The sequence below is a fragment of the Drosophila elegans genome, unplaced genomic scaffold (assembly GCF_018152505.1).
Source record: "Drosophila elegans isolate 14027-0461.03 unplaced genomic scaffold, ASM1815250v1 contig_149, whole genome shotgun sequence".
Classification (NCBI taxonomy): Eukaryota; Metazoa; Arthropoda; class Insecta; order Diptera; family Drosophilidae; genus Drosophila; species Drosophila elegans.
Genome location: NW_024545513.1, coordinates 11,337,270 through 11,481,035, shown reverse-complemented (window position 1 = coordinate 11,481,035; position 143,766 = coordinate 11,337,270). Strand labels below are relative to the sequence as shown.

The window sequence follows — 143,766 nt, the reverse complement described above, 5'->3', positions numbered from 1 at the left end:
TTCCTGCATTTTCTGTTTGTCATCTCTCTACTTTACAGACACAGACAAGGAAAAAAAGATGGTTGGAAGATTCGTAGCAAAAATGATAATAAATAAATATGCCGAAACACTAATAACACGCTTAAAAGATTGGCGCAAGTTGGCGCTTCCTGTCGACCATTCAACTCGGGCCTCCAACTTGCCTTCTTTTCCCTTTTTTTCCTCCGCCGATCGGTCAGTTAACCCGACTTGGCCATATCCGTCTGCTTCTGCTTTTCTGCTCTGGCCTTTTGCATTTTGTGCTCTTTGTGTCGGATGCGATTTTATACAATAAAATATCACAATAGTCCTCGGGTCATTTAGTTAGACTTGCAGCTTATCATGCCACACTCTACACTCGAGGAAAATTGCAATTCCTTAACTGCATATAATTCAATGGCATTAAGAATATTCTTTTCTTGTTTGTTGAAAGTAGAAACGATCTTTGAAAGAAGAGAGAATTTTCCCTTTTTGTTAATTTTTTTAAAACTAAAGAAATTTTATCGTTGGAATTTTTTAATAAGTGAAAATATGTTGTTTTCTTCATTGATGTTTAACATTTCCTTAAAAACACTTTTTGCATTCTGAATGCAAATAGTTTAAATTTTTGATCCAAAGCTTGCCACAAAATAACCATTTTTTTTTGAGTGCACACACACTTCGATGTGTGGGGATCCCCCTTTTGAGACCACGAATCTGATCTGCAAGATTGATGTTAACGGAAAGCGTCGTTTCTCTCCGTTTCTGTCGCTGCATCTGTATCTACTGGATGCAATCTGTGTATGCACTTTTCCAAGGGTGCACATTTGTTTGAATATATAGGAAATATACAACTATATTGATTATATTTTTTTAAACGGGATGGGAAAATTTCTAATTTTTTTAGTTTCCATTGAGTACCACAGAATCTATTCAATATAATTTTTTTAAGTTTTAATTTATTTCCTTAAGCAGCAATTCAAAGTCAAACAATAATAATCTTTATATCATTATGGTTAAACAAATAGATAATGATAAAATAATTTTAGAATTTTCTGTAATAATTTATAAATTTTTGAACTTATTCTTCATTTTAATTTTGCAAATTTTGTGTGGTGCACAAACTTTGGTCGACTGTCTGAAAGTTGTTGTTTTGGCCTTGTTGTTTATGCAATGTTCAAGTGCAGCGTAATTGCTGTTGTTGTTGTTGCTGGTGTTGCTAGTGTAAATTTTATTGCATTTCAATTTGGCAACCCAAGAGATTTCCCCTTTTCTTCAGATCTCACCGGAAAACGAACTCATTTTTGTGATTTCCGCAGGAAATTTCATAATAAACGGCACTGACGTCACAGCGTAAAGAAAGAGAAGGGGGATAAGCAAGATGAAAGAAAGGGGAGACCAATATAATTTTGGGGGACAATCGGATTCTGGGATTATACAAGTTATATAATTTTTGTATGTGATTCACAACAAAAAAAATATAATTCAAAGTTAATTTATAATATTTAATACTATAAAGTTAACTTTGAGAAGTATTTTGATGTTGTTAAATAATTGTTTTTAAATACATTTTAAACAACAATGTTGTACAATTAATGTGAATACAATGGATGTAAAAAGAACCGCAAGGTAATTAACCCTTTAAAAGTTTAATGATGCTGTAAAAAATAGGCCTTGTGATTAAAAATATATTTAAATTGTTAATACATATCATGTAAAATATATAACAGAAATAAATAGCCATGCAAAAAGTTATAATAAATGTAGAATGACTCACCTTCGCTTTTGCATTCCAATAAATCTGTACACATTTGCATGCATACATATATGTAGATGGATGTAGAATGAACGCACAAATACACTTGCGCTTGTCCGGAGGAGCACCTCTCGCATTAAATGACCGAAATTAGAAATTTAAAAGTGAAAACTCAAACGAAATTTATTATACGTTGCGAAAATCACTTGATATTGCAATAAATAATAGGTTTTTAACACTTTTTAAGCACAAACGAATCAGAAATTAAAGAAATGCTAAGCTTGTGGAAAGAAAACTGGAAGCTGAAGGCTTTCCAGATAAAAAAAAAATGGCAAGATGGCGGTGTTGGCAGGCAGAACACCGAAAATTAACATTTAATAGCGAACTAGTCAACTTAACTTATTTAGTAACACTGCAATCACTTGTAAACTTATTAAACATCGATATTTTAACACAATTTGGCAACGAAATAATAAAAATGTAATTTATTTCTAATTTGCGCAGAGGAGGCGTCATTCCGGGAGCGAGAACACAGAAAAGTGATTGGAGGGTGAGAGTGAGAGAGGGAAGAGCAAAGAGCAAGCTTTTGATCTATGTAAGAATAAGCTCATCTTTTCGGACATTTTTCTTCCTCTTCTTTGTGAGTAAGATTGTAGATGTAAAACGGAAAGCAAAGAAAAACCAGTAAATATTTAAATTGAAATTTAAGTTAAATACGAAACTGTAAATAGAAGAATAATTCAAGAGTTCTTGTTTTGTTAGGCCAAATAAATAAAACTATAAACATATTACGAAACTTTTATAAGTTCGTACCACAAACAATATGGGTATTTTACTTACTTTATTATTATTAACCCTTTAAAGCAAAACAAAAACATAAATCACTTAATTTTAAATTTAATTAAATAAAAAAAAAAATAAAAAAAAAATAGCCAAGGAACTCTAACCATACAATCAAATTGGTTTCCACGTTGCTTAAGATATTTAATAGCAAATAATTTCAAAAAGCTATTTTATTATATATTTGCGATTAGAATTTGTTAACTTATTGAGTAAATTACTTTTATGCAATTATTAATATTCATAATTTAGACCAACATATTTTTGGGAGATCTTGGGATCATTCGAGGATTATGTAAATTATAGATAGGACGATAAGCGTAGGGGCACACGCTCTCTTCTATCTCCCTTTCCCTTACTTTTCACCTGCAGTCCTCTCTTTTTGGCTCCTCTTTTGAATACATAGAGAAAAAAATCATATGTGGACTTTTTCCGTTTTAATTATTTTATATATTTTGAAGCCTTAACACCGCTGTCAATTATATAAAGTTGAAAATTTTAAATATTCAAAAGAATAAAATATACTACTTTCAAGAAGTAAAGTAAAAGATAATTAAATTCGAATCTCATTAAAACTATATGAACATTGCGAATAACTGAACCAATTTACATTCATTCGCGTCTTTTTCTTCCGTGTAGCCATGTCTTTTCCTCTTTCTTGGCACACGCGCACCTGTAGCAGGAAAAAAGGGAAAAGGAGCAGCTGCTCCGATCGAGAGGATGTACCAGGATATCGTCGCGCTCATGGGGCAGGTGCAACGTTTACCGTTTGCCCCGGCCGCAGGCCAAAAACCCTGGATCGGGGGAAAGGTGGATTGGTTTTTGGAGTACTAAGGTTGGGGCAACACAGGACTTCAGCAAGAGAATCCTTTCAAAGGGGTCCCCACGACTTGTTTGGATTTTAGTGGACTAGGGTCTTGCGGTAGTTAAAGTAAACATAATTAATTATATCTGGTACAAACCCATTTAAAGTATTTATTTTATTAGTAATTTAAAGTAATTTTATTTGGCCATTCTGTATTAATAAATCAATAAAATGTATGGAATTTTGCAGTTTTAAACCAAAATTAATCTGGCCAAGAAAACCCTTAAAATTAGAGTAAAACTAAAAGTCCATTAAATATATTGATTCTTTTCGTAACCTTTTAAGCTTAAAGGTCTTTCGATTAAATTTAGTTATTTCGTTAGTTTATTATTTAAAGTGTAATCAAGACAATAGGACATTTGTAAGCAAACTTCCAAATTTCCTAGTAAAAACATGTCAATACTCTTGTACATTTGTTAATAAAATAAAACGCTTTTCCCCTTTAAGACCCTTAATTTACTCATCACACGAACGGCTACAAAAGTTTCCACTCCATCAGTCGATAAAAAAAGAAGATTTGTAATTTATGTTACTAAATATTTTCATTAAGATTACAGAAGCTGAGATCCCCATAAAAGATCCATATTCCCGCTGTGACGATGACAATAATATAACATCGCCGAGCGACAACAAAGCGATGAATTTATGGGCCCAAAACCCGAGGACAATCTAGCTGGATTCTAATTAACCATTAACCCAAGGGTTCCAGATGCAGATATCGCTTGAGATACCAAACAGGTACAAGATCTCCCATATGATTTCATCCCGACAAAAAAAAAAAAGAAGAAAACTACTGTGCAGGTGCTGTCGTGGGGATAGGAATTCCAAACAGTAGGTGGGCATCGGATTGCGCCTCCTTCAGTTTCCTCTGATTTATAAGAGCAATACCGAGGGGTATTTTTGTTTATAGTTTAGTTTACTTGATAGAGTTGGAATCGGAGGCGTTTTATTGTGCAATCAGTAGCCAAAATAGATAGGATTTCGCTTTCGATGACATTTTCCAATGAACGAAACGAAATTGATATGTTGACATTGATAGTCCGAAGCGGGCGGGGCGGTTCGGGGCGGGGAAAACATTCCGGGAACAAGTAAGGAACCTCGAAATTCCCCTGACCCGTACACCTGTATACGTATGCCAGCCTCAACTGCCTTGCCTGATTAATTGAGCTGTGCTTGGTCATTGCGAAAAACCCAAGGAATTAGGGGAAATACTGAACAAGCCACAAGGTGGTCCTTTCATCGAGAGGAAGCCAAATCAATTAGCCTAACAAGACAGCCGACGAAATTGGAATCCCCGTCTCTGCTTCTAACCAGCTACCGAAAAAGCAAGAAATACAAAAAATAAAAAAAAAATAAATAAATAAAACTGAGGAATGAAGGATGATTTTCGTGTTCGGAAGCGGGAGCTTCCCTTTTTTTACCCGGACTAAATGTGTGGTCTATGCCAATCATGCACTTTACGCGCTGCCTTCATTAGCCGCCAACAATCTTGGCCAGTTTATCGCACTCCTTAGCCCCTCACTCCACTCGCACTTGGATTTAGCCCAAAAGGTTCTTCCGATAGCGCCGAGGGCACATCAAACGAGTGGAACCGAATGAATTCACGGATCCTCCGGCGGCGACCCATTATAAAACTGATTTGCGAACTCGAAACACGCTGCATTTGAATGCGGAATTTATGCTGTCTTTTTGAGTTTGTTTTTTTTTTCGACGTGCTCCTAGAGCATTCCTTAGCCACGCCCCCCGCCGCCAAGGGCACTTGAAAAAAAATGGGAAAATTCCTATACATTCGGAAATATAGATATATGTATTACCAATGTTATCTTATTTAAATTTAAATAATTAATTTAATTTGAATCGTTTTTATATGGTTATTATATTCTTTATAAAATAATGTAATTTTAAGAACTTCATGAATATTTAAAAAAAGTATATTTGTACCCTTAAAGTTCTGAAATCATTAGATTAGCAACTGTGTGTTTAAATAATTTCATTAAGTTTGATCGTTTTGTAAAATTAACTTAAAAACAAGTTAAGCTATACTTTTATTTATTTTTCAATTTAAAATTAGATAAATCATATTCTTAGTCTAGAAAACATTTTTTTCCATTTCAGATCCATGTATAATTTTAATACAATTGATACGTATTTAAATGAATGCATTAAGGAATATATAAATCATAATTTCAGTTTAGAAAAAATGTATTTTCCATGTATACATGTGTCCATGTATTATACTAATAATAATAATAATAATAATTCAAATTTTAAATGTAGTTTTATGTATGTAATATATGTGATACATATATTATGTTTTAACTTTTTTTTTCCTAGTGTGCTCCTGTTTTTTTCCCGCTGTCCATGTAACGAGCTGGCAAAATGACTTAATTAGTGGGCTGCTCGACTGGTTGGCTAAATGTTAACGAGTCGCTGGGCTCCAGCGGACAGGACAGAACATCTCACTCAGCATTAACAATTAAGATGGGATTGAGAAGATCAGCCCGCTGGGCAGAAGCGCAGATCGGATGCTCCAGACACAGAGAGAATATCCTTATCTAAATAGGCGCGTCCCGAAGTACAAATGGTCAAGTGGATAGATAGCCGGCCGTCCAGGGAGTCTAATTTGTGAACAGTTAAATAAACAAACATGCCAGCGAGGGCATCGGATTTGGGATTCGGGACTCAGGAGTCGGGATTTGGGTTACGGGAACTCACGACTACCGAAGGACACTTGTCGGCGAAAATTCCTCTGAAGCAGAATGTTCCTCCCTTTGTGAAACAAGCCGACGTTTTGATAAGGACTCGGGACTCAAGACTCAGGACTCTCAAGTGTCGAGTGTCGCCTTTTGCCCAGAGACACGCGACATCGAACACAAAATGTATATGTATATGGCTCGCAGATCGGAAGTGCTGTAATAATTCAAGCGATTCGGAAACGAAACTCTATGCTCTAGCAGATGTAGGGGCAAAAAAAAAAGTGTGGCTAAAATAATAAACAAATCTTTGAACGATAAAGTTTCTTCAGAGTTTACTAGCTCAGGTTTCTTTAACAAAAAGATCAGGGACCAGGATCTGAATTATCTATAAAGTATTTGTTTCAGAATTTAACAAAATTAAAGTGTTAAAGTGAGAAAGAAATTACTTTTAAATCATAGCTATGATTACAATTTAAACATAGCCAAAGAATTTTCTATTCAAAAGAATATTCCTACAAAATTAAAAGAAACGTTTGTTTCCAATATTTATATAGAATTATAGATAACCATCAGTGATGAATGCATAATCTTATCAATTTAAATTTCAAGAGGCTTAGGCCTAGTAATTTATTGAGCGAAAAACCATATAAAAATCTTATAAAGAACCAAAAATAGACCCTGAGAACGGATTTCGCAAAGGGTTTTTGGCCCCTACTGCCCTGGTTAATCCTTTCGCAGTTCTCAGAAGTGCTTTAGAGAAGGACACTAATCCTGCAAAGAAATTGCATAAAAAACGAATGGCAACAAAATCGCAACATTCGATCGAACATCACGAACACACCATACAAGTAAAAAAAAAAGTGTGGAAAACCTTTTTTCGCAGAGCAAACGTGAGAGAATCAAGAGGACCAAATGGATTCCCAGAAGCTGGCAATCCAGCCATTCGGGATTGTTCCATTTTTGTGGCTGGGCCCAATACAATGCCAAAGGGACGAAAACATCGATGATATATCTTATTGACACAGGCTGACACACGCTGAATGCAATAGTGCAATATTTGCGCAATATTCCTGAGCTGCTGCAGCTAAGAAAATGTTTTGGCTGCTGCTCAAAAAGGATTTGGCATCGTCTGAATAAAACAGAAGTCCTGTCCCAGAGCGAACATAAACATTATTCTGGGCGCAGTTTTCAAATGGGCCAACACACTGGGCATCACAAGAAACTGTCTTCATTTTTGGGTATTGTGGACTTGGGAATGCCCTGTACAGAATTTCAATTATTTTAATAACTTAATAGATTTAAAAAAAATTAATGTATATTAGAGTTAAAACAAAATGTTTGAAAAATCCCAAAAATAAATTCTTCCAAAACAAACATTTTTTAATAAATGCCTAATATGTATCCAAATAAAAAATTAGAAAACTCTCAAATATATCACACTGAGCCCAAATTATCGAATATTAATTTAGAAACCTTTAATTTATTTTTATAGTTTAATTGGCCTTAAGAATAAGATTTAAGAATTGATTGCAGGGTACCATTAAAAATTCGAACCAAAAATAATGCAAGAAGTGCGAATCAAGAACTGCGCAATCTTCTCTTCTATTTGCTACGAAATTTCCGTGAAATGCAGCATAATACCCAAGAATGCTAACCGAGGAAATTGTACAACAATGCACAATTTTTCACAATTTTCCACAGTGCTTGGATTTGGTCCTGTCCCACAGTGAAAAACACCCAGCATGTGGGCACATTCAACCGATCGGATCCCAAAGTCAACAGAAATTGAGTAAGGAAAAAGCAAATATCACGAACTACTGTGAATAAGCAATGATGGAACAATGGACCCGAACATCTAGAATGCGGGGGAACATTTTTAATTGATCAGAAATACAAACAAGTGCCAAAAAAAAAATATATATATATATATATGCAACAATGGTTGAGGAGATGGTTTTCTTGAATGGCCAAGGATGCGATTGTTTGCATGGGGCGTTCGTCCTGTTCCTTTTTATTTTCTGTTTTGTATTCCTGGCTATGTTTGGTCATGTTTTGTGTAAACACTGCCTCTACGATTCTTCGATTCGAATGTCCAGAGGACAGGGGAGTGATTCGATTCCAGGATCGGTGAATTCATAAAAAAAGACAAATAAAACAACTACCGAAATTCAATTCCATGAAATTGCAAAAGAACAGGACATTTCTGATCAATCATTGAGCGCAAAATAGGCAGTGAAGTAGCCAAAAAAACAAAAAAAAAAAAACTATTGTCATAAAATAAAAAGGAAGCTAAATCAATTTATCTATTTTATAAAAAAAACAATTTGTCAACTAGTTTCTAACTTGTAATTATTTAAAATGTAATGTAAAAGATAATGGCTTCAATTAAAATTTTTATTATCATATTTTCTATTATTATTATGTTTTATAACAACAAGCCACAGGTTTTCTTCCGATCGTTTGATTATACAAATATTTTATAAAAATATATAACAGAAAACATTTTCTAGCTATGGAACTACCTAAAAACCAATTTATAATAAACAGTTTATAAAATTTAGAGTATTAAATTTAACAGTGCCAATAGTCTTATAGTTAAAAGATTTTTTATTATAGGTCTTACAATTACATTATGTTAATTTTATTTAAGTTTTTCATTAGCATGAATTATTTGTAATGCATTTATCTAACAACTGTTTGAAAGTGAAAGAAAACTGGCTTCAGCTACAAAATGCATTAGTAAAGTATTGAAAACTATTTCTAAAATAAAGAAAACCAAATTTATGAGTAGCAGCTGCTGGGGAGTGTGTTCTTTTGGCTAATCTAATCAAGAGAGTCATAATTTGTCCCCAGAAAACGCAGGATCAACGAGGACAAGGTACGGTTATCTTATCAGCGGGGAGTTGTTCGGCCCGCAGGCTAAAATAAAGTCCTTATATAGTCCCTATATAGTCCTTATATAGTCCTTGTATGCCGCATGCCAAAAGTGCTACGACAGCAATTAATGGTTAATGTCGCCGGAATTTGGGAATTGCTCGGGTCGGCGGACATCAATCGCTTAATCCTCGAGCTGCAATTCACTTTTGACGCATTTCTCGAGTCCCTGCAGACAGGACCTACTTAAAGGCTCATTCAAGTGCATTTAAATCCTCATCGGAGCCAGATCCTTTTCGACCGTCTAACCGCAGCTTGCAAACCGAACACAATGCTATGGAAAATGCGGCTTCAAAACGAGAAAAATCAGCGGCGCGTAAATTTTCCCTTTTTTGCAAATTGCCTGAATGAAACTGAGCATGGAAAACTCAAAGAGTTTTTTTGAGAACAGGAAATCAACGCTTGACACAGAAATCAGGGAATCAATAAACCATCTCGGCAATCCCAATCATTATTTTGATAGACAAGCGGGGGTGTTTTCTTGGGTTTTTCCAAAAAAGGGTGAATAAATAATGGAGAGACTAAAAATACATCCTTCTTTGTTGCAAAAAACTCCAATTGATCTAGCTGATTTCGAAAAATTGTTTAGAAGAATGGATCTAAAACGGTTCTGGTTTAAAAAAAGACTGAGCTGGTAAATTCTTTGATTTGTTGTTAATTCACGGAAAAAATCTTAAGTACTTTTTTTGTTGAGGAACAAGCAGTTTTTTTAGTCTCTCAAAAGACCAAAAACTCTTTAGAACTTCTTTGTTAATATCCAAGAGCTTAAAAGATAATAATTGTAGTACATTTTTTAATCATATTTATTCAATTTTTATTTGACTTAATATACTTGAACATTAAATATATAATACAGTTTCGAAACTATTTAAAAGTAAGAAGCATGCCGGATTGTAAATTGATTTAATAAAGTTTTTAAATTATAAAAAGCTTCTCTAAATTATAAATAAAACAATTTGAAAGCTTTTATGTAAAGCATATTATTGCAATACATTTTTGTCAGTAATTCCCGGATATTTTCCATCGAAAAAAGAATCCCTTTTTTCTGTCCCTTTTTCGCGCTAATTAAGATCCATCAACGAAGTGTTGCTAGGGTCCAGGGGTCCGATCCCGATTCCGATTCCGATCCTGAGACTGAGTCCCCCGACTATCCAACTAGATGATATAAAGGGCGCAACGCAACCAGTTCATTCAACACCTGCGATCGGCGCGACTTTAAAACTTCAAAACTGGCAGCGCGTGCGATCAGTGGACTTCAAAGTTGGAGGGGATGGTTAATGGTATAGGGGCTACCTTCTATATAGAAAGATGAAGGGTTTCGAGGGGAACGAAGGAGGCATAGGGACACGCGCTCATTAATATGCCGGTTAAGCCCGACTGGGCAAGGTCACATGGTTCTCTAAATTAAAGTGGTGGAAACTGAAGGGCAGCCCCGAATGCCCTATAAAAATGTTATAAGAAGGTTTATTAGGAAAAGGAAATAAAATGTGTTCAAAGAAATTCTATCAAAGTCAAAGGAAGATTTTAAAAAACTTAACACTCACTTTTTATTTTATTTTGAGAGCTGGTTTAATATCGAATGATTTATAATGATGTTTAAAAATCGAATACCTTTTTAAGAAAGAAAAACTATTTTTCATTGATTTTTAAAATGGAAATAAATGGCAATATTGCATGTAATTAAAAATTATTTTTATTCTAGTGCTAAAATTATTTTTACCTAAAAAATAATGCACTTGTCACAATGGCATTCGAAATTAGATAAAACGTTTAGGGTTAAAAAAAGAGTACTTAGCCCGTCGACTCGTTGAAAAATTTGTTAACAAATTGTACCATATTTAATATTTTGTCAAGTTATTGCGGCATATTTTCGGTCCCCTTTTCGTTGGGTGAAAACATGCTGAGTTTTTGCTTTAATTACAGTGCGCAGGATCAACTTTTTGGCGGAGTGTGTGCAGAGGGTGAAATTTACGTAATTTGCATTTGCCGCCGGCAATTCGAATCCTTTATCAAGGACCCTCGCGCGTGCGCACCCCGCTGCCCCGCCCCCTTTTTCCCCTTTTGCACCCCCGGGCAACAAGTTCTTTGAAAAGCTTGTTTTTTTTTCTTACCCCCTCGCCATGTAATCGGTTATTCAAATAGATTTCTCATTTCATTCGCGATTGTTAGCGCATTAATTCGCCCATTGTTCGTCATTGTTTGTGCGGAATTCCGATTCCGATTTCTAGTCCTAGTCCTGCAATCCTGTTGCTCCTGATCCTTGGGCATTCACCCTCGAAAATCATCATCATCGGATTGCAAAAGTAACAGCTACCCATGCATAACTGTGGGTTGTAGTTGGAACTTTGATTTTTCTAGCGAGGGGGATGTTGTGTGGCACGTTTTGATCTCCACGACATTGCGATGCCCTACCAAGGCCAATGTTATTTTTATTATATTATAAATTTATTCTATTTTCAAGGAAAATGTTCTAGAACATGTTAAACAATTTTCTAAATATTTGCAGCATTTTTGAATAGGATTTGATAAATCAAATATCAAATATTAAGTTAATATTTATAAATATAAAATCACTTCTACTTTTTCATTTACAAATAAGTCTATGTTTTTATGGAATCGTCTAGCATCTAGCATTTAGCATTTGTTTCTATTCAGAACCATTAAGAAAAGGACACCCGAACAAATTTTATTAAATTACCAGCCAAGTCATTTTATCAATTTATAGAACCTTGGCGATCCCATAAACAATCCGTAACTAAAGAAACTAAAGAAAACAAACACCCCGGAAAAAAAAAACACGCAGAATGAAATATGACAGCATATAACGTATGAAAAGGACATTAAACCTTAAGAGCCGCGGATCGTAAAAAGGCAGTAAAAAAAAGTTGAGGTCCTATAGAATGATATATGAGCAACTCCCACCGAATTTCCGCATTTTGGGTAGCTTTTTTTCGCCGTTGCTGGTCGAAAGTTACCATGGACCGGAGTAGATCCCTAATGCAAACACCCCCTAATCCGGCAGGACCTTCCTATGGACATTCGTGATTGACACAGGGGTTGCAGAAAGAGACGGTAGAGGAGCTGTGGAAAGAGAGGGGGCGATTTGGATGTGTGCAGCAGGAGCAGATGTTTTTCGCGGCAGGATGACGATGCAGGATCGCCGGCGATCAGCGACCCCAGCACGGGACACGATAAACACGGCATATATATTCCATATAAAACGGAACAAAAGGGCATTAGAGTGGGACAGAGACGGTAGGAAGAGGGAGACCAAAATGCGAGGGAGATCCACGAGCCCAGTTTTCAAACCGGTCGATGTCCTGCGGCCAAAACTCCTGGCACCGCTAAAAAATGTATGCTATTGACTTAATTAAAATTAGTCCAAGAAAATCTTAAAATCTATACTTTAAAATAAAGCCACATAAAATCAAAATATAGGGGAAAATGGGGATTCGGTTTTAAATTTAGGAGATTAATTTTTTAAATTGCGCAATCTTATAAAATAAATGCTGTATAAAATAAATGTTATTTTTTGGTTAAGTAGCTGTTTTGAACCTTTAAAATAAATACTAAAATAAAATAAATTGTTTGCACGTACACCAAATAAAGCTGGTAATTAATGCTTTTAACATTTATTTTTCGAGTAATTTTAGAATGAGCCTAAAATTATTTGTGAATATGTAAATTAGAAAATATATGAAAGCTTAAGCTTATAAGTTTGAAAAATATTCTATTGGATTTTCTCCGCGTGTATTGCTTAATTTTCCGTGCCGCTTTTTATTTACATTTGCGCCTTGAGCGATATATGCCCAGGTTGGATCAGGATCGGGGCCAGGATCGGATAGGATCGGAACAGGATCTGGCCCAAAACAGAGGGAGCGGTTGAGGGAGAGAGTGAGCGGGTAGGGACGAGTGTAGAAAAGAGAGAGAGTGCAAGAGAGGGTGAGGATAATTTATGGTTCTTTGTCAACCCCCGAAAAGCGCGCCAAAGGACCCCGATACCATATACTCCCATATATACGCATGGTCATGGTGTTCCCTACACAGAAAGAAAAATGTACGATATTTCGTACACGTTATAAAAATATGTTTATGTATAACTTAACTAACCATATTCGAAATGGTTAAAACGATGCTTCAAGAAGTAAACATTTGATTAATTGATGCCAAAATAAGATTCATTTCAGTGTCATAAAAGCAATAGCAACAAAAAAACATATTTACATTAAACTCATATTGAATTGAAATAGAGCTGTAATTTTTTTCTGTGTATAGGGTCCCAGGTAGGGCACAATCTCAATACACATGCACGGTCACACAGACACTCACGCACACTTTTGTAGGGCAATGAGGCACGTGCGCGATCGCACAACAACAATTCAGCATTCCACTCAGCTGCGCTCGACTTTTTAGGGAAATTCACAATTTTCGCTTTTCATTGTTCTCGAAAAATGTTCACTGAAAACTGGACGGCAGTCGCACACTTTTGGCGCAAGCCATTTTCCGAAGTACATTGTATAAGTAAAATTAAAAGAATTTTGTTTATAAAAAAAAAGGTCATGAGTTTAACCTAGCTACAGCAAAAAATTATCAAATTTTTATACTCAGAAATCACAAAATTAAAAAAAAAAAATATTTTTTGTAAAGCGTTATACATTCCATTACTCATTCTATGTAACTTTTTAAGCTTATTAAGTTCTATCTTTTCCAAATCTAAAAGTATAAAAAAAGAGTTTTAAAACGTAATTTAAAATGTTAAACTCAAATATTTAATATTTAATTTGTAGGAAAACAAATGTCCAACTTTTAGAGGTGTAAAACAATAATTAAGGATATGACAACATAAGTTAAGTTGTGTGTTTATTTTTAGCTTGCTTCTCATATATTATATATTAGAAAGGTTTTAATTTTTATTTTTATTAATACCATTTGACAATCAGAAATGGATTGAGATCCCCCGCCGAGCGATCCTTTTGTTGAGTTCTTCGCCTGGGTCCTGTCACTTTTCCTTCTGGGCTGCTTGATCCCGAAGTTATTTCGAGGACTTCCACAGCGAGACTTCCGTTCCTTCAAGTTTCCGCCACTCATAAATCCAAAGACGAAATCATATGAAATCGTATGAAAAGGAAAACAGGAGGCAATGAGGCGATTTATGAACGCACAACTGCGCACAGATGCCGAATGAGCCGAGGATCCAGAAGGATCCACTTGAGCTGACGACAAGTACACATAGGACATGAGGACATGAAGACATGAGTCCTGGGGACTACTTATTCGTAGACCCATTCACTCGGCGCCTTCCTCCGGTTACAGAAATGGGAAAATAAAAGAGGGGGAAAAAATGAATAAGAATGGGAAAAGCCAAGCCAATTTGATCACTGGGAATCAAAGTCAAAGGGATTTGATTGCTTTGCCTGATTGATTTACGATTGCCGAGTGTGAAACCCAACAAAAAAGAACGTGTATGCATATTTTCCATCTGTTTGCTCACCGCTTTCACTCCCATTTCGAATTTCACTCATCATCTATATTCATATTTCCAATGCTCCCTTTTTTTTTTTTTCTTTTCCTTTCTTTTCCCATTCAAGAATTTTGTTCCCATTGAAATCGATGCGTTTTTCAAAATGCAAATAAACACGAAACCATCGGAGCGTTTGCCAATCCCAAGATCGAAATTAATTTTTGTTTGCCCAAATTGTTGTACTTTCTCAAGCCGCCAAAGATGAAAGTTAAAATGAAATGGAATTTCCTAAAAGACGAGAATGCCAGAGTTTTTGGACACAGGATGTTAGTTTTCTAGGGAGTGGGTGAAATTTAGAAGATTTATCTGACATCCTTGGGGGTTGAAAAAGCGTTGCAAGCTCAATTTTTAAATTTTATTTATTAAATTGATATACAAAGATCAACCATAAATTAAGGGATGAAAAACAACTTTCGAAAGACGACAACTTGTCGTTTTTACCTTAAGACTTGTTATTTACCCAAATTCCATTAGAGATCTTGTCAGATTTTACATTATAAATATATCCTTTCTGCGAGAGTGTAAGAAACGGAGAATTATAGGGAGAACCGAGCTGCATTAATGAGACTTTCCAACCCCGTTGAGAATCAGACAAATTATAATACCATCGGGGGTTGTTGTGAAAAGGCAACAAAATATATTCATTATTATTTATTTATGATTATTATTATTATTTTTATTACAAAGCTCAGCTGGGTACACTATAAAAAATGATTAATTCATGAATAAGATTTAAACTGAATAGAAAAAGTCTGTTTAACACTTTACTAAACGTGAAACGAATACAATTTTAAAGTTTTATGGCTTAAGGATATATTCTGGAAACTTTTGCCAATGTCTTAGGATATTTTCCTGTTTGTCCGTTAATTTTTTGGCAGTGCAGGAGGGGCGTGTCAGGGGGGCGGGGGGCAAGGGGGCGTGTCGTGTCGCGTCGTGTCGCGTCGCGTCGTCAAAGTGGGACGCAACCGAGTCAAAGCCTTGAAGGACAACAAAGGATACCGAGCAGCAAGGACTCCTCAGTACTTGAATAATACTCGTCAGTACGCACAACCATTGACGTTGACTCCTTTTTTTTTCTTTAGGCAACGAGCAACAAGGTTCGAGGATCGAGAATCGAGGATCGAGGATCGTCAAGATCCTGGATCAAAAACCGGTAGTCGGCGCAGTCGTTTCCTTGAACCTTTCAAGTGAACTCAAGTTTATAAATTGTGCAGCAAGTACCACACACATATACGTATGAATACTCCTCTATATACTCAGGTCTGTTCGAAACTACCTGAGGGCCACGACCGAAAAAAGTTTATTGTAGCACACACACTGGACCGAAAACTAGTTTCCACAGACAGACCTAAGCTTCCCTGAACAAAAAAACTAGACTACTGGTTAAATTTTATTTTCCCACCAGACTAATTGCCAGAGATTTTTCAGCTCAACACAACGAAAGGAAAAAAAAGTAAGTAGCTGGAGAAAGGATGGGTGTTTTTTCTCACCCCTCAAAGGATTCTCAGATCGGCTCTTCTCGCATCTTGTCAATTTTAATTAGGATTTATGGGCGAACAAATTCACCAGGATCTTGCCGCTCCTCTCGCCTTCTTTAATTTCCCTTAATTAGCCCCGACAATTGGCAAATGATTTCGCACAATGCCGATCGTGATTGGTTTTATTTTCCAGGATCTCTTTGGGAAATGCCACAAAAGATAGTCCTGCGCTAGCCTCTTGATTAAGTGGAAAGTTAAATGAAACTGACAAGTCGTTGATTCGATGATGTATGGCCTTTATGCTTTCAGTTTTCATTGATTGGAAATGTCTTTGCTTCATAGCTGAAAATTAGTTCTGGTTGCCTTGAAACTCTCAAATGATTTGGTGACACAACAGTAAAAATTTCTTAACTGTTTTACAAATAAATACTTAAGAAATTCAGGTATGAATGATACAACAAATTGCTTAAATGTTTAACAAATTAAAATCATCATTTTTTTATAACATCCATATCCTAAATATTATGTTTCTCAAATGATCTTTTCTGTTTCACGCATATTTACTTAAAAATTAAATTCACCAATTAAGATATAATATTTATTTAAATCCAAACAATAATTTTAGGAAACAGTACAAATGCTTGAACGTTTGCATCCAATCTAACATAACTTAATTGATTTACCCTAAATATTAAGTCTTATCAACTTTTTATACTCTTACTGTTAGTTATTTTTGTAAAACTTTTAAGAGATCGTTTTTTTTTTTATTTTTTTATTGAACCAATATGATCTATGACTAGTGTGTGTGTGTGTGTGTGTGTGTGGGAATCCAAGGTGCTGACTGCTCCGCTGGATTCTCAGGTACACTTACCTTCGCGACCAGGGCTGCCAAAGCTCCCCTTACTGACTATACAATATGTTTATGATCATACCTATATATGGTTATTATTATATGCATATATTTATATATATATATATAGTGGTACGTTGAGAGGGGCGGTATATAAACATGCTGTTCTTATGCCCGATAATAAATACAAAATAAAATGAAATGAGAGAGAGAACGGGGCGAAATCCACCCTTAGGCCAGGTGGAGTTTTTGGCTCGAGTCCCCTGTGATCAGATGTTAGTTTTCCCAAAAGCCGTACTCCATATGAAATACTATATATTTCAGTTATTTGTGTGTGCCTCTGTGTGTGTGTGCGATCGAAAGGTAAGGTAAGGACACCCCAGTGTAGGGGATGAAAAGTCAGGCTGAGGCCTTTTTACATAAGGGATACGCAGGACCTCAAATGCCTCGTCAGTCAACGAAGTCACTTCCGTTGAGTTTTTCGTTTTAGTTCGAGTTCGGAGTTTCGGGGCACGCGACACAGAACGCCACACAGCAGTAGCACAAGCAGCTGTCCCAAAAAAAAAAAAAAAAAAAAACACCGAAAGCCAAAACTAAACCAAACTAAACCACATTACAAGGCAGTCCATTTGAAACCATCAAGCTAGTAGGACACACAAGGATCGTTAACGCAATGGCTGCCTTGAGTTTCAGCCCACCGCCCAAGGAGGCCAAGGAAAACCCGCCCAAGGCCACCCTAAAACCCTTTGGCAAGATAACCGTACACAATGTCCTAAGTGAGAGTGGCGCCAATGCGCTGCAACAGCATATTGCCAATCAGAATACGATTATACGCAAAATTCGCGACTTTGGCATGCTGGGCGCTGTGCAAAGTGCCGTGGCCAATAGTGCCAGCACCACACCGATTCCCAGCCAAAGGAAGCGACCGCTGGGCGAGTCCAAACAGAATCAGCAAAATCAACAGAATCAGCAGCCCAGCAAAAGTTTGGCAGTGCCTGCAAAGCGAACCAAAGTCAGCAAGAAATCGGTTGGGGAAAAGTCGGGCCCGAAAACACCAAATATACCGCCAAACGCTGGCAAAAGCAACCCAAGCGAAGCCATTGTAGGCACTCCGGGTAGAAAGGGATTGCCGCTGCCGCAGGCTGTGGCCCGTCGGAATGCCCGGGAAAGGAATCGCGTGAAGCAGGTCAACAATGGGTTTGCCCTGCTGCGCGACAAGATTCCCGAGGAGGTTTCCGAGGCATTCGAGGCACAGGGCGCCGGACGCGGTGCCAGCAAGAAGCTGTCCAAGGTGGAGACCCTACGCATGGCCGTGGAGTACATCCGGAGTCTGGAGAAGCTGCTCGGTTTCGATTTCCCGCCACTCAACAGCCAGGGTGGCAATAGTTCGGGTTCCGGTGACGATAGCTTCATGTTCATCAAGGACGAGTTCGATGGACTGGACGAGCATTTCGATGATTCCCTGAGCAACTATGAAATGGAGGAGCAGCAGCAGGCCAGCATGACCAGTTTGCCCAGTTTACCCAGTTTGCCGATTGAAAATCCTAACCAGAATCAGAATCAACTTGCCACCGATCTCCTGCCCAGTTTGACTACCCTGAATGGGATGCAGTACATCAGGATACCGGGCACTAGTACCTATCAACTATTAACGGCTGAGTTATTGGGCGATTTAAGTAGTCAGCAGGAAGAAACAGCTGCTGCTGCTGCTGCTGCTGCCCCATCGCCCGTGCCACAAAAGGTGGCAAGTAGTAGTAGTCCCTGCTCCTCGCCAGTTTCACCTGTTGCCGCAAACGAGCTGCTCTTGCAGGCATGTGCCGCCCAGCTGCAACAGCAACTGATCAAACAGGAATACTCCAACAGCAGCAGCAACAACATCAACATCAACAGCAGCAGCAACATCAACATCAACAGCAGCAGCAACACATTGAGCTCACCGCAGCAACAGCAGGTCCAAATCCTTGGATCCTCGCCCATTTTACCCGCTTTCTATGACCAGGAACCCGTGAGCTTCTACGACAATGTGGTGTTGCCCGGTTTCAAGAAGGAATTCAGCGACATCCTGCAGCAGGAGCAGCCCAACAGCAACAACAACAACAACACCGCCGGTGGCTGCCTATCCGATGAGAGCATGATCGATGCCATCGATTGGTGGGAGGCGCACACGCCCAAATCCGATGGCACATCCACCAATCTGTCCATGTAGCCAAATCACTAATCTATCACAAGTCTCTAGAGTTTGCGAAAGCCCACAAAATAAAGGTGTCTAAACATTTTAAAGTCTACTTTTAGGCAGCATTTTTAAGGGATTTCAAAACTCTAGAGATTTCAATGGCACTTTACGCATAACAAAAGTGTTTTTTGTGCGTCGGTGCCACAGAAAGCTCTAGAGTTTTTCAAAACCCCTTTAAAATATGTGGTCTATTTTCTATTAAAACCCTACCTTAACCCATCTAACGGGTTGACTTTTTGAGATTTCAAAACTCTAAAGATTTTTATGTATATTTTGCAGTTTTTTTTTTTTAAACCAAGCCTTGACTGAGTCATTGTGTAAATAGCTAATAAAAATAAAAAAAAAGGAATCCAAGAACGAAAGCGAATATGAAAGTCATCTAGTGATAAAAAACCAAATCGAATCCGATACTAAGACACAAACACACAAAAATAGTTAACCTGATAAAGAGCTAAATGTTGAGCCAGTCCTAGTTTATAATCTCTTAACCACTTTAATGTATTTCTTTTTTTTTAATGTGCTTACTTAAGTAACCAATTTTTTTCATAGATTTAATTTGTACGAATGTTGTTTTGATAAGCGAGATAACTATTGCCTCTGAATATAAAGCGAAAATATATGAAAATTTGTGAAAATCAATTAATTGTTGTGATTTTTGGTTAAGCCAATGGGAATATGGTGAATTACATGTCACTTAAAACTCTTTTTCAGCTATTTTATTATTGTTTATAAACATAAATATAATATATAATCGTCAGCTATTTAAAGATATTAAATAACAAATATACCATCGTAGAAGAAGTAAAACTAATCCCCATGAGATCGAACTTAGTTCCCAGAGTCCTGATCCGATATCTAACGGTTTTGCCCACCATATAGGGTTTCAAAAATAATGCTTAATGACTGGCAAACATGCACGTTCATCGGATCAAAAAAAAAAAAAAAAAGAGGAATGGAATCGGAATATCATGTTCATTTTCATAAGCGTCCAAGCATGCAAAAAGGACTCGCCGCCTGATGGATAGATACAGAGCAAAACAAGGATACGGAGAATATTTGCATATGCACTCAAAAAATAAGTTTTTCTTATAAAAAACAAAAATACAGAAACATATTTATTCATAAATATATTATGTTATCAATTTAAATCCAAATTTAAGACAATAAAATACTATTTTTGTGAATAACGAAATTTAATTCTTTTTTAAGTCGGTTCATTTGTGTAACATACTTTCTATATTTGTTTTAAAAAGCGTTAGACATTATTTAAAAACAATTTTTTTAATGTGAAAATTATGTCCCGTTAAGATTGAATTTGAAGGGGATTTTTTTTGAGTGTGGCAAAGAGGGTAGCAGATCCTGCAAGGCACTGCGCTCCAGTGCCCCGATATTCAAATGAGCCTCATGTCCGCATGTCCTGATAAATGACAGTGGCATATGAGAGATATTTGAATTTCGAATTTCGTAACCCTGCAACGTGGGAATCAAAAATGGGAACTGGGAATTGGGAATTCGGAACTTAGTTGCAAGTGGTTGGGATTCGATTGTAACGGTTCGGTTTGAACATGTGCCCCGATCCTAATGACACAAGTAATTAAAAATGCACTACAAAAAAAGGGGTGGAGGAGGTGGAGAAATACTAGGGAGTTTCGGAAAAAGGGAGGAAAGTACTGCAGGGTAAGGACATCAGTGCATATTAATTAGGGATTTTACTTGGCAGCCGCAAACCCTAAAAAAAACAGGGTCTTAAATGTACTGATCTTGAAAATGTCGATCTTTAGATGGAATCTTTGATCGATTAGTTAATTTAAAAGCTTTCGAGTTGTTTTTTGGGATTTGCATAAATGAATGAAGGATCTGCTGTCAGAAAATGGTGAGAACAATCAATAAAAACGGAGTTTTGGTATATAAAAAATTGTTTATTTAGGTATATATTAATTTTGAGGAAGGTTAAGTTAAGTTTAGTTAAATAACAACTTGTAATAATTGAAATAGCGTGTTAAGAAGTCTAAGAAAAAATAGAGAAATGGATTATTTAGTAAGCAAAACAAAATCTTTTGAATATCAAAGTATAAGACCATTTGTTCGCACATTCTTCATTCACTTTCCTGAAAATATCTAGATATGTAATATGCAGGCATATACTTTTGGCATTTAAAGTAGCAAAATCTTGACTGCTCTCCTCATTATTTACACAATATTTTCTCACCCTCACGCTGACTTGGCGCTAGACTCTCCAGGCTAATTGTATGCAGGACCTCATTGTTCTGTGCCTACGTGTCCCTTTGCTCGCAGGACATCTGCCCAAACAGGACAAAAACGGGAGAATAAACAGAAAAAAGCAAAAACGCGCCAATCCAAAGGATATAGATGATGCAAAATTATCCAAGACGTCCCAAACAATGAGGAAAATCAATTGAAAATCGTTTGGCCATTAAGAAAAGATGGCCTGTGCCAAAGGATCTGCCGTTAAGAAGTGCATCTGCGGAGCCCGAAAAACCGTAAAACCCAATCCAATCCGAGTTATACACAGAAAAAAAGAAAGCAATACAAAGACAAAATAAAATAAAATATGTAAGCAAGGAAAAAATTGTAAAAAGACTGACGATAAATAAAATAAATTAAAAACACGAATGCGAAAAGTTCACTTAAGTTTAAATATAATAAAATGCACTTATTTAGTTGAATATTTTAACTTTTACTTTTTATTTATTGACTTGAAATGCCTTTACATTTTGTTTGTTAAACACGTTATACTTTAATAAAAACCAAATGCACCAATCATAAAATTATGAAATGTACTTTTGTAATTGAATATTTTAATTTTTTTTTTATTAATTGACTTAATTGCTAAAAAAAATGTTTATATTGGTAACAAAATGGTATAAGTCCATTATTATTGTTATATTGTTTGTAAAGGATTAAACAATAAAATAGAACTTTAAAGTTATTTTATATACAATGATATTTAAATAAAAGCAAATGTACCAATGTCCGAAATTTAATTCGGAACAGCAAGTCTAGAATTTTCTTCTTAAATGAAGATGTGACTTTCGCTCAGTGTAGAAGTGTATTTGTGTTGGCCCTATCCCGAATTTCTCGACATTCCGAGCTCCTGAGATCGCCTACAACCCCCTTTTTGTCGAGCAGTTTCCAGTTTCCCGATCCAGGTGCAAAGGTATTTTCCTACCTTTTCCAATTTTTCTGCGTATGTGTGTGTATGTGTGTGTGCGGTGGGTGCCCCGTTCACCGTTCACCGTTAGCAGTGAAAATCTTTTTCACGCACCGTTATAATTATTAAATATTGGTAATGCGACACGCCCGTTTACCGTACACCTTCGATTTTGGATCGAATTTCGCATATTTCCCGTTTTGAATTCGGAAATCATTGCCGTTAGTTTGGTTTACATTTAATTTGATTTTTTTTTTTCCTCTTTGGTGATTGCATGAAAGGCTTAAAGGACAGATGAAATCCCAAAAGGTATCCCTAAAACAGCTCGTGTCCTTCGATCGAAGGATTTGGTTTCATAGCTCCTTTGATTTTCCCCGTCGTTCTGCCTTTTTGGGGTCACGCCCCCACATGTCACCATTGAATATTCATAAATCATTGCGTGTGTAATAATGAGTTATTACTGTATTACTGGATACCCCTCTGTGTTTTTTTTTTCGGTTCATTTTAGCGTGTGCGCATGCTTATACCGTTGACTTGATCGATCCCCACAATCCTCCGATTTCGGGGCATATTGCATTACCATTATCCAGACAGCCAGGTGCTGATCTCTGACCCGATCGAACACGAGCTGGCTGGCTGGTGGTTAAAATTGTAAAGATTGTAATTGCGACAGATGACACAAGTTCAGACAAAGGTTTTGCTTCAGATTTTGGGGCTTAAATTTCTGGTAATAAACAGCATTCAGTAGAGTAGTTTCATAATTTTTATTCATATTATTTATATAAAAATGGGGTGCCAAATGAATAAGTCCAATGTATTTTAAAGTGTTTTTAATAGAGCAGTTTCACGAATATTATCATGTTATTTATATAACGTAACTAAGCTAAGGTCTTTAAAAGAAAACCGAATTAAATACAGCAGTTTCATAATTAATATTACTCATATATAATATTATAAATCAACTTTAGAAACAAAACGAAAAATGTTAGCAGCTACTTTATAACATCATATGTTTATTTTATAAAATTTAAAATTGGATCGAATACATTTTAAAAACTAAAAGTAAAGTTGATAAGCTATATGAGATGACTGTTTGAGTGGAAAATAAGAAGTTCCTTGGCCCATTCATACCCAGATTCATTCAGTTTTCTTTAGTTAAGTGCTTAGGCGATTTGACCACATTCCTGAGTACCTAATCCACTAATCCACGCTGATTCTTTGTGAACTAGTTTCATTCAAGGATTTCCTTTAACCGATTTCATTCATCTCTGATTTCTTAACCCAGTTTTCTCTGGGATATAGATATTTTCTTTTTGGCAATTATACTACTTGCTGTGGCTTACGAAATTAACCGCAGCATAAGCCGAGCTACTTAAACTTAAGCAGCTTTTTGTGGCCCTACTTGTTGTCCATAGTTTTCAATTGGTTCTATATCTTCGAGTGGACGTACTTCAACGCACAATGAGACACTTAAGTGTGCGCTTTGTGGCTAAAACCCTTAAGCGGTTAATCCAGCGATTTGTGAAACCAGGTCAAGAGGATAACGCTGGCCAACAGTCGGCAAAAAAGCAGGTTAACACTTTCTGGAATCGACTGTGGTTCACCTAAGTCCCCCTCCATTATTCATTTCCCATTTCCATTTTCCTATTTTCCACTTCAACCAAAGATGATCTTGCGTATGGCTGCGGCTGACAGATCCGAGTTAATTTCATTCATGACTCGCAACTTGGTTCCATATTGTAGTCATCCAAACTATGGAATGCGATGCACTTCAGAAAACATTTTCGAAATTTCACTTATAAATAAAACTGTTACACAATTATTGTTTATATATGAAAAGGCACATTAATATATACATTTTTAAAAGTATCGAATTAAATTCAGCAGTCTTATAATAAATATTATATCTATGATACATAAAGAAGTTCGAGAATTGGTCAAGAACACTAAATTAAAGTTTTAGCAGCTGTTTTATCAATATCAAAATATTTTATTAAATTTGAAATTGAAAGAGATGTTCATTTAACAATGTGAACTTACTCTTCCACATTTATATATTTACTTACAGAACCCTTAAAACTTTAAACAATTTAAATTCAATTTGTGAGCTTAGCTGGCACATTTTAATATATTGTTTTCCATATTTATATTTACTTATCGGCTAATATTTTCTAAATATGACTTAAATATATTTGCTGACTTTACAATTTTTCTGTGAGTGCAGCTCCAAAACGAGTGGCATAAGGACAACACATGTGGATTCCAGTTTTAGATGCATTAATTGAAACTGCTCCCCAGGCCTGGCTGCACATGTTTTCTTGGGACATTTTCCCGATGTCACCAGTCAGCAAACTCCACGTGGGTCTCGTACTTTGGTATTCCCTGTACAATACGGCCGTGTTTTGACACGGCTTGCACACAGGGTGGCCACTGTAGTTTATTCACTGGGATAATGTAGAGTACTCGGCATTGAGTCATCAGAGGAACGATTGTATGACAACACACAATTTTGACACTGTTTCTGTTGGCCAAATTCAATGGGCAGCGCACTCCACAGGAAGCGTTTTGCATTGCTATATTGTTGATTGAGATGTCCTTGCAAACAGGTCCTTGTTCGACAATTCCCCGAGCTCTTTACTCTCTATTCCCTTGAAGCCCTATTTTGAATGCAACTTGAAGACGACAATGCGTCAATGTGATTCAGGGACCCAAGAATATATGCCATCCTGGCTAGCTGTGGGGTCCTTCAAGGAAGGACCACACGAAGACATCCCGGAAGCAGCTCAATCAATGCAATTCCATTCCAAAACAGCTTCCATTCCAAACGATTTCCCCCAAAAACCAGAAGACTGTCTTTAACTTCCTTTATTGGTGATCACAGTGTATAAAAAAATAATAATCATATTTTTTATAAAAGATCTAGTTACAAAAAAAACATGAGTAAAATGCTTAAAACTATATTTAATTCGGAATTAATGAAATATAAATGAATCTTTAACTAAAATCGATATTTAACTCCGAATATTTTCGACATAATTGTCAATGGCATGAAAATATAACAAATTAATGTTTCTTTAAATTATAAATACTCCAAATAAAATAATCAAATCCTAATATTTAAAACTCAAAAGCAAAGAAACTAAAAGACGATTTCACTACCCATTTTTGTAGCACCTGGTCAGTGTGGACCGTGAAATGACAGCCTGAACATTCCGAAAACAATTTATAAAATATATTAACGATTTCCTTCTCAGCACATGCCAAAAGAATGAAATCGGGCTGAAAGGACCAATCCAACCATGCCAATCTCAAAGGAAAGAGTATAAAAACCTCAATTTTATGGTTACCACGTGGAAGGACATTAGAAAATCGGGCAAGTCGCTGTCATCAAAGGAAGGACATTTGTATGTTGGCGTTTCGAAAGGATTCCGCCATAAAAAACGCAATGAATGTGCACAAACATCCGGAGGCCGAGAAAAGCATTGGATTGGATTACCGAGTTTCCCGATTTACACAGGTAACGCCGCTATTTGCCTAGCAAAAAAACAAAAACAAAAAAAAGGACAACGACCAAATAGAATCGATGTGTATCGCTTGGTTGTATTTTTTTTTTGTCAGGGACCTGCTGCATGTCCTTTTTTCCGTTTTTTTTCGGATGCTGGAAGGAAGGGTTCCATTAATCAGGAAATGCGGAAGAAAACGAAAGGATTTCCGTTTCGTTCCGTATTTCGTAATGCGATGCTCGTTAATCGAACGAAAATCGAACGGAAAATTTGCCAAAGACCAAAAGTGAAAGCCGACTCCCAAGGCGGAATTCAGCTAATCGAAAAAAAAATATATCTCCTTACATTTTACCCCTTCCTATTTTTTTTTGCCTAAAAAAAAACCCGCGATAAACTGCTACCGATTTCGGCACAATAGCATTTGCATTTGTCAGCATCGCAAACTGCAACCGATTAATCGCATTACAAATCGCCAAGCGAATGAGGTGTCGACTTAAGATCAGCATAATGCTAACAAATTCGAACAGGTATTCCCGAAGATGTGAGCAAAAAGTGAAAAAAAAATAAACCCAAATAAATGGAAAATACCTGGCCAAGGACAGAAAGCCAAGAGCATAAATATTTTGACATTGCCAGCGGTTTTGCAAACTGCCGATTGCCTCGCATTAGCGCATTAACCCGATGATTGCAAAGGACCAACAACAAGGTCTTCCATGGCCAACACAATACAGCATGCACACAAAGAAAAGTGTATAAAATAGGATAATTCAGTAGCCAGCATATCGATTTCATATGCACAAAAATATAAAATCATAATTAGAGATACCAAACTAAATATATGTATAAGTCTTGCATAAAATGTAACCACTAAATTTCTAAAAAAAAAAATGATATATCAATCCAATTCAAATATAATGAAATTTAAATAATTTTGTTTGCATTAAATTAGGAAATTCATGTTTTCGATTTGACTAGCGCAGTAAATTTTAAGTGATATACTTGTACTTGTATACTAAGTCCAATATAATATTTTAAGAACTTCTTGTTCAAAATGATTTTAATTTTTTAATTTTATAATATAGCATAGAAATGTTCGAATTTGTTGTATAAGGGAATTACCTTATGACTTATTTTCAATCTATTTAGAAAATAAGCAGTCATCACTTAAAACTTTGTTTTAAAACCCCTTTCCATTTCCCCAAATATAAATGAAAACCAGAATGTGTGCAATTAAAACTTTTTTTGCAGCTCCATTGTCTGCTTGCTACGTTGTACATGTATTTTTCATATTTTTTGGGTTTCATTCAAACCATGTGACTTAATAAATACTAGAATAGAGGGGAAAAAAAAAATCACACTACATGGCTAAGGAAAAAAAAGAGTGATAGATAGAAAAATAGGTGAAGAGCACAAACAGTTGCGTTGAATAGTTGGTTTGAAAGAGAATATATAGAGTATATGGTATATAAACGTATATAGGGGCACCACCCGCTAAAGACCAACAAACAAAAAAAGTGAAGAAAAATTAAGGTAGGGTATTAAGTAGTATAGAAAGAAAGAAATAAAAAAAAATTGGTTGACTCTCTGGCTGGCTTGTGCGTTGGTTCGGTGTCGGGTATCTTCTATCTGAGTTCGTCATCGTGGTGTCCGTGGTGTTCGTGGTGTTCGGAATGTCTGGATTGCGGGACTGCCGGGTTTCATCATCTATGTACAGGGTATTTGCGGTGTCGTTTATTCCCCGCAAAAAGGATCACTTAGGCCACCGTGGCATACTGCCGCTTCTCCAGCGAGACATTGAAGCCATTCTCCAGCTTCAAGATGATGTCGGCCTGCAGCTTAAAGTCCGCCTCCGTATCGGTGGAGTGGACAATATAGTTCCTCACGATGGTCGAGAGCAGGACCTTCAGCTTCAGCATGGCATACTTGCGGCCCACACAACTCCTCGGTCCGGCACTGAACGGAATGAAGGAGTAGTAGTGCCTGTTGGCCATCCGCTCGGGCAGGAAGTTATCCGGATCGAATTTGGTGGGATTGGGATAGATGTCGGGACGACGATGCACACAGTACTGCAGCACAATGACCGTGGTGCCCTTGGGCACCGTATACGGGCCACTGGCCAACTTCAAGTCGTAGTCCAGACGTCTGGCGATCAGCGGTACTGGTGGATACAATCGCAGCGTCTCCAGGATCACACGCTCCAGATACTTCATCTCCATGGTGTCGGCAAAGGTGCAATCGCGCAGCATATTCTCACCAAAGATGGCCTTCTGTTCGGCAAAGACCTTGGCCTGAATGTCCTTGTGGATGCCCATCATGCAGAGGGCAAAACTGGAGCCGGCCGACGTGGTGTCATGACCCTCGAACATGATCGTGTTCACCTCGTCCATGATGTCCTTCTCGTTCCACTCGATGTCGGGATTCTTGGCCATCTCAACCATGGCATCGAGCAGAGCCAATCGCCTCTTGGCACCCACATCGTTCTCATCGATGTCATCCAGATCGTCGCGTAGACCCTCCTTTTTGGCAGCCGGCGAACCGGAAACCGGTGTGCTGATCTCCTCCACAATGGCACGTGACTCCTCCTGGAAGTTCTCCTTGCGATCCTTGACCACCTTACTGGTCATGCCCAAAATGATGTTCATCATGCGATCACCCTTCTCGCGCAGCTTGGTGAACTTGTAGATGGAATCGAGACGATAGAGTAGCTTCACCTGTCGCTTGTGGATGATGTCGCACATGTCGACGACGGCCTGGGCATACTCGAAACTCTTGTTGCCCTCCGGCAGCTTCTTCACACCCATGGCGGTGGACAGCAGGATGTCGACGGTGGTCTGCGACATGTAGTCATGGACATCAAACGATTTGCCCGCCTCCAGGCCCATCCTGGCCACCACCGACTTGGAATGATCCACGAATGTCGGCACGAACGACTTGAGGATGCTCTGATGGAAAGTGGGTGCAATCATCTTGCGATGATGACGCCAATGGTGTCCATTACTGATCAGCAGACCATTGCCGAACCATGGCTTAAAGTAGCGATACTCCTCGGCCTTGGTCAAGTGCTGGTGTCCACTGAGGATGAGTTCGATGTCGCTGGGATTGGTGAGGAAGACCAGCAGGACATTGCCCAGCCAGGCCTTCATCGTCTCACCGTACTTGTTCAGATAGCCCAGGCCGACGGCCAGGATTTCGGCATTGCTCAGGCCGGCGGCCACATGCGCCTGACCCAAAATGGGCAGCTCCGGCGGCGATGGGATGTTGGCCACCATCCGGTATTCGCGGCTATTCCGGCGCCAGTACTCGTACAAAGCCATGGCCACCAAAGTGCCCACCAGGGTGGTCAACATGGGGCTGAATCCCAAGACAGTCGATGACGACGACGATGACGCCTGTTGCAGCGTCTCCTGCACCGTTTCCAATGCCATGATTGATCCTGTTTCTCAGCTCCTTGCTCCTGATCCTTAACTCCTCGTTTTGGTGTTCTGTAGATGGCACTGTTGCTATTTCAGCCGCCAGCACTCAACTGTGAATCGACAACGATCCGTTCGAATGTTTTATACGGTTCCAAGGGCCTGAAGAGGTTACCACTTGGAGTCAAGCATATGCCCATAGCCATACCCATACCCATTCCCATTCCCATTCCCATATCCATTTGGATTAGCAAACCAAATCCAAGTCACGTACTCAACGGTCAACCTTTGGAAGCAAAGGCTGCACTGCGTCATTGCGGTCTTTCTGGTTCCATTTAGTCGGTCATTATAGCACAGTATATATGTAGTATAGTATAGTATAGTAGTCTGTAGTAGTCCCTTTGACATTGGCTCTTCCCGAAATGTATTCAATTATTCACCCTCATTGCAGTGCGTTTTCAAGAACTCTTTCTATTTGGTGGAAATCGAACATTCAAAGGTGTTTTAATTTTGTTAAGAGTGTTTTAAGCAGGAAACATATCAAACATAGTATTTCGTTATAACCTTAGACCAAATGTTTACATTAATCACATTAAGTACTCTGTGTTTTCAAAAGACTTTTAAAAAAAAAAGTTGTTTTCAAGTTTCTCTTTTACCAGGAACATATTTAAAGTAATATAGATTTGTACTCTTTACCTTTAATCTTTTTCATTTTTCATTTTTCATATTTATTTTATTTTATTTTATTTTTAAGAAGAAAAACCTTCAAAATAGTCTTAATTTTGGAAGAAGTTTATACTATAAAAGTGGTATATGCCATATGCAAATAAATCAAATATTCTGATTTTTTATTTCCAAAAAATTGTCTTCTTCACAAATCCATGAACGCTATATTAAAGGTATTTGTTAGATTAACATTTATCATACCACTAGTATTACTAAAATACCAAAAAAAAATTCATTACTTTTTTAAACAAATTTTCGTAGAGAAAAAGAGTTATTTCGTACCAGATTGATATTTGATATTATAAGAATGTAATTTTAAAAACTAGTTTTAAGCATTTCACTTTTAATATCACATATAGATTTCAACAATATTTGTAATTTTTAGGCGCATTAGACACTTTTTGCAGGGAAAGTGAATGGGTCTACTGTCCCTTTAACCATTTAATTCACACGCTTCCTGCGGAAGTGTGCAGGATGCCAGGATTTGGGACTCGGGATTCGGGGTTCGGGATCCGTCGATTGGGAATATGCAAAGCAGCTACCTGTAGGGCACTGGATTTACCTGCCGGCAAACGGAAGTGGGTGATCCTTGCCCCGCTTCCTCGTACTTTTATTTATTTTTTTTTTTTGCTATTCCTCCGTTTTGTTTTGCTTTCGCTTTTCATTAAATTCAATTTCGGCGCTTTTGTCCTCGACACCTGAGCACATGTATGCAGAAAAGGGAAAAGCGAGTGGGTAAACAATAAAATATGTAAGCCACTCACAATGGGAAGGAAGCTGTCGCTTTTATGATCCTCGTCCACCGCATCCTCCCGCTCATTCATCATCATCCTGGCCGGATTGTTAATTCAAGTGATCCCCATTTCTATTTATTTTCATTTGCAATTGGATTAATTGTGCGCGTGTTCAAAGCGTACACCGAAAAAAAGTAGTCATTAAGAGTAAAACTATTGTTACATGAATTTTATCGAGTTGGATGTGAAAAACTTCTTAGTAATTAACATGTTTCGAATTTGGATAATACTTTCAAAAGTATTTAAATGTTAACTTAGTAAGTTTAAAATGTGGGTTAAATTATAAATATATGTATGAAATCAAGAAACATTTGATTGACTTAGCATTTCTTTATTGGATACTTTTAAAACCAAAATAAATATGAGTTTAGTTTAATTTAATCAGTCTCAGTTAAAATGAAACTGTACCAAAAGTATCCTTTTGATTGCAAGAAATACATATGTCGGAATCGAAATAGAAAGAAATAATAAAAGTGATTGAGAAACAAATGAGGACATCGTAATAACTTAGTTGTTTTTAAATTTATATGTAGGAAGATCAATAAATATACATACATCAAAATATACAGAAAATCTGTTTTCAATTAAGGTTACATCAAAATTTTTATCAATTTAAAAACAACATTTCCAAATTCTCTCTCAAATCTATTACAAAGTATATTATTTAAGAAATAAGCAATTATGAATAGAAACTTTTGACTAAATTGTATTGACAAATACAAATATGACTAAATTTCTTTAAAACTTCAATGTTAGATGTTCCTTTTATGTTTTGAATTAAATTATCAATTTGTAACACTTGAAATGGGATTCCAATGCGTGGGTTAGCAAATGATCCTTAAGATTTGAACTATAGTTAAGTAATTTCGAGCTTTGGATACATTTGAATGGTCGTTTTTCTGTGTAAGTTCGCAAGTGTCTCTCAAGATTAGAAATCTGGGTAGAACTGGTCAAGCATTGGAAACAGTATGTGTGATTTTCAATATCTGAGCCCCTGCTTATTCTCTTCGGGCATAGGGAACATCTATATAGTCGATCTACTGCGTGGGTTTGAAAGTCTATTTGTAGATGAGAACTCGGGGTCAAACTCTTCAAGCATTGCGAAAAATTCAAAGGTCCTTTTTCGTGATTTCGTTGGATGAGTCTCCGGACTTTCGTCTATATCATCATCTATATCATCTCCAATCAAATTCTGTCCCCTCGATCCTTGCTTGGGAATCGGACTTATTTAAACTGCTGGGTTTTTTGGTGTCCATGTGATTTTTCCTTTTGCCGTAAATCTTTAATGGAGGAGAACGACTGGTGGATCCTTTTCGCAGGACAAGCAAATGGTTTCGGGGTGAGGGATCCTCCTCCTCAACTGAATGGCCAATGGATTCCGCAATATTGACTATCTTTACGTTTATCCTCCAGGCAAACACGAATTATTGACCAATCCATCTCTGAAATAGTACAATCAATACTGTAGGCACAAATTCAATTATTATTAAGCGGATAAATGCCGTGTTATCGTTTGTTCGCCCTCTCGTACATGCAAATGGCCTTTTTCTCGGTTGTTATCCAAATATTTTGTTATTTAAATTTCATCAAAACAATTATTAAATGGTAAACAATAGTGATACCATATTTTGTTTTAGAGCACTTATCCGCCGTGTAATCGGATACAAGTATCGATATAAAATATCGATTAAACAGCTGGGGACTGAAACCAATTGTGTTAAAGCAGCACCGCTATATCGACCACCTTTTATTTGTCCCCCTTACACACACAGACTGCGCAACAAAAACATCGGGCCCCAAAAAAAAAAGACGAGAACTTCGTCGTGAATTGTAAAATACAAAAAAAAAAACGCACTCAAACGCGCTGGTTTGTTTTTTTTTTCACGTGTAACTCACCGAAAAACAAAAAAAAAACAAAAAAAGCAAAGGAATTAAGCAGCAACACCAACACAGCATACATATATATGTATATGTACGTGCAAGTGCAAGGCAAACATAAACAACGGTGTGAGTGTGTGCGTGTGTGTGTACAACGAAAATATTGTATAAATCAAATTTATATATGTATAAAGTTTTTTTTTTTGCCCCAATGCGTGATCACTGAAAAGGCTTAAAAAAGTTGGTTAAAAAACCAGGCACCCGTTGCATTGTGTTTACAAAATATCAAAAAAAAATCCAAGAGCCAAACGTATAACAAATAGATAGCAACAAAACGAAAAGAAGAAGGAGCTGAATGCAAACCGGTAAAAATAGCGGTAAATTGCGAGGGAGAAGGACAACAACAACAATTACAGAGGGGGCAAACAACAACAACAACATCGAGGGACTTCCAGTGCATCTTCCTTCTCCTTCTCATCCTTCCCGAATTCTTCCCGAATTACGGTTATAATGGACACCATCTGTAGATTGTGCTTCCAAACGGCAACGGTAATAATATACATACAAAATATGATATATATTTAGGTGCATACATACCTATGTATCAGTTGTGTATTTTGTTATTTCTATTGATTTTTTTTTGTGAGGGCGGTGAGGGGAGTTTAAACAATTCAATTGGCGCTACTGTTTTTTTTTTCTAAAGGGGGTTGAAAAGCGCGCGCACTGTCCCCCTTTACCCCCCTAAATATATCATATACACACATATGCGACCCCAAAACTATTGCTGAACAATTTTTATTTTTAGCCAACTCAGCCCGAAAAGTTGTTCAAGCCGACAACTTGAAAAAATATTATTTTTACATTTTGCTTACGCTTGCCGCTCGCTTTTCACTTTGACTCCTTTTCAACCTTCCCCCTTTTCCCTTCTTCGCCCCCCATTGCCCCCTCCACCTATGAACCGCACAAAAAGAAATACATAATAAAACAAAATGACAGAAATTGCGCCAAGGCAGCCAAAAAACAGAGGCTGACCGAGGAACATGTTAATGGGGGTATTGTAGTAAAGGCTTTGATTTTAATTTAATTTTAAATGTACGTGATTTGAAATTGACAAATAATTTTAAGTGCTGCCTAAAATGATCACTGTATTGATTCTGACAACTTTTTGGGAATGCATTTTCAAACTTTGCAGGTCTCTTATCAGTAACATCTTTATCATGATAAATTATTTTTAAACATTGTATTATATTGCTTTTATTTTCGATATCGAATTCAATGCCCCACTATTTAAAGCTCGTTTTAATACAAATAATTTAATGATTAACAGTGTCCAGATTTTCCAGTTTCTTAACTTATTTTGCCAATTATCCATTCAATAATTTTATGCAATATAACTTACTTACATTTAACCCCTTTTTTTGGGGAAGCCTCTGCTTCGTGTGCTGGTAGAGCGGCGGTAAAAACAAAACAAAAAGCGAAAGAATAACAAAACGTTGTAGCAAAGAAAAAAAATAACATGAAATGAAAACAACAACAAGCTGTTTTTGTATTTTCTCTTCTTTCTTTTTTTTCATTCATCCATGTTAGTGTGTGCGTGTGTGTTTATCTTCATGGTTGTTATTTCTAGTTGGTGGAAAATAGAGGGGAGGAGATGAAATGAGGTTGCTACAATAAATAAAAAAACATTATTGTTTTGCTTTTGTTTTTCTTGATCAAAAACTCCAATTGGAAAACGGCATTTTATTCTGACTAAAGATTTATCAGTATAAAAAGGAATGTAATGCCGACCAAATTATCATGTTTTTTATCGTATCGTATAATATAGTAAAATAGTAATCTCGTAATCTTTAATATTATCGATAAAATATTAAACTTGTTTTTTTTTTTTTTTGGTTTATATTAAATATAAAAATATTTTAAATATTATATTTTTGCAATATATCAAAATTAATAAGGGAAGTATAATAAAATCGAGTATCAATAAAATATTAAAGCGGTTTAAAAATATTAAGATTTTTTTTATATAAAATTCACACTTATTTGGATTAGATATTTTTCTTTTAATATTTTTCATTTAAAAAAGTATCAAATAATGATGATGTTTAATAATCGTCCTGTTCTACAGTTATTCCAGGTGCCCGGCTATAGCATACCCACGTGCGTCCGCTGCTCGGAGCAGTTGACAAATAATTCCAACTTCCATCAGTCGGCAGCAGCGGCGGCCGCAGTCGCAGCCTCGGCCTCTGCCGCAGTTGCCGCCTCGGCTGCAGCGGCGGCCACCTCCTCCTCGACGGCCTCCTCCAGCGACAGTGATGCCGTCGCGCAGCAGCATCAGAATCCGCAGCAGCAGCAGCACTCACAGCAAGCGCAGCAGCAGCAGCAACAAATGCAATCCTCCAGTTCTTCCGAGAACCTCCAGTCGCAGGACGATTGCGAAGACGTAAGTGCAGTGATGCAAAAGTCAGAATTCCAAAGAAGGACAATTAATGTTAATTTGTATCTTCAAGTTTTTAATTTACATAATGAATACTTCTTTAAAATTTGCACTTGTAAAGTCTAACAGTGCCCTAAAAAGTAAATACAGAGTTGGAAAAATTACATTGTTTTTCTTTTTTTTAACACTGGTTTCTCTTAAAAACATTGTAACGGTTTTAATTCTATCATAACATATAACTTTACCATATTATTGGTAAAAAAAAAGGTTAAATTCTCAAAGAAAATCTTTTCAAAACCGATTTCCGAAGTTGGAAAGATATATTATAACAATACTTAATTTCTTTAAAAAAAATATTACTATTAAAAATAATAGCACTAACAGAGGTAGTCCCTATTTCAACTCAACTCAAATCTAGAAGCTAAACTTTTTTAAAAATCCAATTTATGAAATTACCTTGTAAAATATAAATGATGCCAAAAATGACCAATTTAAAACTAATTACTAGGTCCAGGCTTACTGTTGTAAGTCTCTTCGATTTATTCCAATTGGATTGGTTGCAGGGCTTTAGAGAACTTTCACCCCTTTTTTTTGGGAGGTACTTCCCTGGGAATTCGACTCCTGGGATCCTTCTGCTGCACTTGTTTATTATTGTTGTGCTATTTTTTCCTTTTTACTTTTTACTACTCCCCCACTTACACAAAGAACACATAAATACATACATACTGCACATTCATAGCTGCCCCTTCTTCTTCCACTTCTTATTTTGTCGTTTCTTTGCATGTTCTTGTTGCCTTTCTTTTTCCATCATGCAACAGAGAACTGCAAAAAAAGTATAAATAACATTAAGAAAAGGACTTGTCGACTATGGAAAATACCCTATTTATGTAAATTAAATATATTATTTGTTATTTGTTTAGTATTTCGAAAACGTAAAGTTGAAAACATAAAAAATTTGCAATGAGGGCTGTAACCATAAGGTGTAAGCAAAATGTTTAATAGTTTTGTATATACATAGATACATTGAAAAATATAAACGAAAATATTTAATATAAAAAATATATCTTTTGTATAACTTGAAAATTTAAAGATACAAAATTTTAAGATACAAAATTGTAGAGTATTTTCTATTCCGCTTGCAATTTTTCGCACTGCTCATTTTCTTGTTTTCCTTTATATTTATATATACATATGTATATATGTACACATATATTTTGTGCTTCTTTTTCCATTAATATCTGCTCTGTTGACGTCGACGTCGGCGCTTTTTGTGCGCTGTGTAAAGCGGAAAAAATTCATTTTCAGTTGACGCTTTTCGGTGTGTGGGTGTGCGTGGTACGCAAAAAACAAAAAAAAAAAAAAAAAAAAAACAAAACATAATAACAATAAGTAAAAATAGTTTAAAATATTAAGTGTAATCTGAGTGATTTCGAAATAAACAAACTGAATTCGCACGGGAATTTGCAATCCGTTCTTTTGGCCGCCAGCTTGTTGAGCGTGAGTGCTGTTCATTTGGCTATTTTGCCGCCATAATTCATGGATATTAATATGTACTTAAAAAGTTGAAGAGAAAAGTTTTTAAGTTACATTTTTAGGAAGATTTTTTTATTCTTTCAAGTATTTGTTATTATCAAAATAGACAAGAAAGATTTCCAGATCGCTTGATCAATGCCTCATATTACTATTAAATGAATCAATAATCTTATTTGATATTATATTTTTGTAATAAAAATGTACAAAATATTTTTCACAAAAATTCACGTATATAAATCGATATTTTATTTATTTATATTCAAGGTGGATCTGATATTCAACGAGGAGGGCTCCTGCCCGCTATGCAACAAAACTTTCTCGCGCAAATCCTCGCTCATGACGCACATACGAAATCACTCGGCGGAGCGTAAGTTTGTGTGCACCTACTGCCACAAAGGTGGGTTAATTACAAATACCACATATGCACCATATATGTATATATCTCTATCGCTAATTATCTGTGCGATTCCCTTGACTTTTAGGTTTCACGCAGGCGGCTAACTTGCGGAACCACGAGCGCATCCACACGAACGATCGGCCATATCAGTGCGTGGATTGCGGCAAGACCTTCACGCAGATCACCAACCTGAACAATCACCGCAGACTTCACACCGGCGAACGGCCCTTCGTCTGCAATGAACCGGAGTGTGGTCGCAGTTTCGCCCAGGTCAGGTTAATGGGTCACTGGTTAAGCAATAAGCTTTGTTTGATTGAAATCTCGGAAACCTATTTTATCATTTAAGAAAACTAAATCAAAGAAGCTACAGTGCTTAATTACTTTGTCTTCCCACAAAACTATTGGAAATATTTGCTTGGAAATAATTAAAAAAATCGAAATTAAAGATTTCAAGACTAGAAATTCCGGTATAACAATAGTGTGAGTCTTAAAATTTGAGCCTATTATTAAATAATAAAAAAAAGACAAGAATGTTCATAGAACAAGTTTCGTAAAGTGCTTGTTACTATAACTATTTTGTAGGCACCATATAATTTTAAAAGTCAATTAAATGAGTTTTAAAATATGTATCAACATCAATAGAAAACATCCTTTTTTGGTACTATTTGTCTGTATTCTGACCAAACATTTAATCTTCAATTAAAATCATATTTATTTGTAGATATTCATATCCAATATTCAAAATAATAATGTCTTTAAATTTGAAACAACAAAAATGGAAAATAAAACTTAATATTTAATGTATTCGGGCTTTGGCCATTCTAGGAAGATAACCTGCATTTAACAATTTAAATTAAAATTTAAAATTGAAAATCAACAAGTTGCTAAGGTTCTTCTTGTGTTAAATATTAAATATTTTGAATACTTAAGTATTGCATAAATGGCAAAATTAACGCAGAGCTCTTCAAATTGCAGGTGACGAATCTAAACAACCACATGAAGTCGCACCACAAGGTGCAGCAGTACTGCTGCAACGTGTGCAACAAGAAGTTCACGCAGGTGACCTCACTCAACCAGCACCTGCAGGCGCATGCCGGGGTCACCGGCTACTACTGCCCCCGCTGTCCGGAGAAGAACTTCAAGCTGCAGTCGCAGCTGCACACGCACATGAAGACCCATGGCCTGGCCTTTCCGTACGAGTGTGACAAGTGCGACGAGAAGTTCCTGCAGCAGGCGCATCTCGACCAGCATCTCAAGATGCACGACGAGTTCAAGTTCAAGTGCGACATCTGCCCGAGCAGCTTCAACCAGGAGTCGCTGCTCAAAAAGCACGTGCAGCGGCACGTCGAGGGACGCTACCTCTCCTGCCCGGTGGCCAACTGCGCCGAGTCGTTTGCGGTGCGCCAGCACCTCTCCAAGCACCTGCTCACCAACCACGCCCACCACGAGCTGCCGCCCCCGAAGCGCTCCAAAAAGACGACCGTCTCGCCGCAGACGGCACAACAACCGCTGGCGATGATCGGCCAGCCGTTGTCCCTGCAGCACACGACGGGGCAGCGTAAGTAGTCCTCTATTTCGACTGAATCTTGGAGCAATTTGCATTATCTTAGTGCCCAATATCACAATATTTAATATTTGAATAGGACACATTCAAGATTCAGCATTTACGAATCCTTTTTTTAAATACTTTTTAATACAAATCCATGCCTAACTCGAGTTATTGTTATAAATTTGTATATTCAGACATGGGTTTTTTAATGTAGGTGCTTTAAATTAATCAAATACCCAGTGCTAAATCCTCTGCTCATGAATTTCGCCTTCTTTTCAACTATGAAATGAATCTTCAATATCTAAATCAAGTTTTTTACATTTTAAATTTAATCCGGAAATATAGTTACCAAGTTATTTTACTGAGACTCATTATAATATAATTTCAATAACCAAAAATTAGTTAAATTAAATATCAAGTAATAGATGAAGATTTTATATATATTTATATATTATATAAATATTTTCATTATTAATATTATTTTAATAGTGCCTTTGTGGATTATTTAATCTATATTATTATATTATTTGGGAATGTTCAGGCATGTTTTTTAAATATGGTATTGAAATATTTAATCTCCATTGTCATATACCCAAATAAACTATTAAAACACTTTATTTCAATATAAAGTACTTAATAATTTGAATGTGGCATATCTTAATGGAGTTGTCTTTATTATAATGCTCAATTTGTATTATTAGGTATGGTTGTTATATGATAGATTGACATAGATTTAGTTAATAAGACTAGGCCAAAACCCTTTATCTCAATATCTAATGGTAACTGTTTTTTACTTTTGCAGGCGGACGACCGCCGAAGAACAAGAACAAGGCGGCGACGACGCTCTCCGCAACGGCCATCAAGATCGAGATCAACGAACCGCTCCACAGCAGTCAGCATATCAGCAGCGTGAGTGGCCTGTCCATCCAGCAGCAGATCAACCAGCACATGCAACAGCAGGCGGCGGCGCAACAGCAGCAGGCGCAACAGCAGCAGCAGCAACAGACGCAACAACAGCAACAGCAGCAGCAGCAGCAACAACAACAACTGCTTCACCTGCCGATGGGTCAGGCGCTCAAGGCGCGCTTCATACCCACTAAGTAGGATAGTTAAGGATGGAAAGGTCTCTCTAAGCTTAAGCGCCCCGTTCGATCAGCTGCTAAAGACCCTGATTAGCCTAGCCATAGCCAAAGTAGCATCACATCCAGCCCCCACACACTATAGATACCATCGCAAGATATATGATAAAGCGGATGGTTCTGAAATCTCTAGAGGTCTTCAAATAGTTTTGGGTGTTCGTAAAGCAAATTCGAAATATTTGGCCTTAAAAAACCATTGTTTATGGGACTTTTTTTTTATAAATTCTCGAAATTTTTAAACATTTGCCAGGCCTTTCAGGCCATAGTATCCTACAATAGGGATATTTTTTTCGCTCTTTGCATCTAAAGTTAAGACAAAATAGTTTTGGGTTTTCCTTTAGTGAAATTGTAATCATTTGTGCAGCTCAGCAATATTTTATTAGCTTAAATACTTTCTAAAAAGTGAAAGACTTACAAAATTTTATAAAGGAAAATTTTATTAATTTTCAAGCGTGTAAAGATTATGTTATACACCGAAAAGAAATGTTCGGTCTCTTTTTTGTAAGATTTTGAGTATTAGAAATGATTTAAGGAGAAAGTTTAAACCAGATTATATACTACATTTTGAGACAACAAATTTATTTTGAAACCGGCATAGAGATTTGCAGAACATACCGAATTCAGAGTCGGCGGCAAGCTGCTGGTTCAGTTTGGTGTCTGTCTCTTTTTTCCTGTTTTCAAATTTTTTGTCAACCAAAGCAATAGACAAACCAAATGTCACCTAAATAAATTAAAAACAAAAAGAAACGAAAAAACTAAAAAGCTATGAATAACATCTTTAAATGAAGAGCAACACCAGATGGACAGACAAAAAAAAAACACAACTGACTTAAATTTATGCACATATACACCCACATCTATATATAAAAATATATATATATATTATATATAAATGAGATCAGGTTGAGAAATCTGAAACTTAAATCGATTTAAAATTTTAATGTAATGCAAGGCACAGCGAAACGGAAATTACAATTTTGAAAACTAAGAAAGCAAATACAAATTACTTACAATTAAACGTAATTATGCTTAGAGAAAAGCAATCAATAAACAAGAAGTAACGAAAAATTTGATTAAATTTGGTATGTATTTATGTTAAGCATTAGTTTAAGTGTTTTTATTTTTTTTTTTTAATAAATCATTACAAAAAAAAAAAAAAAACAAAAACAATCTAAGGAAAAGAAACAAGTTAAGACGATAGTGTTTTGATTTATGGAAAATGACAAGCTAAGTACTAATGCTAAATACTAATTTAGCTGGCCAAATCCCGATAAAACTGGCACAAATCAGTTATATATACGTAGTACATATATTATTTATTTGCAAATACATTCCGTTTTAAAAAAAGATAATAAATTTACATTGAGCTTAGGCTAGACGAGCAGAAGCGATGAGGCTAACGAGAAACGATCAGCAAGTCGGGGCTCAATTCGAGATGAGTATATTTGGCTCGATGGAGTGCAGGACATTGAATCCTTTGTGAAGAATACAGGTGCGCTGTACGCCGCAGGCCACCAAAAAGTGCGAGAACTGAAAGGTAATGGATGTAAAGGGATTGCTTTTGGTTACACATTAGGGTAAAGCTAGTGGTAGACGATGCATCAGCAACCATAAAAATGCACAGACCGATCCATTGGTATAACTTTTAGTTAAAACAGGCCAAAGCTGATGATAGGCGATGCATCAGCAACCATAAGACAAACAGATATTTAGCTGAGCCATTGGTATAACTTTTGGTTAAAACTGGTGGTAAACGATGCATCAGCAACCTTTAAATGCACAGATACCAAGCTGAGCCTTTGGTTACAACAGGAATTAATCGGTTGTAGACGATGCATCAGCAACCATAAGACAAACAGATATTTAACTGAGCCATTGGCATAACTTTTGCTTAAAACTGATCGTAAACGATGCATCAGCAACCATAAAGTGCACATGATATTTAGCTGAGCCATTCGAGATCTAACGAAACTGAAGGCCTGATGCATCGTCTACGGCCAGGCTAAGGATTTATTCCTACCTCCACGGAGTGCTGATGAATGTTGCTGACGCAGACCACGATCCTGCCCCGCAGCAGCGCCTCCAATTGGGGCACCTGCAGGGCCTCCAGTCGCTGCTCGCCCAGCTGAACGGTGGCGAACGGAATGTTGATGCTATGCGGCACATGGACGCGTCCAAACTCCACCACACTGCGCAGATCGATGAGGGCCAGCTCCGCCGGCGAGTTGTTCAGCAGCCATCGCACATCCTTGGCGCTGATGCGCGGGCATTGCTCCTGCTGCAGATGCTTCAGTTCCACGTCCGCCACACCAATGTCCTTATGGGAGATAAGTAGCTACGGTTATTGTCCATTTAACAATTAGGGATTTAATAGCAAACTTACCAGCGCCTGGGGCGGTTGCATCCGCAGGGCATGCTGCCGGTGAGTAATACTCTTGGGCGTGGCCTCGTACATCTTCTGCGACTCCAGCACACAGCCGTCCATCACAATGTCCGGCAGATCGGAGAAGAGCAGGATGCACTCGTTGAAACCGGAGGTGAGCAGCGTGCTCCTCAGCTGGCGCAGTATCGCAATGCCGATGAACAGCGGATACGAGCTGTCGCCCAGCATGAGTTTGTCCCACAAATGCAGGATCTTGTGCAGAGGGAACACATCTGCCAAATACATTTTTATATAATTAAAAACTAAGGAAAACTTGTTCACTTCAAATCAAATTAGGTACCTTGTATAGAATAAAATTTAAATTAAAACATTTGTAGATTCAATGAAACAAATGTTTATTTATGTACCTTTCAAAATATTTAGACTAAGTTTGTGGTAATCAAGTTAAAACTTTAAAAGTTTTGTGAATAATGTATTAATTAAATATTAAATAAATAAAATAATTTTTGCATTTAAAAATAAAAAAACCAAAAAGCACTATATAGTTTCTCTAGTAGAGAAAACTGAATCGTGTAAGTATGTATTTTAACAGCGATTAAATAATTGATAAAAATACATTAAATAGCTAAAAAGTTTAAGCTATAGATAAACATACCATATTGAAAAGTTAAATATCTTATATATATTTTTGGGACTATGAAAAGCGTATAACTCTTACTTTTGTTGAAATCATATATTACACTTATAAAAAGGAACCACAAAATGTAAAAATCGTAGATTAAGAGATTCATCTCTTATCCATGCAACCAAAAGAACTCACGCGAAAACATGGTTAGGAACCAGGGGATGGCAAAGAGCTCGGGTATAAAGCTAATGCTGGCCAAATGCTGAGCGAGAAGCGGTTCATGGAAGGCGGTCAGCTGGGAGAACTTGCTCAGGTACTCCTTGATCACCGCCGAGTTGTCCTTGAGGAAGAACCACTGCAGATACTTTGGAATGAACTTGAACAGGCTGAGGAAGGCCAACTCTAAGGAAAACGTTAAAGACTTGAGATTCTAATAAACAAAGAAATGATAGCTAAACGCACCTTCATTGTTAAAGTTGAGAAAGAGAAACGGAGCCGTTAGCGAGTCCAATCCCTGCCAGTAGACGTACTGCGGATGGGCGGTGACCCAGGCCTTGAGCAGACGCCTCAGTTTGCGATGTCCGTCGGGGGAGGAGAGCAGCTCGTCGTACTGATGGCAGCGCGGTATGTCCACCTCGATCTGTCGATCCGTACTGGTGGCCGTGAACTTATCGATCTTCGTGTAACTGCCATTGGGCACCACCTCCAGGAGGGCGGCCCAAATGGGGCCCCTCAGCAGCGGCGGCACATCGACGGCCGCCTCGCGCTGCAGCTGCTCGGCCGTGTGCGGATAGCCCTGAAGAATTCGCGTGAACAGCCGCACCCGCTGGAACTGATACTCGATGTCCCTTTCGCGTATCACCAGCGGCAATTCCTGCAGTTCGCTGGCAAAATGGGCGGGAAAACGCGGCGAATGGAGCAGCGGAAAGTAGACGCCGGCCGGCAAACGACTCAGTCGCCGGAGCAGCGCCTTCAGACGCAGCGGTACCACGCGATCGTCCATCAGTTGCGCCTGACTGCGTCCCGGACAAACGCTGGCGCCACTCAGTCGCACGATCTGCGGCAATCCCAAAATCGGAGCCTCACTCCGGATGAGGCCCTCCTTCTTCAGCTCCGCCTGGACATCGCCGCCGGCCAGTTGCCAAAGGTGATAGATCTGGGCCAAAGGGCAACGCAGGAGTAGCGGCAAATGCTCGCTTTCCTCGCTCGGCTGTTGCATCTTCTCCTGCCGCCGCGAAATGTCCACACGCACGCCCTCGAAGATGTGGTGACGCAAGAGCTCGCCGGGCAGTGGTCGCCGCTTGGGCAGGACACTCAGACAGCTTTCCAGCAGCTGTCGCAGACTCGTGTCCATCGACGCATACCGTTCGTGGCAGTCATGCTCCCGCGCAATCTTCTCCAGCACACCGTTGGTCCGGCCAAAGGCCAGGATTTTCCTAATCACATTCGAGAGCTTCAGGCGGGGCCAGAGTTCGATCTGGAAGATCAGTTCGACAATCAGCAGGGCCAGCGACCAAATGTCACTCTTCACGTTGCCATTCAAGCCCAGCAGTCGCTCCGGCGCCATGTAGCGTAGGTTGCCAATGGGAAAGGGCACATGGACACCGCCCTTGGTCATGTGGTGCAGTCCGTAGTTGAAGAGCTTCACCCGCAGCTGGCCGTCGCCGGAGATGAGGATGTGCCTGGGCTCCAGATTGTGGGCCACCAGATGGTGCTGGCTCAGCACGCCAATGCCGCAGGCCACCTGGTAGAAGATCCTCAGGATCTGGGCGATGGCCAGCGGAGGATGACGCTTGGCATAGTCCTCCAGCGACAGTCCCAAATACTCCGACACCACAATGGTGCGTTCTACAAGGGGAGCATATTTTCGGTATTAATATCTTATTCGTTTTCTATATTATATATCATTTGACTTTGGTTTGCTTTGATTGTTTTAACAGATAATAAATTAAATTTCTTTGTTAGCTTATTAATGTCTATCTATTCAGTTTGGTGTAAATCGGAGCACTTATTATATAGTTTAAATTTTATAAAAATCCATATTTCAAAATTGTTTTAGTTTGTTTTTTTGAAGATGATCCGTATTTATTAGGGATTTTGGGGTTATATATTTATCGGCGGAGTTTAATGACTACTTAATGCTTAGTTATTATAGAATTAATGGGTGGTATTTGGTGAGTATATTTAAGGATAGTTGGGATATTTGAGTATTTCGGAGTTCTTTATATTTTCTGCAAAGTTTAATATACATTAAAGTAGGATTTATGGATGTTTTAGATAGTTATCTTTGTGAATTTAAAGGGCGATTTTTAATATAACTAGGATATGATAGTTTTTTAAGATGATAAATCCATTTACAGAGTTTGGAGTTAGGTTGTAATAGTATTTCGCAAGTTATGTATATATCTGGAAAGTTGAATGCCCATTAAAGTAGTTTTAGATGATTTTTGTTGTTATTTAATGATCGATCCTGAAGATTATAGGGATATGATTGATTTTTAGGATGATAAATCCATTTGCAGAGTTTGCACATAGTAATACCATAGAAAAAGTGGTGAACATTAGATCAACATCGAAGATAGTTGGGAACTGGGAGTATTTCGGATTTAGTGGGTGTTTCAAATGGTTTGGGATGGTACTTAGTGTGTGTGGTCATTACACCCCGTTTTGTTGGCTTCAAGGTGCCTCACCACCCACCGTGCTTGCCGCGAATCACATCCAGATACTGGCAAAGATGTTCGTCCTGGAGTTCCTTGAGTTTTTGGGCTCTTCCCAGGATCGCAATGGAATTGGGAGTCAGAGGAAGTCCATTTGTGCCGCAAACGTCGCCGGGATGCAATTTCGCGAAGAAGGTGACGGCGCATAGGCGGCTCTCCCTTTCCCGCTCCATTATCTCAGCTAATCCAAGATAATCGCCGATTTGCGATCACAAATCAGTGGAAATTTCAAAAACTCACGACACAACATCAGCAACAATTTTTTTTGGTTGTTTTGCAGAATCAGCTGATGGCGTTGCCGGACCGCGCCAAGTGCAACGCCCCCAATTTTGCACGCTGCTGAAACTGGGAAAGTAATTATTTAAAAGGTTTAAAGCCTTATAAGCAACTTATTTATTGAACTTATATTTACTTCTTACTAATACCCCATCATGAATTGGAGAATTTGGGGTTTATAAGCAACAGTTGAGAGCGCAGACAAAGGGTTAACCGTGAGCGGCGTTGCCAGATAGCTGGCACGTTCATGCGCAGTTCTTATTGGAAAAATTGTACAGTAGTGCTTACATTATAAACATTGTTTTCAGTTACCAAGCCACAGTAACCATCCTAAACATGGAAAGGTTATACCCAATCACAAGAATACTAGTTTAATTATTTGGGAAAATATATAAAAGTTTAAACATATTTATCAAACTTTAAGCTTAAGCCATTTAAAAAATATTTCGAAATGTTTTATAGATTACTTTAAATATGTTTTTGTTGTAGTTGTTGCAGTTCACATATGTCTACTCACCCTAGCAGCCCAATTAATTAAATAATAAAATAAAATCTAATAATTTTCGGTAAAATATCTTCGTGCATATTTATTTTTGAACAAACTATTTTTAACCTTTAAATGGAAGCATTTATATAAAAGTAATTAAAACAAGAGTTTAATGTTGTGGTACTTCAAGCATTATAGAAATCACACTTAAAACTGCCAATATAAGTAAAAATTAACAAGCATTATTGTTAATATGATTTCCATGTTTTAGCTATGGAATAATTTCATATAAATTATTAGTTTTAAATTATTTTGTGATTAAAAGTTTAATAATATTTACATTTTTTATTATCTGTTAATATTTATTAAATATAAAGTTGACATAAAACAATTTTAAAAACATATCACATCTGGCAGCTCTTTTTCTTCGCTAGTTTTTCAACACTGCTCTTTGTTGCTTCTGTTGTGTTGTTATTGTTATTTCCACTTGCGATTTTGTTTTTATTTTATTGCGCACTCGAAATTGTTTTGTTATTTAGCCAAGATCAAAAAAACTAAAAGAGCTCTTGAAATGGTGCAAAATGCAGCGCACTTTAGTTTAGTTTAAGTTGTTCGCTCGTCGTGTTTGTGTGTTCTTAATTTGCAAATGTGAATGAAAATTGCCAAAACTGCATACAATCTGCATAAAGGCAGCAAAATAGTGTACTAATTGTAATTGTATAAACAAAAAATGTCGCTATTTGTGGAATATACAGAGCCCAAATGGCGAAATTTGGATATGCGCGCGTTGTCCGTCGACGAGTTTTACCTGTACCTGCGATCGGGTTTTCATAAAGAGAGTTACCTGTACTCACTTTCCGACGAGTGCTACACGGTAATAAATAATAATAAACAATATTAAGTAATGATACGCAATCGGTTTCACTTCCAATTACTTTTTGATTCGATTTATTTAATCGCTTTATTTGTATTTTATTTTAGTGTCCGTATTCCAAAGTGAAAGCTCTGCCCGCTGCGGACGTCGCTGCCGGCGTCGCAGTCGACGTCGCTGAACCGTTACGTTTGAATTCGGCATTTGGGCTCAATTTTAAAATATACGAACATGATCAGGGCCACTATGCCTACGACAATGTGTGAGTATCACTGTACAGTAGGCACTCGATAAGGCTAGTTTTTGCTTAAAACATGTACAAATATTATTTTACATAAAATCACATAGTCGAGTGTTTAGTGGAATAATATAAAATAATATCCAGTCCTAAATTAGAAAACCAGTTTGTTGCTCTAAAAACTTATTATTATTTATCATGGGAAAGAATGATTCGAGAATGAAAAACTAATACAAATTATTATTATTAAATAGAAATTTGGTCTGAAAAACATAAATGAAATAGAAAAATTGGATTTTAAAATCAAAGAAAACCCCATTTCCTTCTGAATCAAAAGCCTATCGACCGTAATTTGTAAATAATATACATTTTAAGGCCTTCACCATGTTCGGAATAGCCATAAAGTACTGTCGAGTATGTGATTTGCGTATGTGTGTTAACTAGTTTAAGCGAAACTACTTAACTATGCATGCCAATTTGCAAGTACACCTGTTCTTTGCAAGTTTTCAAGTTTAATCGATTTCCCCGCAGTACGTCACTTTGTTGGCTACGTCGCACCGATCTGCAGGAATTCGGCGTCTACAACCTGACCCTCCAAGCGAACGGGACCTGTACTTTCGCGGTGGACAAGGCCGGTGTGCCCATTAATTATGGTGAGTGCTTCTCTATTAGTCCCCACTGGTTCGTTATCCGTAATCCGCAAGTGCCACATAGCACTTGATTGTGCCACTTCAGATATAAACATATTACTTATCGGCATAATATACCCTTATCCGCAGCATTCCTGGCCGTATTCGTTTTGGTTGCCGCCCTGTTAATCACATTGAAGCTCGTGAGTTGCGCCTGGCGATGCTATCGCTACGATGAGGCCACCGCCGCAGCCGATAGTATCGGAGCAGCCGCCACCAAGGCCACCCAAAGGAAGCGCCTCAGGAGTCTGGACACCTTCCGAGGGTAACTAAAGGCTCTAAACGATCCCCAATGGGATCCACTACAAACTTATGTTACTAGAGCACTAATTGTCTGATTAACTTGATTACATACCCCTCTTAACACATATTTTGTATGTGATGTGATGCATATATATTAAAAAAAAAAGAGTTATAAATAGAGTAGGATGGTAACAGGAGATATTGTACGAATATATATATATATATTCCATGTGATTTATGTATATTTATAAATAGAGTAAATTCAATGGCTCCTGATATCACTGAAAGTTCTTAATTTGACAAACATTTTCTATATGATCTATAATAGTTATAGATAAAATAAAATGGAAAAATACAAAATATCTTGTAACCAAAGATATAACTAAGTTTATTCAATTCGACAGATCCATTTTATAGGATTAAAAAATACACCATTAAATATTAAACTTAAAGATCTTTTAATTGGATATAGTACTCTATTTTATCCCTAGGACATATCTTTTTTAAAGACAGCGATCAAACCAGATCACTATCCATTAAAAAGTTACAAATTCTTAAATATAGAGCTTTCAACTTAAAATGATTAAAAGAAGAAAATAATTGTTATTTTATCTTATTTCGGTTTTGGCTTTAGATATATGCAGACATTATTAAATATATAATATATATATATTTTATTTGTAATTTATAATGAAATAATATTAAAGTGGAATCTGTTTACCCTATTGATCAGTGATCTCCATTCCTCCACAGCCTCTCCATCGTGCTGATGATCTTCGTGAACAGTGGCGGCGGCGGATTCGCCTGGATCGAGCACGCGGCATGGAACGGATTGCACCTGGCCGACGTGGTGTTTCCCTCGTTCCTCTGGATCATGGGCGTGTGCATTCCGCTGTCGGTGAAATCACAACTGTCTCGTGGAAGCAGCAAGGCCAGGATCTGCCTGCGAATCGTGTGGCGATCGATGAAACTCTTTGCCATCGGACTGTGTCTCAACTCGATGAGTGGCCCGAATCTGGAGCAACTGCGTCTCATGGGCGTCCTGCAGCGATTCGGAGTGGCCTTTCTGGTTGTGGGTGTACTCCACACGCTGTGCAGCCGCCGGGAGCCCATAAGTCCACAGAGTTCGTGGCAGCGGGCCGTCCACGATGTGTGTCTCTTCAGTGGCGAGCTGGCCGTTTTGCTGGCCCTGGTGGCCACCTATTTGGGGCTAACCTTTGGCCTGCGGGTGCCGGGATGTCCGCGTGGCTATCTGGGACCGGGTGGCAAACACGACTATGTGGCCCATCCGAAGTGTATTGGTGGTGCAGCTGGCTATGTGGATCTTCGGGTGCTGGGCAATGCGCACATCTATCAGCATCCCACTGCGAAATACGTCTACGACTCCACTGCCTTCGATCCGGAGGGAATTTTCGGTTAGTTGAAGGGCTCTCACAAGTTGGTTGTAAACGATGCAGCCAAGTAGCTTTGCTATTTGCCTTAAAGAAAATTCTAAAAAAATACCATTTTATGCTGAAGAATTCGCGTTATTTATTGCAATGATTTTAACATTCAGCGCGCGATTATTTAAGATAGTAAAGATAGCAAACATTTTATTTTGGTTTGCCGCTGCATCGTTTACAACCTGAGAAAAACACTTCTTGATTAAGCTGTTATTTTGCCAATTTGCAGGCTGCATTCTGAGTGTGGTGCAGGTGCTCCTTGGCGCCTTTGCGGGCGTAACGCTGCTGGTGCATCCCACCTGGCAATCGAGGATCCGTCGCTGGCTAATCCTCAGCGTCGTTTTGGGCCTCATTGGCGGCGCTTTGTGTGGATTTTCGCGTGAAGGTGGCGCCATACCCGTGAACAAGAACCTCTGGTCGTTGTCCTTCGTCTGCGTCACCGTGAGCATGGCTCTGGTTATCCTGTCGCTGCTCTACTACGTCATCGATGTGCGGGAATCGTGGAGCTGGTCGGGCCATCCCTTCACCGAATGTGGCATGAATGCCATCGTGATGTATGTGGGACATACGGTGATGCACAAGATGCTACCCTGGCACTGGAGGATCGGGGAGATGAACACGCACTTCATGCTCCTGCTGGAGGCCACGTGGAACACCCTCGTCTGGGTGGGCATCGCCCTGTATCTGGACGCCCAGGAGTTCTACTACAGCTTGTAGGTCGCTCGTACAACAAAATCTCCATATGCACAATTCAATTGCCAAATACATTAGCGTTTGTATATAGTGTGATTTTTACAGATGCTTTGCCATCGAAGCACAAAAGACCATGAGAAATGTTTTAGTATTTGTATAACATAATTCCGAATTTTTTATCGTTGTAAGAACACAAATTAATATCAATAAAATATAAATCATATTTAAACGAGGATTTTTAATACAATATTATTTTGTACAAATCTGAATTAAAATACCCAAAGTAAGAAGACCTTTTAGTTGATTTTCAATTATTTTATTTGTATTAAGGTTTAAAAAACATTATCTTGTAACACACTACGGTTGTTGTTTTTTTTTTTTTACTTTGTTTAGGCATTCCTAAGGCTACAATTTGTATGTTTCTGTGTGTTTGAGTGGTTTTATTCGCTCTTTCCCCCTTGCTGGCGGGGGGGAAATAAAAGGGGGGCGAACTTTGTGTTCAACTACAGACTACTAGGGCACTGAACTACTACACGTCCAACTAATGCGGTAAATCGCTTTTAAAAATGCTCTCTGTTTCGTGTTCAATCCGTTTCATTCCGCTCAACATGGTAACGTAAGGATTGCGCAGACGATGACTAAGTTGGGCAACTAGACAAAAACAAGTCATTAGGCTGGCTTAAATCGTATGTACATAAACTAACGTCTAGGATATAAAGGTGCATTTCGCGAAATGTTAAATATTATGCTTAAAAATGATATGGGGGAGCTGCTGCTTCGGCTGAGTATCCTACAAAACAATGTTTGTAGAGGGTGGGGGGGTAGATGGATACAAATAAATTGCGTTGATTGTATAATATATGTACATTATGCACTGCTTTGGGGCACATCTTAGATTAAATATAAACGTTGAGATAAAAAAATGATGCATACAAAAAAAAAAAGGGAGTAAAAGGGAGCTTGGATCTATAACAATTGTAACAGGGTCGGGGGAATCCCTGCCAGACGCTTGGCATCTCCTATCTATCTATCTCTCCATCTCCATCTCTCTCTCTTTCGTTTTCGTTTCGCTTATACGATTTTGGCTTCTGGAGGAGGAGGAGGTGGAGCAGGTGGCTCCGTCGTCGTTGTCGTTGTCATCATCGACGTTGCCGTTTGGGCAACAAATTTGGCGGGCTTTATCAGTATAAATTTGGGATTTGGCACCGCCGTCACCTTTTTGCCCACCACAGTTGTTGCTGGCGTTATGGTCACCGTGCTGGGCGCAATTGCATTCATGGCAGCCGTTTGATTGCTCGCCGCCAGCGAGGATGCTGGCAAAATGGTGGTCACTCCGTTCTCATGCTGAATGCTATTGGCGCTATTGAATATTGCACGCAATTTACTGCTATTTCCCTGAGATCCACCTAGCACATTGATTTTGAGAGGAGCTCCTCCACCACCACCACCACCACCACCAGCATTAGCACCAGATTCTCGCTGTTGTACAATCCGTGCGGTAAACTCGTTCCCCGCCAGCACGAGATTTTGGGGTTGACCAGCCAGTGGCAGACCGCTGGCCAGGATCAATTGCATGCCACCCGTTGTTGCTCCACGCAGTTTCCACTCATCTTGCTGAATAAACGAAATCACAATTGTTGTAAATGCCTTTTAGATTGCAAGCGAAAACCTACCGTTGGTGGACTAACAGACTTGCGCTCCAGCACATGCTCATCGAATCCCGAATCGGATGAGTTGTCGTTGAACTTGGTGGCCACCGAGGAGGAGGTGGAGCAGTTGGAGGAGGAGGACAGCGACGAAGGTGATGCGGCGCCAACGGATACCACTTGCGACTGTGATTGGACAGTGGCATTTGACTTGAGGATCAGCGACAGATTGGAATGTGGCTGCTGTTGCTGCTGCTGCTGCTGGCTATTCGTTTCAGTCTTGCTCAATGGAATTGGACTTATTCTATGGATATCGCCCTGCGGAAATGACTCCGATTGTCGTTTGAAGAATAAATGGTGCTTCTTGAGTGGGCCCATCTTTGGTCCCTGGCCTTGAACTTGTGTCGCTGGCGGTGGTATGGAGTTGGGTCTGCTGATGGTCTCCATTTGCTGATCCTGATGATGATTCTGTTGATGCTGCTGCTGCTGGAGCTGAAGCTGCTGGTGCCGCAGACGTTGGTGCTTCTCGCAGGGTTTGTACAGCTCCGGATCTATGATGTAGCAACAACTGCCGAGGGATAAACTCTGGAAGACCACGCCGCAACAGACCTCCAGGCGTACGAGATCGCTGTCCTCGAAAAAGGGCACATTGTCGATGGCTCGTCGATGCTTTTGCGGTGGCAATTGGCGGCGTCGCTTACTTCCGGTCAGTTTGGGTCTTTTGCTGACCTCCGCCAAGGTGCCGGAAATAGCGAGAGCAGCGGCCGCAGTCCGCTTGCGCGTTTGATACGGAGCCCCAGTTGCTCCAAAGGATCCGGATCCTGACCCTGATCCTGGCATCTGCTGTTCGTCGTCAAAGCTTTCGTTGGAATCGCTAGGTTGATGGTCGGAGGTAGGTGAAGTGCTGCTTGGACGATTGATAGCACCGGAAACTAATGGAGATGCTACAGTTTGAGAAGTCGCCGTCAACGCCGTCGCTGCTGTTATCTTGCCCTTGCGATTCTTCTTAAAGATCTTGGCAAACTTCTCGGGCAGGAATGATGAGTTGCCATTGGCCTTGGCCTCCGCCTCTGCGTTGTCGCGCTTTTTCTGTTTGGCCAGGGATTTGGTTCCGGGTCCAGCACGGGCATCCACCACCTGGAAAATGCGAAGAGTAGGATGATTAGTTGAGGAAAGACTTTGTTTCGAGGGAAGAAGGTCTGTTGTGGTCCTAACATGCTACTTTTTATTTCATAACAAAACTTAACTTAAACTTTCTCTTTTATTTAGTATTTCAAAAGAAATCGAAATTATTATGATGAGTTTATGATGAAATGATTTAGAGGTTTTAGTTCTCTATAACCGAAGTTCTTAGAATTACTAAGCACTTATCTTCATCCCAAGGATACTGATATAAAAATTAACTGGGCTAACGAAGAGTCCTACCAAAACCGAAATCCCCTGGGATACTGGGCATTATCCTATGATCCCCGCAACAATACTCACATGACCCCAGTGGCGCTTGCTGCCGACGGGAAGTCGCTTGTACCGCTTGACCAAAAGGACGCAGGCGTTGCAGATCTCGCCGTTTCGCGGCTCGTGGAGATTGAAGCACTGCATCGACTCCTTTTCGTATTTCCGGGAGGCCGTGAATCGGGAACTGCTCGATTTAGCCCGGCAAATACAGCAACCATCGGCGGACCGATAAACGCGCGGTTTATGGAAGTTAAACATTATGGTTTATTTTATTCGGGTTATTGGATTTCTAGTGGATACTGCACAAGTTCTACGGAGACTTTTCGATGTTTTGTGCTCTGTTTGTTTGATTTTTAAATGGATTTTTAACCGTTTTGAGTGAAGAGACTTGCTTTTTGTTTTGTTTTTTAGTGTTTGTGTTTGGTGTGTGCTGCGGCAGTGTTTACTGTAGTTGTGTTAGTGTTATTTGTGCGCGGACATTCTGTTCGTTTTCGTTGTTCTGAGCGCGTACATTGCCAACATCCATTGCCCGGGCTTCACTGTAGTTAACTGCATTTGTGCTAAAAAATAAATAAAAATGAGAACAAATTAGTTACCTAAATAAAGCTTGAAGTTTATGAGATACATACGTAGTTTTATGTTAACTACAGCATCTTAAAATTTAAATAAAATAGGTATAGAGTTTAAACAGCTGTTTCGTAAGTAGTGTTGATTAGCGATTACGTTTTACTGACAGCTGATAATTTGAGATAATAATGCTATCGAAAAACCGCAAAACAAAAAACCATTTTAAATTGTTGGCATCAACCACATAAAATATCTTATCAATAGCAAGTGGTGTAATTAAATTTAGCAAACATGTTTTAAAGGCAGTTCCAAAAAAAAACCAACAACAATATAAACGGGGGATCAATGGGGGGTGTGCGAGCGGGATAGATAGTTAGGCCACGCGCGTGCCTCACAAATATATGCACAATTTTATTTCTGTTGCCTGTGTGTGGATAAATGCAACATTTTGTTGTTCTTTTTGGGGGGGGAATTTTATAAACAAAGCGCAAAAAGAAACAAATACATTAAAAGCGCGTTTTTTTTGCTACATTTGTATTGGTACTTGTGTTAATGCCCCTCTCCCTTTCTCATTCGCAACAAGGAGAAAATGAGAGCGGCTATTTCAACCACTTCTTCTTCTTCCAGGTGCGTTGGTGTTGTCGTTTCTTTATTTAATTTGTTGTTTTTTTTTTGGGGACACTGATTTTTCCAGTTTTTATTACGATTGTATGTGTACATACACATATGTGTATTTTATGCACCGGCTGTATTTTGCGTATGTATTAGTTGTCTCGAAATTCACTCAATTTTTTTGAGATAAAGTGAAAATGCGGCTAATTTAGTCGCCTCTTCTATTATTAGCATGTTTTTGCCACGAAGTCATTAGCATTTACCTTATAAACACACACACTGTTGTTTAGACTTAGTTAAGCACTTTATTTTGTTTAAATTTAAGGAAAAGCGGGGGAGAAAGACGAATCGCGTCTGCACGCGAGAAACACAAAGGCGAATTGAATCGAAAAAAAAAACTGACGAAAATCGACGCATGTACGAAAACGGTGAACAAAGCGAATGCAGCGATAACGCGAGCAGCTGAGCATGCCATCTTGCTCGCACGCACGGTGCGTACATGTGTGTGTACGTGAGAATGCGCGCAGCAAAAGCAACAGCGAAAAATTCCGGTTGTTGTGAAAAAAAAAAACAAAAAATAGGACGTTACAAACAGAGACGGATCTAAAAGGGGGCCGGAAAAAAGGTTTTAAGTCAATTTAAATGCATAATGAACTATTTAAAGGAAAAATGGTAATGGTAAAATGGTAACTTCTATAACCTTGCAAATGTAAGGCAATTGTACAAATTCCAATTCATTATTTGAATTTAATTTTAATAGCTGAAGACATATAATAATAATATAATATTACAGCGCCCCGTAAATGTTCATCACACCCGCCACTGGTAACAGCAGGGTTGCCACCTGAGAATAACAACAAAAGAATGCAAATTAAGAAATATGCTTATATTCAACGTCTTTTGTTGATATTCTTTGTTTGCAACGCAGCGAGACTGATAAAGATAAAGCTGAAAACGTGCAATGCAGCTGTTGTGGCCTTTTTATGCGCTATTTATAGCGTTTTTATTGCAGCAACCACATTTCCTCCCCATCGTTTTTATTTTTTGTAATACGTGACCAAACACACACACGGAGGAGAGGTGGCAACCCTATCTTACAACCATCTGCTTTACAACACTGTAAATATTCATTGTTTTTATTGTTTTTGTTGTTTTGGTTTGCATTCTCTTCCTCTTCTTCAAGCGGCGAAAGTGGCCAAAAAAAAGCCGAACAAGGGGCAAAAACAACATGTTTTACATGTCAATATACATACTTACGCACGAGTGTGTGCGTGAAGCGGTCTACGTGCCGAAATAAAGTAATATAAAAAAGCCCAAAAATAAACTAGGTCGCTTGTTGCTGTTGTTTTTGTAATCAAAACAAATTGCAATCCTTAGATATGTGTGTATGTATGTATATGTAAATTGTAATTGCGCTTGTGTGTAAGCGACGCTTGACTCTTCTTCTTGCGAAAATAACAAACTGTACTTGTGCGAAATTGAGCATGAAAACAGAACAAATTAGATGGAGAACCTATCAGAGATAGGAACAATAAATATAGCATTTAAATAGCAGCTGGCCTTGTTTTTGTTTTTTCACGGAAAGTGAAAGACTCTGATTGGAATTCTAATAAGAATGTGCAAAACAGGTGCGAACATATAACGGTACAAAAACACACATTCACAAAGCGTAATAGCAAAGACAAAAACAACAAAAAGCCGGGAAAAAAGAAAGTAAAATATATGGATTTTTTTTGAAAGAGAGAGAAAGAAAAAGAGAGAAGAGCGGCAGTTAAGTAATAGATTTTGCAGAGAAAGCGCGCGCAATAAATGCAAGAAAACAGAACAATGTACATATTGTATATATTTTTGAAGCATTTCCGCACAATTGTTTGAGTTTTTTCTTGGAGTTTCTGACATTGGCAAGGTTCAACATTTCAGTTATCTTTAATGAAGGTCAGCAACGAAAAACAAAACGAAAAAACAGCCACATACACAAGTACATTTGTCCTCACACAAACACACACACACACACACAGGTACGCGCAACAACTTGTTGTCATCTGTTTAATGTTTTCTTAAATTATGAAATAAACACTTTTAAGGTTTACCTTTATCGCCCTTTTATCGTCTTTTTATCACTCTCTTAACACTCTTTTAATTTATCACTTTTATCACGTTAAATTTTTCTTTTGCGCTCTTTTCTAAAGGTGAGAAATATTAATGATAGCATCGATTTTTTTTAACATTGCTAATATGGGTGGTTAGTAGGAAGTCATCGATGTTTATCCACCTCTAATTTTGTATCCACCACATATCGATAATTGTGTCTCTGCTAACAGCGGAAAAAGAATATATTTACAAACATGGTTAATAACTCCACTAACGATAGCATTCCCAACCAAAACGAGCTTTAATCAATTCACTGTGAAAAATGCCGACTTGGTTTGCGAAATTATGTGCACTGAAGTTCATATTCCTATAATATTTAACATTGAAATGGGCGAAAAAAATTAACAACGTTAAAATCATTAAATTCAATACAGCTTTTTGGAAAATTAAATACAGGTCCCTTATTGCAATCTATCGGAAACCTAATCTTAAAATCCAAATAATAATCTTAAAACAAACATACATATAAACAATAATAATAATGTAGAGCAAAATATTGTTTTTATATTTTATTTACCTTGCTAATTTTGTTAATAAGTTTTTTTTTCATTCATCGTTAGCTGGTACCGTTTTCTAATTTAAAAAAGTGCAATTGTCTACAGCTGGTTTAATAAAAAAGTTAAATTATTGGAAAATCATACAGAAACATAAATGCAAAACGTTGACATTAAAAAGCCTTTATATTTTCATATTTATCTTATATCCAATTTACACAATTATTAAAAAAAACATATTTTTACAGAACATTTATTTAAATTAAAACAAAGTAGAAAAATCATTTAGAAACATAAATACATAACGTTGACATCTAATAACCTTTCTTAGGTAAAGCGTGGTTAAAAATATTTTTTGCCCCTTTTAAATTGATAAATTTGGAAGTTAGGGATTAATAAATATGTACATAAATTAAATCTCAAACAAAATAATTCGATTTCCGATTTAGAATTGAGCAATTTAAAATGAAACAAAAATGAAAACCTTATCTGTTAAGAAAGTAATTACATTTATAACATTCCAAAATAGGGCGATTCATATAGTTAATTTTGGAAGTACAAATACATATGAACCTTTTATGTTTAAATACAGTAGACAAAAGTCCAGAAGAACAAGTTGAAGACGAGAAAGGCGAGTGGGAAAACGAATCTGGCGCGGCTGTCGATCCACATGGCGATTTCCTGGGGCGTCAGCGTGGTCCAGCCACTCAGGTCGATTTCCTCTTGGTGAGTAGCGCCATCCGCTATATTGTTGTTCAAGGTCTGCGAACTGCCTGCCGAATTGATGGCTCCACTGGATTGTGCTGCTCCCATGGATCCCGATCCCGATCCCAATCCCAATCCCGATCCCGATCCCGATCCGGCTCCAAAGGCACTCTCCACAAAGTTGACATCCAGTTTCTGAATGCCCCTAGGTCCTCTAGTTCGCTGGTCCAGAACTTGACCCTCCTTGATCGTGGTAATGGGCAGATTGACAGTGAGATAGTTATTGAATCCAGCACCAGATAGCGAGCTGGTATCTATGGATTTTTGCAGAGCAGTTCCGGAAAACGAACGCGATCTGGCATGACTACGTCGCCTCAGCAGATTGGGCGATAGGGTGGACTTAAGGATGTGTTTGCTATTCAGTTTCTTGACGGGCACACTGTTCTTGCGACGCCAAATGGTGTTGACGAAGGCAAACTCCACCATGCTGCCGAATATGAAGATGGTGCAGCCGAGGAACCATACCTCCGATACCTTAATGTAGCTAACCTTCGGCAGGGTTTTGCCCTGTGCCGAGGCAAGGGTTATAAAGGTCAGCAGGGTACTGGTACCGAGGGTAATCCTTGGCGGTGCCTGGTCCGCCTGCAGCCAAAAGGATACCCACGATATGGCCACTATCAGCATGGAGGGCAGGAAGTAGTCCATCAGATAGAAGCCCACCACGCGAGTCAAATGCACGGTGAAGCTGAGGGAGCTGTAGTTCCCGGCAAAGGCTCCATGGCGTAAGTCACTCAAATCGGCATTGATGACCGTCTCGTTGGACCAGGATCGCTGCAGCACGAACTCGGTAAGATGCAGTGCACCGTCGTACGTGATTGGACGCTTCTGTTCCCAGTGCAGCACCAGCTCCGAGGTGTTGTACATCCAACTCTCCAGGATCGTCGAGCAATGCTGTTCGTCGAAGGGAAATTTCTTCAAATTGAGCCAACAATAGAGCGTTGCCTTTATCCTGTTCGAGACGATCACTGTGCCGTCGGGGGAAATCGAGGTAAGGATATCCTTCTCCGTGAGACCTGCAAAGTAATGGGGGACTAATCAGTTTTAATTCGATATTTAAGGTTGAAATTTCGGTTAAATGGAGATTTTTTAAGGGTCACCAACCTGATTGTAATACGATACTTGTAATAATTTCTTTCCCTTAAAAAAAAGCTCTGATCGTTTAACTATAATATCGGAAAGTGTTCGAAGATATATTTTTCAAATTGGGAATTTTTTTATATTTTAAAAATTTGAAAAACTCTTATGAATTTAAACTGAAACACATAACTTTGTATGTATTATCAAAACTAAACCACAACATAATATAAATAAAAACTTTAAATAGATTTTAAAGATTAAATCTGTATTTTAACAATTAAAAAAAGAAACCGAAAAACATGGATACGATAGTATATTATGCAATTGATAGCTCAAACTTATCTGAACGTTTTTAAAGTTTAAACAATTAAACTTTATGTACTATTGAGCATAATACAAAGGCTTTGTAAGAAAGTCAAGGTATTAAGGTATAGTTTGTATACATTTGAGTTATGTTTGGTAGATAGTCTATAATCTAATATATATATATAAATAAATAAATATATATTTTTGATACAAACTTTTTTTGCCACTGTATATATATTGCAAAGATTTCAAAGATTTACTTACCCAATATACTGGAATCCCGCTCGTTGGCCAGAAAAATGTGGGGCATCCATAGGGAGTCCCTCATGTGCTGCTCACCCAGAATGGGCTGTCTCCGTTTGGGACTTACGTTCCGGAAATTTAGACGCGGATCAAGATAACGCATTTGGAGCAGGGCGTATATCTTGAACTGCAGATCGTGGGCCTCCAGATTCTGCATAAAATATATATATGCACGCATATAGACGTCCACGGGCAATCTTTGTCCAGTTTCCGAATAGGTTATGGGTCGTTCCAGTCTATCATATCGACATCCGTGGGTCAATCTATCCAGTAATTGGGTTTGCGACAAACTGTCGCCGTCTGCCAACGTTGGACAGTCGTCGTCGAGCGCAGAAACATAAAGAGTGTTTATCAGAATTGTTATGATGAGCGACCAATCCATTATTTTAAAACAATATGACACTTAACTAAAACAAAATAAAACCACGCTTAAAAAATCCTAACGGTTAATGCAAAATGGCGCAAAGCTTAACATACTGCTAACCGAGAAGTGTTCCGAGCAGAAAATGTTAATGTTATTACACATAAAAGTCTGGTGTTAAAAAGTTAAGAAAAAATTCAGCAAATATTAAAAACAAAAATATTACTATTTACCTTTAAATATATTTGTTTTTATTTGTTTTAAAATGCAATTATTAGAAAATCTTTTAATAATAATACTGAACAAAAAAAGTAGACTAACTAAACACGAAAGTCAGATACAAAGTAAAATATCTAGAGCATAAGTCATGATGAAATTACAATTATTTAATAAATCATTACTTTGCGCTTTACGCTCAGTGTAACAGCACAAACGCTCATGTAAAACCAATTCTGCGCTTTACAGCACGCTGTTGTGCTTAAAAGTTAATGTTAAGAGTGGCGCCAAAATTCAAACATTGCCCAAGTTAAAAACGATGGCCCTTAACGTCTTTACTCATTTATGATTTTATTGATTTTATTTCACCGCTGCACTTGTCATTAATATACAATCGGGTATATCTCAACATTTACAAAGTTACTTAAGTTTTGTGTTTTATCTTTTCGTTTCGTAGTTTCCTCCTTTAGTTTCAAACATTTATTTAAATTTATGAATTCGAATTCATTGATAATATGTATGCATAGTTTAAGTTACCTCTCATCCCTTTTATGCTTATTACAAATACAAAAAAAAACAATTACCTAAATTTAATTTTATATATATGTATATATTAAGTGTAGCATATTTATGTCGTATTAAGTACATATTTTGTAATGTTACTAAGCTTGGTTTACGTATAAAATGTGTCGTAATTAGGTATGGGTATTGCGGATTATGTAGTTGCTTTCTCGATCTTCCTGCTTACACACATAAAAAAGGGGGAAAATTTTCTATTTATTGGAACATTAAGAAGGTGCAATTTCGAGTTGAGATGATCAGAATTAATGCAATAGGGGAATTAAAAATAAATATTCCCCGACTAAGAATATATAACCTTACATTTTTAATGATAACGTTTTGCTAAAAATGTAATTTGCATTACAATTTACATAAACAAAATTTAAGGTTGTATTTTCCTAATCAGGCAGTGGAACTCCAAAAGTGTTTTTAAGCCGCAAGTTTTGGACGCATATTCAAATTCAATTCAAATTCAAAAATATATACAAAAACTGTTACAAAATTATTGATACTTTTAATAACTTTGCACATCAATTAAAAATAGACTTTTAAGCTTAAGTTATTGTGGTAAAAAGTATTTCGATGAATACAAAATCACTAAAAGTATGCTAAAATTTATTACAACTAGGAAATCAGCCGAAAGGTTTAAAAACCCCAAAGACTTAAGTCCTTCAACATCTATTACCATCTCATCTCTCCAAATCGGTTATTTTTCTTCCTTTTTGCTGCTCTGTTCACTTTAAGTATGACAGCTATTCTTATTTTGGATTCATGGGTTTGTGTTTTTCACTACATTGACTAGTTATCTTTTTTTGGGGTCACTGTTTACAATCGGTTGATCTGCTTAGGAGCTATGGAAATGTATCTTCGCCGCGGCTGCAATATATAGTATGTACAGTGATAGTTCGACTTAGACTACGATCTTTTTGCTGGTCCAACGGGACGCGGTTTGGTTTTTGTTTTCTTTTTGGAGGTGAAAAGTCTCCCTCCTACACATTCACATACACACATATTATCCTTAGGTCATATACACCCACGCACTATTCTTGGAGGGGCAGGAAAAAAAAAACAAAAAAAACAGTACTCATTACACTTTACACACTATACCGATTCGATCTAGGGTTTTATGACTATGTCTAAGGCTAATCGCTAACTAATACTGATCCGTCGAGTGAATACTTGTCGTCGTTGGCCTTTTCTTTATTTCAGATGCGCTCCCTGTCCACCTGTGTCTCCTGGAGTTCGAGTTCCGTTTCCTCGGCGAGTGTATAGACCCCGGAGGCGTTGGCCCCAGTGGGCGTGGTCAGGACGTCGAGGAGCGGACTGCTCAGCGAGGAGTAGCCCAATCCCGGATCGCTGCCATGGGCGATGCAGCTATTTCCGGGCGTGGTCACCTCCCCCGAACCGGGAATTACCGCTGATGTGGGGGCGGGCGTGTAGGCGGGGGCGGGGGCCAGGCGGGCGCCATTCGGATCCATTGTGAGGATGGGCACCAGCTCGTGGTTAACATAGTCCTTCAGTACCAGCGATGTGGGTGTGTCTGCCATGGGGAGAGCTCACTATTAATAGCTATTCATATTTTACAAATCCGGCTCGAAGGACCATGATTAATACTCAAGTATTTCCAGTTTTGGCCTTACAAGACGGACTTGTTACTTTTATAGGATAGATAATGGAATTGATATTGTATCTATATTATATGTATACTATTTTACAATATCAAAATAGCATATCCGGATTAAAGGACTGAAAGTTTGATGGAACTCACCTGTCACCAGGGTCTCTTCGGTGGGGTTGCGCTGGTAGAGATGCCCTCGCTTCTCGTAGTGTCAAGATGCTGGCACATAGTACTGACCGCTCTCCTCGTGCGCCACATCCATCATCGAGCCACCGGCCCCGCCGGCACCACCTGGTCCACCCGACACACTGCCGCCGGAATTCGCAGCACTCGACTTCTTGAACTCCACCACTATGCGAATCCGATGGACAATCTCCTCGTGGATGACATTGAAGCACATGGCCGTTAGGGTCATGCCCGACATTATGTAAACCGAACAAAACCAGGTGGTGGCATTCGATTCCCTACGCAATCCCGGCAACATATCGCCAAAACCAATCGTGGACAGGCTCATGAAGCAAAAGTATATGCCATCCAGAATGGGCCAGTTCTCCAAGCGATACAAGACGGCGGCGCCGAAAACAATATAGATGATCATCATGGAGAAGCAGAGGAGAATGGGAGCCAGGATACTGAGGCCATGCATGGAGCCCCTTGATTCGCTGGCACTAAGCGAGTCGATGTCGGCCAAACCTCCACCACCAGCAGATCCTCCTCCAGGTCCGCCAGCATTTGGTGGCGGAGCTCCACCACCCACCGCGTCCTTCTCGGGTGTGGTATGAAAGACATCCCTCACGTAATACGGCTCCTGCATCACGGCCTGCTGTTTGCGCAACTCCTCCTGCTGTCTCTTCCGTCGCATCCGGCGCTCCTTTTCGGCCATCCGCTTCTCGTCGTAACAGCAGTAGCCGCAATTCGAGCAAAGACAGCAGCACAGGGCCTTCGAGAAGACCTCGCGGGCCACCCGGGCCAAAATGCTGCCCGTGCTGCTCAGATAGACCAGGGTCAATGGGATGCCAAAGAAGGCGTACGCCAGGGTCACGATCCTTCCGAGCGTCGTCCGCGGTGCAACGTTCCCATAGCCTGATGGGTTAAAAAAGATAATTGGTTAATCCGTTGGTCACTTTTACACTTACAAAATATAAGAAAAATCAATGCAGATTCAATTTAGACATGTATAGCGTTAAAAAGTTATTTTTGGTCCTTCGATCCGAAGTTTTTATTGTATTTATAAAGCCATGGAACCTCTACATGTTTCTGAGACTACACAAAATCTTAATTCTATAGTTCATGTTCAGAAAATAAGAAATCCGGCGTGTAGTATTATGTGGAATTTGGGTTATGTGCTTATTACACTGGTTACTTTTTAAAAAGAGGAGATATAAACAATTGAAGCAACAAGTAGTTTACATGTAAAACCAGCATGTAATTTTTTTCTTTTAATTAATATTTGTATAAGTCTCGCTTGTTTCCTACTTTAAATTCTCTACTTATACAATTTTCCTCCTGTGAAAAAATGTCCATTAACAATTTCCTTTTTGTGTTTTTTTTTTTATTTTCCCACATTAATTTGCCAAAAGTCAATTTGCGCGACTCCCCCGAGAGATCCGACTTATTGACATTACCCAAATGAGCCGTAACTTCACATATAAGCCCTGTATACCCCCGACCCTTGTTCTTTCTCAACATTTTCCCTTTTTCGCCCCCATTTTTCCCCATGTTGTAAAGGGCACCAAAAATAATTAAGCTGGCAGAGGCAATAAAAATGCTTAACAAGCTTAAGGCCGGAAATTCCCTTAGGAAGGTGCAGCAAAAAAAATAACACGGGGGCGGGGAAACAATTGAGCAGGTGGGCGTGGCACACACACACACACACACACAGACAACACACAACATACACAGACATTGGCAATCTTCGTCAGGTGTGTCATGCATAAATTTGAAAATTTCTTAATTTTATTGTTTTTTTTTTCTCGTATTTCTCTGTTGGCGGTTTTCGGATATATTATTTTTTATTTACTCGTGGGTGTGGCTTATATAGCTTCTATTTTTTTATTGAACAAATGCTGCCTCAGTGGGAAGTGAGTCATTTGAGATTGGAAGGAAGCAAATGAATCGAATCAATATGGGGGTATCACATGTGGCAGGGCTCAAGTGCCTCCGGCTCCTGACATCCTGAAAAGGAGGACTTCAATTGATGGTGGTTGCACAGAGAAAAATAATACGCTACAATTTTACATAGCCATAAATAAAAATGTATTTTATTATCTATTAAATCATTTTGATAAATCTCATTCACTTAATATCATACTTTATACTCTTATTATTCATTATAGTTATTATATATTATAGGTTTATTGGGAGGGTAAAAAACTATTTCTGTTTTTTTTTTTATGCTTTTGGTGTAAGAGATATCAACAACTTAAAAAAAAAAAAATACATTCCTTAATTGTTTGTGTATAATGGTTAAAAAATCCAAACAAATTTTTAAAAGGGATAATGTCCATATCTGAAATATATTTTGGTATAAGTGATTGCCAAATTTTTGGTTTCTGTGTAAGGGGTGTTCTTCAGTTAAAAGCAGCAACAGTGACTGAAACAGGAAGCGGATTTCGGAGACCTTGGTAACCATGTAATTGCGTTGACAGCAAATTTAAATGAAATCGCCCCCTCCTTCGGCACATGGCCAAAATGTCAATGTGTCACAAAGTAGACGACAGCTCAGCATCCTTCGAAAATACAACACATTCACTGCCTCAAACCCCCCACCGCACTGATATATCCTTTCTGTACCCACCGTCCCCGCACAGTGGGCCATCGATGTGTGTGTGTGTGTGTGTGTGTGTAAGGGGGCATAAATCAATCTAGGGCAAGATTTTCGGCAGAATTTTGCTGATTTATTTGCACCACTGTGCTACTGCCACCCCCTCCCCCCTTTAGGAAAACACCCCAGTAAATCCGCCTGCCCCACACCCATGGCTAATAATATTGCCATTGACCCGACTCGAGGGGGCTGTAAAACTCAGCTGCCGCGCTGTCAATTTGCCGGGATATCAGGGTACTCAACGATAGCGAGGGGCGAGGGGCCGAGGGTGTGGATGAGGGCATCTACATATTTTATTGAAAGATATTGAAGGATTTCAATATTGAGGAGTCAAACGAAGACTCAAACACATGAGGATACTGAGATAAAAACCTAGACACTTTGAACCATCTATAAGACCTATAAATACTAAGAGGCTCCATTTAGTTTTAATCCAATTTATCGATTTATTAATTTGAATCTACGTTCGGTATTTACTTCTGAATTATTTAAATAAAGTATTTTTCTTTTATTAAGCTTAAAACCTTCATATTTATCTAAATTTAGTTATGTGTATTTTTTAGCTATTGAAAATCTATCGAAAGGTCGATCAAATATTTATCGTTAACAATTTTTTTGGAGGAATGTAATTGGAATAATAAGTCAATAAACTACGTAACTCCTTGCTAAAACGTTGTACCTATTTTAATAATCAACTTTAAAAATCTTTGAATATATTGAAAGCACTATTACAATTCAGCTCACTTACTATGTTCAATTTGCTTTCAATGCTCGCCATTTAATTCCGTTCCGATAGGTATTTATCGATTATGCAAATAAATCGCTGAAAGCGGTAATGGGTGTGACTGGGGATGGGCGACTAAGCCGATAGGCAAGTGAATTATTTATCGAATATGCGTGCGAGTGGGCAAGTAAATACAATTACCCGGTCACAGCTTAAACACACACTCTAGCCATAAACAACTAGACCTAAACTGCCTTGGACTTGGGCTAAGCCCATCGCACGTTCATTGAGGCCCATTTATATATCGATGGTCCTTCGGTTATGCCCACACATAACACAAAATGGCGGAGCATAAAACGGAATCGCCGGGCCCCAAAGATGCGCAATTGATGATAGTGAATGTGGAAATGGAGCTCCGTTTCCTCCGAGTCTCACTCTCTCGCTGTGTGAAAATGGAAAATGAAATTTAAAATTATTTTGCAACTAAATTACTTGTCTTATTGCCGTCCAGGGGATTGGCCGATCCCGATCCGGAGTCCTATTTATTGTGCCAGCGACAGCAGTAGGAATCTGGAGGAGTGGATGGGGCAAAAGGAGCGAAAGGAGCAGGCTGCCCATAAATTCGCATTTATGCCCTAGACAATCATAGAGCTCACGCCAAGAACGTGGATACTGCGACGGCTTTAAAGTGCTCATCGAGTTGATATCCTCTGATATTCTTTTAGTATTAATCCTGTAATTTTTCTAATATCCTTGGTAAACTAAACTTTACGGCCTTCGATAATAAATAAATAAATAAGCAATTGTGCTGCATTTAAAATATTTAAAAAATCTTGGTTAAGCCAATAAATAAAATGCATAAAACTAGATTTTTTTTTATTTTTAACAGTTTAAAAAGAGAGTGAAAAAATAGTCTTAAAGGTATTAATGGAAAAGTCCACTTCTATGGTATATTGTAAGTTATATTTTATTTGGGAGTTGAAAGACCTGAATATTTTGTCAAGTAAAATAAATAAAAAATAGAGGAATCTAGTTATATTTTAAGCCCCTCGAATAGTCGAGCATTTTTTGGAGAACCCAAGTATATTCGAGGGTATCGGGGCATGGTCCATGGCACTGCATTCAAGTACTCGAGTGGCTTAGTCCTACGGACCAATAATCATAATCATATTGTTCGGGCTGCCCAACCAAGAACAATGAAGACCTGCTGCCCCTCTTTTCCCGGGCCAAAAAACAAACACACAACCCACAAAAACAATAATAATAATAATAATAACAAGCAAGGACAAGGACAAGGCGTGTGGGTGTTTTGGGTGAATTGGGTGAATTGTGGAGGGTGGTGCCAGGATGTCATGTTAATACAAATGTTCCGGCAGTCTGCTGACTAACGCAATTGCAAGCCCAAAGTCCCCTTTCCACATACCATTTTTATGCACATTTGCAGTGGCAGGGGGTAGTAATGATGGGCGGGGCTTTTTCTGGTTCTATATATTTGCTTTCTGGCCTTTTGGCATTGACATAAACTGCCAAGATCAGCAGAAAATTTTTGCAAATTTTATTTTATAGCATTTTCACAAGTGGAAAGTCGTGTCGATGTATCCTTGCATATACATTTGTATGTACATATATATATATATATACATATATATATGTGTGTGTATGTGGGTGTGTATGCTATAAAACCCCTAGATGTCTCGACCATTCTGGCTAAGCAAATAGCTTCGTTTGTTGTTTTGCTCTATCAATATTTGACTTTCGGCTTGCTTTTTTGTCTGTTTTTTTGTTTCCTTTTTTTTTTGGCCTTTTTTTTGCCCTACGAAATTACGCACGCACACGGCATTTTTGCTGGGAAAGCCGACAACTGGCTACAACAGAGCCAAGGAAAATCTAGAAAAGGTGCGGAAAAGTCTCCCTGCACATAGATGGATGTTTAGGGCTTAAAAGTTTCGGGTCCTCCACAAACCAATATTTAAAATTGGCCAGGACCCTTTGCTGCTGACAAATGCCAATTGAGAAATCCTCGACAGAGTCAGCAATCGAAGTCTTATCGAACTAGTTTCGGTAATTGAAAGGTCTGAGCTGAAAATCTGTATCACAGGCGAAATTGAATACACAACGATGTAAAGTTGGGTTTTGAGCTTAAGAAAAAAAAAGAGACGGAAGGAAAATTTTCATAAAAAAAGACCATCAGAATAGTTCCCATATTCCCTACACTCAAACCATTTTATATACATAAATACTAGGATTAAGTATTTTTATATTTAAAATTACTTTGAACTTTAAAAGTAAATGTAAGTTTATTGAACTTGAAATTATTTATCGAAATTATATAGTGTAGTGATAATTTAGTGCCTGAACTTTAAACATTGAAGATGACAATATTACCGAAAAGTTAGCATTTGCCATCAGTGTATATTTCGATAGGCACTACAAGTGCCTTATCCTTTCGATAAATAATCATCGTCTGCAAACGATAACACTTTAAGCCCTCGACCAGTAGGCACATCAATCAATTACCACTGCAGTTCTTATGGCACGAATTACTCTGGCTTCGTTATGCAACCTGCATCATGGATGCGACCATGGGATCGTATCATCATCAAGCCCCCCCCTTTTCGTCACTGTAACCCCCTCTTTTGGGCCACCACTTGCACACACCGTTTTTGCCCCCTTTCCGTCCCCCTTCCACATTTTTTGACCACTCCGCCATTCTCTTTAGTTGCCATCAACAACAGCAGTTGGTTCGGCCCCAAATGCACTCATGCGATGGTGTCAAAAGGTGTACGGGTCATGCCCATAGCCATAACCCCACACCAATCCATTTTCCCATTCTTATACACCGAGAAAAATACGTTAACGTTAACGAACAGAATTTGGGACTCGAACAGTTCTAGTGCTAAATATTTTAGCAAATGATTTCGTTTAAACTACAATTTAATATTATTATATTCGTATTGTAAAATTCTTTTGAAAATAAGATATAATCGTGAAATTTAAATTACTTAAAATTTCAAAAGTTACTTTTTGAAATAGCATTATCTTAAACATATCAAAATTTTCAAAATACCCTTAATTAGTCCATCTTGAACTGGATACAAAAATTATTATAGGTTTTAAAATTGCAATATTTGTTTTCGTGGTGTATTCGCGCCTTTTCAGTTGCTATTGCCTTTGGTATCCTGCAAACAAGAGCGCACTCGCCATTCAAGTAAAACAAATTTCCGTTGCTGGAACATCAAATTTATGGCCCACAGGCAGTGTGGGGAAAAAAGGGAACCGGAATAGGGGGGCCATTGTTTCTATCACCCCTTTTTTTTGTGGAGGGGGGGAGGGAGGGAGGTTACTGTGTCTGTAAAGGCCACAGAAGGCCACTGGCACTTACCAATTGTGGTCAAAACGGTCAGCGAATACAAAAACGCTTTGGCAAAATTCCACTCATGCGGCGGTCCCCCTCCCACTGCCACGCCCCCGACGCCTCCAACGCCTCCGGCGCGGTGATGGTGATAGTGTGTGTGAAGGAGCACGGCTTCCGTGGCCGGATTGTTGCCCCCCGGCACACCAGAGGCGCCCGAGGAGGATGAGGAGGGGGCGTTGGCCACATCGTCGTGCGATAATTGCAGCATAACATCCTCGTTCAGTCTCTTGATTAATTGGTCTTGAAACTTGGCTATTTCAAGTGCGGCTAATCTGTAAGATAGACGGAGACGGAGACAGATAAGAACGATGAAAGAGAGAGGGATAGAGAGAGATGGAGATATGAATAAATCAATATCAAATCAATAGAAAATCAAGTATACGCCAAGGTTACTAGCATTAAGTTCTCCTCTAAGATATTGATTTGCTTCTTTAATATGCACTTATCTTAAATCATTAATCTATGTAATAAATGTTCAATTACATTTTTGCTGAAACTTAAAAGCATGAAAAATATATTATTTAACAAAATAACAAGATAAACAAGATAAATAATTATTTTAAAATATATTAATGATTTTTCTTTTAAACGATTTTTTATTGAAATTTAATGTTAAAATAAATATTAATGTATAAATATATTCAACATTTCCATACATAAAGTCATTACAAAAATAGATCTGATCGAAAAGTCATCACAAAAAAGAATTGAAATGAATTCGAAATGAACTCGAAATGAACTCGAAATGAACTCGAAAAGATTCATTTTGGTGAGGAATATTTGGAAATTGCGTTTTTAGAACGCCTTCGACTTCAAACTCACTTTGTCCAGTTCTCCTTGTAGAGAATGTTGAGCGAGACGGTGATGTCCCAGATATTCTCGATGGTCCGCTGCCGTACATCGTAGGTGTCCGGCGAAAGGGCGAACTGCGGCATGCCGCCGGCCTCCAAGTCTGCCGCATCGTCCACGCCGTAGACGAAATCGTTGGCATTTCCGGACGGCATTCCTTGGGCGGCGACGGCGGCGGCGACCGTGTCATTGTCCGCCGGACGACCCTGTACCGCCTGATGTCCTTGCTGCTGCGACTGCTGCTGCGGTGTCCTCTGCTGATAGACACTGTTCCCGATCCCGATTCCGATACCCAAGCCAGCCATGTTGCGCTTGGTGCTGGCCAATGTGTGCTGCTGATGCAGCAGGGCCGAGTCCTCGTTCTCGATGGTCAGGAAGATGAAGGAGCCTGCAAGGAGTTGTGCGAACAAAAGCCAAACATCAGCAAAGCAACACTTGGAGAAATCGCCAAAAATGTTGGTACAGAAAAATTTACTTTTCTATTTGAAACAGTTTTTACAAAATGAGATCAGTTTTTGAGCTACATAAAAACTGCACAATTAAAAAAACAATAACAAATGAATGATAAAAAACCTATTAAAAAAATTTCTATATTTTAAAATGGATAAATTTAAATTTACTGTAAAGTCCTTATAAAAAATATATTGATTTTTTTCTTCTGTGCATCATGTGGCAAAATATCTATGCCACCGCTTCTCAAATCTCTGGCAAAAAGATGAACTCAGCGGTAACTCATTTGTTTCCTATATGGCAAAAAGGATGCTGTTGGAGGAAGGAGATAGGACTGAAGTCATAAAGCATCTTGAAGGTGTTGCAATCGGTCTGAGTCAGCTTAAGGGCTTCCTGTTTCTAGCACACTGTTGAAGGGCAGGATTCTCTTGCATGTTCATGCTAAATTATGAGAATGCCTAAGGAAAACAGAAGTGCTATAGAAATTTTTAGAGGTTTGAATGATTTGTAATTATGCAAAAGACTTCAGGTTTAAAAATATATCGCAGCATTCCTTAAGAAACCTTTTAAAGTGATTTGTGTGGCACCCTAACATATTAAATATTTTAAAATTTATTTATTTAAAAATTCAGACAAAATGTCTTAAAAATCTGATTAAATCCAAGTAAAACATTTTGTCTTAAACTAAAATTAATATTTTATAAGGAGTTTATTTAAATTAATTAGTTTCTTTTTGCTAAACTCGCCGGATTTCTGAAGCACTTTAATGAAATGTCAACGGCCTTGCTCAAGTTCATCCCTACATCTTACTTTTCGACCCCAATCGATAAAATTGCCAGAGTTCTTGCTCCTTTGGGGCCATCCGTGTTGATTCCTGTCACTCATTTAATGTTAATGCTCACATGTGACACATTTTGTCAAGTTTTTGAAAAGTTTTCGCCTGCCTGCCTGCCAAAGTTCCCATTTATTTTGGCCATCGCCGGCTGAGAATGATGTTGAATGTATGTGAGATGATGAGTTGATGTCCTCGCCAAAAGCCAACACATGTCAAAGTTAAAAATAATACTCGTATGGTGGAAAATCGGATCGAGAAAGGCCAAGATGATGGGCTGGACACAGAGCTGAAGGCTCATTATTACCTTTGCTATGTTATTGATATTTAGATTTTATTTAGAGTTCAATTATTTATTATTTACCTTCACTGTTCAGGTAAAGTTTACTGCTTATTATTATTATATTTTAATTCCTCTGCCATTTTATTTACTAATTGGTTTCTTCTGATATTTATAATATTTAGTTTCTCTAAAATATGGTGATTATAAGATCCTAGCTAAATGTTTCGCAATAATAGCTTCGAAATGAACTTTCAAATATAACGTTGCAATAAATAAATGCAAATTTAATTTTTATTTAAGTACAATGTATTTTTTGTTCGTTAATACTGAAGAATAAGTATAAATTTATAACCCATTAACTATAAAATCTACACCAAAGTATTCTAAGATTTATTCGCTGTGCAAAACCTTTACTTTAAGTAAACCTATTTGTCCAACTTGTAACTTTTGCTGGAGCATGAAAACCCTGTAAACGGGAAAATTCATCTGTCATGTGTGTGTGTTTGTGTGTGTGTGCGTGTGTGTTTGTGCGTGTGTGTCGTGTGACGTCACCGGGTTTCACGCACGGCCTAGCGAAAGTTAAATAATTGTTTGTGTCATTTTGATGATTTCCTTCTAACAAGGGACAACTTTTTCGCCCAGCTGTCGCACACACACACACACACTCACAGACACACACACACAAGTGCTAATTTTTGCGATTTGTTTAAAGTATTTTCCACACATGTTTGTTGTGCCTGGCCATGTTGCTGTTGTGTTGATGTTGCTGCCGTGCTGATTTTGCTGCTGCCTCTCAGCATCGCTTGTCAAAGCAGCCGTCACCGTCAGAGATTTGGAGAAAGAGGGGGAGATTCGGAGAATCAGCCAGAGAAATAGGCAGCGAAATGGAGAAAGCGACTTAGATGGATTTCCGGTTGCGAAGAAAGTGACGGATTTCGCGTCAAGTGTCGTCTTTTGGTTTTCTAATACCCGCTCATAAACATAAAAGTGCCCAAAAAGAACGCCACACTTTTCACAATCAAAAACTCAGTCTGCTTACAGTGGTTATTTAAACATTTTTTGGCTAGCTTGTTGGTTCAGTTAATATTTTTTATAAAATAAAATATTTATATGAACACAAAAAATTATCGCAGAAAAAAAGAAAAAATAAATATATAAATTTGTATAATTTCTATTAATTTATTTTTAAGACAATCAACTTTAATTTATTAAAACATACAAAGTTTTTGCTTATTTTTATAAAACAAATTTAAACAAAATCTTCTATATTAATAAGATTTTAAAAATGTATGTTTTAGCTTTGTACTTACAAAAAAAAAAAAAAAAAAAAAAAACAAATTATAATTTGAATTACAATCAAAAGTTTCTTTGTAATCACTGTGCCGAAAGTACAACAAGGAGGACATAAGTTTTGGCCGCCATTTTGACGTTTGTTTTTGGCATCAATGGGAACGAAAAAGGGGGCGGGGCAATGTTCGTGGCGAATGATTAATTAAATTTATCACGTTGTTGTGCGGCTTTCCACCCAGTTCCTGTTGTTGGTTAATTTAAACGTCGAACTCTGTGACAAGATACATTAAGCATCCTTGTTTCTTCCATGTCCCGAAAACAGTGACCGAATTCACTACACAGATACAAAAATTCATCTCGATTTCGATTTTATATTCCCAAATCAAATATGTGTATACTTTGTTCGTTTGATTTCGAAATAAAAAAGTATGAAGTAACATTTTTATTTACTATTACTGGTACTTAGTATTATTGCCACAACTTGATTATTTATCATGAAAGAGATCATAATTTTATTCAGCTTTTTTTTTCCTGTGTCGTATTAAGTTATCTGCAAACGTATCTGTGTTTGTATCTGTAAATGTATCTGTATCTGAAACACGCGCGGCAAAAAGAGCAAATGAGATGAACGCATGGTCGAAATAAGACGCCGCGTTAATTAGGACGGCAACAACAATGAAGTGGCAAGAACAGACAGCGGATACAAATGATATGTGAGTGCCTGTCACGCACAGTGCCGTCAATTCGGCTATTTAGCTGCAGGCACGGCCACTTATGTCCTTTAAAGTCACTCAAATAAAGACATAATTAAGGACAGTTATTACTATTATTACTAATAAAGCAAAATGTTTCTTCAATTTATCTTACATTTTTAGGTTTGTCGCTAGATTTCTATAATTTGGGTATGTTCCGAACTTAAAATTGGGTTTAATAAAAAATAGTTAAGTATTCTTGGCTGATAGGAATTAAATCGAGAAATGGTAGTTTCCATGAACATAGTAGTTTCCAAAACAACATAGTCTTAATTGCAAAACTATATATGATTTGATATATAATATTAAACTTAATTTTCTGTCATGTTTTATCATTTTTTTTTTAATTTATATTATTGTGATCGCTTCAACTTTTTATTTATTTTGTAAGTAAATATTCTCTTGGTATATTTATTACATTGAAATTATTTTCGAAATTACTACAGGATTTCGGAGACGTGGTGAAAAAATATTTATTTCTCTCTCGTTTTCCACTTTTAATTTTAAATTGAAAAATAAATGAAATTAAATTCTCGTCAAAGCGTAACTATTTGAATTAAATTCGCTGCGTTGCGTTGCGTTTCGTTGCGTTTCGTTGCGTTGCGTTTCGTTAATTGATTGAATTAATTAGTCAAACTTAATTTGGATTTACTTACCGAGCAAAGTGTAGGCGAGCAGCAGCATGCAGATGCCGAGATTTGTGAGGAGGGCGGACCAGACGGTTTGCGTGGTGGCCTTGCGATTCTTCTTCTTGCCGTTGTCCTTGCTTCCGTATCCGGGCGGTGTCTTTCCGGTCTCACCAGGACACTCTCCGCCTGCCCCTCCCCCTCTGCCGCCACCTGAACCAAAGCAGGAGCAAAATCCCTGCCGCTTTCTTTGCCGTTGCTGCTGTTGTTGTTGCTGTTGCTGCTGCTGTTGCTGTTGCTGTTGCTGCTGGTGTTGCTGCTGTAATTGGTGTTGCACCTGCGCTTGGGCCTGAATCGATACCGCCTGCGCCTCCTTACGGCTGGGGGGCGTGGCCATCAGCTGCAGCGGCAAAAGTTTGGCATTGCTTTTAAGCGTACCGCAATTGCTGTTGTTGCTTGCGCTCATGTTGTTGCTGCCGGCGGTACTGACAATCGTGGTGAGGGGCATGGGCAGGGGGAGGGGCAGCGACATGGTGGGCGGCGGCGCCATCAAATCGTTCACATAACTCGCCGTGGGATACTTTAAAATACCCGGTGGCGCCATTGAAGTTTGGGCCAAGGATACAATAACCTAAAAAGAATATAAATATATAAAAAGGCAAAATTATAAAGTTTGACTATTTTTTTTCCTAAATTTAAACAATTTAAATTAGATTTTAGGAAGAAACCATAAATGCGGTTTATATATGCCCAGATTTTAGTTCATTGTTTTAATTTATTTATTATTTATCAAGGTGAACCAGTAAAAATGAAATTATTAGGAAAATGCAATAAATTTATAATGAAATACGTTAGTTTCAAGGGCAATCCACCTGTCCACTTTGGCAATTCCTATTTATAATTGAACCTAATAGTTTAATTTTGAAGTCTATTGAGTGGGTTATTAAAGTAAAAGCAATTATGAAAATAACAATTGAAATTTTAAGAAGAAAGCAAAATTGAGGTTTAATTATTCCCTGATTTTAGTTCAATGTTTTGTTATTTTCATTTTCAATTTGAATAGATTAAATGTAGTTATTAATTATTAACAGAACCAATGAAAATTAAATTATTTGGCCAAAACTGTGGTAAATGCAATGAATTTATGATGAAATACGCAAGTTTCAAGGGCAACCCACCTGACCACTTTGGCCGCCCGTCTGGTTGGCCACCTCAATGTCCTCGAGCGTGGGCATGGGCAACAGGGGCGTGGTCTTGAAGGTCGTCGTCGCGGGCGGCGGGGCGGGCAGGAGGAGCGGGGGCAGCTGGGCGGGCGACATACTGGGCAGGATGCCGATGGACACGTAGTTGCCGGCGGTTCCGCCGGCGGACGAGGTGGGCGGCATCTGGATTCCCATTCCGCTGCCGTAGTGTGGCGGCGCTGTGGACGTGGCCATCGAGCCGGTGGGCGGGGCAGCGGTCAGCTGCGAGGGCGGCGGCGGCGGAGGCGCCCCGGTTTGCATTGGCATCGGTTGATCCGGATTCATCTTGCATTTGGTCGCTGTTTTGTCCTTGCTCCGCAGATCAATCAATCAAACTGCGGATTAAAATGAAGTATAATCGATAGTTAAAAAAATGTTAATAATTATAATTTATTAAAGGTATATTTGAATATATTTCTTAAAATAAAAATGTATTTCAAGGCACTAATAATTTTAGAAAATTGTTTAAAATGACATTAGTTAGAAAAGTCCATTTCAATTATAAGAAAAACTTAATTTTAGTTTAATTTTTAATATTATTAATGCCATCTGTTCAAATTTAATTTTAAAAATAAAGTGGAATCAAGGCAAAACTGTGAAAATCCGTGCATTATATACAGAACTGTGCTCCTAAATGAACGTATATAAAGATTATTCAACTTTAGGTCAATGCTATTTAAGCCTTTTGGCCAATTTTTGTTTGAGCCACCTATATGGCATAAGCCTAAGCCATTTAGCTTGGCATTTCGACTTACTTAACATAATTTTCTGCTAAAATAGGCAAATAGACACGATAAACCTATTTGGCATTCCGCCCCGATGGCGAATGGCAATCGCTTACAATTCCGGGCCAAAATCCGCAATTGCCGCAGATGAAAATCGGTTCGGCATCTGAAATCTCCGGGACTTTGGGCCTTTTGCAGGTGGAAAACGGCCAAGTGGTTGAGTGCGGTTCATCAAAGCATTAATTAACAGGCACTAAAACACACATGAATGTCTGGAAATCAGAATGCTGAAGACATTCCTATTAATTTGCACAATTCAATGCTTTTCATTAAGTTGCAATTACTCGAAATTAATCGCTTTTGCCAAAATACTATACCAAAAACTGATGCTGCGATTGCGGGTGGGCCGATGTGTCTGTTTTGGTTCAAGTGGGCGGCTCAATTGGGTGGTTCAATTGGGTGGTTCAAGTATGTGGTTCTGTGGGTATTTCCATGTGCAAACCCTAAGCGGCTTACGCCCCAATCATCGAACTCTGTCATCATCGATTGAAGTACGCTTTGATTGAAATGCACAGAAGCGAGGCATTTGTTTAGTTTTCAGTTCCATTCTCCGAGGCCCCCCATCAATTAAGTTGAACAACCGAAGTCCTTCATTAGCCATCTCTCAAAGACGGGAAAAAAATGAAAAGTTTTCGAGCCAGGGTAATTGCCATTGACGGGAAATAAAAATATTAATGTTTTAAAAATCTATGTAAAATTTGTAAATAATATTAAATATTTTTAGCCAAGTAAATCTTAAAACAATCATGTATTTTCCTACAGTTTTTTATAATATTTATAATTTCTATAATAACAGTAAGGTAATTCAATTGTTTTTAGTTCTATCATAATTGAATTTTAACTTTGTAACCAATTTTGAACGACAATACAATTAATACACTTAAATCAATTTCTGCCATAAGTGAATTTACAATGTTTGAAATAGAAGAAATGTAATATAGTTTTTTAGTTGTTAATAATTGCTAAAAATTTGTTTTAAATGGTTTTTTATTTTTTAACTTAAATACAAAAATAGTTGACAAATTCAAGTGATGTTTGATCTTGCAGCGTAGAAACCAATTTTGAGCGAAGGTGTAGCAATTACGGATGCTGCCAAGGACAACAAGTACACGTGGTGTGCTGCATATTTGAAGGCGCTTGACTTGTTTTTGTTTTCCCGCAATTTCCCCTCCGAAAGGAAGGCGGTCAAAGGGCCGTCAAGTGGCTTACAAAAGAGTGGCTTTGAAAAGGGAAAACAAAAGGCGGAGAAACAACAAGATGCGCTGGGAATTCAGTTCAAGTGCAGCCAATGTGTTGCCCATTTCGTATGCAGGCATGCCAGTGGGCGTGGCAGGGGGAAGTGTTGCGGGTGGTGTTACTCAGGTGCGAAAAGGGGCGTGGCTCTTTCGGACACCTATTCTTCGGGCAGGTGAATCTCGGCCGAGGGCAAACTTCAGCATAGGAAAACACAAAGAGCATGAATCAAATCGCAATTGGCCAAGGTGGAAAAATGCGGCAAAAATGGGAGAGTTGTATGGCAATCAAGGTGAATCGATTGGGAATTCATGAAATTGTTTTGCTTGCCGATAAATAAAATAAGAAGAGAGGAAGGCATATAAAATATTAAAGATATTGTATGGTTTTTAAAGCTGCAATCTTTAATTGCACATGTTAAATATATAAACAGTTTATGATAACTTAAAAATAAAAAATGTAGGTTATTTCATATCATAAAAAACCCAAAATATATGGTTATTTTATTTTTAATCCATGAAGACATGGAAACTTGGAGAATGTATCTGTTAAATTTAATCAGTAGTTTTATTTGTGTTTTGCTCAGAAAAGAAATAATAATTTCTATAAATAAACTCAATTTATTTTTTTGGTTTTTCCTTTATAAAATAAATTTTATATTAATGTTGGTTGACTATTCATATTTGTAAACTATTAAACAAACCCCAGTTACCTAAAATCATTAAAAAGGTGTCCAAAAAAGAAGCAGTAAACAGTTTAGTTGTTTAATTACATGACTACAAAATAATGCTTTATAAATTTGTTTGTTTTTTTAATTAATACCGAAATAGCTTTTTAAGGTAAACTATTTAATTTCCTTTGTTTTCGAGCGTATTGTTTTGCATCGAATTTAATCTGTCGCAAACAGCGGCCAACAATTTTTGCGACTTCAATTCCATTACGCATGATTTGCGATGCAGCAACAAAACTGTTTTGCGGAAAATCCCCCTGCCCCCGCCCTTGCCACGCGTTCGTAGATGGTTTTCTGGGTGGAAAATCGAGGGGATTAAGAATCATTTCCTGGCGCAGTTTTTCCCAGGCCGCGAAGGCTGAACATTAAATGCTCGCTCAAATGAGATGAAAACTGGTTTGGCGAGAAAAGAGCATTTCCAAAGAACTGGGCAGCAAAATCACTGGCCAGGCAAGTTGACCACAAAAGGGGGCAGGGAGCGGAGAAAAACCAATGGGGGAAAATGCAAAGGCAAAGCCAAAGCCAGGGGAAAAGCCTGGGGGAAATCCAGGGGAGAGACTTTCGGGCCCAATATTTCAAACACGCGTCGAACGCATTTCCTGTGCGGAAAACGGTTACAGCGGAAATGCAACTTTGCCCGTTGTTCGAGCGTAACTGTTGTTTATGTTTGCCCACACACACACACACACACACACACACACACCAACGCACATTGTGGCCTCAGCTATCAACAGGAGAAAGCGAGAGAGAGAGAAAGAGAGAGGGAAAGCGGCAAAAGACCCGCATAAATTGCTTTTTTGGGCAACACTTTTTTTCACGGTGTTCCGTTACAGTCGGTTTCTGCTGCTTCTACACTTGGAGAAACATCTACAAGAATATTTAATCGAGCAAAATTCACATAAATGGAGTTTTTCTTATAAAAAATTATGCATACGACCTGAAAAACAAGTATACGACATGGAAACCAAGTATAAGCATATTGGCAGGTATTTAGGAAATCTTTTTTACAACTAGTATTAATATCTGTATAATTTTTTAGAGTGGACAAATTTAACGGCTGTTACAGTGGTAGCCTAATGTCTGTTGCCAGTTGGTGGCTGCCAGCTGCCTACTCCCATTTCTTATTTGGCAGCCTCACACTTGTTTTCTCCATTTTCTACTGTCATTCCATTTTTTTCCGTTTGGGCTCGGAAATTTCTGGCATTCATTTTCTCGCCGTGCGTTGACAAAAGTCTCACGCAGTAAATTGAGATGGATGGATGGATGGAATGGAATGGAATGGATGGAGTGAAGTGAAGTGGACGGCAGGGAGTTCAAGAAATGGGGTATCTGGTGGAAATACCGCCGTACTTTCCCAACTGAGCCAATAAGCTGGGCAGAGCAACATCTTGGACCGAATGGGGAAACTGATTTGTCCGAAAGACCTCGTCCTCGTCCTCGTCCTCATTCTCCATTCTCCTCCTTTCATTTCTTATTCCTTACTTCCTTACCCCTACAAATTCTCCTTTTGTGTCCTTTGACTTAATTGGTTTGTCGTCCTGAGTGCTTTTTTTCCTTGGACGCCAGAATCCAACATTGTGTTGGTTAAACTTAAATATAATTTTGCGTATTGTTTCAACGCCTTAATAAACCAGACAATTTCAATCATTTAGAAATTAATAACTTTATTTAATTTACGTTTATGTTGAATAAATCTTTATCTTTATTTTTTTTATTAAATAAAAGTTAGGTCTTAAAAATGATAAATTTTTTTAAGACTTAGTTTCAATAGTTTAGTTTTTTTTTAAATGTATTTTGATTTTGTTCATTATCAGATTGAAATCCTTGGTTTGCCTTAATAAATAAATTATTAAGTTTATTTAAAAATTACATATCTAACATATCTTAACAAATTTTATTTATTTAAAGCTTCAGATATAAATTAGAAAATATGTATTGAAATTTTAAGCGCGTCATTAAGGGACTTTTGATTTGCTAATTTAATTTTCAAATGATGTCCTGAAGTATATAATTCAATTAAAGGGACTCCCCCTTTTAATCCTTGGAGCATCATTTACGAATTCACCTCGCTACTGTTTGGCTCATTATCGGTTTGAGCCGTATCGCATTTTAATCGCCATGCCACAATCACAATTCGCCTGTCAATCGCTGGTTGAAAATCCCTGGCATTTGACTTCGGCAATGTTTTGTATTTAAATGCTGCTTCGCCTCCTCACTGCGGGATATTTCAATTAATTTAATATTCAGCATTTTTGCTCATTTTTATGCTGATTATTTGAGGCTCGAAAATTTGCAGGCGTCATTAAATGGCATTTTTATTGGCTTTGCAAATGTTTCGCTATTGCCTCCTCATCCTCGTCGCTCTTTTTAATGCATTAATTGTGCTGTCTTTTTTTTTGTTTTTTTACTGGGGGCGGGGGCAGGGGCGTGGCCGGGACCATCATTTGTTATATGCCCTGTTTTATGAGTGGGCTGTGGGTGGCTTCAACGTAAGGATTCAGTATCTTGTGCACCACTCGCGGCATTAAAATCGTATAAATGCTGTGCATCGTTAACTCAAGCAAAAAAAAAAAAAAAAAAAAAAAAAAGCGAGTAAAAGACAAAAAGTTAAAAGAAAAGTTCAGGCTAAGAAAACATCGTTTTTGCTATCTTTAAAAATTAAAGGTCTTCCCAGAAAGACAGCATTATTAAATATATTTGGGTCATGTAATGGTCTTCTAACAAATTTTTATAACAAAATGAATAAATTTATTGGTTTATTTATTTCCAATACTTCGACAAGGAGTTTATCGGAAATTAATTTTTAATTTATTTTTTATTTAAAATTTAATTTGTTAGCTCATCATTATTTTGAATTATTTAAAAAATCTTTTGTTGAGTTCATTGTATAATTAATCAGTGAATTTATTGCAAAGTTCACTGCAGAATTCCATGTTGGTGCATTACTTTAAAGTACGATTAAGTGAGTGGGATTTAAGGAATCATAAAAGTATAACGTGATCGTAAAAAGTATCCAAGAGATGCCCACGAAATTCTTAAACACGCCAAGAGCAAAATACCTCTTACGCCTTCTGATTTTGTGTTTGTTTTGTTGTGTTTTGTGTGTTGTGTTGTTTTCCTTAAGGTTGCAAAATGGGGGCGTGGTCTTAGCTGGGGCAGATGGTTGGGCGTGGCAGAAGAGGTAACGCTGGTGGGCGACGAAAATATTTGCTTAATGAAATTGTATGAGCGCGAGAATTTTTGTGTGAATAAAATTAATTTCAAACATCGTACACAGCCGTGGATGGAAATGTGGGGCTGGGGTTTTCCGGGGAAATGGGTTTTTTCCAGGGGGGAGGGGGTTTTTTTTTGTCAAGGGAGGCGAATGAAAACGGGTGTCAACGAGTTTATTTCTGGAGATTAAGATGCCTGGCTTATGAAATAAAATGTGTGAGTGATTGTGTGTGGCGTTCGCTTGTCTTTTGTCTTAACTTTTATGACGGCATTGTCGGTTTTATGTGCTCTATATATTTGCCATTTCGTAGCGTTTGCCTTGGCATTAGATCTGTTATTAGCCCCGGCTGGAGTACCAGTGTTTATCGGATGAATTATTTATTTAATGCGCCGAAATGTTTTCCCGGCATTATGACAAATCTTGATGGATCTTATTGATATTTATGATGTATATTCGTCTATGAATTGCCCTTATTATTGCCCTCTCATTGTATTTATGGTAGTTATTTACAAAAAAAAAAAAAGATTTCCCTTCAACTCCATTAGAATTAATATATCTATTATCCTAAAAATAATCTTAAAACATTGTTCGAAAATAAAATTGCTTTTTGCTTAAATTAAATATTTTTAAAACACCATTTCAAAGTGAACTTTTTGTTTAAGTGTCATGCAGGCATAGCCGCAAGTACCTCAATTCATCATTTGTTTTTGGCATTTACTTCGATTTTGATTTTAAATTGGCTTGCGTGCAAATCGCAAATAGTTTTATCAAATTAATTGCTTTGGCAAAAAAGGACCACTGAACCTGAAGCTTCCGCACTCGATTTTCGGTACCTTTGTTGTGTGCCCCTCCCCCTTTTGACGCCCACTTTTCACCTGCGGCCGTTAGCCACAACAATCGAAACACATCGAACACAGATTGCCAGCACTAAATAAGCAATTGTTGTTGCAGTTGTCGATGTTGCGGTTGCTCGAGGGGCAAAAGGGTGGAAATGTAGGGGGGTGTGGGGAAAACTGGTGAAAAGTGGGTGGGAAAAGGGACTGAAGAGGGTGCGGAAAAATGGTATAAGGTAGGACTGGATTTACCAAAAGGGGCAAAGGCTTGCCATGGGTCTAGTTTATTATTATTTACTCCGATTTGGCTTTGTTGAGAAAGTAAACCTGCAGAACATTGTGTTTATTTTCAGCTGGAAATCGAGGAATTCAGGTAATTACCTTCAATTGGTTAAAAGAGAGAGAGCTGCATCGCATCCCAAAGCTGGAAGTTTTGGTAGACTTTACACACATTTTTAGGTTTTTCAAGTCTAGACCACATTACTTCAAGTTGCGCACCTCTATAATTTAGCGGTGATTCAATTATCTGATAACCTGCATTAGAATGTAACATTTCAAAGTTAGTAAAATGTTTAAGGAACTTTTTATATTTAAAATACTATTTAAATTGTAAATTCATTGCCCAAGCTTAGTTAACGAAGCACATTATATACATACGTTTTTTTTTGGTGTTTAATTAAATGCAGCTGTGTAATTGCCGGAAGTAAAAATTACTTTTTGATTCAGTTTCACACGCACATGTGCAGGTGGGTGTTATCCCCCTCTCTCTCTCTCTCACTCTAAACCATTTTTAGCCTTCCATTTTTAGCGCTGTATAGCCTTCTCTATCGGTGAGTGTTTAGTGCTCAAGTGTTGCAAAGCGGCAGAAGTTTGCCACTAACTGAGCCTGTCTGCATTTCCACTTTTCCCTTATTTCTTCCACACAATTTGCGCTGTGCCTGAGTTTCTGTTCTTGTCTCCATATCACGCCCCATCTCTTTCGCTGCCTCTTGAGTTTGTTGTCCTTTTCTATTGTTGCAATTGCAAAAACACCCACGAGTGTTGCAAATTGAAAATGAGCATGCCACCAATGTTGCTAAAGGGCAAAACAAAAAAAATCAAGTGCAAAAATGGTTGGACAAATGTGTTTGTAATTGTATTTGGGCCTCTGTTTTAGTTTACTAATTTTATTTTTTATACGGGAAAATCTGAAAAAAATGGGCAACAAGAGTTGCGAGTTAACCTTCTAGGGATTTTAAGTCTGCTAAAGTTTTCCTTTGTTTGGTCTGGCTGTCTAGTTGTTCTCATTAACAATTAATGCACTTGAGTAACATTTTCTTTAAAAATTAAATTTTATTTGCTTTACATGAGAATGAACTTTATTCTGTGGTGATTTGAATTCACGGAGGCTTAAAGCTTATAAAAGCTTGTTTAAAATTAGTTGTATTTGATGTCTTTTTTTAATTTGTCATACAAAATTTCTAATATTTATTTTGTAGACTTCAAAGATAATTTAGTAGACTTTCTTTCTTTTCTGCTTTTAAAATATCTATGTTAATACTAAACTAATAAAATATTTATGTATCATAACTTTGAGGAACTTTTTCTTTTTCAAGTTAAATCAATTTCAATTTTAAATTTCTTTAAAAGTTTGCCTTTAACTGAAATTGAAAACTATGGAGACTTCGAAGCACTTTATTTAATTGCAAATGTAATTAAAACTGAACTTTAAAATCCCTGCGGTCAATTTCTGAAATCTCTTTGGCTCATACCATCGATTTCAATTGTTAATCATCGTTGGTGGCCAAGTTAATTCCGCCATAAGCATTTGTGTAACTATGATTAGCTGCGGATGGCCAGCATCCTTTCGTTGGTTTCTCAGTCTCTGTGCTTTACCCCTTTTACGACCCCTCCCCCTATCTTCTCTGTGTTTTCCCCTCTGGCTGTCTGTCTGCCATTTGGCTACTTAATTACAAACCAAAAGTGTTGCGAATGTCGCTGCCCCTGCGAAGCTCACCTACCATATAGAACCACCGCCCCCTCTTCCCCTTCCCCCCTTCCACTACCACTTCCGCCTCCTCTCCATCCTGACCACGCCCCCCTCTAAGCCCCCGTTCCCAGGACCTGTCCATATCCGGTCCGACAGTCTCCGGCCAGACCACAATTATTTCCGTTTTAATGTTCGCTCCTAGCTCCCTCTCTTTTTGATACACCGCGCGAAAATATAACTTAATTGCTTCACAATTTTTTTAATTGTATGTTTTCAATACATATAAAGTGTGATAGCATAGTTTCTCCACAGTTTTGGGTAATTTACAGAATTATTAATGAATATGTTTTATGGTTACAAGAAAATTAAATTAAATTGAATTAAATTAAATTCTTTTATTTTAATATTTAAGCAATTTGTAACATTTTTAAGCCAATTACAACAATGCGTAATAAATTTCAGATGATTTTTTATGACGATTTAACCCTTAAAAATTAACGAACATGGAAGCTACAAACTCTATTTTTCCTAGTCAATACATTTTTTCTCTGTGTATGTCTTTTCCGAGGTTTTTTTTTAACCAGCTATTTTTTTTCGCGCTTTACATTAGAGGGTGTGGGCGGATGCTTTTAGCGTTTTAATTAAATTTGATGTTGATTGAACTTATGACTGCCGCGAAAGAGTTTTCCACAAGTTTTCGCCGAATCTGCTGCTGCTGCTGCTGCTGAGTCCGCGGCTGCTTCATTAAACCGAAAAGCATACTTTGCGGTGGCAACAAGGCGCTGCTATTAGTGGTCTGCCACGCCCCCTCAATACGGCCCTCCTCCAATTTTTTCTCTTTTATTTTGCATAACTCTGACTTGGGCGTTTATCTAGAGTTTAATAAGCGCCGCAAAGTATGCAGCGGATTTGAATTTGAATTCCTATTCAAAGTTTACTCTTGAAAAGACGCTTCAATGTTGAGATTTATGTGTTTTGAGACCTCAGGTAGGAAATTCACGAGGGACATGGCGACTTGGGCAACAATGAAGCAAACATGCCACAGAAATGAAGATGAAAAACCCTCCTGAAATGACAGATGGAAAGCTTGAGTGCTGCCCTTATAGACATCGCAATATCCTGTACTATAAAAATAATGGTATAAGTTGGTTTTCATTTTCCAAAAATTTTAAGCATTAAAATAAATGCTAAACATTTTTTTGACAATAAAACCAGAATATATTCGTTTGAAATATCACAAATGTTTTTCCCAAATGGACACATAATAAAATGTTTTTTTTCCTTCAGATATTATTGTATTTAAGACCAAAAACATGTATTATACAAGTTTCCAGATATTAGAATTTTATAAATACTAAAATCTGAAAGATAAGCATTATATTGTTCAAAATATCTCATTTAAATTACTACAGTCTATTATATTTAATATTTATAGCATTATAAATTTACGAAATCTTTCTTGAAAATGTATTAAAAATTATAATTATCATCAAAAAAGTGGAGATATTTATTTTTTCAAATTATTACTTTACGTTTACTAAATTCTGTAAAACCCAAAATTTTTCAGGGCATGGAAAATGAAGGTTTCCCATTTGTTCCATCAATATGTGCATCTCGGCTTGCACATTTTCTTCGACTTGTTCTGTTCCGCTGCTGTTCTTTTTTAATTTCTAAATGGGAGAAAGCTGGAGAAAGGGGGAGGAAAGCCCCTGACGCTGCACTTTCGCCCGGCGCTGACACGACGCCTCTGTGTCTGGGGGGTGGGGGGTTTCGAAGGCTCCCTAACCCCATTTCTCCTCCGTTTTTTTTTTTTACCGCTGTCAAGCCATCGGAATTAGTAGAGCAGCAGCTGACCCCCAACTGAACTGAGTTGCACAGTTGCACAGTTTTGCAGCTTTCGAGATCTCAGCACTCAGTCGTCCTGCTGCTCTAATGAATTTGCATTTTTTATAAATCCCCATTGATGTGCCCCAGTTCGGGTCCACTTTTCATACCCTGGCATTCTGGTATTTTCCAAGGGTATAAGGCATTCGGTATTGAGTATTCTGATTATTAACTTCAGCTTTAAGTTCGTTGTTTACTACATTTAGTTAATTACTCAATCAAACTAGACTCAATTATGGAAATTAACAAACTTATGCAATAATGACTAGCAATTTGAAATATATTTAAAATAATTGTTTTTTAATTGCCTCCAATAAGAAATAAAAGTAGTAGGTATTTTTGTGGACCATCAATGACCGAAAAATGTGTTCCAGATGGCCTCGTTTTAGGCGCAGTCCTGTTTTGCCAGCTTGTTGCATTTGCCGTGTGCGTCAAAGGGGCGTGGCATGTGAACATGCCTAGTCAGGGTATTACGGGTTGTCCATCAACCCCCTCCGCCCCCGGAAAACCACTCCAAAATCCGGTCTTACCTCAATGTAACGCACCGGACACTGAGTGCAGTTGAATGTTTGGACATGCTGGGAAATGGTGAGTTTTGTGCTCAATCAAATCAAAGTCAGCCACACCTCAGAAACAGAATGAATCACTGGAAAAAATGTCTTGTTTCTACCTATGACTTAATTATACTTGTACAACAAACTTAAAACTAAATTGTATCAATCTTTTATTTTTTTAATTAAAGCCCTGTGAAAAAATGCATCACATAGATTCCAATCAACTGGCATTCACAGCTAAACATGTTTATTATTATTATTGTTTTTGCAAATTTTCTCAAAAAACTCATGAAGTTACCCCTAACAAAAAATGCAAAAAGTTTCACTTAATTCGTTTCTCAAAATCGATCGATAGCTTCACAAAAAAGTAAATCTTATAGCTAGGCGCCTTTTTTTGGCCAAGCTAAAATATAAAAACTGTTAAGACATTTTTAAAATTTGTTCCTATTGATAAGCCTCCGAAAAATCGATGTTCATTTAAATGGTATGAAAAATTTAAATTTTGGACAATTTTCGTAAAGAAAAGACAACCGACTGAATGACTCATGAGTTCTCGTGTCTTCGCACTGATTTCATTGATTTGTTTGTTGGCCCCAATGGCAGCTGTTGATTATAAAAGAGTGATATTATGTTCACAGTTAATTGGATGCACTGGTCGACTTATTTTTGGGTCTCAACCTTGACCATTGATGGGAATTTCCCCAAAGGCGTCATTAGCCCAGCCCCAAAAGTCTTAAACTCGAATTAAAAAGGGTTTTATGTGTCTTCCCTTGGCTTCCTTTTTTTTTGGCCTTGGGATATTCTGGGTCTTGTTAGCCGGGCAGCATTAACTACAAGTCGTTATTATTGTCTAGGGCTTTCAGTGGTTGTGTGTAAAGAAAATTCTAAGGACCAAATTGCTACCTCTAGCTCGATTTAAAATTCCAATTCGTTTTTCATTTTACGATATATGTTATTACCCAGTTTCTGCTATTAATCATTCATTCAAAAATATTTCGTGTTGTTCTTATCATGAACTATGAATGTTTGTTTTATGAAACTAAAAGCTAAGCTCTAAAAATCTTAAATTTAATTTGAATATTTTCAATGTATATTTATACACAACTTATTTGGTTTAGTCTCACCAAATCTAGTTGTTGGCTGGCCAAATTAGCTGTCGTTGAATTGGTATAAAATTTCGTAAAATACGGCTGCCGAAAAAGGGGCTGAAGAAAATCCCCTAGATAACCGGAACCACGACTATTCAACGGAAACGGAAGCGAGCACACATGTGCGCCATGTATATATATATATATATAGAGTATACATGTTGTTATGTAGATATGTTTCTCTGATTGTGTGAGCGACACGAACCACAGGGGAAATTAAAGATACATTAAATGCCCGCAAGCAAAACCGAGCAGAATTTCTGTGGAGTACCGAGTAGAGTGCCACGCCCACCTACTTACGTCCCCAATCCTCCAGGCTACTTTCAAGTCTTATGGGCAATTTGCTGTCTACTGCTCGCCGCTCTGGCATTTATTTTCCGGGCATTGTGTCCGGCTAGGAAATTCCACTAATTAAATTATCGACAAGTTTTGTCGCATAAAAACAAACTGTTGCCCCAGAGAAACATATATATGTGTATATATATGATTAGACTATATAGTATAGGAATAGAACCAAAAAAAAAAAAAAAACTAAATAAATTGGAAGAAATAAAAGCGGCAGGCAAGTTTAATCAAAGTTTGCCTGCTCGATTTTAATGAGGAACTTTTGCACATAAATAGAACTTAATTTTCTATTACCAAAAGCAGCGACAACAACAAAAGCCCCCTGTCATGCTGCCCGAGGGGCAATGGGGGGGCGGTTTTTGTGTGGCGGGTGGTATTTAAGAGGGCTTTTTTGGGCCACTCAAGTGCCCCAAGGCCTGGCCGAAATTCTGTCGCCAACGCACAGAAATATTGCTTGGCCCAACTTTTATATTTTAATATTTAATTAAAATTTTGTGTAACGTTTTGTTAATGAATTCCTATTTGACGCGCCCGTTGCACGTGTCGCGTCCCAGCCGCAGGCTTTCACAGCCCATCCGGTGTATTATGGACCCACCCATCCAACCACCCAAAACCACACCAAACTGCCAACCACCCATCCACATTCCCCCATCAACATCTAAGCAAACCATTCGCAATATTTGGACAGTCTTTGTTTTAAATTGCTTGCACCGAAGAAGTGCCAGTGTTGAACATACATATTTTAAACATCCAGTGTTAATTAATAAAAATGTTATATAGCATACAAAGAAACCTAATTTGGTATTGAATTAATTAGTTATTTAAAAACAAAATTGCTTTAAAAGTTAAATATTTCAAAATTGATATTGATATTTACTTTGTTTTTAGTTTGGACATTTAATGTGTGTTGTCGAACGTCTAAAAAGTGTTTATATCAAGTCTTATACACCCATTTCAGTGCCATTTTCTGGAAAAGTCTCTGTTTTTAAACAGCAAAATTTATGAAATGATTTTATTTAACTCAACGCTTTACACTGTTAGCCTACCCTTCCAGAAATAAAATCAGTCAAATATTTGATGTACATTTTTTCGGCAACCCAAGGGTCTTTGGTGTTTGACCATTTTAACCATACTGTTTTGATTCGGGGGCATAGAGAAAAGTTTCGGTTTCAGGAAATCTGCCATTGGAAGGCATCAAACACACCAAACACAACCAAAAAAGAAAAATGAAGGGACAACGGAAAAAATAATAAAATCAACTAAAAAGTTTCATTGTGGCGAGCTGTAAAGCTGCAAAATGTCGGATGAAAAGGGAAAAAGGGGGTGTGGCACATGCCAGCGTAATGAGCAATTATAACAGCAACAACAAGTAGAACAGTAAAAGTTATGACTGCGACGCTTGTCAAAAAGGTTTGCTGGAAAAGCCCCCATTTTCCGTAAAAGTTTTCCCCCATTCATTTTTTTTTTAGTTGTTGTTTTGCGCTATATTAACTGCGCCCGGCGGAGGATCATTAACTATGGATATGTTCTGCGGGATGTCCAACAAATTGAGTTGTAAACTTTCCTCCACTTGGGCAGCGACCAGCTTTTGTCATGAAAGATATATAAGGTAGTTAACTCTAATAAATTGCATTGCACTTAGGGAGTTTTATTTTGGGCATTTAATACAAATATTAATCTGGCTTAATAGCAAAAGCACTTGTTTCAAATGCATACTAAAATGCATGTTTTCAGACATTTTAAGGTAGGTAAGCACATAATTTGTAATAATCTATTTTAGTTTGTAAATCCTTTTCTATTAATAACTTCCTTTTTTCCTATTTTATATATTTATGTATCCGTTGAACTATGAACCATGATGTATATTTACTTCACTGAAGTGTGATCAAATATTAAGGTACAAGTAGATAAAAAGGGGAAATTGGTTATCTATTCAACCCATTTATTTTGTCCTCCTTAATAATATCCATTTTCAACTACCGATCTAAAAATAATAAATGTATACGATTAAGAGTAAAATCAATTTTTGCGTTTTGCGAAAGTTTAAAATTAGTTAGCGTAGTGCAGCTCGTTTTTGGAAAGTTTTTAATCAAGTGATGTAAAGTTGTGGAACATTTTACCTGTCAGAATTCGGAGTGCCATCAGTTTTGAAATAGTTTTACAGCTGTCAGCAACTGACCTGCCCGGCATTATGGTCCGAGTCGTTTGTTTTGATATCAGGAAAGTTTGCCGCACAGCCCCATACTATTTTTCGGTATTGTATGCATATACCATCATACACTTTGGACAACAGTTGAGCGCATTAAAAAGTTAGCACATTTTGGCGAGTAACGAAAGTGAAATGGGTGAAGCCATAGAAGCCCGGCTCCGAGGTTTCGGGCCACGACTGGATGTTTCAGCTTCAACAGTTGCCACTGCCACTGCCGCTGCTGCTTCTGTCGGCTAATTGCAACTAAAAAGTTGCTCATTACGCTGGTAAAACCCCTGGCATCCCCAAACTGGTGCTAAATACAATCAAATTAGTTGTTTCCGCTTCGAAATTATGCGACTTCCGGTCCGACAAAATGCTTCCACGTGTGCCCAAAACCCTCTGCCCCTAAAGTGTTTCACTTTAGCTCTGCCATTTATGTGTACCTTTCCCCTTCCCCTTCCCTTTTTCTTTTTTATTTTGGTTTTTTATTTGTATTTTTAGTACTCCTGCCACACTTCCTTGGGGCTTTTGAGGGAGACATCAGCGAATTGTCAATGATTTCCAGCTGGGGAATGCTCAAAAACAGAGACCCGAAGTCGAGGAACCTTTGATCCAGGCAAATCTCAGGGGCCTGGCAAGGATAACTAGGACCGGAATTAGGTCAACGCTGGATTAAAGCGTTTTAAAGAATATTTTCGATATGCCAATGTATCGAAGAATTGCTACACAACACGCAAGAATGAAAACGGACTATTAAACTAAATGAATTATTTAGAAGGTTAAATATAGCAGTATATCTTATATAATGAATTCTTTAAGTGCCGTAGGAACATTTTGTTAATAACTTTTAAAGTAAGATTTATAATACGCTCGCTAAAAAGAAAATCCCGAATATTCAGGCAATAGTATCAATTTTTGAAATTTTTGCGTCACACTTTCACTGTTTTTCTACTAAACTTGAAGATTTTCTTCAACTCACCTAATTGGACCATAACATTACATGATTATTATAATTTATTATAATTAACGTAATGTAAAGCTTTAGAATTGTTTGAATAGGTAAAATCTTAAAATTTAATTTACTTTTCGAATTAATTTCTCTGCGAACCCCGGAGAGTGTGCTACATTAAAATCATCTGAATCTAAGTGTTTACTTGCAAATGGGCAAACGTCATGGCGTACACGCACTCTGTTGTCCAACGATTTGCACACGAATTTTGCGGGGAAAATGTCCAGGCTTTTTCCGGAATTTTATCTTTCTTTTTTTTTTGTGCCCCTGCCAGGTGGGCATATTTTGCATACATATGTGTGAGCGAGCCGAGTTTTTTGGACTATCTTTCAGCGGGCAAACGAGGCGGGAAAATGGGTGAAAAATCGGTGTGTGTGGGTGTGAGGTGTGAGGTGAAAGAAAAACTTTGGAGGGGTGCTAAAGACGAACGTGCCCGTTGTTTAGTGTTGCATGTACTTGTGGCATTTGGGGATTTATTTGCATTTTACTTTTGCAGCTGCAAATAGTTTGCCGCAATCTGTGTCTCTCTGTGTTGCTCCATCTCTTTCCCTCTGGTCGCCCTCTCTCTTTCTCCCATTCCTCTGGTTTTCCCAGCTCGCGTGGCGTTTGAAAATTTATGAACTTTTCCATATAGATATTCTTAATTTTTTTTTTAGTTTCCTTGCAAAGCATTTGTACCTGTCTCTCATCCCCTTCCTATTTTTTTCTATATCCTTCTCTTTCTGCACCCCATATAGCCCTCTCCTTCTGCCATGATGCATGACTATGTAAATAGACATTTTTACACTATGAACACAGTTTTGGCATATTACGAAGTCAGATTTTATTTTCCCTTCGCTTGTCGTGCAAATTTGTTTGTGCTCTCTCTTTTTCCATTTTTTTTTATTATTTTTTTTTGTCGTTGACGTTTGCATAATTTTATTTGTTAACTTTCTGAATTGCACCTCCGTCCCTTTCGGCCATTATTGTCTATCTCTTTCTGCATACTTGATGAACATAAAAAAAATATGCCAGGCGGTCATTTGATAGCACAAATTGTGCATAATTTCAGTTGACAATTTGGTCTGGAAATATTTGAACAAAGTCAGAAGGGACAACCTAATTATTTTTCTCTATATGACAAAGGAATTACATTTATGCCTTTTTAATTTAAGGTATTAAATTTATCAATACAATTTCGGGCTTATCGAATCAAAAAATGTTGGATATGAAAAACTAGAAATCGATTACGCAAATATGTGCTCATTCAGGTATGTGCATTTGTATTTGCTTTTAGGTTTTACTAACAAAGATCCACCTGCCACATCCTGTCAATCGAATCTAGTAAATGCTCGTGCTGATATATTCATGAGTATTTTGTCCTTTAGCAATGCGATGTGACAGATGGGTTGTTATACTGGTGGGTGGTTTTTCAGTTGGGTGGTTGTATGGGTGACTCGGATAATGGTTGCTATTTGCGGTTGACCACATTATTATGCAATCGCCGCACTATAATGAAATGTGATTTCGGACTAAACATATTTAATTTCGGTTTCGCTTCATGTAAATTTCAACGCGGCAATTGGTTAATCAAATTGAAAGCGACGACCATGGATTGTCATCAATTATGGATAAAGCATCCAATGTTTTAACAAACCTAACGACATTCAGGCAAAATATTTGCTCTAATAAATTAAGTTGGAAATAAATTTAGCCAAACTAAGCCAATGAAAAGGAAGTACCATTAATTTAATTAAAATTTCTGTCAGAAGTAAGAGTACATTTTAATCAAATGTAAATAAATGCAATTAAGTGTTGGCTAAATCCATGTAAGGGAGAGCACTCGAAAATATTTTGCAATATATCTCATACACTGTTATTCAACACTGCCGTGCATTTAACTTAGGAAGTTCTCCTATTTCAGATTGAAAGCATCGACTAAGAATGTCAACAATTACGGATAAAGTTCTGAACCAGATAAATCCTTCGAGTGCCTTATCTTTGTTAACATAACTCAGACACCATTATTCAACACTGAAAATATTTATTTTAATAAATTAAATGCAGTTTGGCGCATACAAACGAGCGCATCAACATGCATATTTCATATATCACAAAAAGGATGAGCCGGCAGCAGGAGTTGTTGCTGTACCACACATTTTTATAAACTACCCAGCTGAAGTGAGTACTCCTCGCCACCCGAACTCATGCATATAGAAATTATATGGAAAAAGGCGAACATAAATTACTTTTATATTTTGTCGCTATTTTTATATTGCCAACACTTGTGCGGAAATTGCGCGATGAAACGACGCTGCCCAGGAGCGGAATAAAATGGAAATGGGGCCCCGCAAGAAAATTGCCAGCCCCAGTGCAGTTTTGTAGCCAAAGGTGATGCGCGCCCCCCTTTTTTCCCCGCCCCCACTTTTCCAGCGTCTTTTCCCTTTTTACTGAATAAATACAGCTTTATGTGGAGTTTGCGATATTTACGCGTTTGTGTATGTATGCTTCAACGAATGCAACGAATATAGCAGTTAAAAAAAAGACATGAAAGATTTTTTAAGCCGACCAATCTAATACGTTTAAAATTTAATAAGATAAATTACATTTTTTTGGCATAAACGGATATTTTTACGATGTTTAATATGCATAGTATAGTTTAATACTTTTTAATTTTATAACGCAATTTAAGCTTGCCGTGTATAAATAAAAATATTTTTTAAAGAGGTACTTCGTTATGTTAAGTTTTCTTCATTTTTAATGTTCTAGATCTATTGATTTCATTGTATTAAAAAACTTTCAACTATTTTAAATTTTGAGTCAATTATAAACCAATTTACTAAAGTTTTTTTTCATTTCCTACCACACACAATTATTACTGTTCATATTATATTTAAGTAACACATATTTAGAAAGAGTATCATTGCAGAGAGCGCAAAGAAACAAAGAACAGAATTAACAAAATGATATTTCTTGTTCTTTAAACTCGCCGCTGGCCAATGAGAGTAATTTTTTGTGTTGCCGTTACTTTGGTTCCTTTTTGCTCCGTCTGTTTCAGACATTAAATTTATGTTATGTTGATTTCACTCTTGACAAATACGCCAGATAGAAAAAGCGAGAGCTGGGAATTGAAATGGTCAGAGAAAAGGGAAACGCTGGACATGATTTAGATGGCTAATTTTGGCAAATGCAACTAAGAATGGCCATAAAGCCAACAGAGGAAGTCACTCACAACACAAATGGAAGAGTTGCAGCTAAAGACAAAGCACTCCCGAGAGTAAAAATACAAAGAAAAATATCTACATATATATCAAGGAAATCACTCAAGGGCACTGAGAAAAAAAAAAAAGTAAGTATCAAAATTTCATTTTTAGGGATATTTTTTTTCTGACAAATGCAATATCTTTTCAAGTGAGTTTAATTAATAACTATTTAGTCTTGGAACTTATCAAAGTTTTCTTTAGCTCCTGAGGTGCGAATCAAAGTAGCCACAAAAGAAAAAAGACATTTATTATTTCATTTGGGCAAAATCAATAAATTGTTTTTTGAGGCAAACATAAAATAAAGCAAAAGCATAAAACTCACAGCATTTATCCGAAAAGTTGGCCGTGCGAACAGGAAATGCGCATTAAAATAACACTGTGTATCCAAATTACAGCAAACCATATTCCCAACCTTTGGCAAAAAATGTTTGGGGACCAGACACAACAAAAAATGGAATTAAATTGGAATGTAAAACAATTTCCCAATGAAAACACTTGCGCTTCAGTTGTTTCGTACTGTTGCCATTTGCACTATAACAACGTCCATTTGTTGGGTAAAATTTAGTGGTGCACAGCAAAAAATTCAAAGAAAAGAATTAACAGAAAAGGGAAAGAGCGAAAATGTAAGCTTTAAGCTGGGATTAAAGCAACGATAATGAGAGCGCTCTCTCTGATCTTCTTAAAGCTCTCTTTCGTTTTCTTATCTCTCCTTCTCTCTCAATTCTTCCTCTTTATTCTCATCCATTGGAAAGCAATTGCGGCGTCACTGCATTAGAAAATCTATTTAAGCAAATTTCGCCGCCTTTCGATTTCTTAAATGTGTAAATAATTATTAATTAAATGGTAAGATAAGATGTCCGGGCAGTGCAATAAGTTTCGTTTGATATTTCGCGATTTTAAAGTGTTTTTTTTACGAGGTAAATTATGTACATATATGTGTTTCACCGCCGCCCTTGCGAAAGTATGTATGTATGTGTGCTTATAATTGCTACTTATTGCGTTTTGAGTAAAAATTTAAATATTTACCTTACTTAAGACAAATGAATACCAAACAAGAGAACAAGTAAATAACTAAAAGTTCTGTTACTATATAGTGTGCTCATTTTTTATTATAACAAAATAAGAAAGTTAAAAGATTCTTAGAAAATTTAATTTTTTATATTAGATAACATTTATTATATTCTTGATTTATTGAGATCTGCATGTCTCTGAGGTCATAAAACAAATTTATGTATGTACATACATTCTCCTGTACACGAGTTTAGTTGTCATTGGTACAGAACATTTTACGGACTTTTTCTCCAACCTTTATAATTAAATGTATGTATGTGTATGTATATGTATGTATGTTTGTATGGGTCTTTCGCATTTAGCATTCCTAGCAGGCAAATGAACTCACTTGAATAATCGTCACTCTGGGAGTTATCTCGCACTTTAAATACGTTGGCGAATTTTAATGAAAACGTCCTTTCAACGCAAGATAAATTATTCAAAAGTTTTCCACTGCCGCAGAGCAGAAGATTTTCACCGTCTCTTTTATTGTTGTTGTATTTTTGTTGTTCTTGTCGCCCAACATTTTCGCATTTTATTTGTGCTGCCAGCCATTCTTATTTTTCACCTTTCCGAGTCCGGTTGTTCATTTTTTTCTTTTTTTTTCTTTATTTTTTTTTTTAATTTTTTTGCATTGTTTGTTGGGCATTTCAGTTGCAGGCAACTCTGGACAGTCCGTTCCCCTTTTCTCACCCTTTCCGCCCACTTCCTGGCTTGCTTGTTTTGTTTGCCGGCCTTCTTTCAAGTGCGAAAAACTCTCGGATGAGATTCATTCAGTGATTTTCGCTATCGCTGTCTCGTTCTCCGCGGCTATCGCGCACTCTTTCCACCGGCTGTCAGTTTGACTGGAATAGTCGCCACTTTACTTTTATCACCTATTTTTTTTTCGGCAGGTACTGTACTTTTCTCATCTTTGTTTTGTTTTGTTGCAATTCTGTTGCAAATCGGGTTTAATTGTATTTCATTTGCAAATTGATTTCTCAAGCCTTACAATGTTCTTAATTAGTTTTGTACTACTTTACAATTTAAATTTAATATTTTCATTGAGTGCCCACAAGAGTTTGACATAAATTTTATGCTGAAAATTTCTGAGCCTTTACTTCTTAAACATTGCCGTATTTTATTTGCTTGCAAAAATTAAATTTGATTTAATTTCAATAGATATACATATATTCTCTGAAGTTTTTTTGCTACCACCAGGTAAAAAAAAAAGTGCGATGAATTAACGCTTTTGCGAACACCTTTGTCTGTTATCCGTTTTAAGCTGAAATCTTCATACGTTAAATAACACGGATGGCATGAAACCTCCTGCTGGGTGCAACGTGCGATGACAACCGCAATGGCTTTCGGTTGCCCTTACCTCTCTAAAAAATCGTCGCCAAAACTCCCACTTTATCGCACACGCAGACTTTCCACAGGATTTGACCATTTTTATGTGGCGACTACCAAAACGAAACTGGAATTTAAATAATGCCAATGAAAACAACGAAAGCATTTTTGCTCGCTTATAATCTTATACGGTATGTTACCTATATGTGGGTCATTTACTGGTAGACAAAAAAAAAAAAAAAATACAGGCAAGAAAAGAATTTAGAATTTGTTTGGTGAAATTTGGGATTAGTTGAGATGCAAATGTAAAGCAAACATAACTTTAGATTTTTAAGCAATGACTTTTTCAAAATTCAGTGTTGATTGATTCTTCAGAGATTCTTTTCCTGGTCTAATGAGGGCCTACCTTTAGTAAATTGGCCCTGTAACTTCCCAACTCTAGATGTGTTGCAGTGGAACTGCTAGCTTGGGATTTGACAGGGGTTTTCGGTTGAGGGGCAGTTTTTTATTGGCTTTCCGATTCAGTCCAACTTTTATACGCGGCATACTGGTTTCGGCACTATTAAATGTCTCAAGCAAATGTGGTGGGCTAGACGTCTTCATGAATTTGTCACCGGGCTTCTCATTAACGATCAATTCCAGTTGGATGCCCGGCTTACCACCGGCCTTGGTTAGCTCCATTGCTTCTTTATTCCGGATCAACATGTAATTCGAGCTGCTTGCCAGATCACTGGGATTCTGCGAACGAGCAAAGTTTCTTGTCTTTCGGACAACGCTGCGCGATTGCATGTATAAACTATCGAAGATGGTCAGTGTGTAGTAAATGTGTCTTCCGAAGACCGGAGCAACCATCCAAATCACATAGATAGTGGCATCTGTTTCGTTTATATCCTCCAGTTCGTCAGCGGTTTCGTTGTCCTTCAGAAGTGAGTGCCATGTGGTTTTGCAGATCATAAGGGTCAGAACTAAATGGTGTTCAAAGCAATGTTTATGGTTCAAAAGCCCTTCATTGGCATAGCTTAAAAGCCTGCGCCCTGGCAGAGATCGGGTGTTATTCTCGATGCCGCCATATAGGAGTATTGCCAAGGCCTTGGGAACTCCTTTCTGGTAATTCAGCGGGTCAAAGGTCAGACGTATGAAATGATTGTCATAGATGGTGGACACCATCGTATGGACATCATGAGAGTGATGATTAAGAAGGTGGACCATCAGACTTGTGGGAAAGTGCCACTGTTCGCAATGGCCCACAGGACACTTTCCCGGCGCCCAGGATAAGAGACTCATATGCTCCCAAAAACGAAGCGATTTCTTCTCTCTTTCCTGTTTATTCCGTTTGCTGCCTTTTTCCTTTGCCTTAGAATCACACATTTTTTTTTTTTTTTTTTACAAATTTTAATAAAATATTCAAATGTTGAAAAAAATACGTGTCTGTGTATTGGCTTCCAAAAAACAACTGACAGGGGGTTTCAAAACACCCAGGCAAGCCAATCGGTCAAGGACTGACAGCCCTTAACTGGCCCACTTGGCCAGCAGAAAGTGACCATACAATCTCCGATGGTTCCCCAATCGATAAGAAAAAGCAAGGAAAGCTGGAAAACTATCTCGTTCCCAGAGTTGAACTAACGAGCAGCAAACAACTTTTTCTTCACTTTTTTCGGTGGAAAAAGTGTCGGTAAAACAGGGTGGCACTGCCACACCGTCATATGTATATCCGAGTATTTTTGATTAAGCATTCCCCAGATACGAATTAAATCAATAACTTTATAGCTGACCAAAAAACAAATTGAATCTAAAAGTTGCGGGGCCATAAAACAAAGGTTCAAACTTTTTAGACAATGGGCCTTACTGATCGACTTGTGGTTACCCAAGAATATTGTTTATTTTTTAAGTTCGAAAAAAGCTTATTTGGCTTGTTCTTGTTCTATCCAAAACAAGAAAATGGATTTGATATATCGAACGATTTTGTTAAATCAAACTTTTAATGTTCAGAAATAAAAAAGGATGACAATGTTTAAAAGAAAGAAACAACAAATGTTGTTTCTAAGATTTAACTAAGTTAAATTTATGTTTTCCGTGGTAATCCCAGTGCGAATCCACCGAAAACTAGGGATTACATAGCTCCCATAAAAAGGTTTCTTACTGCCCCCCTCAATAAGCGTAATGAAACGTAATTTGAATGGCTCTTAAGTGGCTTTCGGGTCAGATGAGTGTGTGCTTGCAGGTGGAATATATGTATGTATACAAATATCTGGCAAAAGCGAAATGCTTGTATGTATAATACGTATGTGAGTCCGGGGCCAATTGTGTGAAAACTGAGCTGCCCACTGGCCAAAATGAACTGCTCCACCGCACCGAAAACCCGGAGTGGGGGGCGCAAGACAGAGAAGTGGGTGTGGCCGGCAAGAAGTAAAGGCAAAGTCGTCTCCGATTTATGGCCCGGATAATGCAGGCGACTTACGAGCGTTAAAATTATGCAGCCACTGCATTAAAAAGCGCTGAAAGTGTTGCACGACAAATGGCCCGGGAGCTGGCCAAAAACCCCGAGGCATTAAACGTCGAACAGATGGCATCAATTTGTACCGAAAAATCGAGCAAACTGTAAAAGAAGTTGATGAAAATCCTGGGGAAAAGCGAAAGAAAAGAAAGCCACAGGGTGGAAATCGGCGTCAAGAGAAGGCTTAAATCGGAAAAATCAGCTTTAACTCTTTTAGGGTAAAAGTACTTCGATGGCTGGGAAAGATATATTAATTTTAAATAAGTAGAATATTTTGTAAAATATCGGTTTTTGGTATACGCTCTTCCTGGGCAATAATACACAATATTAATAAACCCGTCTATTGAAAAAAAAAAGACTCGCCTAAAACTTCTCATGAAATATTTACCTAATTTCCGAACCCTAATAAATCCAAATTGATTGGGAACATGTTATAAGTAATTTGGTTAAAAGAACCTAATTTCGGGCTTCTGAGGCCAGTAAGCTTATATCGAACAATTACTTAGTGGGCATCCAGCATCCATTTCACTCGAATACTTTGGCCATGAATAAGCCGAACACTCAAACACTCACTTGACACTCGCACTCACACTCGAACTCGCACTCGCTATCGAATAGAAACGGGTAAACAACAAATGGCCGAAATGCGATGTTGCCTATCCCCATCTCGCTCTCTCCTTTGGCAGGACAGACGGACGGGCAGGGATACGGATATGGACAAGAATACGGACATGGACTACGGTCCGGATCCGGATCGACCCATTCCGGCCATGTTGTAATGTAATGTAATGTAATGTAATGCGCGTGCTGCCAGCTGAAATAAAGAAAATGAAGCGTCACTCGCAACGGGGTCGCAGGGGGTCAAAGTTGAGTTCGTTTAAGGGATGGGGCGGGGCACGGAGGCGTGGCAGGGTCAGACAGGATGTTGGCAACAAAAGCCAAAAGTGGCATCGCGTAAAAATAAAACAACAAGGGGCGGCTCTTCAGCGGAACATTCGAAGCCCAAGAATCGAAGGCATCGATGGTTTGGTAATATTGGTGAGGTCAGTGAGTTTTTCCCCTTTCCCCTTACCCTTACCCTTACTCTTCCACTGGGAAAAATTCCCCGGCACTTTTCCGCACACATGTGTGTGTACGAATACAAGTGCAGTTGTGTGAATGCGAGTGCACTTGTGTTGTGTGCGTATGTGTGCCCAACACGCTCAGTATTTTATGGTGTCGCTTACAGAAAATGGGAGCCAAGCAAACAGATACGAGAATCGAAACGAGCATAAGTAGTACACGGTTAGAAATTACAGTCCGCAGTTTCGAAAAAAGAATTGCCATTTTCTCCGCCTTGACACACTTTTCGGTTTTCAAGACCTTAAACATTTCAAATTTAGTAAGATCATTTGACGAAGAATACAAAATAGAATATAACTGTATAATTAAAATAATATAAATTTTTTCACCGTGTAGCTGGCAGTTGAGCGACGTGGATAGAACGCCTCGAATTACCCAGACTACGAAATTAATATGGAAATCAACTGAATATGGAAAACGAAGCCAAGTAAAGTGCAACTAGAGACGAGGGCTAGGATAGACTCTACTAGAAATAATAACATAACATCCCCTTAAATGCAAAATGTTTATAATGTTTATATATTTATAAAACCAGAAATAAACTAATACACACCAGGAACCTATACTATACGCAAACTATACTATGACAAAGAAAACATTTTTGTAGGAATAGCTAAATTGTGTTGGTCTTGAGTAGGTACATCGGACTTGAACTTATTTACATAGAATCTATTGTATTTTATTTTCTGGCTTATCTTTAAAGCTCGTGTCACGAACTCATATTCAGAAAAAGAGAATATTCAGCTGAGAGTTTTGGAACATCATGGGGGTTATATTCTACTTTTTTTTTTTTGTGGTTGTGTTGGAAAAGGAAGACCTCGCCTTCGGTCAATTGAAACGGTTCAGAGGGCGTTTGGCCTGCGGTCTTTAGCTCACACTCTTTTGCTCCGCTTTCACCGCTTTCTTTGTTACCTCTTTTCGCTTGCACTCCTTTTATACACGATTTTTCCCCTCGCTTTTTTTTTTTTCTTCATCGACGCGGCCATATAAATTTCACTCTGGCAAATGGTTTTTATTGGCAGCCAGCAACTGAAGGCTCAAAAAGGTTAAATTTGGAAAATTGGTACGTGATTGGATTCAAAGCGCAAAATAAGTGCGTCAGTGGGTTTTCCACCGCCCCTCGGCCTCTTTTCACTTATGGGAATGAAAACATACTTTTTCTTTTTCGTTTATTTTTTTTTTTTTTGGCATGCTACTCGCCACGATTTGTAATAGGAATGTGTTTTTTATATATTTCTGTGGTCGAGTTGTGTGTGAAACTGGAACTTCTGCCAGGCCACGATGATGATGATGGCAGGCATCCAATATATGTATACATATGGCGGCCATATCTGTTTGCTGGCATATACAGACAACCCATAAGTTTAAGTATTTGTGGTCTTGTGTTTGATTGCCGGCCATAAAACGGTCATTTGTTTGTTGGCCAGTTTGTGACTGTGAACCGAAACCAAAACCAAAATCCAAGCGAACTGAACTGGTCCGAACTAAACTGAACTGAACTGTCAGCTAATAACTGGCCATTGGGTTTTTGTTCACTCCACCGTTCCAACATGGCGTATGAGTAATATTTGAATAGCTCCACCCCAAAAGTTGGAAATGCGGTGTGTCAGCAACAGATGGGATACTGAAACCGAAACTGTAGTTATAATAACATTATTTACAGTCATGGGCCAAACAGCTAACTGAACTAAGACTGTATTCAAAATACAAAGCATTGAATTGAATAAACTCAAATTAAATGATGCGTAAACATATATATGTAAACTTATAAGCCCTGTTTTATTTCCCAAGCTTCCTTAAGTCTATACCTTGAACGTTGGCTTAATAGAAGTTATTTACCTAAAAGCGAACAAGGTTACAAAATATGCAAGCGAACTAAAATTGTTAAAATATTTGCCAAAAATCCTGACCAGTCCATCAATCGGGGGATAAGCTCAAAATCCTCTCGAAAAATTACCATGGCCATTATGGCGGAATTTATATACGCACTGAACTGAACCGATAATCGGACTTACGTCGGCTTTGACCGTAGTCATTTGTCCGGAATTGATAAACACCGTACAAATAAAAACAGAAACTCATTGCCCATCGATGATTCATTTCACTTACCAATCAATATAATACGACGAACAATTTTATTGTTTTTAATTAAAAAGTCATCGCAATATTGTTGCTGGTGGCATTTCCATAAACTTATTTATGCCAGAAATGTTCGCATATATATGTTGCGCTTATGGCACATGACAATTTACAGATTTATCTGCCACAATTTCCCTGCCTTTATTTTGTAACTGTTGTTGTCATAATTAATTGGCATTTATTATGCGCTACAAAAACACAAAGCAAAACACAAAAAACAAAAAACCAGTCAGGAAATTTGTGAGTCCTGAATTATGGTAACGGAGATCTGGCCATGTTTTCCATTACCATCGAGGTTGATGGCTTTTAATCACTTAATTGCAGCTAATTAGAACCGCAAATTCAATGAGCGTTGCTGACAATATCGGTTTCGGTTTCTCTTTCGGTTTTCAAATCAATTCAGTGAAGGACTTGCGCATCTCTATTTAGATGGTTGCATCATGAATCATATTCTCAAGTGCCATGAGCCACTTTCCCCGGGCACATCATTAAATCACAGCCAGAGTTCAGAAATGCATTTCATTTGAAAATCATGACCCAGCCAACAAGAACAACCACTACCTGGCACTCTCGACATTACAAATTACAAGTTGCTGGCTGTCAGAGGGAAAATCGTGGAGGGAAAAGGTTTCAGGGGTCAGGGGTCAGAAAAAAAAATATGGCAAACTTTGACGAGTCAAGTTAGGGCAGACAACTCCGCGGAACCATCGTTCTAAGCATATTAAAAAAGTTGTACAAGATTTATAAAAATAAATATACAGAAAAAATTATTACATTAAATAAATGGATTCACATCTGATAAGAAATATTAACAGGCTTAGCACTATTACTACTACATTTTAATTGTAGAATATAATTAATAATGTATTCCAGTCTATAACAAATATCTTGAAAACAACAACAACAAAGTTTTGTTTTAATATATGTTTATAATCTAAATTAAACTTATATTTTATTTAACTCAAAGTTTATGTCACCTCAAGATGAGGGTATAAAAGTAACTGCTTAAGTAATCGCGTTTTGAGTGGGAAACCAGGGAATAAGGGGTGTCGTTCTCTGTTAAGGGGGCCTCTTCAATCCACAATGTCAGCCATTTATCATTCGCCAGAGCTCAGCTTACTGGTCAACAGACTGACTGACTGATTGACTGACTGAATAACTGGCAGTTGAATGAGGGCAAGAGCCAAACCAAATTTGGCGTTATGAACTCTATACAAAATAAGTGAGTTGAGCCATGGGGTGGATGGTGTCTTTTATCGTGCATTTTTCACCCATAGAAAATATATATCTTACTTACCCAAAGTGAGTCGACTAAAATCGTTACTTTAGATCCAAGTATAAGTTCTGTAAAGATAAAGGGATACAACAATTTTAAGTAAATATTGTTTTTTTGAAGTAGAAACATTTGTCACATTTTTTTTTATTTTGTTCTCAATTTCCTTAAAAACATATTTCTTTGAATATCACTTTCTTTGTCTTTGTCTTAGAAGCATTAATTCTTTTTAAGCTGTTGGTGGTATTTTTCTCTTTTTGTTTTAATTGTACATTATTCTCGGGCTTTGTCGGTGGCGAATTACATTTTGTTTGCTTGCCATTCGCTGATTAATTAAAGCGCCATAGCAATGCATAAATTACAGTTAAGTAACGCCTGGCCAGCTGGTCAAAAGCAGCTGACACTGTTCTAAAACACTGAGAGAAATGGGGTGGTGGGAAGGCCTGGGGAAATTGAGAAGGGCAAATTTGCAACCGAATCCGATCGAATCAATATTCTTGTTCATTTTCCGACCGTTGGTTCAGCTCTCCTAACCCATTTACACTGGAAGATATTACAATAACTTTACAATTAAAAAGATTTGTTACCATACCATACTAAAATCACTTAAAATACAAATTAATAAAATTATTTTATGGAAAAAAAATCAAATCGTTAAATTATCAGTAGAAATAATCAATGATTTTAATATATTTCCAGTTGTGTTTCCACGTGTTGTATAAAATATCAGATTACATATATCTAAAATCAATTCGTTTCATTATCACTAGAAAAAAATTAATGATTTTAATATGTTTCATTGTTGGTTAGGAATTGAAATATATTTAAATCTTTATGTTTTAGGAATTCAGTTATCATTTCGAAAAACTGTAAATAAAATAAACCTTTCTCTGCAATCTGTCTTCTAGTTTCACCTTATTCCTCCCAGTGCACCATCAATTATAATTTACTGAACGATGCGTGCGAGTCTGTTTTTTCCGCTTCATATGGTTCAGGGGTCAATTTATTGGATGCATTCAGCCATTGGGCTCATTACGGACCCTCTAAAATGCATTTCCATCACTCTTCATCTGACTGTTTGACATTGTTAGGAGTGGAAGCTGGCCGCCAGAGCATGTACGTGCCACCACAGACCTGAAATTTCCGTTTTCTGGTCTCCTAAATTGTAATTGAATGTGCTGGGAAATCGGTTGACATTAATGCCATGTTTGAGCCAGGCACTTCCTGTCTTTTGTGAAGCAATCGGCCAAAGGTGTTTATCTAAAATTCGGTAGTTTGGCATAAGGAGAGAATTTCATCTTTGTTGCGGCATGTTGCCACTTTGAACTCGCTTTAGATGCCTTTTGTGGCTCTTAGTCTGCTAATTAACTGCAAATTGCTTTTGCCTTTCAGTCGAAATCCCCGTGGCCAAAAGAAGACCAAAAAAAAAAAAAACACTGAAGTGTTCAATTTCGTTTGAACTGGCCTTTTTGTGGTCCCCCCTTAAATCGGTTGCCATGACAATTTCAAATTAAAATCAAATTTTGTGGCACAACATATTTTTATATCCGCTTCTGTGGTCGATTAGAAAAAATAGAAATATTCCACTGATTGCCGATTGCCGATAGCCGATTGCCTGTTGCTGATCAATTAAATCTAATGACATGTGATGGCTGTTGTTTTTCTGCCAGTTTCACTTAGTTTTAATTGCTGTTCGTTTGGCCAGAAATCATTGGATATAGTTGGTATTGTTTTGCTTTGTTTTGTTAACATTGCTGCAGGTGTAATATCAATTGCATTGTTTAGTTTTTTAGTTTTTTTTTTTGCTCATGTTCCCGTTGTTTTCTTTTCTGTTTTTGCTTGTGAGACAAGTTCCATTGACATTTCTCAAGTACATTATTTCCCTTTTTAAGCTGAGTTTTGCTAATTAATATTGTTGTAACATTTTAATACAATTGATGTTGTAATTTCAAGGAATTATTATCTCAATTTGTGTTTTCTTTCAAATTTCGCTGTTCTTGCTAATGATTTGTAAATGTTTCTAAGTCTTTTCTCGGCCTTTAATGCCACAAAATTAATAACCTCCAGTTTTGTGGCTGCTTGCCGTTAGAACTTCACTCAGTACTGGACCCATTAAAGTCTTAATAGATTAAATAAATAAATAACTGAGGAGGTCTGCAATTCCATTACCTCGAAACGAAGGGAATGCTAAAGAGAATGGAATGCGAGTGCGAATGGTATTTGAAAGGCAGTCCATGTACGTACATTGTGCTCGTACATAACTCAAATAGAAATTCAAAACTCGGGCAAAAGTCGAAAACTGAGAAATTTGCATACAAAAGTATCTGATGCCGGGGAAAATTCTTTGACTTCAGCATCCTTTTGGGCCACTGAATGCATGCCAAGCTGAAGGCAAAAGAATAGTAAACGATAGCGTTTTATTTTCTTTTTCTTTATTTTTTTTTTTTGTGTTCCTAAGTGGGGTAGTCCAGTCCAATACCCCATCCCTTCCAAAGTCCTATTTTTCTCTACTCTTTTTACACCCCTTATATCAGCCCATCGTTGGCCCATAACAATTGCAGCTGGCAAAAGATGAAGGCAAGTCTGGAATACTATTAAATACACAAGGGAAGCCACTTTTAACCCAAATCTGCGGGCATGAAAGCCAGCCCACCGGCTGGGGTAAGGGTTAAGGGGTTAAAGGTTATGGGTAAGGGGTCGGCGGACGGGGGACGGGGGACGGGGCTTAAGGGAGCAGTGCCCAGAGGAGTCAGTGGAATCGGTGGCATCAGTGGAACCAGCGGACCAGGCCACACATGAGCACAAATAATGCAGCGATGTTTGGTGGCCACGTGGAGCCTTGCCAAAGGGGCAATCGTGGGTTAACTTCGGGCTGTGTTTGCTGTCGGGTGTTAAGGCGAGGGGAGTGCCATGCCGTGCCGTGCGCAGGGTTAAAGTCAGCAGTTACTGGCAGCAGCGACACTTTTCCGACTCTGGCAGCCAGGCAGGCGTCATCTAAGCACCACATTGATATGAATGCTACGTACTGTAGTTCAGAAACTCGGGGAAAATTACCAAAAAAGAGATTAGACATCAGTTACTTAAAAAAATTTAGTGGCGGTGTTTTTTTTTAATAATTTAAATATCCTTGCCATATCTGATAAAAAATGACCTAAGGTCATATAGGGTGTTACATATAAGGTGTTACATGACCTCAAGTCACTTTTCAGATTATGTTTTCCAAAATTTTTATGGCAGCAAATTTAAAAACTAATGGTTATTTAGCCCAGTTGCTTTCCTCAAATTACAAAATTCCAAATTTCCACACCACTGTGCAGTTGGCAACTAGATTTTGAGGCACTTTGGCATTCGCTTCAGTTGCAGATGCAGATTGCATATTGCTCGTGTTGCAGCGCCGTGATTAAGCCACAATTTTTATACAATATTTGCATCTGAGTGTGGGTGGGTGGTTGGTTGGGTGTGTGGGTGGGCGTGGTGGGTGTTGTGAAAATGGGCCGTGTCTGTTTTGGCCACATAATGACATTCGCTTCCTCGCCAGTCGTATAATGCAGATATTACAATATGCGGATTATTAGGCATTATGCATATGTCCCTTTTCGACGCCTCTGTCTTTTCACTCGTTTCACGCTCCGTCTGCCTGTTATTGTGTGCTAACAATTTCTATTCATAAGAGTGTATGTATTGGTATCGTTGTCAGTATTTGCGCGTGTGTGTGTGTGTGTGTGTGTGTGTGTGCATGTGGTATGCAAATTTATTGTGTACTTTTGCCGCCAAGTTGCGGCATGTCAAATCCCGCCACCCCGAGAACATCCTTTCCAAAAGCTAAACTGAGCTTTTGATTTTGGATTTGCATTTGTGAGAAGGATGGTAATAGTGATTGGGGGAGGAAAAGAGGAAGGGGAAGGGGAAAGGGGAAGGGAGAGGGGGCGGTATTGGGATTTGGGTGCCAAGGTCTGCGAATGTGTCATTAGCATCGCATTCAGAAAGCGCATAATCGCTATAAAGAGCAGGGAATCGTGGTATAATGCAATACTTTGAAAAAGCTTGGAAATTTTTCAGAAATTGTTTTTTTGAATAAAAAGACAAAGAGGTAATTCTATCATAGATTCAGAAATAAAACGGAATTTTTCATTACGTTAAAAATGCCCTACAAATTCATAGATTCATAAATGTTTTTAAAGTTTTTAGCATACCTCCTAAGTTGTTTTAATTTTTTTTTTATAATTTTTTATATAATTGTTTTATTTGTCTTTAAATGTCTACAAAAATGCCTGTAAAGTTTTTAAAGCTCACAAGCTTCTTAAACCAATTGTTTAAATAAATCACAGAAAGTTCATTTAAATACGGATTGTCTCTTGCATTTTGTTACATTTGTTTTGCCTATTTCTCATTTGTCTAAGTGTCTTTAAGCTAATGATTGGCTGCTGCCACGCCCACTGCTGCCTTTCTTTTTTTTTTTGGCTATTTCTATTTAATTTGTTTTGGAGGCCACGCTGCGTATACGCAATGCGAGCACTCACTTTGTTTCAATATGCATGAAGTCTTACTTCCCTTCACACACACAGGCAGCAAGCACACACTCACACACTGACAGTGACAAACACATGCAGACACAGACATCGACAAACACACATACCATATATGCACATACATCGGGGCTCAAAGTCACTTAACCAAATAAATTTTTTTGCAAAGAAAAAGGGGAAAAAAAACGAGGAAAAGAGGGCGGGAAAAACGCGGTAGACAGGGGGCGTGGCTGTCGCTGTCGTTGCTGTTCTTGTTGTTGCTGTTGCTCAAGTATTTATTTTGCTTGAGTGCGCTACAGTTTTTAAGTTTGTTTGCGCTGAAAACTCAAGGCACAACTTGCAAATATTCATTACAAACAAACAAACAAACAAACAAACACAGAGGCGCCGGGTAAAAGGGGGTCGGGGCTATATGGTGGTTAAGGGGAGGGGAACTATCGGGGAACTGAAGCCAGAAGGAAGTAGTCTCGCCTTACTTTCTCTTGACAGCGCGAACTTAATGTGATTAAAATTGTATGGCTGTCGGTGGCTGTTTGTGTTGGTATGGGAAAAAGCAAAGAAACGGAGCTCCTTTCTACCGCTTTCTCCACCTTTTCCCATGCAATTTTTTTTAAAGCATCTATGGGTAGCAGTTCGACGTGTTGATACCCAAGACCACAGCATTCACTTCACATTTGCCCGTAAGTAGACAACAAATTTCGCAAAAAAATATTTTGGAAAGTATGAATTTCGAGGAGTTTTTATTGTAAGCTTGGTAAAAATGCTTAGAATTCCTAACAATTAGTTTATGATTATTAAATTATACACCCAAAAAAAAACTGAAAGCTAAATTTTAATATATGTGTCATGAAAATAAACTACAGGCAGTATTAAAGTATAGGTATCAATTTATTACTCAATAATTGAATACGGAATAGTCTATATCTGGCCTCTTTTTTAAATCACAAACGTTTTATTTCGATACTTTCGTGATATAGTTTAGTTTTCTTAGTAATTTTATTTTGGGTATAATAAGTAGTTTTTTTTTTTAAATTCAGGAATAATGTCATTGTTTTCTTTGTACTAATTTTAAGACCAACCTGTAGATATATATTCCATCATATTTCTAGCCACAAACTGTACAAATGCGGGGTAGAAACAAAGGCAAATCGTTAAAAGCAAGCACGTGCAATAAAAACAAAGTGTGACCCCATCGTTGCGACGCGTCGCCGTCAAAATAGTGACTCCCCGAGAAACACTCGCAAAAACACCCACACCCGCTGCAAAAACACCCACAATGGGCAACATCTTAAAGCGTTGAATTTATTTGGCCGCGCCTGATTTTATATGGCGTTTATTTTGCGATCTCACTCCCCCTTAATGGATGCTTAAATAAAATTTTAAAGCATTTCAAATTTAGTGTTGAGTTTTAGTGTTTGTCATTAGTGCTTTGGCAGGCGTTAAATATTTAATGGTTGAGACAGCGTTGGAAATTTTTGCAACAAAGTGTTTGTGTTGTGTGGATAATTAATATGGCACAAAGTTTTCGGCTGGGCCAAGGTGGTTTGGTTATGCAGACTGGCGCAGAGTGGCTCGGGTGGTGCCTCTGGGTGGCTCTTTTCTGTTTGCCTTGGAATGTTTGCTAACGCTACCGAATGTTTGCATTCGCCAAAAGCATTCGCCAACTTTTCGCCAACGTTGGCGGGCGAAAGTAACTCGAAAGCCAGTTATTGGTTGATAGGGTTTTGATGGGAGATGCCATAAAATCGTAATGGATAATGGCTGAAACGAGGGGTAGGAAATTAGCCATTGCGGAAGGTTATAATAAGGATTCATTTTTAGGGGGGCTTACCGGGGGATATTTGGTTGCACTTTTGTTACTGGGGGTTTTAATATAGCCTCTAAACCATAATCAACTTTAGTTATTTGATTTTTAAAAAATAAATAAATATATAAAATATAACTAAAGCAACTTCAGTTCGACCTAACCATTTAAAAACTTTTATTCATTTTGAAAATATTTTACCGATAAAGCCATCAAGGGCAACAAATCCTAATCGAGAACAGCAGTTACGATTGATTTGCATTTATCCCAAAGAAAATAAAGAATCTTCTACACCCATTTTGTAAATCTCTTTTAAATTAAAATAAATTCGCTGTGGGCTTTGCTCTAATTCACACGTGGGAGTCAGGCAATTTGTTTGGCTATTGGAAATGTGAGCTAATTATATTGAGAAGTACACAAAAAATGCAATACTCAACTTTCTGATACCGCTTAGTAAATAAAAAAAATTAACAAAGTACGGGAAAGAGTTGCGCAATAATTACACATCAAAAAGAATACATTAATTACATTAAAAGAATAGAATTTAAAACAAATAAATATTTAATAATTTTATATATTTTTAAAATTAATACATTTAATAAGTATATTTAAAAAAAATTATAATTTATTTAAAACTTCTAAAATGTCAGTAGCCACACGAATCTACTTAGGATTTATTTCTCTTTATATAAAGTAAAGTGTGGGGCATGGGCTTACCTAAGCCCTTGTTAAGTGAAGTCAACAGCGGCTTACCCATATTTTTGGGCGACCAAAAAGTGCTGATCCAACGATTGCCAAATACCGAATACCCTGTTTAAGCACTTTGTCGAACAACAGCTGCTGTCACTTGCTCTTTTCGTGGCCAAAACTTAATTTTCCAAGCAACTTCATCGCCTAAGATGGGACATTTTTCAATGTTTACCCAACGCCCCAATGCCTCACCGCCTCCCGTTCCTCCTTGCTTGAGCACCACTGATTACCATTTGAAATACGTGTTTTTGTTGCCTTCGTGAAGGCTGGGCCACTAATTAGAATAAATCTAAATTGCCCGTTCTGCGGCAGTCGACGTAATGACTTTTATGCGCATGCTTAAGCTCGCAATTATCCACAGCAGACAAAGATTAAATCGCGACAACAACCAAAAGGCAGAAAAGGCAAAAAAAGGGGCGGGCCCCCAAAAGAAATCCCCTTTTATTGATACGCTTTCTTTATTTTTAGCTTGAGAGGGGCACTGGAAAGGGCTTAGGAACCGCAAAAATTACAAAGCACTCAATATGCCTGGAAAAAAGGGTTTGCGGGCTGCCGAAAAGCAGACAAGCAGATGCGGTGGCTTAAGTAAGGCATAAGAAAATAATTAAAAACACAACAGAAAGCGATTTCCCGGGCAGATAGTCGAATGATAAATGCTCTGTGCTTAAAGAAGCTTAAAAACAATAGAGGTTCTTTGAAATAGGTCAAATTCAATGGAGGATGAATTAATTTGGCAAACATTTAGGGCGCAAATTAATCAATTTTCACCCAAACAGAAAAAACTAAGCAATTTTTGTGAAAACTACTAACAATAAAGCAAGTAAAATATCAATATTTTGAGAAAATATGAAAATTAACTTTATTAAATGTTATACAAATGCTTAGGTTTCTCTTTAAATAAAACCAAAAATGTGAAAGGTAAAGCAAACGTAAATTAAATTAATAAATCAATAAACTTACGGCTAGCATTTTTGAATATCAGCTAAATTAAATGAAATTGAAAAGTCTGAAAGGCTTAAGGATGCTTAAGATTGTCTTGTGCCATCGCCAAGCAAAAACCTCTTCCCAAATTCGACCTCAATCTGTAAAAATAACGTATACGCCACCACGTACGAAAGGGCAGCGCCAAAGAACGTGTTCGGCCGCCGAGTCCTTTGTGCGAGCATCCTTGGCAGGGACTACAAAATCGCTAAAAAAAAGGGGTATTTTGAGCGCTATCCCGCCTTTGTCGGTGGCAAACGAGAATATGTTTGTCAGTCGCTGGAAAAAGGGCTTGGTAAATAAAATGCGAAATATGAAAAGGCAAATGGCAACGGCAAACGCCAAAACGGCAAACGGCAAAACGGCAAACGATATGGCAAGCGCCAAAAGTGTAATGTCAAACGAAACGAAACGAGACGAAAACCCAAGTGAAAAAGGCCCAAAGACGTTGCTGTTGCCGGCTTCCTGATTTTCAAAGTCTCTCGGAAAATCATAAATTTTCACACACACATAGAACAAAAAAAAAAAAACCCAAAAAGAAACAGCAACAGCAACAACAAAGGGCATGAGTGGACCAGTCGAAAGGCAACCGCAAAAACGGAAGCCTCCCAGTCAAATCATTTTTCCACTGCATTAGACGAGGCCCATCGGCCAGGAAAGTTGACCTTACAATTGCCATACTTATTCTTCCGACAGGACACAACTGTTTGGGGATACAGCACAGGATTATCCACATATGCAGGACCAAAGCAATCATACACTGGAGAATTTATAAGATGTTTATTTGAATATACATTTAAAACTACTATACTCGTATATTATATAGTTCTACATTTTTTTAAAAATATGTGATACATATATGTGAAAAAATTTTAGATTTAACATTTTGAATATGTTTTTAAATGGTCATATTTAAATTCATATGCCACATTAAATATGCAATTTTTGCAATGATGTTTTCTTTATTTGTGTTTTTATAAGTTTATTTTGCCCCCTTTTTGTTGTTTTTTTTTTTCAAATAATATATTTTTTCTTAAGAATTTTCTACCTTTGGTCGATTTTTTTTTAATGTAATGAATAATATACTATGTATAGTCTGCAAGCATATTTATTTTTAATTTGTCCACTGTGTAGTTGGCGATATTATTGGTCTGACACTTCCCAAGAAATCGAAACCGAAAACGAAACCATGTCTGACCCACATGAACAGATGACAATGGACACGATACTGAAGCCCATGGCGATGATGAGGTTACTGTAGATGCCTATCGCCCTTTGTCTCGCATTTGTATTTGTATGTCGAAAATCTCGACAGGCGGCCATTTCAGAAAAACTAAGCCAAGCCACTTGTCTTTTTGCCACGAAAAAAAAAGAAAAAAAAACGGCAAGGGCCAACGAAATCATGTTGGGAAAATGCCTTTGCCTCATCAAGAGCCGCCACTTCAGCTGGTTAAAGTTGCACCATCTTATCTATTGTCCCGAAATAGAAATGGGAGGAAACTACTTGTCCCGAATTTCCGCAGTTCATAATACCTTTCCTTTAAGGGGAAAAAAATGTTGAGGACCTGCTACTTCTGGTTTAGCCTAAATAAATTTAACATACTTCAATTTGTGCCAAAATGCATTAAATTTTTGTATTTTTGGCTTAAAGACATATTTAGACTGATTATTTCTGTATATCCAGCATCTCAATAATGTCAATAGTTATTCATTTGGTTCTCTAAACTTTAATGAAAGTTTAGTCATAATATTAAATGAAATGCATATTAAATATTATAATTAATGTGAAAAATATCAGATTTAACATACTTCCCATTTGATTTAAATGCATATTATTTTATTTAAATATGGTTTAATGTTTAATATCAATTAATGCCTTAAGAATTCTTTATTATTTGAACCATTTTCAGGGGTTTCGAAGTCCCGTGAAGCCATTCAAATAAAACAAAAGTTCCGAAGCGGTCATTATTGGGTTTCCATTGAGTTGTTCGATTAATTGGATGGCCAAATGGTTCCATGGGTGATTTCGGTGTTCGGTGTTTGGTGTTTGGGTTCGATGATTCGATGGACCACAAACATTGAAAGCCACATGGCAGCACGAGCAAATAAGTGATGCATTTAACATGCGAAACTGACGAACGAGGACACCCAGCGGGTGGTTTCAGTGGGCTGTTAAGTGGGTGGTGGTTCGGCGGGCTCCAGTAGCTCAGTGGTTGGTTTGCCCGGCCAGCGACATTCTGTCTATGCAGGACATGTTCTCCATGTGTGCGGGTCGAAATGCACGAAAATTATTTGCTATAACGTAATTAACATGATTTATAGACGAGCACACAACAAACAGCCAAAGGCGAACCGTCAGCTCATGGGTCACACAGATTGTGAGTTCTGGCTGAGTGCCTCAGTGTGTGTGAGTGTGTGTCTGAGGGTGTGTGTGTGTGTGTGTGTGTGTGGGTGTGGGCGCATCTGTGTCCGCCGTGTTTGTGCAATCGTCTGTCATGGCAACGACAACTCCAATTGACAGCTGAGCTGCACCGTTTGATGGCCAACGGCTCCTTCTTGCTCTCGTCCTTTTCCAAGGATCGCAAAATGTTATTGCTCTTGCGGGTGTGTGTGTTCGTGTGTGTGTGTGTGCATAGGTCTGTAATTGATTAATTTATATAGTGCGAAGTGGGCGTGGCCAGAGGCCGACTCCAGCAAACGACTGCCGACGGATGGTCATGTGGTCCACTTGTTAAGCCAACTTTTGATGGAACGTTTTAATCTGAGGCGAATATTTGCCAAGGATATATGATTGAAATTGAGTTGTGATTGCTCAAAAGCCACTTAAAGCAAAGAAAATATTATTCAGGGAAAAACAGCAATGCGTGAAGGATAAACAATACTAGTAGATAAAGTTCAAATGGTCCAGCTGTTCTTAGCTGATTAAAGACCATAAATGTTGTGTTTAGATATTTACAATCTCTAAAGTGATGATTAAGGATATATTGTAAAATAAAAAAATAAAGTCATAATGTGAGCAAGTAAATTTATTATGAAACCATAAAAGAAAGAGTAGAAAATATAGAAATCATAAAATAAATTATAAATAAACTACGCAAGAGGTTTATTACAGTCAAAGACAACGTAAATGAAGTGCATGTAATTATGCAGATTTAGTTCGAGTGTTCTCATCCCATTTCAGTCGGTTAGATCTGAATAATTTTCAATTCAATTTATGTGCCCCCCCAAAAGCCTCGCAAACTTGGCGACCTAATAAACAATGCCAGCAGCGCAGACACCTGGGCAATATTGTCAGAATCGGGTATGAAATGAATTTTAATTTCGTTTGATTCAAGTACATTTATGTGTAATCAAACTGAATATTGAATGCGAAACTGCCGAGGTGCGTTGGTGCTGGTGGTCGATTCCATCGAACTTTTGCAGTAATTTTCGCGATTGACGTAATTGTGCGATATTGCCGACTGTCGTCGAACTTCATGTTTTCATTTGGCGCCACTATTACGTATTTGCACAACGTATGCCAGTGCAATGCACAGGTATATTCGAGTATTCGAGTGTAACTCGACCGACACGAATGTACATATATACATATTTGAAGGGTGGCGCCATATGTGTTTGCAATTCATTAAATAACCAGAGAGTTCAATAAACATGCCATTAAGTATGGCAAAGCGTATTTTCGTATGGACAGTGAGAGCTGAGCTCAGCTCACCTGCGACAGGTACAGAGGTACAGTAAACATCCAATTCGCAAACAATTGAGCATTCAAATTGCATGCTAATTGATGGACTGAAATTGGAGTTTATTGACAGAAGCTGAATGAAGTGAATGGTTTTTTTTTTTGCCTCAGCTTCGTTTATTGCCGATGTCTGCTTTTTGTTCACTTAATTTGATTGGTGGTGTTTTGATAAGTAATATTGTCAAGATCACAAATTATATAAAATTATAGATTAAGCTTGAGTATAGAATGAAAAAGTAAAGTTAATAAATTAAAAAATACCTTTCAAGAAGAGAATTGTTTTACATATATATCACTCAGTGTGTATGAGCATTTGTATGGTTGTTTTCAATGAAAACCACTTTCAATCCTTTACGAGCAAGAGTATGGCCCAGAAATACTCGTACTGTCGTGTATTGTCGTTTTCAGGCCAATGCTTCTGTTTAATGGCATTCATGGTGGCATCTTTCTCCGGAACGAGGGAATTCGCCACGCAAATCTTCCTGCCCGAGAGCCATTTAACACTCGTCCATCTATCATTCACAGCCCGTCCCCCCGTCCCCCCGTCCCCCCGTCCCCCCGTCCCCCCGTCCCCCCGTCCCCCCGCCGTCCCGTCGCCCCGCCCACCGTTAACCCCCTACTGGCCCCCGCCCATCGTCATGTCAACATGTCTGCATATATCTCACTTGGCCCCCTCCATTTTGCCCCACCCGATTTTCCCTTTTTTGTATTGCCAAAACTAGTCTCTGCCTAGTTAATTGTTTAACTTTGGCTACCAAAAACTGAAACTTGCCTCTGACTCCTGCTTTTTCTTCGTCATTTTTATAGTTTTTCTCTTTCTCTTTCTCTTACTGTGTTTTTTTTTTGGCTGGTTTTTATTTTTTATTTTGCAAACCACTGCAATTAATTTCGAAACAAAATTTGTAGTTGTTGCTGCTGCCGGCGGCTATTTGTTTCCTTGCTTTTTGTTTTATTCCAGAGCTTTGTTTTTACTTTTTTTTGGCTTCTGTTTTTACCCCAGCTTTCCTTTTTTTTGTGTTTTTTTTCTGTTTTTTACATTTTACGTTTCTGCTTGGCTTGGCCCAATTTGAAAGCAATTTTTTTTCAATATGACACCCCCGAGCATCATGTGATGCGAAAACTAAAAACTAATGCCGAAGCATTCTATATGCGAGTCCTGTGCACATACTTTTAGCACGGACTGTGCGCGCAGTTTGCACACAGGAAGAAAATTTCCAAAAAATGTTTGGCCCCGGAAGTAATACAATTATTTGACATAGATTGTTAAGAAGATCTGAATAGTTTGAAATGCAAATTATTAGTTTTTTTAAAAATCTTTTGCAAAAGTTTTCTCTTCTTTTTTTTTGCCTTTTACAGTTTGTTTTTGACGCAAGAACCAAATAATTAATATACTAACAAAAATATTTTGGAAAACAAAATGTACAAAATTTCTGTGCTTCAAAGACTTAAGCATATCACTCTAATATTCTTCAAATCATTTCAAAGTAAAGAAATAAATTCAGAAATCACATTCGGATTTTTGAAAGCTGAGAAATAAATATAATATGTAATTTATTTAGTAAATTTCCTACCGTGTAGAGATGTTTTTCCTGGCGCTGGTGTTGTTCTTGTCGCTGCACAAATTGCTTAAGCCACATTGTGGCACTAGGTGCAGGGGTGGTGCAGGGGATAGTAATCGGGGGGGTGCTGGGGGGCTGGGAAAGCGAGAGGAAAAGCGGGAAAGTTCCTTGGCGCTGGGCGCCCTGCGGTATGCTAAGATTTATAGCTGCAACTGCTGCAGTCTGCCAGAGTTGATGTTGCTGCTACTTCGGTTGTTGTCGTTAGCAAAACAATTTTTGGAAAAGTTTGAGTCATGTGGGTGAAAATCTCTCGTTTACCAGGAGTGTGTGTGTGTTTGAGTACATAAAATTAAAATTATCCACGTGCTTGCGAGTAAGTTTTTGTCATATGCAAGAAATTCGTAGCCAAGCACAGAATTTTCCCCTCACTTTGCATTGTCTCTTTTGTATTGCACATTTTTTCAGCATTGTTGTGTCACATTAATTAAATATAATTCAATTAGTTTTGTGTGTGCATGAAATGTGTGACAACAATCTGCTGCAGCCTTTTTTTTCGGTTTGCAGTAAATGTTAATTTAATTGCAACTTTGTCACTCCGACATTTTTACGCCACATCAACAGGCTTTTTAATCAATTATTTAACCTACTCTCACACTAATGGAAATTGTTTGATCACTTTTTTTGCTTTGCGAAAGTGATTTTTAAAGTTTTCTCAAATGTCGCTTGCGGCCTGTCTGCAAAATTGTTGTCGAAGTGAACGCTCAGACAGCAAAAGGAAACCGAGTACAAAATTTGGTAAAAATACTATTGAAATAAACATGATCCATTTAAAATAGAGCCAGCAGCAATATGTGACATTTAGGCAATAATCTTTTTCAAGTGGCATACAATTATCTTTCGAAATGGTATTTTACTTACAAAGAAATAGCAAATAAATATACGTAAATTATATAAATATATAAATATTAAACAGACCTGCTAATGTCATGTAAAAATATAAATGTAAAGCGTTTTTTTTAACGTAATAATCTACCTATCTATGATAAGTTAACAAGGAAATTTATTGAGATTAACTAATTGAAAATAAAGAAGCTCCTCATAAACTTTGCCAGCCCTACAAATTGCAAATTTATACATCCGCAAGCCAATTAGCGGAAAACTGATCAGGATCAATAAGTTTAAAATGAGGAAACAACAGCGCCAGGGGCGCAATTTAAAACTATTTAAACCTGATCAATGCACCGCCCATCAATCTCAGTTCGACACTTTGTTCGAAACTTCAAGTTAGTGCTATCGATATGCAAATCGAGCCAGGTAAATCGCCGGAAATCGGGGAAAATCGAGGCAAAACCGAGGGAAAGCCATCGGAAAAGCGGAAAAACAGAGGTGGGGAATGCTGCTCATTTTGAAGTGTAACCAGAGTATTAAGATACTCGCTTTTCAGCCGGCGCCGAAGTAAGACTCTTCCTGCCAAGCTAAAATGCATTAATCTAGCCCTCAAAGGGGGCGACCGGGGGGCGTGGCAAGAGAGGAGGAGAAGGCGGAGGAGGAAGAGGAAGAGACAAAGGGCTGGCAGGCGATATCAATGTGAGGGGCTTAATGTCGATGTCGCTGTCACGGATATTGCAATTTGATGGACTCCAAGCCGAGCGGCACTTGCAAAAATAGTTTTCAAAATTTCACAAACTTTTAATTGCATTTAATTATTTTACATTAGTTCTGGTTTCCTCTTTTGTGTTTGTTAATTAGGCAACATGAAGTAAACTATACACACAAATTTTAAAAAATTAATCAAATCAAATTAATCAAATCAATTATAAATAGTATTCTAGAATTTTGGTTTAAAAATATTTCCATACATTTCTGTATATTTTTACTATATTCACTTGTGTTATTTTGTTTATTAAGTTGTTTTCATAGTGTTTCCTATTCTAGCGAGTTTTTCCCCTAAGCTGCTATAGATACTTAATTTTCTCCCTAAGTGGGTAACTTGTGCGCTCAGTGTAGTAAAAGGGAGTGTGTTACTGTGGCAGAAACCGCAGTTTCTTGCTCGAGAGCAACAGGATGGATATGGATTGCAGAGGGGGATTTCTCATGCTGTGTAAACAAAACCCCATCCACTCCAGACTCACTTCAAGCCTCGCAACGTTAAAGTTAACTCTTCTTTTTTTCCCCGTTGTATTTTACATCTTCTGCGGCTCTTCAGCAGCGGCTTTCATTCGAGTGAGGAGGGGAAAGTCGAGGGGTTTGAGTGGTTTTGTGGGGTTTTTGCAGCTGCACCACCCATTAACCCACTACAGAGCCACCCACCATTGTGCAAATAGTTGGAGCGCAACGCGGATGCCTCAAGATAAATGCGCAACAAATGCAGTTTGTTGAAGTCAATTATTGTTGAAGTAGCTTAATTCGTAACTCACGGCCGGGCAAATGGAACGCCGTAACGGATCCGTAATTCAATTACAGCTGGGCGGGTTAACTTTCGTAATCCGGTGGAATCATTCATCGAAAGGAAAGTTCAACTTTATCCTAATTAGATAAAGTAAGGTAATTCTCAAGGGCAGTTGAAAAAAATGTTTATCGAAACAATTCTTATAATACAACCCTCGGTTTCTTAGACTCAAAATATATTTATTCATACTTATATCGAAATATACTTCTAAATATAAATTAAATATTGATATTAAAATAGGTAAAACAGCAAAGTATCCTTCTGAAATGCACTTGAATATGTTTAAATATGTTAAATATATGTTTAAGCTCGTCGAAAGTGTTTATAACTCTCACATAATTTTATGTATTCATTCATACTTTTGGACACTCTATTTTTTTTTTGGTTTCCAAATATATGAAAGTTTATTTATACCTTATGTATACTTAAACAACTAAATATCCTGTTGAAATTCGCTTGGATATGTTTTAAACTTTTTGGAAAGCTACTCGAAGGTTCCCATTCAACTCCGTCTATTCTTTGTTAATCGTGGTTTACCTTCAAAGCGCTCTAAAGTCGGGTTAAAAATATTTGATTTTCTCGGCCTTTGTTTGGCCATTCTTTCGCAAAAATCTCTTTCTTTCTTTCCCGGCACTTTGTGAACTCTCTTCAGAAACTTCAAACGCAGAGAAAGAGTAGTTTGGAGAAATGCACTTTAAGTAAAAGTACTTTGTCAGTCAGCCAGCGACCCCACTTTTCTAGTCTGTGGTTCGTGATCTCGGTTCTTTGGTTAGTTTTTGTTAGCTAAAAGCAACGCAACTCGAGATTGGCAAGAAAAACCGGCAAACTACTTAAGACTTGGCTCCATTCCGGCAAGTACCGACACATGTGGCGATAAGTTGTTTCAGCTTTAAGTTGAAAGCTTATTAGCGCAAAGCGATGGGAGCGTGGTGCCGAAAACTATTGATAAAGCCACCAAATTAATTCAAATGTTTCTTGGCTGGCATAAATTACGAAGAAAACATACACACACACACACACATCTCGAAACACGAAATGAGTGCGGCAATAAATCTATTTATTTATATAGGCCATTTTACCTGGTCTCGCGCCGTCCGAAAACGCCCCAAACTTTTTGCCTCCCCATCATCCAGATTGTCTGTCTGACTTCGATGATATATTACACTTCATATGGCGTGCATTTCATTTGCTCGTAATAACGCCGCAAAGGAAAAAGATATATAAATACAAGTTGTGATATAAATTTAGCTGCATATCAGTGATGGGCGTTTGACTATCAATAAAGGAAAGAATTTGGCATGGAAAGAGTCTAGAATTTTAATTCATATTATTATTATTATTTTTTTTTGTATTTAAAATGTTATTTAATATTTCTCCTTATTAAAAACCTTTAAAAAAACTAGTAGTTATATGATTATATGAATAATAATGTTGCACATTACGATATTTAAATGGAAGAACACGTATTTCTTATTAAAACACTTTTTGTTTAATACCTTTTTTTATTCCTTATATATTTTGAAGTCTTACTTTTACAAAGCTATTATATTTTAATATCAAAAGAAATTGTGTTTGAGATCGAATGCTAATATATACATATATATTTCAACTCCTTACCAATATATTAATTAAAAAATTTTTACCACAATTAAAACCGACATAAGAGAAATATATTTACATATAAAATTTATGTGTACAACTGATAAAGTAATTAAAATTAAAAACTTCCTATTCGAAACTAATTCCCGGTTCCATCTCTAATTGGGACTCAGGTGGTCCAAATATGCACATACTTTTATTTATAGAAAATATATGCACATACGTAGTTCAGTTAGGCTCGGTTATATTTCAATTCAGTTTCACTTCTATAATTCATCAAGTTGGTCGCTTTCGGCTGTTGTTTGTTTAGTCTTTTTTTTTCTCTCGATTTTTCTCAGCTTTTTTTTTTTGTTTTATTTGCTTTGTTGGGTTTGGTTTGAATTATTGATAGGGCTAAAAGTATTTCCGACTGTGTGTGTGAGGGGTATGAATGTCTTGCATAATTCATTATGTATGAGTGTGTTTGTGCACACCCACACACACACACAAACCCTTACTCTAACCCTCACACACACACACACACACACACACACACCATTGCGGATGTCTGTTTAGGCAGGAAAGCAAAAAATGCGAAAACATAATAAATTCGTGCTCAATTTTCGTTAGTGGATTATGCCATATAACACACTTTAGCTGCACAGTTTTTAGCATAATAAAGCAGTCGACTGGAAAAAGGGTGAGTTGGTTTGCCGTGGATGGTAAGGGAATGTTTTGTGGCGCTTTATGCATCATCGTAGATAAAAACTGACGCTGAAATGTTTCGCTGTTTCACTGTTTCGCTGGTCTTGTGTGTGCAGATAAAGATATATATTCGCCTGCTTGCATATGTATAAAGCTGAATATATGTATTCGATTCCAATGGGATTCGCTGTGGCGCAGATGGGCTAATATGATATATATTCACAATGGAATCCGTGGGGCTTTCGCCAGTTGCGTTGATAGATGTCGGTCGGGAAAACGAGTGAAATGCTGCAGGATATGGCCAAGTTAAAGGGGATTTGCATTTCTTACCAAGAAGTTTTTCATAACAATTTATTAAACAGTTTGAACGTTAATTGCTTTGAAAATGGCATTTACTTTGATTTTTTTTGTTGTTAATTATAATAAACAACTAGCATCGATTAATATTTTCTTAAATTATTTTTCTACGTTCTGCCTTGATATGTTAATTTAATTTTTGATCTTGGCTTCAATTGTGCCAGCCACTCTATAAACATTTGTCCAACAACTGTCAGAAACAGAGATAATTGCGACCACAAATGGGGTCTGTAAACCGTTCTTTGTGGTTTTGGCTGCTGGGAGTTTTTGGATGGGTGGATGGGTGGGCTAAAAGGGACAGCCCGCTGGGCCATAAATCCTAATTGGCTCAAGTGCCTCGGAAGGCCTGCAATTGGGATTCTTTGCCGCTGCCCGCTGTTCGCATTTTGCTGCACAAAGAAAGTTGTTTACGCAAAAATGTTGCACGTTGCTGTTGCTCACGATGTCAAGTGGGCGGCGAAAAAATGGGCGGGTAAACACTTGGACAAAAATATAAGCAAGTAGTTAAATTAGCTTCTATTAGTAACCTGATTGTATGATGATTATTGATTAATTTTTAATGTTTCAATGATTTTCAAAAAACTTTAAAGCAAAATTCTTTGTAGCCATAAAAGAACCTGTTGTTATTAGATTGTGCTTTCAATTTATTTTTACTTTTCTCATATGTGATTTTAGTTTATATAATTTAGAAAAAAACTACAATTTTCCAATTGATTTTAAATGGGAAAGAGGTGATACTAATGTGACTTACATTATTTCTTTCTGTGTCGTAAAGAGGCAATGCAAAGGAGCGAAAAAGTAGACGTTGGACGCGAATCCAAATCAAAAGCAAATCTTGTTACGACAAATTTCAGCTACTGTGCGACCGAGTAGAACAAAGGACGAGACGAAGGACGAGACCTGGGTTAACAAGAAGGGGGCGAGTGGGTGGAATGTCTCGCTGCACAAAAAGGAATGCGCCTGGATAAACACAATGCCTGATGCAGGGGCGCCGAAAGGGGGTCACTAATTTACTTAAAGGCAGCCGCACCGAAACGGCAAACAAATGACATTTAAAGTGCAGCGAAAAGTCGCTAACTAGCACGAAGGACGCGGAAGGACTCGGCCAGGACACGACCAGAAAATGAAATGCAAATACTATTTACAAAAGCCAGAAATAAGTGCCGAACAATGCAGTGGCATTCACGCAGCTGGGCCCAATGGAAAACCACAAGAAGGGCGGCGGCACTGAGAAAAATGAGGGAGAAAATCAAAAAAATCAACAAGCTAGTTAAACAAATGTAACACATTTGATTAGAACTTAAACCGATTTCTTGTTTATTAAAAATCGTTTATGTTTTTTAATTATGATATGAAATGAATACTTCGTTTACTTTTTAGAAATTTAGTTTGAATCTAAATTGTTCTTACATTATTTAGTATTCTTAATAAGATGAGTATTAAATTAATATCATGAAAGTATCAAAATAATACTTAAGTGGCTTAAAAATAAAATAAACACTCTTCGGTATAGAAATGAAAACTAAAAAGTATAGGGTTTATATTATTTGGAATTGAATTAGTACTTTTACTTTAATACTGTCTGTTGTTTAGTTTCAAGGCACAATTATTAACACATAAGTTTCAGTTTCTTTTTTTGGTATAACTATGTCAAACCATCATCGTTTATGATATTATAGCTTAATGATGTTATAGCTTAACAACAATTCGGATGACGTTGTTATGTTAGCTCTTCTCTCAGTGTATTCTCCAGCAGCTAGAGGCCAGCAAAAGCCACTAACAAAATTTGCTTTGTTGCCGCCTGTCGCTTGTCGAGTGTTTTTGGCTGCTGCCGCCTGTTTCTGCTGTTGACGCAAAGTCTTTGGCCTGGCCAAAAAAGTAAAACACAAAAAGTCGCAATCAAATGCCCATCCTGCCGCCTTAACCCACCTCCTGCCTGCTTAACCCCCCAGTTGCCCAGGGGGTCTGGGATCTAGAGAGAAGTTTGCCACAAAGGCTGCGAGCCACAAAATGCGTGCATTCAACTGCATGCCGACGACTAGTTTTTCTTTCTCCTTTCTTCGGCAGGTTTTCTTCCCGGTATTTTTGTATTTCTTCGTTTTTTTTTTTTTTTTTTTTTTGATTCTGTTCTGTGAGGTTTTTGAGGTTTTCAGTTTTTGGCTTTCGGTTTTCTTGTTGCCTGTGGCCTTTATGCTTGTTTTGGTCCTCGCTTGCCATGAAAATTCCATGGCAATTGAGTCAATTTCCGTGAATGCGATTTGAGGAAATCGCTGTCAGTTGGCATTCGCTAAGTTGCTAACTAATCAAAAAGAAATCACAAATGTAAACTGATTTCGCATTGAATCACATTTCTTACACGGGCTAAAAGTTCCACACCCAAAAAAAATCCAATTGACTGGGCCAACTATTTCGACTAAAAAATCAAAAAAGAAAAAAAATTTCAAGGCATGAACAAAGTTTGTATGTGTGTGCTTGGCATTTAATATCCTTTAGCGTTGATGGCGTTTTTATTTCTTCATCTTTTCTTCGAGTTCTCTTTTTATTTCTTTCGAGACGGGGATTTTTATTTTGTCGCTTCAACTTTTTAATGATCTCTCAAATTGCTTATTTCCTACACAGCAATTACGTCAAAGCATGTGTCAGTTCGCCTTGTACTTGTGTGAGTGTGGGTGGTTTTTCCTTTTTTTTTAAGGTCCCAATTTTACACAATGTAATGATGAAGTTTCCCCTCGCTTTCTTTTCTTTGACACTTCCTCTGCCGCTTATTTATATTGACATGTGCAAGAAGATTTCTCTTCTATTTCATTGCCCCAAAAATGTTGTATGCCCCTTGCACTTCACTCTCTCTTTCGCACTTTGTATTGCCGTCTCTTTCGGGGCGTGTGATTCTGGCTCTGATTCGGAATCTGATTCTGTCTGCTTTCAGTGTCTGTGTGCCAGTTTGTCAAAAGGCAGCAAAACTGTTGACATAACAATGATTATACGCCTCATTAGTTACATTTCATTGTATGGAAATGGCATGGCAAGGGACTTGAGATAATAAGCCAGAATAAGACCAGGAAAAAAAAGGAAGAAGTGTCGAAACGTGTCAACATTCAAATCAGCCATGAAGTATGCACTGCGGAAGTGAATCAGACAGGAAAATGCATTTTCTGGAAAGGAAAAAAACCTATAAATAGACTACAGACTACTGACTACTGGATGTCTACAACAATCAGGCCATTTATCATATTCCGATGTGAAATGTTTACACATCATCAAATGATCAATCCATTTATGTCACAAAATAAAAACAGACAAGTTTGTTCAAAAATATAAAAATAAAGCAAACAACTATTGTGGCATGAATAAATATACATATTTTACAACAAGCAATGTTTGGAAAGTAATTGCTATGTAAAATAAAAACATTTTATGATACAACAGCTAATTGTATGGCTTTTTAGCTAATGAAAATAAAAACACATAACACATAGTTTATTAAATTGAAATAAATTTGTTTAATAATATGCTGCTCAATTATATATAACGACAGTAAAACTATAATTAGAGCATAAAAGAAATTAATATTTGCTTGCGTTAGAACTTTCAAATACAAAGGTATTTAAATAATAAATTTCTATAAATATAAAGTACATTTAAATTTGAACAAGAGTAAAGCCACTGTGCCTATAGTTGTGCTACGCACTGTACCTTTTCCAGTCATATTTGTAAAACCAATGAGCTGTTCATCCAAAGATAAGAAAGAGTGAAATTTTATGAAAATTTCGACTGTTGTTTTCCTTTGCTGTGTATTTGCGTGATATTATTTTTTAAGCAATTTGCTTGGCATCTGATAAGCACTTGATTTGTTACTGGGATCGCTGAGGCCATGGGGGCGTGGCAGGGGCTATTGACAAAAGTGGGCGGTGGCTGGTGGGTAGGCAATTTTCTGCGCTTGAATTCATTTAATAATGTGCGACACACATAAAAAGCAGTTGCCAAAATGATTGTGGTGGGTGGTAAATGGGTGGTGCGGTGCTCTGGAAAATGGAGGCTGAGACTAAAAACAAAGACAAAAGGAGACCTTAAATGAAGGTGTGCCACGTGTGTGTATGTGTGTGGTGTCTGTGTGTGTGTGTGTGAAAGAGCCTTTCTTTGCCTGTGTGTTGCCATTGAAACATATTATGCTCGTAAAAATTGAATTTTAGTGGCGTACACATTGTTTGTACGCGAGTGAGGGTGTGCGGGGAGTATAAAGTGTGTATAGTCGCACACTTTATTGTTGTCTGTGTGGGTGTGCGTGTGTAAAATTTAATAATAACGACCCTCTTAAACCAACAGACCTTCGCCGTCGTCTTCAGTGAGCCTGCTCTATCCACCCATATCTTTCTTCCTTTCTCATTTCTCCGCACATTTCACTTTCTTCATAGGTACAGGGGGAAAAATGAATGGGGATATAACTGAAATTATATCCAAGTACTGGGAAAACAAGAGTTAGGGGTAGAAAATGATGTTTGTGTTCGAAATTCTTAATTGAATAATTTTCTGCATACTTTGTGGTGCCCTTTTACGAGATTTTATACCACTAGGTATTTTTTGACATTTTAAACTTCTCTCTAATATTTCTCTCTCTGCATCCATACATGTGTGCGAGTGCTCTTTCTTTTCTTAAGTTCTTTCTCTCTTTTGCGTTGACATTTAATGTAATAATTTTTACGATGATGCTCGACGGCATTAAAACGAGATTAAACACAAACAAACGAGAGACATAGTGGTTGCAGCAAGGGGCCAAAAGTGGGCTGACGGGCGTGGTGGCAATATTCCGTTTGATACACTTGACAATAAAACAAGAAAGAAAGCAAACTTCGGCAAGCCGAAGTTCATATACCCTTGCAGCTATTGCAAGAATTTAACATTTTTGAAAACATTAAAATTATGATTAACTGCGTATATGTTTAAAAACATTGAAGCTATGATGATTAGCAGCTCAATTATTTGATAGTTATTTTATATATTTTTATTATTTCTATGGGAGCTATATGATATAGACGTCCGATTTTGATAAAATCTAAACCATAATTCTGAAATATTTAATCATTGCTATATGTCGAAGAACTGAACAAAAAATTAAAAAACAGAAAAGTTATCATTTTTTTCATTTATTTTTCCGATTGTTCCTATGGGAGCTATATGCTATAGTCGTCCGATTTTGATATAATTTAAACCGTAAATCGGAAATATTTAACCATTACTAAATCTCGAAGGACTAAACAAAAAATTAAAAAACAGAAAAGTTATAATTTTTTTCATTTATTTTTCCGATTGTTCCTATGGAAGGTATATGCTATAGTCGTCCGATTTTGATGAAATTAAAACCGTAAATCGGAAATATTTAACCATTACTAAACGTCGAAGAACTAAAAAAAAAAATAAAAAACAGCAAAGTTATAATTTTTTTCATTTATTTTTCCGATTGTTCCTATGGGAGCTATATGCTATAGTCGTCCGATCCGGCTCGTCCCGACTTATATACTACCTGCAATAGAAAGACAACTTTTGGGAAAGTTTCATGCAGATAGCTTTAAAACTGAGAGACTAGTTTGCATATAAACGGACGGACAGACGGACAGACTGACAGACGGACAGACGGACGGACAGACGGACGGACAGACGGACATGGCTAGATAGACTCTATTAGTGATGCTGATCAAGAATATATATACTTTATAGGGTCGGAGATGTCTCCTTCACTGCGTTGCAAACTTCTGACTGAAATTATAATACCCTCTGCAAGGGTATAAAAAAGCAAAAAGATTAAGAGGAAGCTGGCAAAGAAAATGATGCATGGCCCCTTGTTGTTTGAGCCTCCATAAAAGATGATGTAGCACATAATTACACACACACACATACATATGCGTATACATATACATATATACCCTCAAGGACACACACCCACACATTGCCTTCTATTTACATGTGCGTGTGTAAGTAGGTAATACCCATTGAGATGATCTGCGGATAAGTTGCTGTTGCTGTTGCCGTTGTTTCTCGAGATTCATTGAGTGGGGAATTATCCCCGGCTCGTTAAGTGATCAAGTGTGAGCGAATCAAATGCCCAAGTGGCTATATAAATAACCCAGCAATTGTTAGCATTTTTATTGCGTTTTATGCTTTAAGGACCGCCACAATTGGAAAGGTAATGTGGCGTGGTTATTTTCATTTGATTGCTTGTCCAACAAAAAAAAAAAACGGTTGTTAAACTATTGTTGAATTGTTGTTTAATAATTGGAGTGGTACTTTTACTTAGCTGTTATGTTAACACTTAAGTACTTCAAATAATTGCCGGACTTTAGTGAGCCGAGATCTAGTGGTCGCTGAGTTACGTTGTTCAACACCTTATAAAAGTTATTAGAAAAATTGTTTAACTTTTGTTGAGATGTAATTAATTCCAGAAATATGGAACATAGACGCTTGTTATACGGATCGATATTAAGTATTTATTTTATTTATTTTCATTTTTTTTTATTTTGAAATGATTATGACTGGTTGCTGTAGTAATCAAGTATTTGTTCCGACACAATTTGAGATATCATCCAAAGGTTTTTTTTTCTTTCAAAGTCTGTCTCGCCTTTAATCATAAATTTCATTGGTAGCTGTGACAATTCTAACAAGTGCGGTGCATTTCTGGAACCACAACGCCGAAAGTCTTTCTCCATGGCTACTGTGCAATAGCTTGTGCCTTGTGTATCACGTTTCCATTGCTATTGCCATTGCCATTGCCATTGCCATCGCCTGGCCCCTACCCGTTTATCAATTACATCTTCATAAGAGATAATTCCATCCGCAAAGTTGCTCTTCCACTTGAGTTCACCTCAAAGGAGGCAATTTCCAGGCACTCTTGGGCCTAAATCATTTTCAAGGAGCCGGCCATATCGAATATCCGTTTCTTGTTATTTTCATTTTTTTTGCTTTGCGTTAATTCTATTCCATTCTTTTCTATTTGCGGGGCCAATTTGGGTTTCCGTTAACGGTTATTTATGCATGTAATGCTCAAAAGTTTCGCTTTTTTGTTCGGAAAGGGGACGACGACTGGTTCTCTAGTTTTGCGGCCAAAGTTAACCGAATAAACTTATTTGTTGTCGCTGTGTGTGTGTGCGTAATTTGCTTGACTTGCTTTGCTTATTGTTGTTACGAGTAGTTTATTTATTCTTCAGCGGCAGACAAAGCGATGTCTCTCGGTTTTGTCTGTTTCTGAAGCGCTGTTTCATGCATGACTGGCCAGGAAAAAACACCCAAAACACACCAAGCCGACAACACCCCACCCCACACCTAAACCCTAGCCAAATCCAGGGAAAACCCACCCGCTTCACAATGGAAATGAAAATGAAACTGAGGAATTGACTTGGAAATGCCTCGCGTTTGCTTTTCGCGAGCCTGAAAAGGCTGTAAAAAGGGATAAAATCATAAGCCCAAATTTATCGCACTCGACAGTCGGGGCAAATTGTGTGTGCCTATATCTTTGGCCGTTGTGCAATGGATCAAGTTTATTTATAAGTCGATGCTCCATGGGCATCGGCTTCACTTGGGCGAAACATGAAAGCAAACAATATTACGCATACGCAGCGTCGACATGATGAAGTGTTATTTAAATATAAATATATTATCTATCGATAAACAGACCATGGACACGCCCCCTCCCAAAAAAAAAAAAATAAATAAATAAAAAAATGGGATGAAAAGCACTTTTGCCGTATCGAATCTTCAAATTTGATGGCCATTACTATGTGTGCTGTCTATTTTGTATGGGATATGGCCTGAATTTCAGGCTGGGCATGTGGATATGGCTAATAAAGTGATTGGGTTCCTCTGGGCCTTCGGTCCCAACTCGTTTCGACGTTAGCTGATTGAATTAGGCGAGTTTTTGCACAACAAAGGACCTTCAAGTATTTTTCAATTGTTGAAAAAACGTTGAGGTATTCTGGTTAATTTGTGGGAAACCCGTTTGGGACACTTAGCTATGTACATGTTATTGTTGAATTGAAGGTGGTATTAAAGTATGTTACATTTGCCTACAAGGATTCGTAATACTGGAAATTACAGCAGTTTTAAAATATTTTCTTAGGAAGTTAAAAAGAGATATTTTACACCAGAGCTTAGTATTGAATAATTCAATAAAATACTTTAGTTAATTGTGAGTTGGAAGCTCATATTTTGAACATTGAGTACTTTAAAGGGATGTGAAATTTCAAAACACAGCTGAAATATTTCATTGGGAAGCTTAATCCAAACAATGAAACAACATGAACATGAACCTGGGAATAGTTATAGTTTAATGCACTTTAAAATAACCATTGTTGCTTAGCTTAAATATTCTGAAAGTTAATTCCTTAGGAAAGGTTGAAATTGTAGCCGAAGGAACCGTATGAATGTGCAATGAATAATTCCCTAAATCTTGGCATTTATGTAATTAAATGGACTATTTCAGCAAATTATTGCATACCTGCTAAACGAAAGGCATTTCTAATTATTCAATCTCATTGTTTGAGAAATTACTTGGGGCTGTTGAAAGAATAAAAGTTGAAGGTCCAACCAAAGGCTGAATGAATATTGCATTGAGTATTTCCGGTAGTCATGACAGAATGGCCAACAGCTAGCCAATTGTTTCAAATTTTGTCTGATAAATCGGGCAACTTATTTACCTTACAGCTAGAATACATTTACAATTCCTTTTCGGCAGCGCTGTGCATCTGACAATAATTGAGTTAATTTAGTGCAATTGTCCTGTGTTCGCATTGTTGTGCAAACTGTTGTTTCGAGAAGCTCCGGCAGATATGCAAATTGCCTGACGAATTTCAATTACTGATCCAGCTACCGTTCCACGCATCGAGATGTTGGCTAAAAAGCCTGTTTTTCGGCTTTTGGGGACCGCAAAACATCTGCAGACGAGACGTGTTTTTGTGCCCAGTGCAGTTTTTTGCCTGGCCTTGTTTGGCTCTACGATTTTTCCCCCTTTTTTTTTTTTTTTTTTTTTTTTTTGTTTGCTGCCCCTGCCCTTGTGCATAAATGTACAGAAAGGAGCGCCAGCAATGAGAAGCTTGCTAAGAAAATATTTTGAAATGGAAAGTTTTCCCTCATACATGGAGTCCGCTTGCCGGAGATATGAGAAAATGAAAACATATTTGCCTGGGCGGGGACTGTTTGCTTAGTTTTTTTCGCCCCCCCGCCCCCCGCCTCTCTTGTTTTCCTTTTGTCCCTGCGCCTTTCTTCTTTTTGTGCTATGATAAGAATCTGGCAACTTTCACGGGGCTACGTGTCGTATGCGCAATGTGCTGGCCAAAGTTTCCCTGATCTATGGATTTTCGGGGCCAAAGGAGAAGTCTTAACAAAGTCAATATTGAACAAACTGGCTTGCGAATTGCAAATGAGTTTTTCTCCCACCCAAAAAACCAAAAAAATGGAATGTGAATTGTAAGCTTAATTGAAGCTGTGAGACAATTGGTGACAAGTTAAAATGACACCGTAATCCGAAGTTTTCTTGGGAATAAGTCGGCTCATAAATCTGGAATTACCGCATTGAAAAGAAAAAAATAAAGAAAGAAAGAAAACCAACTTTAAATTAATTCAGTTCGCGGCCAAACGAGAAATTGAATGCCAATTTGGGGACCCCAAAGCAAATTCGATTCAGATCGGATATAACAATATTTTTTTGCCAAACGAGAACCATTTGCATATGCGAGAAAATATATGTAGAAATAAAATCACCAGATAGTTGTAACTCCTTGATTACAAATAGATTCTTACAGATTATTATTATTTCATTCAGTCCTTCGGTATATATATCTTATATATATATACTTGTATTTGTTTTCTGGGTTTATGGATTTTATAGCTTGGCTTCGTTTCGCTTTTCGTGTTCGTTGAAATGCAAATTAAAATATTTATGCAAATGCGTGAGGCGGGCGAACACAATAAATTTATGCCAACAAACGAGAGCAGAAGACCGAAAACGGAAAACAAATGAAGCAAAAAATAAAGTAGAAAATAGGCGTACTGCTGAAAAGACATGGACAAAAAAGAAGACAACTGAAAGAAAAAGAAACAATTACCTGTTGTCGTGTGCTGCTTAGTCATAAATGTTAACGTCTGTCACAATAATTTTGCCCCTGTAAACAATGTTATTTTTTACCCCCGTCGTTGAAGTACAAATTTGAATACGAATCCTAATATATGCAGGGCAAATCAGAAGGCCAAGTTGTGGAACTCGACTAGAATTTATGCCCGAGATTATTAGAGCTCAAATAGTGATCCAGGAGTAACTTCTCCTCTGATTAGGCGAGGCAACTACCTTTCTTTCTGACTTTGTTCGCATTACGCATACGCCTCGTTAGCCAGGCACTTGAGAGCATTTACCAATTAGCCAGCCCTCCCTGCTGCCCTGCACTAACAATAGCTGCAGACTCGACACCTTTTAACACCTGAAAGAATTTAATTAATGCAGGTCCTCCGCGCTAAAGCAACCAGAGATGCTCCTTCAAAAGGAAGGCCTTCATCCCGGGCAAATTAAAAACGGTGAAATGAGTAAGCAACTAAAATAAAACGAGGAAAAGGGAAATAAAATAGTAAAGCTGCAGCTGTGTGAAGTTTTAAACAGGGCCCAGCGAGCATTTAAAGTTACTATTCGTAAGGTCTTAAAACAGTAGTTAATGGAAAAGCTTATAAAGTTATAAATCTTTTGAAAACAAGGAATAGAAAAGATATTAAATAGGTTGTCTAAAAACTTGTTCCTAAGCTATATTACTTTAATATTTTCAATTGGACTAGGTTAAAACAGGGATGCTGAATAATTATTACTGTGCCTATTACTGTGTTTACTCGATTTCCATATCATGCAATTATTTCATGAAATAGAGAAATACGTGTGTGCATAAACACCATTTCATGTATTCGCTTACAGACGAAAGTTTGCAATAAATAAATAAACTAATAGCTGAAATAATAATACTAGCAGAGGTGCCAGACATGTAAATTAAGTTGGTCAGGTATCTCTGCTAATATTATTTCATGTATTCAATAACTCATGAAATTCATAGCATAGCCTAGTAAATTATAGCTAATTGCAGCTTTAGAAAACCAAAACGATGAAAATGCATTTAAATTAGCAAAGTCTAAATTAAATTTAAATACATGGGTGCTCCTCCGTTTCCCCCCAAGCCAAAGGCACAAAGAGACAGACTGGAAACATTGTGGATTTTATGAATGGGTGTGAGAATGCGGAGGTGTCTCAGAAATCCTGCAGGATCCGCTTAGCAGCAATTATCTTCATTACGCGACGAGCGCACAAAAGTATGCAGGGGCCAAACAAGCTGAAGCCAAAGCAAAGTTCTGACAATTAGGAGCCTGGCTTCTGGATACACAACATAAACCAAAAAAAAAAGAAAAAAAAGTAGGAAAACACCTTTAACCTTTTGCCTCGCATATAAATACGCTGTTGATGGATGTGTTTTGAGTGGCGCCTAAAATGGTGGGGGCCAAACAGGGGATGGCTTCCTGTTTTTCGGGCTTCTTTTGACTCGACTTGTCGCCACCGCTCCTCTGTTGTTATTCCGGGGATGGAAATGGGGAAATGGGAAAGTGGGGGGGGAAATGGGGGAAGCTTTTCCCGGCAGTGGAGGTGGTGTCTAAACGATTTATAAAAGCCAAGGCAGTCGGGAAGCGGGTGAATGGCACAAAAAGTGTTGCAAGCAATTTGCGCAATGCTTTTGCTTTGGCTCTGGCAAATCCTCGCCAGTAACCTTTCACCCCTCTAACACAAAAGCAGGTGAGTTTCCTCTCCTTCCCCTTCCCTTCACCCGCCCACCAAACTCTTAACCCATGCTCGCTCGCAACATTATTGAGTGCGTGCGTGGGCCAAAAACTTGCTGCCATTTTGCACGTAACTGACATCAGCACGCTTATAAATCAACTTGCAAATGTCTCTCTGTGTTGAGCGTTTTTTTTTCTTTTTAGCCACCATTTTTGAGTTTATGATTTTTGGCACACAGACAGACAAACCCATATGATTAGATTAATGCGCTGTCTAATGGCCTTGGATCCCCAGCCTCCCCCCTCTTCGACATTCATTGTGCGTATGCTCGTGTGGGTTAGGTAAATCGTAATATCATTTTTATAAACATCTTGTTAACCCAGGGCCATACATTCTGCCGAGAGGAAAGCAACTCATAAATTCACAGCCGGAAAATATGATTTGCGGGTCAAGAGAGTCGGAGGATGGATTATGGGTAATATCAGAGTCATTCGTAAGTTAATATCTTTACTCAACACAAATCTTGAGAACTTGACATAATTTGATGTATAACTTTATTTTTATTTCCTTCAAGTATTGAAAATTACGAAATCGATGTTTGAGTGATGTTATCGTTGCCTAACTTAGTTTATCCACATAAAAAAATTATCGCTGCTTGTTATGACATTAAAACTTTGAGTAAATGGCAAACCTATTTAAACATTTTAATGACATTTGCATGCATCTGCTTCTACTACAATAGAATTAAATAGCAATTTGTTGAAAAGTTAAAATTAATAATATTAATGTTTAACTAAGAAATTTTAATATGTATGGCTTTCAAAGAGTATTAACAAAACGTAACTTATACAAATTTCTTGTTGGTTTGTTTTTTTTTTGGAAAACTTTTTGTGCTTTCATTTTAAAGGATTGATATATATAACAAGTATACAGATAAAAACTACCAAATTGTAAAAAAAAAATTCCTAAACTTTTCTTTATTGTTTTAAAAGATTGTATGAAAACATTCAGGTTTCACTATTTTTTCGTTTTATTTTTTCTGTATATTTTTTAGTTTTATTTGATATGCAAATATGGAGAGCAAAATAAGCAACTGGTACGACATGTTCCAAACTTGTCTAGTTTGTTTTAAAATATGGTATGAAAACATTTATATTCGAGTTTTTTTTTTAATTACATGTGCACCTGTTTCTGGTCTCAAAAACCAGCTATAATTCCTGGTGATAGAGGGCCTCCGAAACTCGGGTAATCCCCTAGGAATTGGAGTAACTCATCACGCCTTTGCGATAATCGGTTGGCATTGCTGCACAATGATGAACAGCGAGCCGGCGGCTAAGCGCAATGTCTGTCAAAATGTTGCCCAAATTGGCTGACTTTTGACATTTGACCTGGACACGTAACGCACCACACCACACCACCCCCGCTCCCCCTCATCTTTCCCCAATAACAAAAAAAAAAAAAAACGCCCGCCCCAACGGGTGTCACTTTTTTGTAGTTGTAGTTGGGCAGAACGTGTGATTTATGATGCTTTCGCTGCCGCCGCGTTGGTAAATTACTTTCCCTCACACGCACACTCAAAGTGTGCGAATATTTTGGCCATTCCGTTTTTTTTTTTTTTTTGCGTTCTTTTGGCCCGCGAAAGGAATTCAATCGCTGGCGAAACTTTAAGCGATTTTCGCCTTTAAACAGTATGGCCAAGTGTCAGGCATAAAGCCACCTCAAGACCTTTTCCTCTTTAGACGATCTTCAAGGGCGACTCTTGGCATTTTTCCCGTATAATATGTATATGTATATATACTATACATTTGCAGGCTGTGCGTGGGTCATTTAAATGCTACATTATGTTGAATATTCAATTTAATGTGCCTTATAAATCATGTAGGTCCTTGTCCTCTTTTTCCGGTCATAACGGGGATAATGGAAAAGGATAGGATAGGATAAGATGGAGTCACTTATTTTGTACAATTCCTTATTTATGAAGTCCTGACTTGCAACTGGCTATCGTGAGGTCAAAGGTGTCGGAATTGATTTGCCTGCGTCCGGAATATAAACTGTCATCGTTGGGGGTCCTAGATAAAGGTCCTGGGTTCGGGAAATATTTATCATCTCAAAAGCGAAGGCAGTGACAAATAATACTATTCAATAAAAAACTGCTAGTTTCAGATATATTCCTTTGCTAGAATATCATATCTATTCTGCTAAAAAAAAGTTAATCTATACTATAAAAAAAGGTTTCCTGTTTGATAAACATGAAATTCCAGCCTATAAAAATTTCAAATTTATTTTCTAAGCTTAAATAAAAAAGCTCAGCCGTTTTATAAATAATTTCCATTCGAACATTTTAAATAAATTTTAAATGTTAAGATGTTCATCTTAAAAATAGGAAATAATTCCAAAATATAATAATGAATGTTCTCTAAATGATTATTTTAAATTAATAATGTATAAATACCTAACCCACAATAAATGCAAATATTAACTAAGCTCCAAGTACAATCAACCTTTTTTTTGCCTTATTAAAATAAATTATTGAAGCATTTTAATGTTATTAAAATAACTAAAAGTAGTTTTTTATTACATTTAATTTAATGATTAGATCCAATAACATGTTTAAACAAAAATGGTTCCCTTATCAAAAGCTACGCCCAAAATCAATGCAAATATTCACTTAAGTCCCACACATAATCATAAAACTTTTAACAACAAAAGCGACGACGTTTACCGCCCCTCTCGGCGCCTCTCAAAAAGGCCACTTGATCATGTGGATTATTTGGGCTCTTACTTTCTTCTCAGCTTTTATCAGCCACTAAGAAAATAGTCCCCAATTCAAGGCAAACACACGAAAAAGCCACGAAAACAAACAATTTGTGTTTACTAACCGTTCTCGGAGCACTTTGGCCCTCAGCTTATTTGGTTGATTGGGTTTTTCGGCTTCGCCTCGTTCGTTGCCTTGCTCACTCGCTGATTATCTCAGTTTTATCTGATTTTTACTTTTCGGTTTTTCACACTTGTGTGGACAAATTTTTCATTTCATTCGCATTTGTTGCATTCCACTTGTTATTGAATTTTTTCATCATCATCACCAACATAACCACATAATGCGTGTGTGTGTTTGGGTGTGCTTGGTTGTGCCGGCAAACAAAACAAAAACAAAAAAAAAAAGGCGAAAATAATTGAAAAGCGCGCACAGAGATCAACGAACTTTGCTGATAATTTATATTTTCTTTCGTTAATTTTTTTAGGACCCGACACACAAACAATTATCGTCACGCGATCACAGGACACCTTTGTGGACCTCTGAGTTTTGGTTTCTGGTTTCTGGTCTATAACAACACGTCGCGAATTGTCGTGGTCGTGGTCCTTCGTCCTTCGGCTGACTGAGTTGGCTCAGTTGGCCAAATCGGATGGCTTCTGAGCTTTGGGGTTAATTCACCAGCCGGCTGACAACAAACAGCAGCAGAGTTCAACGTGAGACTGAATGCCGCACGGAAAAGCCTCGTGTGTTGGCCTCGTCGCCTCGGAAAATCCTCGTCGGCGTGGTGAGTTTTTCCCAACATGAGTTTCCCTCCAAAGCTAAAGAGCGAGCGCCCGGCAAACGACCTTGGCTCGCTCTTCGCCAGCTGTTGATATTTCTCTTTAGCCGGCCAAAATCGCTTACGGCCATCGAAGCGGCCTTAATTGTGGAAAAAAATGGCATCCTGACGGCTTGGATTGACAAAGGATACAAAAAGCCTTTTTTTATCTGAGAGGTATTTATCATCATCTTGAGCTTTAAACTTATTTTCAATTCATTAAATTAATGGTCTTGTTAATAGGTAGTTTAAGGAAACATTGGTTGGGTTATTTGTTTTTAAATAAATAATTTTGCTATTTAAAATGCTTAAAAAACAAAATGTAATACTAAAAACCTTTTCAATATAAACTCTTAAAGTAATTATTTTAAAATTTAATTCGCCAAAGACAGAATATTTTTAGAGAAATATTTTGTTATGACTTGTTGGTAACAAGATGTTATAGCTATGTTTTAGGAAGTAGCAGTTTATAAAGCTTTCGTGTGTATAATAATATCTGCCTACACTTCGAAAACTTTATTCCTTAATTTAAGGAAAATTGTCTTAATTTTAGGAACTATTGCCTTAATTCAAGGCAATTCAAGGCAATTATTACAAAAATTATGGTAATTTTTCCTAAAATCAAGAAATTTTGTTTTCTAAGTGTATATGGTCATGCTAAATCTGAATTATATATGATAGAAGACTAATATTTTCTAAATTATTAATCAAAAATGTTTAAGCAAAACGACTTAACAATTTTCCAGCCCTGCTAAAAACGCACAGATAATTGCTTATACACACTCGTAGCACCCATAATCCCCAACTAGATCTCAATGATTAATTGTTCTGCTGGCACATCTAAAATAATTACAATTTATTCTTTAATGAGCGAATCCATCTGAGCAGAAAATGCCATCAGCCAGGGATAGGTTTTAGTAATGAAAGGAACGAGGGAACAATTTAATGTTAGCTTTAAGCGAATTCCGGGCATCCGGCAATTTAGATGTGTCGTAGATACTTTCGTATCCGAATTCGTATCTGTTGCATCTGGGCTAAAGTTGAGACAAGAAATTATGCTAATTGGACAAAACAACTTTGACAAGCTACAAGCTACAACTGAACTGACACTTTAACTTAACCCCTATCGAAGCACCCGACCCGAATGCCACCCCCTTTTAACCAACCCATGGAATTGGAGGTGGCGAAGTGGGTAAGTCATGTGTTATACATCACTTGATTAGGCATTAAATAAATGCTCTGACAAGTTTACACTCAATTACATGAGTTTAACCCCTCCCTCGTCCTTCGAAATGGAAACTTCCCAGCTTCAAATAACTGAGTTGAGCGAATTTAATAGCATGTTGGCGAAATTACGCAGCGAATGGTGCATTTCTGGAGTCACATATCGAAGAAGCCTTCAGATGACCCATTTTTGGTCAAAGCTTTGACTTGAATATTTGAAATTGCCAACTTAAATGGTATTTTTATCTAATGTATTTGATATTTTGTGATTAATTAAATTACAAACATATAAAACAATAGTTAGTAGTAAAGTGTCTTTTGAAGCTTTCACTATTATACTTAAGGTATTCATCGGAACAAAACTTGGTATTTCGGTATTAATAGTTATTGGTTATTGTATTTAATTGTATTGCATTGAAATTCAGCAACATCTTTCCTTCTCTCGTCTACAACTGAGTATCAATTTTTGCGTTAACATTCAGAATGGTAAAAAATAGAACAAAAAAAATTGAAAGGAAAACACGCATTTGAGTTATGCGAGTGCTGGCTCCTTTCTGGAATATTTTTCTGTTTTTCAATATTTTTTTGGTTTTTTTGCACTGGGCCCGGCCATCTGTCGATTCACTTTGCCTCTCCTGCCATATTTTTCCATCTTTATTCCCACTCTTTACTCCCACTGCAATTCCTCTGGTTGTTCGCTCCTTGGCTTGCAGGCTTAATTGAGAAAGAGATTTGATTAATTTGCATGCCATAAACAATTTGCAATTTGTTTATGCTCTCAAAGTCGGGGATGCCGTAATTAAAGCAAAGCCCTGCCAAGCTAAGCAACTTTTCCAGCGATTTTCCATTCTCCCAGCCGGTTGGCGACGGCGGAAAGTGGGGTTTTGGTAGCGAAAAGAAATGTCACCGACGCAAGGTAAGCAGATTACGGCCTTCTTTGACTTGGCAATGCAATTCAAGTCTTTTGCCCCGGCATGCAAATGATGATGGCTCAGCTCGGCTCAGGATGCAGCCGAGGGAAAGCGGGTGAAAATCGGTTGAAAATCGGTGGGATTGGGGGGAGTGGTCGCAAAGTCAGTGGAAAAACCGGTGGCATGCTGAATGTGTTTGCAAATATTTACTCAATGTATTCATGTGCAAACAATTACGCGTTCATTTGTGCGACTTTCGAGTGGCGAACAACAATGACGTTGTAGATGAAGATGACGCTGCAGACGACTGATGGTGACAATGGCAGTCGAAATGAGGGAATTCTTGTTGCACCACCCAACCACCCAGTCACCCAGCCACCCAACTACACACCTACCACCCACTAGAAAATCCCCCTCTTTGTTTCGTTTTGCCTACTCACATATGCATAATATCCTTGACCTGTTTGCCTTGCTTGCGCTTTTGTGCGTGTCCTCCGCTCTGAAGGATTCATTCACTCGGCTGGAGTGCTGTGGAAATTGTGGAAAATGGTGAAAACGGGGCACAGCGGAAGGGCGGAGGAAAACTCCTTTTGGCCATTTGATATGCAAAAATAATCTATGCTGCTAATGGCCTGCATAAAAATATTGGTCTAGCACACACACACACACATCCTTCATTCTTTTTTGCTGGAAAAACAAAAATCTAAAGAAGTGGGTAAGTGCTGCCAATAAAAAGAGAAAAAAGTGCGTTAATCAGTTTTACAAGCTCCAGTGCTTTTCCAGTTTTTATGCAATTTAGCCCTGTCAATTACAAAATCAGTTGCAAAGCAATTTGAATTCAGAGGTTTTTAAGGTCTTAAATTGTGTTTTAAGGTTTTAAGTTGTGTAATTTCTTTAATGTTCTTCAGTGTTTATGGGCATGGCTTATAACCTATTTTTTAAGCAAATCGTATTTAAGAAATTTTTTTTTTTCAATTTTCTTAAACATTTTATAGTAACAAAATATAACTTTCCATGAAATTTGTAGAAGCCTACATACCTTCTCAAGGATTTTTAAAAATACCCCCAAGCTTACCATTGTCTCTGTTTTTTTTTAAGGACAATTTCAAGGATCTGCTTCAATGGCTTTCCAAGGTCTTTGATTCCGAATCAAAATCGGACTCATCTTTGCTCGTTTTGTGTGAATTTAACGCTCTGTTGTTGTGCGTTTGACCGAAACAATGACAGAATCCCCACTTATATTCCCCTCGCTTACCCAGCTTTCCCCAGCCCATCCATCCCATCCAGCCCAACCATCTGTCTTTCCCAAAGTCTGGGTTTCGTTTACTTGCATATCGAGTTGCCTTTCCCCGCTTCCATTTCCCATTTCCTTTAATCGTCTGTCCAAGTGTCAGTTCGTTTTGTTTGATTGATTCTTACACCCTTGGCCGACGGTTAGTCCGCTGGATGCCAGAACGTGGGAAAATTCAATTTGCAAATGGAGAAAACTCCATGGGAATGGTGCATGTGCTGTCTTCGCCTTATGTTATAACTAGTTTAGCTTCGCACCTTGTTTATTTTTTTATTGTCAAGTATTTATGAATACATTTCAAAGATAATTTTAGCTTTTTTTTTACAACTTATTTTGATTTGAATTTGATTTTTAATTTTTAGTTACTTCCCAGGATTCTACAATGCAATATTTTCCAGGGGCTTGTTAAAAAAGAAAACTGGAAATTGATTTGTTAATTTAAGACTTTTGGCAGTACAACATAATAATAAATTATAATATATTTTGTAAGAAACTTTTGCAAATACAAAGTTCCCGTCCGTAAGGAACATGAGTTTTCCGGAAATTTGTATCTGCTAAAAACTTATATAATATAGTCAGATGACGTCTGTTGGACTGTGCCAGTGGGTCAGTTCGTTAAGTTTACTTGATTTGCCTGGCAATAAATTTGCACTCCTCCCACCGAATTTTCCACCCCCTCCACCTGCTTTACTATTCCGGTCGCCTCGTTGTGATGTCATCGACACGCCGAGGTTAAAGACAAACAACTTTATGCCAAGTTGTTAACAAAGTGAGCCGCCGACCTCGAAGCCCTGAAAGAGGGCGTGGCACCGCCCCCTCGGCAGGTGCAAATATAAATACATATCTGCAGAAATAAGCTAGCTGTCTCGGGTTTTCCTCTCTATTTGTCAGAGTTTTCCCCCAGTCTCTTCGCTTGACAAGACAATTGACTGGAAAATGTTGTTAATGAACTTTCTGCGACGTTTTGATTAGCTGTCCCCTTCTCCTCCCTCCGCCTTTCACTTATTTTTCCCCATTTTCCACCTTGTGGAAAACCACCCCCCACCCATTTTTACCTATTTTCCACCGCCGCCTTCTTGTTTGCGTCGTGTTGCAAACAAAGGTCAACAAGTGCCACAGATGCCAAATGATGGATGTCAAAGTTGCTTTTGGTAACACTTGACATACATTTCCAGAGATGGAGAAATGGAGAAACTCAGAGATACGGTGAAGTGGAGAAATGGAGCAATGGAAATTCCAATTCCGGGTTGACAATGCCATTTTGTCACACTGTGATAGAACAGCGAAAATAACAGTAACTGTGGAGGAAACAAAAAAAAAAAATTTCTGCGGAAAAGTTGTAAACTTAATTTATAGTTTTTAAGCAGGGTGGTTCTCACAGCAAGCAAAAAAGGGTGTGTGAGTGTGTATGTGTTGGGGTGGGTGGGTACCATTTTCACATTTCATTCTCGCCTCGTCGCTAGGAATTTCCAAATGAAATATTTGACTTTTAGTCTAAAAAGTCAGCAGAAAAGTTGGACAAACAGACTGCAACCAAGCGCCCGCATTTAAATGTGCATTAAGTTCAAAACTCAAGTTGCTGGCGAGTATCGCTTTAAATGCTTTCGACTATTGAGTCGAAATTTGGACCATCTCCGTTTAATGAGCACTTGTGGCCGAGTGGACCGTCCACGTGATTCCTGTTCAGCAATTATGCCAGCCATCGATGTCGAAACTCTCATCTGCCATCCAAATTGTCGGTGCACACAGAATAATTTTCGGGCTATTTTCCAATTAATCATTTTTGAATTGCCTCATAAGTTTGGTTTTTCCAGTATGGCTTTTTTGGTATTGTTTATAAAAAGGCAAAATCTGTTCATACTACTGTCGTAGAAATCAAATCTGAGAACTTATCTTTAATTTTACTGCATACTTTTTTAGGCACTCACATAAGTGCATTAAAACACCCGAGAGTTTTTTCTGGAACCCTTTGAAAATGTATAAATTGTAATTTTCACAATTAGCATAAGTTTTATTTAAGCTGTATATTATATCTGTGTGGCTGAACGAAACCACGAAACTACAAACATAAATCATTCAGTCATAAATAATATACACCATATTATTAAAAATATAGAACTAGATTTCGTGTTGGTTTTCAACCAGCTATCTAACTGTTTTTCCCTGTGTTCTGGAGGAAACCATGTCCAAGAAAAATAATTGTC

The 143,766-nt window shown here is 37.7% G+C and overlaps 10 protein-coding genes and 1 long non-coding RNA gene across 16 annotated transcripts; 3 read left to right on the top strand and 8 right to left on the bottom strand.

Annotated features, from left to right (window-relative positions):
* Positions 1 to 17,446: 17,446 nt before the first annotated feature.
* LOC108137075 (achaete-scute complex protein T8) lies at positions 17,447 to 19,805 on the top strand. The gene has a single exon (XM_017258580.2). The coding sequence runs from the start codon at positions 17,611 to 17,613 to the stop codon at positions 19,141 to 19,143; it is 1,533 nt and encodes a 510-aa protein (XP_017114069.1). The 5' UTR covers positions 17,447 to 17,610; the 3' UTR covers positions 19,144 to 19,805.
* Positions 19,806 to 27,070: 7,265 nt separating this feature from the next.
* Positions 27,071 to 29,378, bottom strand: LOC108137152 (cytochrome P450 4g1). The gene has a single exon (XM_017258718.2). It carries the CDS (start codon positions 29,268 to 29,270, stop codon positions 27,600 to 27,602), a length of 1,671 nt encoding a protein of 556 aa, XP_017114207.1. The 5' UTR covers positions 29,271 to 29,378; the 3' UTR covers positions 27,071 to 27,599.
* An 816-nt stretch (positions 29,379 to 30,194) lies between these two features.
* LOC121467141 lies at positions 30,195 to 32,424 on the bottom strand. Its single transcript, XR_005977290.1, has 3 exons — positions 32,307 to 32,424; positions 30,746 to 32,217; positions 30,195 to 30,679 (listed from the first exon to the last, which is right to left on the bottom strand). It is a non-coding gene; the product is annotated as an uncharacterized LOC121467141 (long non-coding RNA).
* Positions 32,425 to 32,697: 273 nt separating this feature from the next.
* Positions 32,698 to 40,776, top strand: LOC108137163 (gastrula zinc finger protein XlCGF8.2DB). Of its 2 annotated transcripts, XM_017258733.2 has the most exons (6): positions 32,698 to 33,202; positions 34,779 to 35,093; positions 36,885 to 37,017; positions 37,103 to 37,287; positions 37,993 to 38,575; positions 39,369 to 40,776. In XM_017258733.2, exons 1-6 carry the CDS (start codon positions 33,164 to 33,166, stop codon positions 39,668 to 39,670), a joined length of 1,557 nt encoding a protein of 518 aa, XP_017114222.1. In that variant the 5' UTR covers positions 32,698 to 33,163; the 3' UTR covers positions 39,671 to 40,776. The 2 variants fall into 2 exon arrangements, with proteins under 2 accessions (XP_017114222.1, XP_017114224.1); XM_017258735.2 differs by lacking the exons at positions 32,698 to 33,202; positions 34,779 to 35,093 and adding an exon at positions 36,459 to 36,584.
* A 226-nt stretch (positions 40,777 to 41,002) lies between these two features.
* Positions 41,003 to 45,916, bottom strand: LOC108137178 (TBC domain-containing protein kinase-like protein). Its single transcript, XM_017258756.2, has 7 exons — positions 45,843 to 45,916; positions 45,411 to 45,775; positions 43,176 to 44,561; positions 42,909 to 43,115; positions 42,089 to 42,360; positions 41,726 to 42,022; positions 41,003 to 41,235 (listed from the first exon to the last, which is right to left on the bottom strand). The coding sequence occupies exons 2-7, from the start codon at positions 45,601 to 45,603 to the stop codon at positions 41,131 to 41,133; spliced, it is 2,460 nt and encodes an 819-aa protein (XP_017114245.1). The 5' UTR covers positions 45,604 to 45,775; positions 45,843 to 45,916; the 3' UTR covers positions 41,003 to 41,130.
* A 748-nt stretch (positions 45,917 to 46,664) lies between these two features.
* Positions 46,665 to 50,598, top strand: LOC108137197 (heparan-alpha-glucosaminide N-acetyltransferase). Its single transcript, XM_017258783.2, has 6 exons — positions 46,665 to 47,067; positions 47,175 to 47,326; positions 47,834 to 47,955; positions 48,082 to 48,256; positions 48,988 to 49,649; positions 49,906 to 50,598. The coding sequence occupies exons 1-6, from the start codon at positions 46,924 to 46,926 to the stop codon at positions 50,391 to 50,393; spliced, it is 1,743 nt and encodes a 580-aa protein (XP_017114272.1). The 5' UTR covers positions 46,665 to 46,923; the 3' UTR covers positions 50,394 to 50,598.
* A 112-nt stretch (positions 50,599 to 50,710) lies between these two features.
* LOC108137179 lies at positions 50,711 to 56,862 on the bottom strand. Of its 2 annotated transcripts, none has more exons than XM_017258757.2 (4): positions 56,740 to 56,862; positions 53,501 to 54,030; positions 52,043 to 53,152; positions 50,711 to 51,983 (listed from the first exon to the last, which is right to left on the bottom strand). In XM_017258757.2, the coding sequence occupies exons 2-4, from the start codon at positions 53,726 to 53,728 to the stop codon at positions 51,441 to 51,443; spliced, it is 1,881 nt and encodes a 626-aa protein (XP_017114246.1). In that variant the 5' UTR covers positions 53,729 to 54,030; positions 56,740 to 56,862; the 3' UTR covers positions 50,711 to 51,440. The 2 variants fall into 2 exon arrangements, with proteins under 2 accessions (XP_017114246.1, XP_017114247.1); XM_017258758.2 differs by lacking the exon at positions 56,740 to 56,862 and adding an exon at positions 54,913 to 55,032.
* A 924-nt stretch (positions 56,863 to 57,786) lies between these two features.
* LOC108137214 (pH-sensitive chloride channel 2) lies at positions 57,787 to 60,207 on the bottom strand. Its single transcript, XM_017258805.2, has 2 exons — positions 59,707 to 60,207; positions 57,787 to 59,072 (listed from the first exon to the last, which is right to left on the bottom strand). Exons 1-2 carry the CDS (start codon positions 60,125 to 60,127, stop codon positions 57,877 to 57,879), a joined length of 1,617 nt encoding a protein of 538 aa, XP_017114294.1. The 5' UTR covers positions 60,128 to 60,207; the 3' UTR covers positions 57,787 to 57,876.
* A 431-nt stretch (positions 60,208 to 60,638) lies between these two features.
* LOC108137066 lies at positions 60,639 to 62,430 on the bottom strand. Its single transcript, XM_017258572.2, has one exon. The coding sequence runs from the start codon at positions 62,428 to 62,430 to the stop codon at positions 62,089 to 62,091; it is 342 nt and encodes a 113-aa protein (XP_017114061.1). The 3' UTR covers positions 60,639 to 62,088.
* Positions 62,322 to 138,056, bottom strand: LOC108137122. 4 transcript variants are annotated; one of them, XM_017258656.2, is made up of 9 exons: positions 137,444 to 138,056; positions 104,356 to 104,402; positions 82,964 to 83,116; positions 75,725 to 76,122; positions 74,577 to 75,177; positions 70,287 to 70,701; positions 69,432 to 69,736; positions 62,652 to 63,584; positions 62,322 to 62,423 (listed from the first exon to the last, which is right to left on the bottom strand). In XM_017258656.2, the coding sequence occupies exons 4-8, from the start codon at positions 76,070 to 76,072 to the stop codon at positions 62,713 to 62,715; spliced, it is 2,541 nt and encodes an 846-aa protein (XP_017114145.1). In that variant the 5' UTR covers positions 76,073 to 76,122; positions 82,964 to 83,116; positions 104,356 to 104,402; positions 137,444 to 138,056; the 3' UTR covers positions 62,322 to 62,423; positions 62,652 to 62,712. The 4 variants fall into 4 exon arrangements, with proteins under 4 accessions (XP_017114145.1, XP_017114144.1, XP_041564286.1 ...); XM_017258655.2 differs by lacking the exon at positions 82,964 to 83,116; XM_041708352.1 differs by lacking the exons at positions 82,964 to 83,116; positions 104,356 to 104,402; positions 137,444 to 138,056 and adding exons at positions 76,543 to 76,811; positions 76,890 to 77,245.
* LOC108137123 lies at positions 97,491 to 98,863 on the bottom strand. Its single transcript, XM_041708353.1, has one exon. It carries the CDS (start codon positions 98,669 to 98,671, stop codon positions 97,742 to 97,744), a length of 930 nt encoding a protein of 309 aa, XP_041564287.1. The 5' UTR covers positions 98,672 to 98,863; the 3' UTR covers positions 97,491 to 97,741.
* Positions 138,057 to 143,766: the final 5,710 nt, after the last annotated feature.

Coding starts and splice junctions, on each gene's coding strand:
- LOC108137163 (XM_017258733.2), top strand. CDS start 33,164: ATGGACACCATCTGTAGATTGTGCTTCCAAACGGCAACG. Junction 35,094..36,884: donor CGCAGGACGATTGCGAAGAC/GTAAGTGCAGTG, acceptor TTTATATTCAAG/GTGGATCTGATATTCAACGA. Junction 37,018..37,102: donor GTGCACCTACTGCCACAAAG/GTGGGTTAATTA, acceptor CTTGACTTTTAG/GTTTCACGCAGGCGGCTAAC.
- LOC108137066 (XM_017258572.2), bottom strand. CDS start 62,430: ATGGCAGACACACCCACATCGCTGGTACTGAAGGACTATGTTAACCAC.
- LOC108137122 (XM_017258656.2), bottom strand. CDS start 76,072: ATGAATCCGGATCAACCGATGCCAATGCAAACCGGGGCGCCTCCGCCG. Junction 70,702..74,576: donor GCTCGCCTACACTTTGCTCG/GTAAGTAAATCC, acceptor AACTCCTTGCAG/GCTCCTTCATCTTCCTGACC. Junction 63,585..69,431: donor GACCGTTTTGACCACAATTG/GTAAGTGCCAGT, acceptor TTAACCCATCAG/GCTATGGGAACGTTGCACCG.
- LOC108137178 (XM_017258756.2), bottom strand. CDS start 45,603: ATGGAGCGGGAAAGGGAGAGCCGCCTATGCGCCGTCACCTTCTTCGCG. Junction 44,562..45,410: donor TGTGATTCGCGGCAAGCACG/GTGGGTGGTGAG, acceptor CTCCCCTTGTAG/AACGCACCATTGTGGTGTCG. Junction 42,361..42,908: donor GTTCCTAACCATGTTTTCGC/GTGAGTTCTTTT, acceptor TGTATTTGGCAG/ATGTGTTCCCTCTGCACAAG.
- LOC108137179 (XM_017258757.2), bottom strand. CDS start 53,728: ATGTTTAACTTCCATAAACCGCGCGTTTATCGGTCCGCCGATGGTTGC. Junction 53,153..53,500: donor GCAAGCGCCACTGGGGTCAT/GTGAGTATTGTT, acceptor CGCATTTTCCAG/GTGGTGGATGCCCGTGCTGG. Junction 51,984..52,042: donor AGTCTGTTAGTCCACCAACG/GTAGGTTTTCGC, acceptor TCGTTTATTCAG/CAAGATGAGTGGAAACTGCG.
- LOC108137214 (XM_017258805.2), bottom strand. CDS start 60,127: ATGGATTGGTCGCTCATCATAACAATTCTGATAAACACTCTTTATGTT. Junction 59,073..59,706: donor GCGGGATTCCAGTATATTGG/GTAAGTAAATCT, acceptor ATTACTTTGCAG/GTCTCACGGAGAAGGATATC.
- LOC108137123 (XM_041708353.1), bottom strand. CDS start 98,671: ATGTGTGATTCTAAGGCAAAGGAAAAAGGCAGCAAACGGAATAAACAG.
- LOC108137075 (XM_017258580.2), top strand. CDS start 17,611: ATGGCTGCCTTGAGTTTCAGCCCACCGCCCAAGGAGGCCAAGGAAAAC.
- LOC108137152 (XM_017258718.2), bottom strand. CDS start 29,270: ATGGCATTGGAAACGGTGCAGGAGACGCTGCAACAGGCGTCATCGTCG.
- LOC108137197 (XM_017258783.2), top strand. CDS start 46,924: ATGTCGCTATTTGTGGAATATACAGAGCCCAAATGGCGAAATTTGGAT. Junction 47,068..47,174: donor TTTCCGACGAGTGCTACACG/GTAATAAATAAT, acceptor ATTTTATTTTAG/TGTCCGTATTCCAAAGTGAA. Junction 48,257..48,987: donor AGTCTGGACACCTTCCGAGG/GTAACTAAAGGC, acceptor ATTCCTCCACAG/CCTCTCCATCGTGCTGATGA.